The 121896-nt window shown below is 46.2% G+C and overlaps 3 protein-coding genes and 1 long non-coding RNA gene across 5 annotated transcripts in view; 2 read left to right on the forward strand and 2 right to left on the reverse strand.

Moving 5' to 3' along the window:
* LOC144327873 (uncharacterized) overlaps nt 1-10408 on the reverse strand; it is a 98861-nt gene extending 88453 nt beyond the window's left edge. Inside the window, exon 1 of the long non-coding RNA XR_013393054.1 lies at nt 9746-10408. This is a non-coding gene — a long non-coding RNA (uncharacterized LOC144327873). The remainder of the gene's footprint in view (nt 1-9745) is intronic.
* LOC114599857 (bactericidal permeability-increasing protein-like) lies at nt 6691-30779 on the forward strand. The gene is made up of 15 exons (XM_028735643.2): nt 6691-6929; nt 8614-8728; nt 11229-11357; nt 14648-14803; nt 15801-15864; nt 17371-17434; nt 19776-19867; nt 20598-20774; nt 22096-22155; nt 22268-22435; nt 22876-22943; nt 23919-23961; nt 27054-27117; nt 28590-28666; nt 30567-30779. The coding sequence occupies exons 1-15, from the start codon at nt 6809-6811 to the stop codon at nt 30603-30605; spliced, it is 1437 nt and encodes a 478-aa protein (XP_028591476.2). The 5' UTR covers nt 6691-6808; the 3' UTR covers nt 30606-30779.
* A 3369-nt stretch (nt 30780-34148) lies between these two features.
* LOC114599858 (uncharacterized) lies at nt 34149-77846 on the reverse strand. Its single transcript, XM_077929478.1, has 16 exons — nt 77404-77846; nt 49534-49660; nt 48598-48727; nt 47880-47984; nt 46037-46177; nt 44556-44640; nt 43757-43820; nt 42860-42939; nt 41959-42168; nt 40829-40885; nt 39412-39552; nt 39224-39291; nt 38039-38066; nt 36748-36814; nt 35741-35820; nt 34149-34285 (listed from the first exon to the last, which is right to left on the reverse strand). Exons 2-16 carry the CDS (start codon nt 49640-49642, stop codon nt 34253-34255), a joined length of 1398 nt encoding a protein of 465 aa, XP_077785604.1. The 5' UTR covers nt 49643-49660; nt 77404-77846; the 3' UTR covers nt 34149-34252.
* Nucleotides 77847-84664: 6818 nt separating this feature from the next.
* Nucleotides 84665-109686, forward strand: LOC144327874 (uncharacterized). 2 transcript variants are annotated; one of them, XR_013393055.1, is made up of 6 exons: nt 96416-101710; nt 103816-103948; nt 104715-104778; nt 105964-106091; nt 106867-107005; nt 107533-109686. XR_013393055.1 is itself a non-coding variant. In XM_077929479.1 (4 exons), the coding sequence occupies exons 1-4, from the start codon at nt 101300-101302 to the stop codon at nt 107566-107568; spliced, it is 708 nt and encodes a 235-aa protein (XP_077785605.1). In that variant the 5' UTR covers nt 84665-101299; the 3' UTR covers nt 107569-109686. The 2 variants fall into 2 exon arrangements, 1 of the variants encoding a protein (XP_077785605.1); XM_077929479.1 differs by lacking the exons at nt 104715-104778; nt 106867-107005 and having other exon boundaries at nt 84665-101710.
* The last annotated feature ends 12210 nt before the right edge of the window (nt 109687-121896 follow it).

Genomic DNA, 121896 nt, shown 5'->3' on the forward strand with positions numbered 1-121896 from the left:
AAGAATATTCATTTTTATTGCCTCCATCCTACCAAGCCATGAAAGGTTAACTCTGCTCCATATATCCAGGTCTTTTTTAATTTTGTTCCAGGTCGTTGTGTAGTTATCTTCAATCAGATTTATATTTTTAGGTGAGAGCCAGACGCCTAGGTACTTTATTTTTTTGGACACTTTAATTCCGTGTTGGCTCTCTAATTTTTCTTTTAAATCATTTCTCAAATTCTTTACTAATATTTTGGTTTTTAGTCTGTTCAATTTAAATCCAGCTAGTCTGCCATATTCTTCTAGTGTTTCCAGCGCCTTCTCGGTACTCTTTAGCGGCTCTTCTAAGGATAACATCAAGTCGTCCGCATAAGCTTTTAATTTAAACTCCCTAGATCCTATTTTAATCCCTCGGATCTCAGGCGTTGATCTTATTTTATTTGCTAAGACTTCTAGGACCATAATGAATAAAAGCGGGGAGAGGGGGCAACCTTGTCTGGTTCCTTTTTCAATTTGGAATGTATTTGTAAGGTTATTGTTTATCACCAGTTTGGCTGATTGGTTGGAGTATATTGCCTGTATTCCTTTCCAGAATTCTCCCTCTATCCCCGCTTCTTCCATGGTTTTTAATAGAAACGTCCAAGAGACGTTGTCGAACGCCTTCTCAGCGTCTATAAAAATCAGGACCGCTGGTATATTGTTGTTGATTTCCAGATATTCAATTAAATTTATAGTGTGTCTCACATTATCTTTCAAGTATCTATTTGGTAAGAAGCCTGCTTGGTCTTTGTGAATTAAGCTTGACAGGCATTTTTTTAGTCTATTTGCCATAATGTCGGCGAAGATTTTATAATCGTTATTCAATAAAGATATCGGCCTGTAGTTCTTAATACTCATTTTATCCGTATCTGGTTTTAAAATTAATGTTATGTAGGCTTCCCTCCACGACTCAGGGATTTTCCCTCCTTTTAAGATATTGTTCATAGTGTCGCAGAGCGCCGGGAATAGTTGGTTTCCTAGAACTTTGTAATATTTAGCCGAGAGGCCGTCTGGGCCAGGAGCTTTCCCTATTTTCATTTTTTTTATAGTGTTTTGGATCTCTTCTATGCTGATGGGCTTATTTAGTTGTAGTCTTTCTTCCTCTGTAATTGTCTTCCCTTTATGTCTCTTTAAATATCTTTCTATTTGTGTTGTGTCCTCTTCTCCCCTCTTATATAGTTCCTCATAAAACTCGAGAAACTTTTTTTGTATTCTTGTTGGGTCTACTATCAGTTCTTCCTCTACCTTTATTTTGTTTATCGTATTCTGTTTCTGCCTTTTCCTCAACTGCCAAGCTAAAAATTTCCCTGTTTTATTTGCTGACTCAAAATATCTTTGTTTCATTAATTTGATTTTCCATTCTATTTCTTGGCTCGTCAGCATCGAATATTGTGTTTGTAGTAATTTTATTGCTCGGCTACTTTGTTCATCTTTCGGATGGTCTATTAGTTTTTTCTCGTACCCTCTTAACTGCTTGAGTATTTCTTCCAACTTCTGCTGTCTTATCTTCCTCTTAAGATTATTTTGCTGAATAAATAACCCTCTTATTACCGCCTTACTGGCGTCCCAAATTACTTCTATGTTTGTTCCTGTGTTCGAATTCAACTCAAAGTACTCCTTTAAGGTGATTTTGGCCTTTTCAACAACATCGTCATTCTCTAATAGATATTCATTTAGTCTCCATCTGAAGCCTCCCTGTGATGCTCCCTTAATTTCCAATGTTATTAGGCTGTGGTCTGAGAACGTTCTTGGGTGTATTTCGCATCTTATTACTCTTAGGGTGAGTGTTCTCGAGGTCCAGATTTGGTCTATTCTGCCCCAGCTTTTATGTACTTCCGAAAAAAAAGTAAATTGTCTTTCTGTTGGATGTTTATGTCTCCATATGTCTATCAAGTCTAGATTTTCTTCCAGATTTTGAAATGATTTCGGTAACTTTCCTTGATTTCGTTTTTTATTTTCCGTTTGTCTGTCAATATCTGGTAATGGCACGGCATTGAAGTCACCTAATAATATTATCTTATTATCATCTAGGTCTAGTAAGACTTGTTCTAGTTTCTTGAAGAACTCCGGTCTGTTTGTATTTGGGGCATAGATGTTAACTACATTAATCTTTTCTCCCTGAAAGTTAATTTGCACCCCTAGTACCCTCCCCTCATCATCCTTATATATCATTTTTGGTTCCCATTTTTCCTTGACATATATTGCTACTCCTTTTTTTTTCTCTTCCGTAGAGTTTATAAATTCCATACCCAAGTATTTGTTTGTTAAGACATGTTTGTGCTTTTTGGCTACATGAGTTTCTTGAATACCAATTACATCCAATTTTTCCTTTTTCAAAACATTTGCGATTTTATTCCTTTTGGCTTTTTCGTTCAATCCATTAACATTCCACGTTGCAATTTTAAGATTCATTGTCGTTTTTATCTACTGGTAAGTAAGTCAGTAACCTCCTACTTTAGGTTTTACCAGATTAAATTCGGGTGGTTTTGTCTTCTATTTGTTCCTCGACCTCTTCCTCCTCCCCCTCTTCCCCTTCTTCCTCCTCCCCCTCCTCTCCCCCTCCCCCTGCTCCTCCCTCCCCCTCCAATCTTTCCCTCAACCTCCCCCCTCCTCTTCCTTCTCTCTCTCCATCCTTCTCTCCATCTCTTTCCTCTACCCCCCCAAGGTCTTTTTCGTATCTACGTAGGAATTTACTTACTTCTTGATTTTCGGTTATCTTAAATCTCTTCCCTTTGTAAAAGAAGGAAATCCCTTCTGGGAATTCCCATCTGTGTTGTATATTATTTTTCTTTAAGATGCCCACTATTTGTTTGTAGCCCTCTCTTTTTCGAAGGAGTCTAATTGGTATTTCTTTAAAAATGATAATAGGTTTCCCGTCTATTACCAGTTTCCTCTGGTAACTTTCTCTCAGAATCTTATTTCTCATGTCACTCGATTTGAAAATCACTAAACAGTCTCCTGGTACCTTTTTCAATCTATTCTGTTTGGGTCTTATTTTTACTCTAAAGGCATTTTCTATCGTTTGTGCAACTTCTTCTTCTTCCAATGAGAGCCAGGTCGCAAGCTCTTTGATCATTTTCTCCCTTATATCTTCTTCTCTCTCCTCCCCTATTCCTCTAAATTTTAAATTTAATTGCTTTTGTTTCATCTCCATCAAGGCTAAATTATCTAAGACCTGATCTTGGGTTTTACTCAGTTCTCCAAAGTTTTCTTTAGTTTTTTCAACTTCTTTTCTCTGGTCTCTCAAATCTTTTTGCATTTTTTTATTTAGTTCTTCTAAGGTTTTCGTTTTAACAGTTAGTTCTTTTATCTTGTTTGAAAGTTCCCCTGCGACCACCTCAATTTTTTTGTCAAAAGATTCTTGCATCTCTCCTAACTTTTTTTCTATGCGTGTTTCGTTTTGTCTAAATTCCTCTTTTATTTTCAACCATAATGCATCTAGGTCTTTTATTTCCTCTTGCCTTGAGGTTCTCCTATCCATTGGTGTCCCTGCAGGCTTCTTCCCGTCTTTCCCCGCCATCTGCCCGCCTCCCCCCTCCCTCCCCTCCCGCCTCAAGTCTGTCCACAAGTTTTTATGGCTTTCCCCGAGGGGCTTACAATCTTAGATATTTGGTTATCACCGAAAGGGTTTTAGTCCGCCCCTTGATTCAAGCTTGTCTTGTATCTTCCCTTTAAGTCAGACCGTTCCCAATACTGGGAGTTTTCCCTCCTAGTTTACAAATCCTTACGTTTGTCTCTTGTAAAAGATAAGTTCCAATTACTAGAGGTAATGCATGATAATCATATACAACCAAAATTACAAAAAATGACGATGGAATTGAGGGGTCTTACAAGGTCGGAAAGGGGAAAGGGTCACGGAGAGGGGACAATAAATGGATTAACACAGGTAGCACAGTCTAAATGGTGCCGATGGTACTAAAATTTCTCTTTTGAGTCTCTGCCTCTTGTGGCTTAATCTATTCCCACGTGTTGTGAGATTTGTCCTATTAGTATTCCCTTAAGAACAACCAAAAATCGGGAGGTAGAAATTGGTAGGGTGGGGAGGGCAAACGGGCAGGGGGGGCACAGATATATAAACGTAGAGGCAAGGGTCCAAGACAATCCAAAGCTTAATGTAAGTTCCCCCGGCGAAGAGGGGGGCCCTAAATCGGGGAGGAAGGAATTCAATTTCAGTTCCAAAAAGGAGAAAAAATAAAGAAAGGGGTCGAACGTCCGGGGGGCGACCTGTTCCTCGATACAAAGTCAGTCCAGAGGTGAGAGAAAATGATAGAAAAAACCTTCAGAGTCTTTGAGTCCCTCAGAGTCCCTCAGAGTCCCTCAGAGAAGCCGGCTTCTAGCAAGTCTGGGCGGGTGTCAGCCAACCAAAGTAAGCAGTCTCGTCTCCCCCATACACACAGTCTCACACGCTGTGTTTCCTTCGGTTTTAAGACAATACGGCAACCGGCTGAGAAACTGGAGTGCTAGAAGTATGCAAGGGAGGATATGTGCGGAGAGTCGTAGTTATTCTTATCTCCGTTGTTGGTAAATGGGGGGGGGGGTTATTTCGCCAACATTTTGTACTAATTTGCTCCTTCTTCCCCCTTGTTCGCTTTCTCCGCGTCTGGCGTCCCTCCGTTTGATCCTCCCGATTCTCTCTTTAGCTTTTTTTTTTTTTGTTAAATTCTCCAGTTGTCCATTTAACGATACAAAGTCTCTATTGTTTCATTTCAGTTTCATACTTTTTTTAACTGGTTACTTTGCCCCGCGGAGTTTCCCAACGGGGGCTTCTCTTTCTTTGTTCTACAGCAGGCGTTGGTTACTTTGTTTCACTCTTCCAATTAACTTCCCAGCGCCATCTTGGCTCCGAAACAAATCGGGCTCCTTAATTTAAACAATTAGTATCTTTGCGCCTTGGAATCTATCCTCCTGCTTTTACAGCTCGACGTTTAATTTTCAACACCAAAGGCAGCAATTTTAAAAGATTTCGGAGATTTGTCGCCTCTTATCAGCGGGAGCTCGAGGCATTACTGCCCGGGGTCGCAGAGCTTACCGGAATGCGCCTCTAGGTCCCGTTGCTCCGGAGTCCTCCCCAAAGATAGGAAAAACTTCAGAAAGCTTCGGACCTTTCTGACGCTGCTGGTAGCGCTTCCCTTCAGGGGGCCCCCCTGAAGGTTTTGGGGTCGCAGTGCCTTTGCGTTGCCCCACAAAAGCCCCGCACAGTTCGGAGAAGGCGCTCAGCAACTTCTCCGCGCTCCCATACTGCTGGCGATCCAAACCGGAAGTCCCGGCTTTGGGGACTTTGTGAGGGTGTGAACCATTTGTTTTGGGGAAGTATTTTCTACTCGTGGCTTGGCTTTATTTGTTAGGACATTTTTAATTTCCAGTGCAAATGTATTAAGGAAAAAACAGCAGGGAAAAGCCACATTCGACAGCACATTTAACTACACAAGAAAAACCACCTGAGCTTCCGTTGAAGGTCAATAGACGCCATCCAAATATCCAAATATATATCTGGATGAAGCTGGTGTTTATAAAAAGTGTGCCCAAACGTAGCAAGGGCGTTCAGGTCTTCAGAACATTGTATAATAGGCTCCAAGTTTCTTATGTGACTCTAAGGGCTGCTCACAACCTTGGGATGCCCTCCCCAGAGAATACTACTACTACTACTACTACTACTACTACTACTACTACTACTATGTATTATTTATACCCTGCCCGTCTGGCTGGGCTTCCAACAGAACACTAGACTGGCTCCTTCTTCGTTGTCCTTCTGCCCAGCAGGCGTTGTGAACCGATTGGGGTGTCGTTTTTTTTAAAGGAAGGGGCTTTTAAACAACGCCGTGCTGTTTTTATTATCTGTATTTTAATAGAGTTGCGGAGAGCTATTGATGCCTATTAGCCAAAATGGCGGCTATCTTCTTCTTCTTCTTCTTCTTCTTCTTCTTCTTCTTCTTCTTCTCCTCCTCCTCCTCCTCCTCCTCCTCCTCCTCCTCCTCCTCTTCCTCTTTGATGATTATTCATAGCTGAGTAAGATTGTCTTCCATGAACACGGTCTTAACAATGAGTCTGTAAGTGACTCTGGAGGCCAATTCTGGATCCACATGTCCTTCCACAGTGGGGACATTGGTTTCCAGACAAGAGTTGATCATGGTGTGGATTTGCCAAGCGTGCCTTCCTCTTAGCACGTTTCTCCCTTGCGTCCTGAGTTCGAGTGTCTTCAAAGCCCATGACACCTTTGGTAAAGGCTGCCCTCCGCAGCTCTGCCCTCCGCAGCTGAAGGAAGGCAGAACTGCTTGCAAACACCAGTTGCTGGAAACCATAGTTTCTGCTTGCAGGTTTCCCATACTGGGCACCTAGTTGGCCACTGTGAGAACAGGATGCAGACCCTCTTCTTATGTTCTTGAGGTCCAGGAGCAGCTCTGCTTTTGAAGCCAAGCCCTGGAGCCTGGCGTGCCCGTCACAAGCCAAACAGCGAGAGCATCCACATGATGCAGGATCCGTCCCATGCCGCGTGAGTCACAGAGCACGCAGCCCTGAGTCTCAGCTTCCGTGTCTGGTCCAGCCCCTGGCAGAGAAAGCCTCCATGAACGCCCAGCCCACAAAATCCACAAACCCCACCCAAACCTTGGCTGCAGATTGTGCAAGAGGGGAAAAACCTTTTTGAGGAAATACAAATATAGCTTTCTGGTCCCTCTGCTTCTATCTGCTCACTCTCACTTCCGTTTTCCTCTCAGCTAAATGCAGAGGGGTTCGTAGCTGCAGAGTCCCTGGGCAGAAGGATCTGAAGGGGTTCGGGGTTGCAGCAAGGATGTCCAAGGCGAGAAACCTCCTCCTGGCTTCTCTGCTGCTCTGTCTTCACTACAGTCCTCTCTCCAGGGCCACAGGACCGGGCTTTGTGGGCAGAATCACGGACAAAGGCCTGGACTATGGTGGGTGCCTTTTATTCCCCATTCTGACCCCCCCCTCCCCAGCCTGCAGGGTCATGTCATGGTTGAAGAGCCAGGAGGTCTGGAGTCTCTCAGCCTAACCGGCCTCTCAGGGTTCTTGTTGAGGATAAAGCGGGGAGAAGGAGACTCACTCTGAGTGCCTGGAAGGAAAAGCGGGATCGAAACGTCATCAATAAAATAAATAGTGTGTTCAGTTCTGGTCGCCTCGCGTCAAAATGGATATTGTAGGTTTGGGAAAGCTTCAGGAAAGGGCCACCGAAATGACGAGGGGAAGGGAGGAAAGGCTGCAGTCGCTTGGGACTTTTCTCTAAACCGAAGGCAAGCAAGAGTTGATAGAAGTTTATACAACGATGCTTGACGCAGAGAAAGTGGAAAAGATTCTCTCTGTGTGTGTCTCTCTCATAACTCTAGAATCCGTGGACATCCCATGGAGCTGAAATGTTGGAAGATTCAGGACAGACAAATGAAAGCACTTCCATAGTTAACCTACGGAACTCCCTCCCACAGGATGGCTTTAAAAGAGGATTAGGAAAAGTCATGCAGCAGGGGGTTATCTGGGACTGCTGCCCCGGCGCCTCTGCTCTGCTTCCACGCTCAGAGGGACTACTGCTCCTGCAGGAGGGAGTTCCATAGTTTAACTCCGTGCCGTGAGCTGCGCTCTAAAACATCAGGAGGGCACCAGGTTGGTGAAAGGTGGCAAGTTAGGTGGGTTTGAAACAATAAATCTGTTGCTTTCTCTGTTTTGGGGGGCAGACCTACAGAAGTAGGAAGGGGCTGTTTTGCACCATCCTGATCCCTGCCAGTTCTGCTCCCCAGACAGCATGAGGAGGGCGTGGGCTGTCCGCCTGGGTCACTGCTTGCCCTGCAAGATATTTGCCTGCAGGAACGAGAGTTTTCTGCTGACAGCGTGGGGCTCTGTTTGACTGCTGGCTGAGTGGATACAGCTGGGGAGGTGGTCCAGGGTCCACCTTAGGCCTGCCACCCTTTCTTTCTTGGGTCCCTGCCCACCTGACCACTTCGATCCGTGGAACTCATGCAGTTAAATGTGCCACATCACCCCCATTCCACATTTAATTTGTATTTAACCTTGTTTTTAAGTTGTATTTCAATCAACTTGTTTTTATTATTGGTTGTTAGCCGCCCTGAACCTGGCCTTGGCTGGGGAGGGCGGGGTAAAAATAAATTTATTATTATTATTATTATTAGTAGTAGTAGTAGTAGTAGTAGTAGTAGTAATCAGGCAATCTTTCTGTGTGGCAGCACCTAACCTTTAGAACTCCCTGCTTCTTGACGTCAGGCAGACGCTTTCACTGTACTCTTTTTGGTACTCTTTTACTGTATTCTTTTGGTACTGTACTCTTTTATCACTCTTTTTGGTGTGTGATAAAAATGTTTTGGTTTAGATAAGCCTGTCCAGGGATGTAGAATTTCTGATGTATGTTTTAATCTGTTTTTAGTTTACTGCTGATTTTCCTTTTCAAATGTTTGAAAGAACAGTTTTCAATGATAACGGTATTGTTTTATTGTCACTCGCTCCCAGATGTTTGGCCTTTTTACACTAAATAAAGCCATTGCTTTTGGCTTTGAATTTTTTTTTCTAGGTAGGGAGAGAGGGCACAAAAAAGGCAAATGGTCTGACGCCAACGTTTTCTCCCCTTTGCTTCAGCTCGGCAGGAGGGGGTGGCAGCCTTGCAGCAGAAACTGGCACAGCTGACTCTGCCCGACTTCTCCGGATCCTTCAGAGTTAAAGTTATTGGAAGAGTGGACTACAAACTCTACAGGTGAGGCCACCACAGATTGGAAGAGGCTACAATAATAGGTTCTGGAGAACATGGTTTCTGCCCCGGGCAAGGTGCAGTTGGGGTGTCTTGTGGAGGCAACTCAAATGAAGTTGGGAGGGATAAAATTTCTTTTTGGGGGGCAGGCAGAGACTTGAATAAGTAGATTAATCATTTGAGAATGAGCAGGGGGGCTCATTTCTAAGATGGTTTAGTCCTTCCCACCCCAAAAAGCTCAGTTTCTCCTGCACAGCCTCTTTCAACAGCACATCACCCAGCTACCTAGGTGCCAACTCCCTGGGGCCCTGGGTGCCCATGAAGGGACAGGGCACCCACAAATTTTGGTGCCAGGGTCATGCATGTCGCCCCGGTCACCCACAGTTGCACTCCTGCTCAGCCAGGGCCAAACTCATCTTGTGTGACTCACAGGCCTGAACGTTCTGGAGGCCTCTTTGCTTTGGATAAAGGGTTGTTTCGGTGCTCATATTAAGATCTAGAGTTCCAAAGCAAAGACCATTGAATCACAGGGAACTCCAAAGGTCATCTAGGCCAACCCCTGCAAGGCAGGAATCTCAACTAAAGCATCCATCGCAGGTGGTCACCCAACCTCCATGGAAGGAGAGTCTACTGTCAGGAGCTCGTCCTACACTCGAGTAGGACCCTGGCAGAGACACATGCCCAACTGGCATGTTCTCTCCCTCCTGGTCAATCATTCAGGAGCTTTGAAAGCTTCCTTCAGCCCGAACATCACAGCGAATGATGCCAAGAGACATTGGCACACTTAGGGATCCGCAAAGTCTTCGCAGTTTGCGTAACAGACCTCAGCAACTCAGCATTTTGGCTAATCTACTTTATTTACAAATGGAGCACTGCAACATGGCTCCGTCTCTCAGAGACAGCAAAGAGAAAAAGAACCAAGGACAATAGTCCCACTTCACGGAACACAGGAACACAAACATCCTGTCTCCGTCACTTCCTACTCTGTGGAGTCAAAACATATACCATCATGTGATAGACAACTGTAGGCTGAGCCTAGTCCATGCCAGGGAATCGTTGGCCCGCGTCCCCAGATCCAGAGAGAGAGCAAAAGAAAACACCAGGAAAGATTCTTCTTTGGAGGAAAGCAGTTTATTATCTGTGCACAGAGAGACAGCCAGCAGAATCACTTCTGAGAGACTGGCTGCCCAGAAATACGCCTCCGCAGAGTTTCTTATACCTTGAGAAAACTCCCTCCCTCCTCCCCCAAACGCCCTCCAGACTACCAACATATAAAACAGTAAGTCTATTATTGCTAGCCCTCTAAGCAGCCCTCCCTATTTTAGCTAAGCGTCCTGCATTGTCTCCTTTGCTATCTTGCATTCCTAAAATAGAAAGCGAGAGGCCTCTGGCTTACAGGTCTGGTTATTTCTGGCTTACAGTCTTCTTTGTGTGTTTCTTATCTTGCATTCCTAGGGGCCTCTTTTGCAGGTCTGGCTATCTCTTGCTAGCTGCTAGCTGACCTTGCATTCCTAAAATAAGAAGAAGCGAGGGGCCCTCTTTTGCAGAAATCAAATTAGCTCAGAAATTTACTTAGATCCAAGGTACAGGGAATATCTTAGGTACAAGGTAGAGAGCATAGGTGCAGATTTCTTAGGTACAGAGTACAAAACACAGAAAATATTGAGAGAAACCTTTCCCATCTCCCTATACAACAATCCCATGACTGCAGTCACGGAGCAGGAATTCTAACATCTACAACCTCCTGAGGGAGATCATTCCACTGTCCAACTGCTCTTACTGCCAGAAAGCTTTTCCAAATGTTTAGTCGGAACCTCCCTTCTGGTAACTTGAAGCCCTTGGCTCAGGTCCTACCCTCCAGAGCAGGAGAAAACCAGCTTGCTCCATCTTCCATGGGACACCCCTTCAGATATTTAAAGATATCTCCACTCAGTATCCTCTATTCCAGGCTAAATATATCCAACTCCCTCAACCATTCCTCATAAGGCTTGGTTTCCAGACCCTTGATTTTATGATTATTATTTATTAAATTTGTGTACCAACCTTCATCCATAGCTCTCAGGGTGGTTCACAACATAAAAATACAAAATATATAATAAAAACAAGAATAAAGGCAACCTAATAACCCCACACTCCCCCACCTGCCACCCCCATCTTGGTTGCCCTCCTCTGCACACCTTCCAGCTTGTCAACATTTTGGGGCCCACAACTGGACACAGTATTCCAGGTGTGGTCTGAGCAGGGCAGAATAGAGAGGGACTATGACTTCTCTTGAGCTGGACACCAGGCTTCAGTTGATGCAACCTAGAATTGCATTCACGTTTTTTGCTACTGCATCACACTGTTGACTCATGTGAAACTTGTGGTCTACTAAGACCCCTAGATCCTTTTCACACGTACTGCTGTCAAGAGCAAGCCCCCTATTTGAATCAGGCGAATCCACCCTCTCCATCACATTGCTGATTTCCCCAAACCAATGACCTTCTCCTCCCTTTTTCTCCTGCAGTTTGAACATTCGCAGTTTCCAGTTGCCAAGCTCCGCTATAGCACCAGTCCCAGGCACGGGTCTCAAGGTCTCCATCACCAATGCCTTTGCTGAAGTGACGGGCGACTGGTCGGTGAAGAAGCGCTGGTTGTGAGTCCATTGTTGCCTCTTACCTTTGGGTCACTTAGAGGCAGTGGGGAGGAATTCGATTCAGTTCACATGGGAAGGCTGACTGACCGAACCCAAAGGGTGCTCATCAATGGTTCCTCTTCATCCTGGAGAAGAGTGACTAGTGGGGTGCCACAGGGTTCTGTCTTGGGCCCGGTCTTATTCAACATCTTTATCAACGACTTGGATGATGGACTCAAGGGCATCCTGATCAAATTTGCAGATGACACCAAACTGGGAGGGGTGGCTAACACCCCAGAGGACAGGATCACACTTCAAAACGACCTTGACAGATTAGAGAACTGGGCCAAAACAAACAGGATGAACTTTAACAGGGAGAAATGAAAAGTATTGCACTTGGGCAAAAAAAATGAGAGGCACAAATACAAGATGGGGGACACCTGGCTTGAGAGCAGTACATGTGAAAAGGATCTAGGAGTCTTGGTTGACCACAAACTTAACATGAGGTGTTGGAAAAAAACCTAACAAATGAAGAAAAGGTTAGGTTTCAAAGTGAAACAGGATTGGAAATAGCAAAAAAGGTTAAGTACCTGGGGGTAAACTTAACATCTAAGAATCTGAACTTATTTAAAGATAACTATGAGAAATGTTGGTCAGAAGTGAAGAAAGATCTGGATATATGGTCTAGGCTGAAACTTTCCTTGTTAGGCCGAATTGCTGTTATTAAGATGAATGTATTGCCGAGAATGTTGTTTTTGTTTCAGACGTTGCAAATCCTGGACAAAGTGGACTGCTTCAGGAAGTGGCAGAAGGATATATCTAAATTTGTCTGGCAGGGCAAAAAGCCCAGAATAAAATTTAAGACTTTAACCGATGCGAAAGATAGAGGGGGCTTTGCCCTGCCAGACTTAAGACTTTATTATGAATCAGCAGCGTTTTGCTGGCTGAAGCAATGGCTACTTCTTGAGGATACAGACATTTTGGACCTGGAGGGATATGATAACAAATTTGGCTGGCATGCATATTTGTGGTATGACAAGGTAAAGGTGCATAAAAGCTTTAAAAACCATATAGTCAGGAAAGCATTGTACAATGTTTGGAATAGATACAAAGATCTATTGGAAAGTAAAACTCCCAGGTGGCTATCACCAATGGAAGCTAAGGAAGTGAAAAAACTTAACATGGACTCAAATTGGTCTAAATATTCTGAAATTTTAGAACAAGAAGGTGAAACACTGAAGCTTCAAAGTTTTGAGAAGCTAAAGCATAAAGTTCGAGACTGGTTACATTATCGTCAGATAAATGAGACATTTAAGCAGGACAGGAAACTTGGCTTTCAGGAGGAGAGGTCAAAGTTAGAAACAGAATTGCTAGAACCCAATACTAAGAACTTATCTAAAATGTATAATTTGCTGCTGAAATGGAATACACAGGACGAAACGGTGAGATCAGCCATGATTAAATGGGCACAGGATATAGGTCATGATATTGCAGCTGCTGACTGGGAACAGTTATGGACCACCGGTATTAAATTTACGGCATGTAGTGCCTTGAAAGAGAATATAATGAAAATGATTTATAGGTGGTACATGACCCCAGTTAAGCTGGCAAAGATCTATCATTTGCCCAATAATAAATGCTGGAAATGTAATGAGACTGAAGGTACATTCTATCATCTATGGTGGACCTGCCCAAAGATCAAGGCCTACTGGGAAATGATCTATAATGAAATTAAGAAAGTCCTTAAATGGACATTTGCTAAGAAACCGGAGGCTTTTCTCTTGGGCATGGTCGGCCAATTGGTACCAAAGAAGGATAAGAATTTTTTTATGTATGCAACCACAGCAGCAAGAATCTTACTAGCAAAGTATTGGAAGATGCAAGAACTACCCTCTCTGGAAGAATGGCAGACGAAGGTGACGGAATATATGGGACTGGCAGAGATGACCGGCAGAATCCGTGACCAGAGGAAAGAGACAGTGGAGGAGGACTGGAGAAAATTTAAAATATATCTTAAGAACTATTGTAAAATTGAGGACTGTTAAGATGTTAGGGGTAAGAAATCGAGAATTACAGCTGTAAAGGGTAAATCTTATGTAAATTTGAAAGAGATTTGAGTTAAAATCGACTGAAGGGTTGCTGAAAAAATGTTAAAACAAGGATGTGGTGAAAGGAAGGCATGGGGAAGTCCAATTTTTGTTGTGCGTTTTTGATGTATGTGTTTTGTTTTGTATTGTCTTTATATGTGTAAAAAACTAATAAAAAATATTTTTTTAAAAAAAAAAAAGACCACAAACTTAACATGAGCCAACAGTGTGACGCGGCAGCTAAAAAAGCCAATGCAATTCTGGGCTGCATCAATAGGAGTATAGCATCTAGATCAAGGGAAGTAATAGTGCCACTGTATTCTGCTCTGGTCAGACCTCACCTGGAGTACTGTGTCCAGTTCTGGGCACCACAGTTCAAGAAGGACACTGACAAACTGGAACGTGTCCAGAGGAGGGCAACCAAAATGGTCAAAGGCCTGGAAACGATGCCTTATGAGGAACGGCTAAGGGAGCTGGGCATGTTTAGCCTGGAGAAGAGGAGGTTAAGGGGTGATATGATAGCCATGTTCAAATATATAAAAGGATGTCATATAGAGGAGGGAGAAAGGTTTTCTGCTGCTCCAGAGAAGCGGACACGGAGCAATGGATCCAAACTACAAGAAAGAAGATTCCACCTAAACATTAGGAAGAACTTCCTGACAGTAAGAGCTGTTTGACAGTGGAATTTGCTGCCAAGGAGTGTGGTGGAGTCTCCTTCTTTGGAGGTCTTTAAGCAGAGGCTTGACAACCATATGTCAGGAGTGCTCTGATGGTGTTTCCTGCTTGGCAGGGGGTTGGACTCGATGGCCCTTGTGGTCTCTTCCAACTCTATGATTCTATGATTCTAAGGCAAATTCACCAAATCTCGCTTTCCGAAACAATACACAGAGCGAAACAGAGCCGCCCCTGGAAATTCTCCCTTTCCTGAATTGGTTATCCTGCTCCTCATTTAATCCCCACAAGAACCCCTGTAAGGTAGGCTAGACTGAGAGAAACAGTGACTAGGCAGCTCAAGGTTGCCGGGTGAGGATTTGAACCCTGGTCTCCTGGGTTCAAATACTCTAACCACTGCACCAACCTGGTTCTCCACGACACTGGTTATACCTTCTCCCCACCCATGGACAGCCAAGCACCTTTTTTTGTAAAATAGAAAGGGCAGGGTTTGTTGTTGCTCCTGCTGCTGCTGCTGCTGAAAATCCTTTGTTCTGTTGTCTTTCCAAATAGCAAGGACCACGGCTCATTTGACCTGAAGGTTGAGGGCATCTCCATCTCCGTAGGTTTGAAGCTGGGGGCAGATGCTTCTGGGAGGCCGACGGTGGGCACTGCAGATTGTGCCGCTCACATCTCCGACGTCAAAGTGCACTTTTCAGGCAGGTTGAGGTAGGTGGTTGTCCGTTGCCCTGCAGCTTGACCTGGAAGGCTGCCCTGCTTGCTCTCGACACAAACCTGCCCCTTGCTACCTCCAATAATAATAATAATAATAATAATAATAATAATAATAATAATAATAATAATAATAATAATTTATTATTTATACCCCGCCCATCTGGTTGGGCTTCCCCAGCCACTCTGGTCGGCTTCCAACAAAATATTAAAATACAGTAATGCATCAAACATTAAAAGCTTCCCTGAAGAGGGCTGCCTTCAGATGTCTTGTAAAAGTCTGCTAGTTGTTCTGCTCTTTGACATCTGGTGGGAAGGCGTTCCACAAGGCGGGTGCCACTACCGAGAAGGCCCTCTGCCTGGTTCCCTGTAACTTGGCTTCTTGCAGTGAGGGAACCGCCAGAAGGCCCTCGGCGCTGGACCTCAGTGTCCGGGCAGAACGATGGGGGTGGAGACGCTCCTTCAGGTATACTGGACCGAGGCCGTTTAGGGCTTTAAAGGTCAGCACCAACACTTTGAATTGTGCTCAGAAACGTACTCGGAAATGATGCCCAAACCAAGTGTCCCTGTGCTGAGGGCAGGCTCCCCTTTTCCATCTGTCGTTTTGAAAACTCATTGCATTCATCCATCTCGAAAAGGAACCAGCCCCTAACTTAACATCAGCACAGCATCTGTCATTGCATCGTGTGGTCTTTCATATCTGTTTAGCACCCCTGCGAACCCCATTGGCAAAATCGCTGCGCATTCAGCAGCCACAACCTTTGCAACCTCCAGTCAAGCATAGAATTGCAGAGCCGGAAGGGACCCCTAAAGTCATCTAGTCCAGCCCCCTGCATTGCAAGAAGCACTTCCTCCCCTCTTGCTTCTTCAGAACACCTAAAGCTGCTCTTAGTTTCTGGGATCTTCAAGGGGGAAAGTAGCGCAAGCACTTTAGGAAATAAAAGCTTTTTACCTTATTGACATTGATCCTCCCATTCTTCTCTCCCCATCGCAGCTGGCTGTACAACCTCTTCCACAAAAACATCGAGTCGTCGTTCAGAAATACCATGGAAGGCAAGGTAAAGCCTTCACAGGATTTCCAAGGGCTCATTCCCAGTTCCTTTCTCGCTTTCCGCAGTTTCTCAAATGAGTGGGACCCCTGCACGGGTGCACCTTTAAACCCTGCCTTCCGGCCCAGAAGTTGCTCCCTCTAAAAAGCCCGGTTTTGCAGGAGCTGGCTGCTGCTGCTGCTCTGCAAGAGGGAATGGCACTCTGCACATGCTCAGAAGCAGGAGTTCACCCGGCAGCGCTCAGATTGGCATCCTAGGAGACCAACAGCAATAGCAAAAGCAAGCTTTTGGAAGTACATTGCTGTTGTTAGGAAACACATGGTGCCTCTCCTGCTCTTGGGCTCTCAGTCCATGTTCTGGCTTGTTCCTAGCCTGGTTCTCTAGCCTCCTGTTTCTGACTCAACGGCTTGCATGTGCCCTGGGGATGGTGGAGTGGGGGGCCAAATACTTGGAAGGAAAGGCTGAGCGTGCGGAATCCGCTGCTGCAGCTCCAAAGCACGCTCCGTATTCGCTGCAAAATTCACACATGGCATTGCAAACCTCCTGTGGCATCACTTGGACTTGAAGGAACCGCTTCCCTCTTAAGGAAGGTTTCTGAATTCAGTAGCCCCACAAACAGACCCCAGGACTTCAGCATTCAAATGCGCTTTGAGCTGAAAAGACGTGGGGGTTTTTTTTGTGCCTTGGGTGTTAGGAATTAGCTTCCTTCGATTTCACAGGCCTTTGTGAGCTTAATTTAGCCAAGCCTGCCCTCGGGAACAATGGGCTCTCCTGTTCTCCACAAAAGGCAGCAGCAGGGGAGCCCTGCGCCAAGCCTTGTCGACAAGCCGCTTTCGGTAATTGCTACATGGCCGCCTGGCACCAACTGCGGTGTCCGAGGGTGGAGAAAGGAATGACGGAGTCTCCCTGGAAAGCCCAGCCCCATCACAGACACCTGAGTTTAGTTCAGAGTCCTGCATTGCAGAGGGTTGGACTAGATGACTCTTGGGGTCCCTTGTATGATTCTGTGTCTAAGGCCTATGGAGCGGAGCCTTTGTGGAATCATAGAATGGTAGAGTTGGTAGCGAATAGAGAAGCGTTTTCTTCTTCTTCTCATGGGAACATAAGCAGAACCTTCTGTACGCATCCCAAAAGGCCCAGCAATTCCTAGAACCATAGAATTGTTGAGTGGGAAGGGATCTCCCAAAGGTCCTCCAGCCCAACTCTCTGCAGTGCAGAAGACCATCATACCCATAATATGCCTCTGGTGTGCATGGTCCAAAACTGCATTGATAAACCGCTGGGCCAGATGTGGGTAAACAATGGTAGGAGGAGACTGGGGGCCACAAGTGAGGCTCAGTGGAGATCACCATTCACAGTTGTTTGTGCCCCACATCTAGCACCAGTACTCCAAGATAGACCACACCTGGGAATGGAGGTTCTGCTAGTTTCAGAGCCAAGCAATGAGCCCATGGACACATGGGGCTCCTGCCAAGGAGTAAGTCATCCTTATGGCCTTTTTTCTCTTCCCCCCAGGTCTGTGAAGAAGTGAGCAGTTCCATTGGCTCCAAACTGCAGCCTTTCCTGCAAACCCTGCCAGGTAAGAGCAATGATATGATGGTGGAAGCCGGTGACAAGCTGGACCCCATCAGGGGGAAAGAGCTCCTTCTAAGCAATGCCTAGGGACACAGGTGGCGCTGTGGGTTAAACCACAGAGCCTAGGACTTGCCAATCAGAAGGTCGGTGGTTCGAATCCCCACGACGGAGTGAGCTCCCGTTGCTCGGTCCCTGCTCCTGCCAACCTAGCAGTTCGGAAGCACCTCAAAGTGCAAGTAGATAAATAGGTACCGCTCCAGCGGGAAGGTAAATTGCGTTTCCATGCGCTGCTCTGGTTCGCCAGAAGCGGCTTAGTCATGCTGGCCACATGACCTGGAAGCTATCTGCGGACAAACGCCGGCTCCCTCGGCCCATAGAGCGAGATGAGCGCCGCAACCCCAGAGTTGTCGACGACTGGACCTAACGGTCAGGGGTCCCTTTACCTTTAAGCAATGCCTGCTTTATTCCTGCATTGCAGGAGGTCGGACTATATTCCCCTGGTGGCCCCTCCTAACTCTACTATTTTATGATTCTGTGAAGCGAGACCCCGACTTTGGCCCAGCCAGCATCTCTGGCCTTAAACAGAACCCACAATCTGGAGGATTTGGGAGACCAAAATGCTCTCAGCTAATATTTGGCTAATATTCATTCTGTAACACAAGTTGTCAGTAGGGCAATGGGAGATTTCTTTCTAAGCCAAACGTAGAGGATAGAGGAGGAGGAAGACTTACATAAACCTCACATCTTTTATATGTACAGATGCAGATTGAAATTTCTAGAGATAATTACTCTAAACATAGCTGTCAACTTTTCCCTTTTCTTGCGAGGAATCCTATTCGGAATAAGGGAATTTCCCTTTAAAAAAGGGAAACGTTGACAGCTATGATATAAATGTAAATAGAAATACAATCCAGCTCAGTCTAGTAGGGAAGTCTGTGACCAGCTGATCCGTAGGTTTGCTCAGTCTGCAGTCTAAATTGCTTCTGGGCCCCTGCATACCTTGGCATAATGTGGGCTTATTCATTTATACACTGATTGTCAAAAAGCAAACAAACCTCAAAGCGGTTTGCAAAAAAAAAAAAAAAGATTTTTGAAAAATAGCAGCAATGATTTAAAATGGTTAAAAGTTAAAAATAGCAATAGACTCAAACCAGTTTAAAAATCACATCCACTTTCTAAACATCCAGGTGGGTTTGTCTAAATAAATGTGTTTTTAGCAGGTACCAAAAAGAGTAGAGGCCGGATGTCAGGTGGCAGGGAGTTCTGCCTACTTTAGAAAAATTCGTGCAGAGGGAGAGGGCAGCCATGCTTCTGAAGAGCAGTTGCTGTTATGCTCACTTTCTGCTTGCTGGTTTCCTGTGGAGGAATCTAGTGGATCCCTCTGAGAAGAGGATGCTGGACTAGACGGGCCATTGGCCTGATTGTCCCGGCCCAAAGGTGGGCTCGTGGGAGTGGTTTGATGAAGGTATACCCTAGAAGGATTTCAAAGACACCTGAGTGATCAGTTCTAGTGATTTATTACATATGAAAAAAGAATAAGTTTATGGTAATTCAACCTGCTGGGCCTCGCTGCCATTACGGACATGGGACAGACCCCGCAGCAGTGAGAGGTTGCCATGGCTTGTCCGCACCCAAGCAAACATTTAGGCATCCTTTATGCACAAAGCAGCAGAGCCCAGTTTGCTTCTGCCCTTTCTGGGCCCAGAGCCCAGCATCCCAAGGGCCACAGATAAGCCCAGCATCAAAGCAAACCCATTAGCATAGATCAAAGCAAGGAGACATATCTGAGCTCATTCTTGCAACAACTACCAATTCTTTTTTGGGTTACCTTGACTACCAAGATGGAGCTTGCACTTTGCTTCAACACGCCAATCCAGCAGGGTTCTGATTATGAGTACAGTGGTACCTCGGGTTACAGACACTTCAGGTTACAGAAGCTTCAGGTTACAGACTCTGCTAACCCAGAAATAGTACCTCGGGTTAAGAACTTTGCTTCAGGATGAGAATGAAAATCACACAGCAGCAGCAGCGGGAGGCCCCATTAGCTAAAGTGGTACCTCAGGTTAAGAACAGTTTCAGGTTAAGAACGGACCTCCGGAACGAATTAAGTACTTAACCCGAGGTACCACTGTACTGTATTATAGAAATTGGCACTAAAATGCTGGTGGGTTTTTCTTTCTTTCTGGGGGTACAACAAACAAAACCAAAACCATAATCTGACGTGCAAATGCAGAGAATTGGATTCAAGATTGGGAAAATGAGAGACTGAAATGGACACCTTTGTCCGACGCTGCTTTTTTGCCATCTCGCCCCAGCTCCTCGATTTGTCCTGTTCTTTTTCCTAGTCACGGCTAGAATTGACAAGGTGTCTGGGATCGATTACTCTCTGGTTGCTCCTCCTGTGGCTTCACAGAATTCCCTAGACTTGGACCTGAAGGTAGGGAAAAGGAGGGAGGGAGGAATCCAGGAGGGGAATTGGCTCCCAGGACGTTTCCGAGCACAATTCAAAGTGCTGGTGCTGACCTTTAAAGCCCTAAACGGCCTCAACGGCCCAGTATACCTGAAGGAGCGTCTCCATCCCCATCATTCAGCCCGGGAACTGAGGTCCAGCACCGAGGGCCTTCTGGCAGTTCCCTCACTGCAAGAAGCAAAGCTACAGGGAACTAGGCAGAAGGCCTTCTCGGTGGTGGCACCCGCCCTGTGGAACGCCCTCCCATCAGATGTCAAGGAAATAAACAACTATCTGACTTTTAGAAGACACCTGAAGGCAGCCTGTTCAGGGAAGCATTTAATGTTTAATGGACTACTGTATTTTAATATTTTGTTAGAAGCCACCCAGAGTGGCTGGGGAAGCCCAGCCAGATGGGCGGGGTATAAAGAATAAATTGTTGTTGTTGTTGTTATGGATCGTGGCCAACTTTCCCTCCCAGAGGCCTCCTGTGCTGTGGGCAGCTTCCTGGTGGGAAGACACTTGCCTGTCGCTTCCCTTCCTCTCTTCCTAAAACACTTACCTGAGATTCCTGGGTTGGACCAGATGAAGCGAAGGGCTCCATCCAACCCTACAGTTCTGTGATTCTAGGAAGGAGAAAAGAAACGGACTGAGTCCCCTTCATTAGCATTCTGTCCTAGGAATGACTTCCCATTTTTCGCATTTCCTCTCCCACTAGGGTGAATTCTTCTCCCTCGCCCATCGCTCTGCTCCTCCTTTCACACCACCAGCCCTCGCTTTCCCGGTGGATCACGACCGCATGCTTTATTTTGGGGTCTCCACTTACTTCTTCAACACCGCAGGCCTTGTATACTACGGAGCAGGGGAGATGAACTTCTTCATCACAGACGACATGGTAAGGAGGGCTGGGGAGCCCAAGTCTGCAGAGCTGGCCTTCCCAGGGGGTGGATCACGCTGCAATCCTCTACAGTGGCTCTTGAGTAGCTCCCTTTGATAGTGAGATCAGGATGCGGAACTAGATGGGCCATTGGCTTGGTGAAGCAGGCTTTTCTCATCTCCTCAATGCTGCCGACATGTTTTTCTACCAATAAGACGAAGGAGCCTGTCGATGGCCCACAATGGAAGCCTGGCTTTGATGGGAGGTTCTGGGCTGAGTTTCCAGCTAAGCCAGCAGGAGAACAAGATGAAGGTTTAAAGGGCCTGTTCTTTCTAACCTCTGCTTTTCCAAGTTGTTAAGTTGTGGGTGAACATATCAGACAACACAGCGATTCTTCAAACAGCTCTTCTTTATTCAGAGGCCAGAACTGAACTGAAGGGCTCAATCAGCCTGCTTCAGTACAACGTTACTGTAGCAACTTTCTAAAACTATCCAATCACAGAACGTCACTTTTGATCCTTCATTTGCATAACTATCTACAGTATCCTCCTGCTGGCCCAGGGTGAGAACTTCAGTACATAACACCAATCCCCATCAAGATAAGGTGTTAGTTACAATCGTAATGGTTTCCTTATATACAGCACTACACGTAATGGTTCAATTAGGCACAAAAGCATATTGATTACATTTCACATACTTCCACATACCTAGACCAACAGTGTTACATGTCCAACAACATAGTCCTTTAAATAAGTTGGGCGCTTGGAAACTCTGCCAGACTGCCAGGGAGCGGTACCCAGGTCCGGTGGGCTGCCCGATTCTTGCTGAGGCTGTGGCGCAACCCTAGGTGGCGTTGAAACCAAGTCCCCTGGATCCGCTGCTGTGGGTGGAACCTCCGCGAGTGGAGTTGGCGGAATGTCAGGCCCGGCAGTGGTCTGAGTCCGTGGGAAGTCCGGCAGACCCTCTGAAGTGGCTTGGTTCGGCTCCACGCGGGCAGTTTGCAAGAGAGGTGGAGCCTCACCATCTGTAAGTGTCTGTTCCGGAGCCACGAGCGCAGTTGGGGGCACCACGGTAGGGTCCAAGTCCCCAACCCTGAGCCTAAGCTGGTCTATGTGCCGGCGCCACAAGCGTCTGTCTTCGAGTGCCACCTGGTACGAGCAAGGTCCAGTGACTCCCACTACTGTGGCTGGCACCCAAGGAATGTCCCCCACAGCTAAAACCCAGCAGGAGAACAAGAGGAAGGTTTAAAGGTGCCGTTCTTTCTAATCTCTGCTTTTCCAAGTCATAGTATATCGTCCTATCTCTCCATCCCCAACTCGCCTCTTCTCCCTTGCTGCAGATTCCGAAGGAGTTCAAAGTCCGGCTCAACACCACATGCTTCAAGCCCTTTGTTCCACAGGTGAGCAGCTGGGGCATCTGTTTGGTTACGGGAGAAGATGGGTCCACTTGGACCTGATCCAGCAGCCAGGCTCCACTGAGATTCTCATGCTGCCTTTGCTCTCCACACCCAGTTGGAAAAGCTGTACCCCAACATGCTCATGAAGCTCCAAGTCTCACCTTCTTCTGCCCCGTCTCTGACCATCACACCTGACGCCATTTCACTGTCCCCGGCGGTCGACATCAGAGCATTTGCCATCCTCCCCAACGCTTCCTTGGCCTCGCTCTTTGTGATTGGTGCGGTAAGTTCAGGACACACCTTGAGCCTTGGTGCTGCCCATGATCAGGAGGGTAAGCATTTTGTGCCCCTTCCAGTCTGCCCATTGCCCTAAGCCTCCTCTTCCACCTTCATCAGAGCTTTTGTCGATTGTGGGTGCTCTTTTCTGCCTCTTCCCTTTCTTATTCCCAGATATTTTTCTTTTTGAATGTTATACATTCCCCTCAGTTTTGCTAACAGATGCGTTTTCTCAAAGAGATCTTCCTTCTCCTTCTCCTTCTCCTCCTCCTCTTCCTCCTCCTCCTCCCCCCTCCCTCCCTTCCCTTCTTTCCTTTTCTTTTTTTGTTGCAAATTTCCCCAATGATTAAAAGAATTCCAAATCTTCATATGTATAGATTTCACATGATGTAAACTTGTTTTGATCTCTTTGCAAAGCACACCCAACCTGCTTCTCTTTGATTTCAGTCAACCACCATGTCAGCCAAAGTTTCTGTTAACTCCACCAAGATCTTTGGGTCCCTGAAGCTTGGCAAGTAAGAAACAACATTTACCATTTTAATACCCCCCCCAAAAAAAAGTTTTTTTGCTTGATTAGAAGCTACCACCAAAGGTCCTAGAACAGAGAATTCAGCAGTCAGTCTGTGAGCACTTAGAAAGGGATGCTGTGATTACTAAGACCCAGCACGGTGTTCTCAAACACAAGTCATGCCAGACGAATCTCATTTCCCTTTTTGATAGAGTTACAAGCTTGACGGATCAGGGGAATGCTGTGGACGTAGCATATCTTTGTTTCAGTAAGGGGGTTGGACTAGATGACCCTGGGATCCCTTCCAACTCTATGATTCTATAATTCAAATATCATTGTTCGGCTATTATCCAGGAAAAAAACCATATTGACTCTATTTCATAGAATCATAGAATTACAGAGTTGCAAGAGACCCTGAGGGTCATCCCCTGCAATGCATATTTATTTATTTCATAAAATTTATACAGTATACCACTTGATGGTAAGGGGAAAACCCTCAAAGCAGTTTACAGAGAAGTTAAAACAATAAAAATATTTTTTTAAAAACCCAACACTTTAAAACATACAGAAAGTTAAAACCACAGTATAGATTTAAACCCATACAAACTTTCTAAGCCCCTTGGAAGGCTTGTCTACACAAGAATGTTTTTAGCAGGCATTTCAAGTGGCAGGGAGTTCCAAAGGGTCAGTGCTGTCACACTGAATGCTTGCTTACCTTCCACTGCAAACTGTGGGAGACGAGATCTGGGTTCTACTACACTTTCCAATTTATTTTTATCGGACCTTTTGGCTGAAAAGGTGCTCCCCTGCACCAAGGCAGCCCCAAAGGGCATGCAGAAAGAGGAGTGCAGAAAAGAGTTATCAGCCATGACCCCGTGGCTTGTTCCACTGGCTTCCCGTAGCTCAGCAAGTCAATAAGGTATATTGTCGTTATAAGGCATAAAACCACCACTGCTCTCTTTCCCCCTGTATCCTCATTTAGGCTGAAGCTGTCTCTGAAGCACTCGGACGTCGGGCCTTTCTCAGTAAGATCTTTTTCGTTCCCTAAATTGCTTGATCCCGTGACCTTAAGTGACCCCTGAGGATTCCATGGTCACAGCCAGAGGTTCAAGCGCTCAACCTGCGCACTCAGTGGGCCAGAGGCCCTCTTGCCTTCTTCTCAAAGCCCATTCTTGCCAATACCCTCCCCTGAAAGATTTGGTGCCACTCTCAGTGGGCAAACCTATCAATCTCAGCTTCTCACTCCTGCAGTCTTAAGTTTAGTTCCCCCCTTTTACACATCAGTTTTTGGCGTTTATTTTATTTGTCCTCATGAAGATTTACCAACTTCTCCTTGCATGTAACTCCTAATATACATATTATTGGCATTCAATTTTCTCAGACGTCATGCATTTTTTTCTATTTTATTTCTACTCAAGTACATGCAAACCTCTAAGCATGTGGTTTCTTTGTAGACATTGCTTGCCTGGAGAACACCGCTGCAAAATTTGGAATAGTCCGAATGTTGAAGGCCAGCTGAGCTTTGGGTTGTTTATTATTTCAGAAGGGGTGAATAAGGTTTGCACTAAAATGTGGACCGACCCAAATTTCACCCCCATCCTAAGGTGTCATAGACACACCTGCTTTGTCATTCCTCTCGGTGGTTCTGCCAAGTGTGCTGCCGCTGTGAAAAAGTCAGATTCCATGCTAGAGATCATTAGGAAAGAGACTAAAGACTTCCAATAGCATAATGCCATTTTGCAAATCTATGGTGCAACCATATTTGGAGTCCTGCGTACACTTCTGGTCGCCTCACCTCACAAAGTTGCTTTGGGTTGCCCTGGGCAAGATAAAACTACAGTGGTACCTCGGGTTAAGTACTTAACTCGTTCTGGAGGTTCGTTCTTACCTGAAAGTGTTCTTAACCTGAAGCACCACTTTAGCTAATGGGGCCTCCTGCTGCTGCCGCACCGCCGGAGCCCGATTTCTGTTCTCATCCTGAAGCAAAGTTCTTAACCCGAGGTACTATTTCTGGGTTAGTGGAGTCTGTAACCTGAAGCGTCTGTAACCTGAAGCGTCTGTAACCTGAGGTACCACTGTACTAGCAAACCGAATAAATGGGAAAGATTCAGAAAAGGGTCATCAGAAAGATTGAGGGGAATCCCCTGTGAGGGAAGCATGCAAGCGCCGAGGTCTTCCTAGTTTAGAGAAAAGACAAGAAAGAGTTGACACGATAGACGTTTATAAAATTATGCCTTGCATGGAGAAAGTGAACAGAGAAAAGGTTCTACCTCCTTCTCAACTTGTGGATATTCAATGAAGCTGGTGGTTTGAAGGTTCAAGACAGAGCATAGAATTGTAGAACTGGAAGAGACCCTGAGATTCATCTAGCCAACTCCTTGAAATGCGAGAATCCTTTGCCCTACGTGCGAATCTCAAACCCACAACTCTGAGATTCATGGAAATAAAAAGGTAAAGGTACCCCTGCCCGTACGGGCCAGTCTTGACAGACTCTAGGGTTGTGTGCCCATCTCACTCAAGAGGCCGGGGGCCAGCGCTGTCCGGAGACACTTCCGGGTCACGTGGCCAGCGTGACATCGCTGCTCTGGCGAGCCAGAGCCGCACACGGAAACGCCGTTTACCTTCCTGCTAGAAAGCGGTCCCTATTTATCTACTTGCGCTCGGAGGTGCTTTCGAACTGCTAGGTTGGCAGGCGCTGGGACCGAACAATGGGAGCGCACCCCGCCGCGGGGATTCGAACCACCGACCTTTCAATCAGCAAGCCCTAGGCGCTGAGGCTTTTACCCACAGCGCCACCCGCATCCCAAATAATAAATTTAAATAATAAATAAATAAATAAATAAATAAATAAATAATAATAATAATAAGGTAAAGGGACCCCTGACTATTAGGTCCAGTTGTGGCCGACTCTGGGGTTGCGGCGCTCATCTCACTTTATTGGCCGAGGGAGCCGGCGTACAGCTTCCGGGTCATGTGGCCAGCAAGACTAAGCCGCTTCTGGCGAAACCAGAGCAGCACACGGAAACGCCGTTGACCTTCCCACTGGAGCAGTACCTATTTATCTACTTGCACTTTGATGTGCTTTCGAACTGCTAGGTTGGCAGGAGCTGGGACCGAGCAACGGGAGCTCACCCCGTCGCGGGGATTCGAACTGCTGACCTTCTGATCGGCAAGTCCTAGGCTCTGTGGTTTAACCCACAGCGCCACCCGCATCCCGCAATAATAATAATAATAATGATAATATTTTTACCCTGCCCATCTGGCTGGGTTTTACCAGCCACTCTGGGCTGCTCCCAACAGAGTATTAAAAACATGATAAAACATCAAACAATAAAAACTTCCCCAAACAGAGTTGCCTTCAGATGTTTTCTAAAAGTCAAATAGTTGTTTAGTTCCTTGACATCTGAAGGGAGGGTGCCACTACATGGCAGGTGCCACTACCAAGAAGGCCCTCTGCCTGGCTCCCTGTAACCTCACTTCTCATAGTGAGGGAACCGCCAGAAGGCCCTGGGAGCTGGACCTCCGTGTCCGGGCAGAACGATGGGGGTGGAGACGCTCCTTCAGGTCTACTGGGCTGAGGAGGAGAGGGCTATTAATGGCCACTAGGGATGATGGCTCTGCTCTGCTTCCACATCTGGAGGTCTTAATGCTTCCAAATACAAGTTACTGGAAACCAAAGAAAGGGAGAGAGCTCTTGTGCTCAGGTCTTGCTGGAGGACCTCTGGTTGGCCATGGAGGGAACTGGAAAGGATGGACCATGGGCTTAATGTTCTTTCCAATTGACTGGGTGTTGTTTGATTCACACACCCATTTATGTAACGGCCAAGGCAGATGTAGGACATCCAGGATGAAGTCAAAAGTCAGGGTGGGGAATAAGAGGACTCCTTGACCCTCCTCCCCACTGCCCCGTGCAGCAACAAAACTGCTAGTGCATTTGTAAAGCTAAGCATGGTCCAGTATGATTTCAAATTGGATGAATGACTGTGAGTTGAGATTCCTAATTGCAGGGGGTTGGATTAGATGACCCTTGACTCCCCTTCCAAATTTACAGTTTTGTGATTCCATGAGCCCTTTCATCTTGATTTCCCTTTTATGGTCTCTGTCTCTCTCTTTCCAGGTACAATTAATGCAAGCCATCATGAACTACCTTGCTTCAAGCACCCTCCTGCCTGCAATGAACGGTAAATATCAGTCTAATTGTTGCACCACATGCTTTATTGTAGCCTTGTTTCTCATTCACCATCCCAACAGAAGCAGGCCTCTGATATGGACTCCCAGGATAGAGCAAAGCCCCCTCCGGTTGCATCTCCGAGGAGAGGAGACTGGCAGGTGGTTCCCAAGAGGGCATCTGGCTGTGCCATTCTGAGAAAACTCTAGCCCTGCAACCCCATGGAAAGAGCTACTTTCAGTTACTAGGTGACGAATGTCCAGCATCCCAAGTTCAACATTGGGGTGCTCCCAGAGCACTTCAGAGTGAGGGGACAACCGGGAGCAGCGGGGGAAACTGCAGGGCAAATGCACACTTCCCCTGTTGCAGGCAAGAGGCCAGGATGAGGGGCAGTGGTGGTGTAGTGGTTACAGCACCCGGGAGAGACCAGGGTTCAGATACCCACTGGGCCCCGAAACTCACTGGATGGTGACCTTGGGCCAGTCAGTCCCTTTTGGCTTAACCTACCCTGCGGGGTTGTTGAGGAGGTGAAATTAAGAGCAGAATAATCTTGAGGTCCTTGGAGAGATAGATGCACAGAAATGCAATAAATGAATAAATAAGAGGTTGTGCTAATGGTGCACCTCCACCACTGAGTGGAGGCCAGGTTTCTTTTCCATAGTTTAAAGCAAGTTTCTAGTTTTTATGGCTGCACACCTGAATAAGTTCAGATGGCAGAGCAGGACTCTCATAGAGCTGAGTAGCTGCCGGTGGCTCCTCAGGTCTGGCAGAGGGGGGGAAATCTCTTATATATAGTTTTGCAATTTGCAGAACATCTTTAGACTCTTTTCATAATTGGGAGGGATTCATATAGCTCTGGTGTGGGAAAGCACATAATACAAATCCGAAATGGAGACTGTGTTCACTCAATGTGCCACATCTGTTTGGCGGTTGAACAGACTCCCTTGGAAGGTGCTGGACTGTCCTTCGTTGGAGGTGTTTAAGCAGAGGTTGGGTGGCCATCTGCCAGGGATGCTTTAGTTGCATTGCAGGGGGTTGGTCTAGAGGACCTTTGGGTGTCCCTTGCAACTCTACAATTCTGTGATTCTATGACCTTGGTTAATTTTATCTCCCTTTTTTTGAAAAAATAGTTTTTATTGACTTTTACAATTTTATATTCAACACAATCATTATTATCACAAGGAAAATCTATAAATCCCAACCCCAGTCCCCCACCCCTCTCCCATGACTTCCCTCAACTTCCTCTTCTGCTTCTCCTGCCCATCTTATTCTACCTTAATTTTGCAATATTTTAATTAAATATTGTTGTATTCTTTTTGTACCATTTCCCCCCCAAATTACATCTTTCCCTTTATTCATTCCCCATTATTATATCTTAACTTTTATACTTGTTTCCTTGTAATTGTAAATGTTTAATCAAACCCTGCCCGTGAGTCTACTTCTTTACAATATTTTTGTAAGTGCAAGATAAATTTTACCTTCCAGCGCGACTGGCCGAGGGGTTCCCCCTCCCTCTCCCGGACCACGTGGAGCTCTCCAGTGCCTTCCTGCAGCTTCGCCAGGTGGGTGATGCATTAGCCCTGTCGCCAAAGAAGCTCTGGGTACTCAGGGAAGCTTCCTGCATTTTGAGGCTAAAAACGAATTGTGGGGAAAGCTCCCTGAAGGAGCAGGTGAAGCCCACATTGAGGCAGCCCTCACTTGGCCCAGCAGGCATCCCATAATACCCCTTCCACATTTGCAAGAACTCAGTTATTTCACTTTGGAATTTCCTGCCTCTTGACACTTTACTCTTTCTTGCGCCTGCTTAAAACATTCTTGCTTAGACAAGGCTACCCAGATGTTTAGAAATCTGAGGTGAGCTCAGATCTGTTTTTAGTCTATTGTTCTTTTAACTTTTCAAAACTCTTGAATTGTGGTTCATAGAATCATAGAGTTGGAAGAGACCACAAGGGCCATCGAGTCCAACCCCCTGCCAAGCAGGAAACACCATCAGAGCACTCCTGACATATGGTTGTCAAGCCTCTGCTTAAAGACCTCCAAAGAAGGAGACTCCACCACACTCCTTGGCAGCAAATTCCACTGTCGAACAGCTCTTACTGTCAGGAAGTTCTTCCTAATGTTTAGGTGGAATCTTCTTTCTTGTAGTTTGGATCCATTGCTCCGTGTCCGCTTCTCTGGAGCAGCAGAAAACAACCTTTCTCCCTCCTCTATATGACATCCTTTTATATATTTGAACATGGCTATCATATCACCCCTTAACCTCCTCTTCTCCAGGCTAAACATGCCCAGCTCCCTTAGCCGTTCCTCATAAGGCATCGTTTCCAGGCCTTTGACCATTTTGGTTGCCCTCCTCTGGACACGTTCCAGTTTGTCAGTGTCCTTCTTGAACTGTGGTGCCCAGAACTGGACACAGTACTCCAGGTGAGGTCTGACCAGAGCAGAATACAGTGGCACTATTACTTCCCTTGATCTAGATGCTATACTCCTATTGATGCAGCCCAGAATTGCATTGGCTTTTTTAGCTGCCGCGTCACACTGTTGGCTCATGTCAAGTTTGTGGTCAACCAAGACTCCTAGATCCTTTTCACATGTACTGCTCTCAAGCCAGGTGTCCCCCATCTTGTATTTGTGCCTCTCATTTTTTTTGCCCAAGTGCAATACTTTTCATTTCTCCCTGTTAAAGTTCATCTTGTTTGTTTTGGCCCAGTTCTCTAATCTGTCAAGGTCGTTTTGAAGTGTGATCCTGTCCTCTGGGGTGTTAGCCACCCCTCCCAGTTTGGTGTCATCTGCAAATTTGTGATAATTTTCTTGCTTTATCTTATTTTGCAAACTGCTTGGAAGGTTGCTGTTGTTTTACACTCAAGCAGTGTATAAATTTTTAGGAAATATTAAATAAAACAAACAGCCCTGCTTGCAGAGCACATGTCCCAGGAGGTAGGCATCCTGGACAGTTTGTGTTTGGATGCCAGGATTTTGTTGTCCTGCTGTTGGCCAGAGGAAGACTCAGCTGCAAGGGCCATAGCCCAGGGGTAGTGTGTCTGTCTCGCAAGTGGAAGGTTGCAGGTTCAATCCTCGCTGGCGTCTCCAGGCGGGGCTGGGAGAAACTCCTGCCTGAAATCATGGAGAGCCATTGCTTCCAGTCAGTGCAGACACTGCTAAGCTAGAGGCAGGCAGGCCAATTCTAGGCGGCAGAGCTGTCTTCCGACCCCTCGATATTTCTTTGCAAGGGTTCCAGCCCTCCCAAAATTGAGGCGGCCCAGAGCAACGTCACAGGAGGCTTCACCAGCCTGCTTGGTGTCAGGAAAACCGGTGTGACATCACATGATGTGCACATGACATCACACATGCTGCAGCCCCCGATCTTGGGGGCAATGTGACGGCACTGGCTAGAGGGACCAATGGCCTGACTCTGTATAAGGCAGCTTCCTCTGTTCCTAATTCTGCCTTCTGATCTCTCCCCAGGATTTCTTGCTCTTTGGAGCAGACGTTCGCTACGGTTAATGGCGATGCAGAAAGAGGAGAGAGGAGAGCCCAGACGCAATGCAGAATGTCGCCCTCTCTTCTGCTTCTTCTGCTTGGTCTTCCAGGCAGCAGGGTGGGGTGGGGGTTCTTCCCCGGAAAAGGGCCCCTCCCTGTTTTTGGAATAATTTTCTTTCTTTTTTTTTAATGAAATGTTTATTAAGCTTTTTTAGAATAATACAGTTAAAATGATAAAGAGAATAGAAAAATACAAAATAAAAACAGTTAAAAACACAAATATTTTCTGTTACTTATTTTCCTTTAACTTATTTCCCGGACCTCCTCATACCTCCCTTTTTTGTATTCCGCTTCAATTTATTGGTTCAGCAAATCCTTACCATTAAATTTTAACCCATTTATAACCCTTTTTTCATATTCTCTTAGAGCATTACAGCTGGAAACCCCTTAATTGCTATCCAACATCATTCTATCATTCATTAATTTTACAATATTTCTGTAGATAGTCTTTAAATTTCTTCCAATCTTCTTCCACCGACTCTTCTCCCTGGTCTCGGATCCTGCCATGTTTTTGGAATAATTTTCACACTGGTAAACCCTAATGACTGTTCAGATAAACAGCAGTTCAATAGGTATTTATGTTGATTTCCACTGAGATGGGACTATAGATGTGATTGAGATTAAATCCGGGTTCAGCAATGGATTCAGAAACGGTCATGGTGGACAATGGAGGGTGTTTTACACCAGTGAGATCCTAGAGCCAGTAGGAGCATCAGAATGATGGCATAGGCAGAGATAAATTTTGGTAAACTGGTAGCCTGAGAAGTAACATTGCCTCACCCCAGAAATCCGTGTCCAGAAACTGCCCTCCTCAGATAGGGCACCGCTGAGAGTCCCACGTGCCCCAGAGGCAATGCTTTGCTTGCAATTTGAAACTGGGCTTTTAGTGTTGCAGACCCTGCCCTCTGGAACCATTATAAGGAGCGACTGGACAGGCTTCTGCCATCTTGATGTTTGAGCACTTATTACCGTATTTTTCGCACGATTGGACGCACCGGACCATAGGACGCACCTAGTTTTTTTGGGGGGAAATAAAGGAAAAAAATTTCCCCTTTATTTCCCCCCCAAAAGCAGGTCAGGGAAACCGAACCAGGTCGAGGAACAGCGGGATAGTGGCGCTGCGCCTCCCTGCTGTCCCCCAAGCTTGTGGGGCTGGCCGATGTCTGTCTGGCGGGCGGGGAGCTCTGCTTCAGGGCGCCCCACCCGCCAGGCAGCAGGCTGCTATCCGCAGCGTGGGGAGCCTTGTCAGGAACTCCTGCAAGCCTCCCCACTCTGCGGATGTCTGCCTGGCGCGAGGGGCGCTCTGCTTCAGGGCGCCCCACCCGCCAGGCAGCAGGCTGCTATCCGCAGCGTGGGGAGCCTTGTCGGGAACTCCTGCAAGCCTCCCCACTCTGCGGATGTCTGCCTGGCGCGAGGGGCGCTCTGCTTCAGGGCGCCCCACCCGCCAGGCAGCAGGCTGCTATCCGCAGCGTGGGGAGCCTTGTCGGGAACTCCTGCAAGCCTCCCCACTCTGCGGATGTCTGCCTGGCGCGAGGGGCGCTCTGCTTCAGGGCGCCCCACCCGCCAGGCAGCAGGCTGCTATCCGCAGCGTGGGGAGCCCTGTGGGGAATTCCTGCAAGGCTCCCCATGCTGCGGATGTGTTCCCGAAGCGCCTGGAGCTCTGCTTTCAGGGCGCCTGGCGCTCCGGGAAGCAGGCTGAGCGGAGCGCTAATCCCGAAGCCCCAAGCTTCTGGATTAGCGCGGCGCTTCGCTAGCCCTGGGAGAGCCACGCAACGTCGCGGGGCTCTCCCAGGGCTAGCGAGACCTTGCCGGCACCCAGAAGCTTGGGGCGCGCTGAGCTCCGTGCGCCCCAAGCTTCGGGATTAGCGCGGCGCTTTGCTAGCCCTCGGAGAGCCACGCAACGTCGCGGGGCTCTCCCAGGGCTAGCGAGACCTTGCCGGCACCCAGAAGCTTGGGGCGCGCTGTGCTCCGCACGCCCCAAGCTTCTGGATTAGCGCAGCGGTCCGCTAGCCGTGGGAGAGCTGGGTCTCCCACGGCTAGCGGATAGCTTCCTGAAGCCTGGAGAGCGAGAGGGGTCGGTGCGCACCGACCCCTCTCACTCTCCAGGCTTCAGTGAAAGCCTGCATTCGCTCCATAGGACGCACACACATTTTCCCTTGCTTTTTGGGAGGGAAAAAGTGCGTCCTATGGTGCGAAAAATACGGTAAATACTTTTTTGTTTAAGGAGGCTTCCCTAATCCTTTTGTATAATCTTAACTGTATAATTGTAGGGGACGCGGGTGGCGCTGTGGGTAAAAGCCTCAGCGCCTAGGGCTTGCAGATCGAAAGGTCGGTGGTTTGAATCCCCGTGGCGGGGTGCGCTCCCGTCGCTCGGTCCCAGCACCTGCCAACCTAGCAGTTTGAAAGCATGTCAAAGTGCAAGTAGATAAATAGGGACCGCTTACTGGCGGGAAGGTAAACGGCGTTTCCGTGTGTGGCTCTGGCTCACCAGATGCAGCTTCATCACGCTGGCCACGTGACCCGGAAGTGTCTCCAGACAGCGCTGGCCCTCGGCCTCTTGAGTGAGATGGGCGCACAACCCCAGAGTCTGGCAAGACTGGCCTGTACGGACAGGGGTACCTTTACCTTTACCTTTAACTGCACAATTGTAGGTATGATCAAATTGGCTTTTAGAGTCTACATTTTCTCCTCTGTTTTGTTTCTACTTCATTTTCTCTTTTATTGTACACAGCTTTAATAACTCTACATTGTGAAGTGGTTCATAAATCCGTTGAATATAAATAAATAAGTATGCAGAGGAAGCAAAAGGCGTATTAACGCCGAAAGAGGACTTTATTGCAGCAAACCTTCATGAAGGGGAAATAGCAATGCTGACATTTTGGGTAGGAAATCCTTCATGGAAGAAAGTGAGGGGGAGACAAGATAGTCAGACAAGCAGTATATTTTGCTGGACACGATGCACAGGATGATGCTTGGAATACAGGAGGAATGGGAGACATAAACCCATCCAAGGAGCTCCATGCTCAGTTCATCCATCAACAGAAGACACCAGAAGAATGTCAAAGAGAAAGCTGGATTAGGCCAATGGCCCATTTAGTCCAGCATCCTGCTCCCACAGTGGCCAAACAGTTGCCTGTGGGAAACCAGGGAGCAGGATTGGAGCACAAGACCCCCTCTTCCCTCCCGCTGTGAAGGCAAAGCATAGCCATCTTGGCTAGAAGCTATGCAGAGCCCTTGAAAGACACAAACCACTTGAAAGCTCTCTCGCTCAAGCTTCCTTGAAATGAATGGGAGCTGTGCAAAGCCTGTTCAGGAATCCTTGTGTGGCTCCCATCTGTTCCAAAGGGGTTTGCAAACACGCAAACACAAGTCCCACACATGGGTTGTGCACATTGCCTTTTGCCACAACTCAGAAGTTTAAAGCAATTTTATTTCTTGCATGCTACTTGACTATGGGAATACTAGTCACTCCAAGGCTGGGAACAGCATTTTCTGCCCCCCCCCCCAGTGCATGGTTGGTGCAACAGAAGGAGCTGGATCCAAATTTAGAGGAAATAGTAAGGCACAATTCCAACCACTTGGTTTTTCATGCAGGGCTCCAGAGGACATCATTACTTGGGGATGAGAGAAATCAAAAGGTATTCCTAGGTTGAAGAAAAAGGAAGAGTTCAAAACGTGCCTCCCAATTCCTGAACTGGGACCATTAAACTTTTTCTAATTCTGCTTTTTGACCTCTCCAAGCTGCTGCTCCCCCTCCGTCTCCCAAACCCAGTGCTAAGGGATTTCTCTGCAGCCTTCAGCACAGTTGATCCTCCTTGCTACCTTCACTCCTTTTACGCTGCCAGATTCCGTGACCTGACATTGGCTGGCTCTTTTCTGAGCTGCCGGATATCTTTTAGCCCCTTCCCAGGGGAAACGCTTCCTTGGTTTCCTCCTGGGTCCCTCATAAACGTGTCTTTTGCTCTTCTATCTCTGCCCGTTGGCCACAGGCAACATCCCTCAACCCCATGTGGACTTCGGTGCCACATTTCCCATTCCTGACTCTGGGTCAGTCGCCCCTCCTTCAGGGAATGAGTGGGAGAGGGAGTTTGTCCAGTTGTCCATATGAAACCAGGAGCTCTTGTGCAAGAGAAGCCCATTCTGCTAGCCCACCTCCAACCCAAGGGTGGCATGGAGCCCACCTCTTCCTCAGAGGGCTCAGCAGTCCTGGGAGAAGCACAGGCTTCCCACTTCTCTGCACAACTCTTCAAGCCAACCAGGCTCCTTTCAATGAAGACACTCGTCTCCGCGCAGGTGGAGCCACCAGCTACAGCGGAACTGCACCTCCCAACTTAAGGCTCAGTCTGAGGATGGGCTGCCTCTGAAACAACACCTGAGCCCTCTCTTACGGGGGTCTCCAGCCTGAGCTTGCCATTGCTTTTGACAGAGCACTACTTCTGTACCCCAGAACTCTCTCTCTCTCTCTCTCTCTCTCTCTCTCTCTCTCTCTCCAGTAGCTCATCCACCTCACTCTGAGTAGCTGATATAAACACATGTTCCTCCTCTGAGTATCCCTTTCCATACCTGCCAGTGTGGGCTTTTAGATTGTCCCCTGTGTGAGTTTTAGATTGTAAGGTCCTTGGGGCACAAAGCTATGCTCTGAAAAAGTGGCTCCAATTTTGAGCTTTTCCCCCTACACCCCAGGACTACGTATTACTGCTTCTATGATATATGTATTTTATACCCCACCTTCTCCCCTGAGAGGACTCAAGACAGCATACAGATAAAAATACGAACCACTAAAAACACAAGAAAAACATCATTAAATAACAATTAAACATTGATAAAATTGAAACTATGTTTATACATAAGAAATCTATTGAAAACATACAGATCACTGTCACAAAAACTGCACTGCACCCCCCTTTCATTAAAAGGAGTCAGTTCCCAACAGCCTTTTGGAACAAGAAAGGTTTCACCTGCCGGCAAAAGGAGAATAAGGAGGGAGCCAGGGCGGCTTCTTCAGGGAGGCATCTCCAGAGACTGGGAGCAGCCACCGAGAAGGCCCTGAGGAGCTCAAAACCTACATCCTGAAACATGGAAAACCCCAAAGGACTCACCTTTGTACAGCTGGTTTTCATTCTCACCACATCACCCACGCCTGGAGCCAGCGGCAGCAGGAACTCCTGCTCCAGATTGTCTGAAGAAAAGAAGCACAATCCGCATTTGGGCAAACAGAAGGTGACCTCTCTGGACTGGCATGTGACCATCTGGAAACTCTGCAGCAGGGACCTTGTGTTGCTCTGCCTGCCAACCCCTTCCTCTGTCTAATGTCATTTACTGTGTCTGCTGCCCCACAATTTCAGGTTTGTCCCTAATGAAATGACCCATTGCATTTGGACTAACGCCCATGGAAGCTGCCCTCCTAGAATTGGCTGATCTTGAAACTGCTCAGCTATATGCTATTGCTCAGACACACGCTGTCACACACACACACACACACACACACACACACACACACACACACACACAGAATTGACATGACTAATTCAAATCGCCATTATAGATTACTTGAACAAGTTCTGTTCATAGTGAGTGCTACTTTTAATGTTAATACGTTTAGCATATTCAGAGGTGAGTCAAACTCCTTTTTCCATCATTTAGGTTTTTATCATTTGTCTGTGTGACTTCTCTCTAGATATGCTTTTTAAAAATAATGATATTAGATGCTGCCAAAATTATTTTGCTTTAATGATAGTTAACTGTGTTGAATCAAAATTGCAATGCATGGATTTGGGGCATATAATTTATCAAATATTTTCCTGAAGATGTCTAACCTTTCTAAACTATCTCCCTCAAATAAAAAATTTCTGAGCGCATATTTGAAGTGGCAGGTTAACTGTCCCTTTAACATGGCAGTTATAGAATGAACCTGGCTGGAAAAAATAGCTATTGGACTCAGTTTCTGCTACACAGAAATTAGACAATTAGATTTGTTCTTTGAACAGAGCAAAATCATCACAACCCTAACAGATGTGGGACTGTCCCTAACACAACTGTACCCACCACCTGTCAAAGTTCCTCTGAAGCGAGTGCCCACCCCTCACAAAACTGGACCAATTCTTACCCAACAATGCAACAGGATCCTCAAATTCCAGTAAGGTTTCCAGCATGCCAACTACGTTAGATAGGTCCTGTTTTGGGATGAAGAAATGTCATTACCAAAGTCCAAGAAACAGCCCAGAAGCAAAAGCACCTGGAGCGAGGACCCTGCAGCAATGCAATCAGGGTGGTTTGCATGGGGAGTCAGCACAAGGACTGTTCTGTGGTGGATTGTCTAATGGTTGTTTATTTCACACGCCCAGAAATTTAAATGGGGCTACTGATGTATGGAAGTGAGAGCTGGACCATAAAGAAGGCTGATCGCCGAAGAATTGATGCTTTTGAATTCTGGTGCTGGAGGAGACTCTGGAGAGTCCCATGGACTGCAAGAAGATCAAACCTCTCCATTCTGAAGGAAATCAGCCCTGAGTGCTCACTGGAAGGACAGATCCTGAAGCTGAGGCTCCAAGACTTTGGCCACCTCAGGAGAAGAGAAGACTCCCTGGAAAAGACCCTGATGTTGGGAAAGACGGAGGGCACAAGGAGAAGGGGATGACAGAGGAAGAGATGGTTGGACAGTGTTCTCGAAGCTACGAACATGAGTTTGACCAAACTGCGGGAGGCAGTGGAAGACAGGAGTGCCTGGCATGCTCTGGTCCAGCGGGTCACGAAGAGGTGGACACGACTAAACAACAACAACAACTGTGCAAACCCCACTGACTGGCGCTGTAGCATTCCAAGAGGATTGTGGAGAATTATTTGAGGTGGGTCGTGCCCCACACATCAGAAGCCCCTGTCTCCTACTCCAGGGAAGTTCCACAGAATGAGGGGAATGCAGGGGATCCTTCAAGGAATCCGCTCGAGGGGAGAGTGCTCTGGAGCTTGAATCCTGCTTGTGGGTTTCCCACAGGGATCCGGTTGGCCACTGTGAGAGCAGGACTCCAAGGCAAGTACTATGACTTCCCTCAATCCGGACACTAGACTTCTGTTGAATTATTGCATTCGCTTCTTTTGCTGCTGCCCCACACTACTGGCTCCTGTTATGCTTGTGGTCTACTAACAACCCAAGTATGCAAGCTTTCACACACTCCTCCTGTTGCCCCTGGTGGCGGGGGGGGGGCAGGAATGGCAAAATGCAAAGGGAGGGCAGGGGTGGTTGGGGGTGAGCTGTAAGGGGAAGGGGTTCTGGGGGTAAGGTGCAAAGAGAGAGGGGTTGCAAGCAGGTGGAGGCGGGATATGTGGGGATGGCAAGCAATGTGAACAGGGATGCAGCCTCTAGTATGATCACATAAACTGAAACATAAGGAAGAACTTACACCCCTCATATGTGTTTGAAGAAATCCACTGAAAATAAGGAAACCACATGTTAGACTCGGCATACCGTAAGGTTTCGGTGAACAGCATCTGCCAGGAGCCCCAAGAAGCTGATTGCAGTGATATCAAGCTGAGATCCCAAGGCCTTAGGTAGTCCCTAAGGTGACTTGGAGGGACGCAGGTGGCGCTGTGGGTAAAAGCCTCAGCGCCTAGGGCTTGCCGATCAAAAGGTCGGCAGTTCGAATCCCTGCGGCGGGGTGCGCTCCCGTCGTTCGGTCCCAGCGCCTGCCAACCTAGCAGTTCGAAAGCACTCCTGGGTGCAAGTAGATAAATAGGGACCGCTTACTAGCGGGAAGGTAAACGGCGTTTCCGTGTGTGGCTCTGGCTCGCCAGAGCAGCGATGTCACGCTGGCCACGTGACCCGGAAGTGTCTCCGGACAGCGCTGGCCCCCGGCCTCTTGAGTGAGATGGGCGCACAACCCCAGAGTCTGGCAAGACTGGCCCGTACGGGCAGGGGTACCTTTACCTTTACCTTAAGGTGACTTGGAGCTAAGTTGTTCAGGGCTTTGTAAGTTAATACAAGGACCTTGAACCTGGCTCAGTAGCAGATGGGCAGCCAGTCAGTGGCGGAGGAAGAGGAGTGCGGGGGGGAGCGCACTGCCCGTGGCAGTTCAATCCCCATGGGGTGTCATCGCGGCTGTCCCCCCACCTGCGCTGGGCATCACGCCCCTAGGACGCGCGCCAGCCCCGCCCCCGCCTGCTCTCCGCCCCCTGCCCCCCCTGGTGCTGGAGCTTGAAGCTCCGCCACTGCAGCCAGTGCAGATGTTTTAACAGTGGCACCACATGTTGTCGCTCAGATGCCCCCACCAGCAATCTGGCCACAGCATTCTGCACCCACCCAAGTCTACATTTCCTTGATTCTATGGTTCTGTAGTCAACTGGCTAGCCCTGTTCAGGAACCAAGTATTAGATCCACACCAACTGTTGCCCTGCAGACTGTGCTGTATCTTAGTTGTGAACCATGTCTCTAGCTGCATTTACACTTTACGGCAGATGACGAACAGAAAGAAAATAAGAAACATAACATTAGACTATCTACTTAGCAAAAATGATGCATTGGCACTGCTAGCACCATCCTGCTTGTGTGAGCAAAGTATGTGACAACAAGGCAAGTGGTCTGGTCTTACCTTTCTAGAGACAATGAGACCTTCAGCTTGTTGTCTGCAATCAAAGTATCAGCTGGTGCATAGTAAGTCTGCCATGAAAGGAAACAAAAGAAGAACCGTTCAGCAGAGAGAGATGATGCTGATGGACACCATCCCCTGGGAAGTTCTCCTGCACAAGGCTCTGCAGAGAGAGCTGGGCCGAAACTTACTTCATCTAGTCTCCAGACGGAGATCCCCTCAGCATTAAACGTCTCCAACTTCAATAGATGAATCACGTAAAGTATGCCAAAGTCGCTATAGAATCGAGGTGGTTCATGAGCGGTTAAGTTCATCACATAGTTTTCTAACTCCTGCACAGATTTGGTTTAAATACAGGAATGAGGGCACAAATGATGAGTGTGTAGATAACAATTTAAAATGCAAAGCAAAGGAAACAACCTCCCTAAAACATCCAGGATGATGTTGGCACAGCCTGAAATAATTCAGAAATGCCTTCCTCATATATCTGGGCACCTGTGTTTCCACTGGGAAATAACAGAGCAGTTCCAACCATGTCCTCTGTGTAGAGATAACGCTTTGCTTTGCGAAGGCAAACCTCGCACCAGATGTGCAACAGTATGTCAAGGAGCGTTATGCCCGCTTTCCCTGACCTTTTGCCTTCATGGCTAGAAAACAGGGTTTTCCCCCTGACCTTTTGTCCTCTCACAATTTGTTTGCTAGACATATCACTTGGCTGGAGCATGACGGGGGACGCAGACGTCATCAAGTATCGGGAGAAAACTTTGAGGGAAACACCTGCTGACACGTGTATTTGCTAACGCTGAAAATGTGCTTAGATGGAAATACGTTAAGTTCAGGGTGGTCTCACTACTGTTTCCAATTGTTGACTTCTGCTAATAAAAGGAGCCTCTGCAGAACTAGCCGGCAGCTTGCTTGGAGCTTCCTTGCCAGCGTGCTTCCGCACAGCTCACCTGCATTACCAAGACCTGTCTCATGTCCATCACTTCACTCTGAGTAGGAAATCCCCTTGAATAAAATGGGATGTAACAACTCCAGATAAGGTACAAGGAGGGTTTTGAAAGGTACCATGAAAATGGGCTGAGTAAACGTGCATTTCAAGGACTGTAGTTGGATGAAGAGATGGTGAGGTCCTGAAAGAGCAGAAGCTAATTGGGTGAGAGGATGAGCAGCTAAGATGATGTACATTTCCCACACAGCAGGGGTGTCGAATAAAATATAGGGGGGGCCAGGTAAGCCCCACCCCACATAATCCATCACATGGCACGGCACATACACAATATTTCAATGGGAATCCCCCCCCCCCCAACTTTGAGGGGTGGCCCTCAAATATTTTAGGGGGGGAGAGGGACCCCAGCCCCTAGGACTTGGCTCCTATGCCACACCGTGTGTGTTCTACTGGAGATGCTCTCACAGGCCCTTTGGACTCTGTACTGTAATGCATTGCTGAATAAAATCTGACTGACTGGGAGTTTGGTGTGAGCCTCTATCCTTCAACTCCCAAGGGGGAATTTATTCCATGCTGATTCTGAGTAGACGTACTTACCATTATACAAGTAAGACCAGGCAAGAGGGAAAGGAGGGTTCAGCAGATAAAAAGCCACTCACCTCATCAGAAACTTGCCCTGGAAGCAGAGGCTGAACACTTTCCAACATGCAAAAGCCCTGGGAGGTATATGAAATGACAAGTAATTATTATTATGATGTTCATTATTATATTTAATTATACAGTGGTACCTCAGGTTAAAGGGACGCGGGTGGCGCTGTGGGTTAAACCACAGAGCCTAGGACTTGCTGATCAGAAGGTCGGCGGTTCGAATCCCCGCGACGGGGTGAGCTCCAGTTGCTCAGACCCTGCTCCTGCCAACCTAGCTACTCAAAGTGCAAGTAGATAAATAGGTACCGCTCCGGCAGGAAGGTAAACGGTGTTTCCGTGCGCTGTTCTGGTTCACCAGAAGCGGCTTAGTCCTGCTGGCCACATGACCCAGAAGCTGTACGCCGGCTCCCTCGGCCAGTAAAGCGAGATGAGCGGCGCAACCCCAGAGTCGGCCACGACTGGACCTAATGGCCAGGGGTCCCTTTACCTTTACTTTACCTCAGGTTAAGAACTTAATTCGTTCTGGAGGTCCGTTCTTAACCTGAAACTGTTCCACTGTATCCTGCCTTCTTCCCAGGCAAGGACTCAAAGTGGCTAACAGATAAAATAGAAACAACTAAAAACAGAGAAAAAACACTAATCATTAAAAAGCAATTAAACACTGATTAGAATTATATATGTGTCTGCCTGTGTGATCTATTAAAACCTACAGATAATTGCAATAAAAACATCACAGCACCCGTTCTTTCCTTCAAAACAGTTAGTTCCCAAAGGCCAATGGGAGGACAACAAGGAGGGAGCCAGTCTGGCTTCTCTCGGGAGGGAGCAGCCAGGCAATGGAAAATCCCAACGGATGGCATTGAACCAGCATCTATTCACTCTTCTTCTCTCTGTCCCTGCCCTCCACACAGCTAGTCTCCATTTGCCAGAGCCACACTCTGGCCTTGAGTCCCAGCTCCTTTGGGCTCCAAATCACATGTGCAGCTTGATGTGACTCAACATGTGACCTAATATGCCAACTAGTGCTCCATGCAGGCCACTGGGTGCTGCCAACATGCCATGGGAGAGGGCACAGGTCTGGGGTACAGGGGACGCACCCCCTGCAGAGTTTCCACTTGGACCAGGGTTTGGCCCCACTCACCATTTTGTGGTTCTTATCCAGAATGATGGGCTTTATAGGTTGTAGGAGTTGGGCAAAGTTCCAGTCCAGCTGCTTCATCGCCATGGCAATGTCAGTGACAGCTTCCTTGTGCATTTTAGGAAGAGAATCCAAGAGGCTGTCAAGCCTCTCTTTTGCTCCACCGTCGGCCTCTTCTGCTCTGCCGTCCGGCTTTCCTTCTTCTTCTGAGACCTGGCAGCAGCATCAAAAGAAATACATAGTTGAACTATGGAAATCGCTCCTGCAGGACGCAGTGGGAGCCACCAATCTATACAGCTTTAGAAGAGGACTGGACAAAATTCACAGAGGAGAGGGCCGTGAATGGCTATTAGCCACCATGGCTATGCCCTGCCTGCACAGCTGAAGGCAAGCAATAATTCGGAATCCCAGTTGCAGGGAAACACAGGAGGGGAGAGGGGGCTTATGTGCTTGAATCCTGCTTGCTGGTTTCCCATTGGGGCGTCTGGTCAGCCACTGCGCTGTATGATCTGTTCAGCTCAACAGTTGGGCAGCCGCATTCTGCAGGAACTGAAGCTTCCCAAATTATTTTCAAAGGCTGCTGCATGTATGAAGTTTCTGAATGGTTTCCAAAGGCCACTCACATACAGCGCATTGCCACACGCCAACCTTGAGGTTAGATTACTGTAGCCCAGTTATTCCTCTCCAGATAGGGTCATAGTTGAGCCACCACCATGGCCGCGGAGTGCCATTGCAGGTCCCTAACTACTTTTCGGGTTGAGATGGTGTTCCTCCTGATTGGGAACAAAAACTTTTGAAGCCTGATGAATAGTCACCAGGGCAGAGAGTGTAGGCAAGCCCTTGGCCCCCGGAATCCCTTTTCAGAGAAGCAGGAGTGCATGGCGCTGGTTGGTACCGTACTTACACGCAGCTCGAGGATGAGAGTGTCGTTTCTCAGAAGGAAGCTCTCGAGAAAGTACTGGATCCCAAGAGGTGACAAGTCAACTGCAGGGAAGCCAAGAATTTATATATTTATTTATTGCATCTGTATCCCACGTTTTCGCCAAAGAACTCAAGGTGTCATCCGTGACTCTTCCTCTCCTCATTTAATCCCCACAACACTGTGAGGTTGGTTAATCTGAGAGGTAGTGCCTGGCCCTCAAGGTCACTCAGTGAGAGCTTTGTGGCCGAGTTGGGATCTGAACCCTGGCCTCCCAGTTCCTCTTCTGACACTCTACCCACTACACCACACTGCCTCTCAAGCGAGGAGACTCATTCAGTGTTCATACTCTTTAACTAAGGAGCAAATGTCTTTACCCCGTGGCCTCAGAGCTCCTGGAAAATGCATCACCTGCACCAACCTCCCCTGTCTTTTAGGAAATCTTCCCAGTTGCCCATTCTATTGAAAGAATCCTTGCTATGGACTTCCCCATTCATTTCAATGGGGAGACTCTTTCCTCCCATGCAATGGCATGCACACAAAGATCAGCGCCTTCAGCTGAATGAGTGGGGAAGTCCACAGGACCAGTTACAGCATCAAAGGAACAGTATTGGAATTTTGAAGTTTTGCAATTCTGGTCTTCAAACATGATGTCTAATAAAAGCAGGGGGGATATATTGAAGGCACTGTTTCTCTCCCAAACCTAATGGCATCCATAGTCATTTAGCTCAAATTTGGGGAATGTGCATATTTCATTTACTCCCCCTCTGTGTGTTTAAAATATCAACTAAACCAGCATCAGAAGAATCTGTTTGAAGTAGCTTCTCCCTGATTTGCCTTAGCATTTCTTAAAGGAATGTGCAAAAGAAGGAAGCCACTTACACAGAGTCTGGCTCAGAAGGCAACCTCCAGGCCTGGACAGGGCAGACTGCAAGAGGCCACAGCTCTGAAATATAAAGCCAGAAAAGCAAAGTGAGAGTGAAAGCACAAGCCTGGAAACCAAGCCTTATGAGGAACAGCTGGGGGAGTTGGGTCTGTTTAGCCTGGAGAAGCTCACTGGAAGGACAGATCGTGAAGCTGAGGCTCCAGTACTTTGGCCACCTCATGAGAAGAGAAGACTCCCTGGAGAAGACACTGATGCTGGGAAAGATGGAGGGCACAAGGAGAAGGGGGCAACAGAGGACGAGATGGTTGGATAGTGTTTTCGAGGTTACCAGCATGAGTTTGACCAAACTGCGGGAGGTAGTGGAGGACAGAGGTGCCTAGCATGCTCTGGTCCATGGGGTCACGAAGAGTCGGACACGACTAAACGACTAAACAACAACAACAGCCTGGAGAAGACTGAGAGGTGATATGGCAGGCAAGCTTGCTTTCTCCTGCTCTGGCGGAGAGGACTCAAACCAATGGTTGAGACTGCAGCTAAACATCAGGAAGAACTTCCTGATGGGAAGAGTTGTTTGACAGTGGAATGGACTCCCTTGGGAAGTGATGGGTTCAGAGGTTTTTAAGCAAAGGATGCATTACAAGGGGGTTGGATTAGATGACCTTTGAGATTCCCCCCAACTCTACAATTCTATGAACACCGGTAGCACCAAGAACAGCATCAAAATCAATTCGCTTAACATCAGCAGTCAGATCCCTATGTACATTTCAACCTCAGCTCCAGCAGGATAAGACCAACCTTTTCATCCAAAACAGGGATCAGTCTTTCCCCCAGAGCAATCTGTACCATTGGCGTGACACCCTCTATCGAAGTGCTGGAAGATCTGATGAGTGATAAAAATGGGAAAGAGATGCGAAAAGCTTGCAGAAGTTAGAACAGCTGCCTGCAATTTAAATGAAAAGGTGCATCCTAGCAGTGCCTGTTAGGGTGTCGTCCTACTCTCGAGTAGGACCCTAGCAGAGACACATGCTTGACTGGCATGTTCTCTCCCTCCTGGTCGATCGTTCGGGAGCTTCAAAAGCTTTCTTCTGCCCGGACATCACAGCGACTGATGCCAACAGACATCAGCACACTTAGGGATCCACAGAGTCTTCGCAGTTTGCGTAACAGAACTCAGCAACTCAGCATTTTGGCTAATCTACTTTATTTACATGTAAACACACATAGAGCACTGCAACATGGTTCCCTTTCTCTCTAACATCAGAAGGAAAGAGAAAGAACAAAGGACAATAGTCCCACTTTATGGAACACAGTAACACAAACATCCTGTCTTCTTCACTTCCCACTCTGTGGAGTCAAAACATACACCGTCATGTGAAAGACAACAATCCCATGACTGCAGTCTCGGAGCAGGAATTCTGACAGTGCCATCCCAAGCCCTTGGAAGACAGTAAAAAAAACAAAAACCCAGTGCATACAAACGCACACACTGCCGTATCATAAAAAAAATACTACAGCGATCCACAACAATCTAGAAATGTAAAACTAGACAATGAAATCATAAAAAGTGAAAAACGAGTTAAAAGCAAATAGAAATTAAAAGCAAATATCAATAAAGCCTTGGTTGGGGGTTTACCCTTAATTGCTTGCATTGGCTTGACAGAATAAAAAGCTTTCCAGCAAGTCTTTAAAATCTGGCCCAGAAGGCAACTGCTGAAAATCCAGTAACAAAGAGCTCCAGAGGAACTATCAAAAAGACTATGGATTGTTGTTTACAGTGCAGTTCAATGAGGATGAGAGAGGGAGAGTATGTGCCAACAGAATGGCCAAAACCCAAGGCTTGCCTTTCTCATTCTGGTGAGGGCAGGAGGAGAAATACCTTGGTGAGATCCAGGGCTGGTAGACATCCTCTCTCTCTCTCTCTCTCTCTCTCTCTCTCTCTCTCTCTCTCTCTCTCTCCCTCCCTCTCCCCCCCCCCCCCCCCAATCCTTGGAGCACATTGGCGGAATGAAATGCTTCGGATCAAACAAAGAACCAGAAAACTCTGCTTTTAATTTGTTTTGATCAGGTAGGTTAAACAGTAAACAAAACAAAACAAAAACCTGGTCAGATTGATGACTTGAAATCACTTGAAATCATTTGCCAACCATCAGGAATGCCGGAACACTACATTCATTTACATGGTCTAGCCTGCCATTCTTTGCCCTGAGTGAATTGCTTGGCTGTTTCTCTTCTTCCCCTGTCACCCGCCCAAGGAAAATGTTCTGTCTGCTACTTACTTGTACCAGGTTTTGATATCTGACCAACCACCGCAGGAGCGGCAGCTCTTCATCTGAAATCCACTGCTGTTCAGGGTCATGACAGTTGAGAAGTCCTTTGTGACTTGAATCTCCACCTCTTTGCCCAAAGGATCAAAGGAACTAGATGGAAGGAAAGGATACATTGCATTTGTATCACGCCCTGAAAACACAAAGTGCTGGTTTTAGCCTACCTAAGAACCTAAGAACAGCCTGCTGGATCAGGCCACTGGCCCCAGAATCCTGTTCTCACAGTGGCCAACCAGATGAGAAAGCCACAAGGAAGATCTGAACACAAGAGCTCTCTTGCCTCCTGGGGTTTCCAGCAACAGGTGTTCAGAAGCATTGCTGCCTGGGCAGGAGAGAACAGCCATCCTGGCTAGCAGTCATTGAGAGCCCTTTCCTCCATGTACTTGTCTAATCTAATCTGTTTTTAAAGTCACCCAAGTTGGTGGTACTGTGGTAAGAATAAGAATAAGAATTTATTATTAATAACATGCCCATCTGAATGGGTTTCCCCGGCCACTCTGGACAGCTCCCAACAGAGTATTAAAAACAAGATAAAACATCAAAAACTTCCCTAAACAGGATTGCCTCCAGCTGTCTTCTAAAAGTCAGATAGTTGTTTATTTCCTTGACATCTGATGGGAGGGCTTTCCACAGGGCGGGTGCCACTACCAAGAAGGCTCTCTGCCTGGCTCCCTGTAACCTCACTTCTCTCAGTGAGGGAACAGCCAGAAGGCCCTCAAAGTTGGACCAACACTTTGAATTGTGCCCGGAAACGTACTGGGAGCCAATGTTGGTCTTTCAGGAATGGTATTATGTGGTCTCGGTGGCTGCTCCCAGTCACCAGTCTAGCTGCCGCATTCTGGATTAGTTGTAGTTTCCAGGTCAGCCCCACATAGGTAGCCCCACATAGAGCGCATTGCAGTAGTCGAAGCGGGAGATAACTAGAGCATGCACCACTCTGGTGAGACAGTCTGTGGGCAGGTAGGGTCTCAGCCTGCGTACCAGATGGAACGGGTAGACAGCTGCCCTGGACACAGAATTGACCTGCACCTCCATGGACAGCTGTGAGTCCAAACTGACTCGCAGGCTGTGCACCTGGTCTTTTAGGGCACGGTTACCCCATTCAGGACCAGGGAGTCCCCCACACCCACCCACACCCTGTCCCCCCAAAAGAGTACTTCTGTCTTGTCAGAATTCAACCTCAATCTATTAGCTGCCATCCATCCTCCAACTGCCTCCAGACACTCATACAGGACCTTCATTGATTCTGATTTAAAGGAGAGGTAGAGCTGGGTGTCATCCACATTCTGATGAACATCCAGCCCAAACCCCCTAATGATCTCTCCCAGTGGCTTCATATAGATGTAAAAAGCATGGGGGAGAGGATGGTACCCTGAGGCACCCCATAAGTGAGGGCCCAGGGGTCTGAACACCCATCCCCGCCCCACTTTCTGAACACGGCCCAGGCGGAAGGAGCGGAACCACTGTATAACAGTGCCTCCTGTGGGAGCAATAGGTTCCATGCTACCGATGGGGTTTTCTATCCTAATGGCATCATACTTCATCTATTTGTTTATCTGAAAATTTCCACCACCCATTCCAGCCAAAAAGGCATCCAAACTGGCTTAGAACGATCTATAAGAAGACACAGATCTGCTCACACAGATTTGACCTCTTTGGGGGGTCAACAGAGTTCATCTCTAACAGCAAGATTGCTTGGATGCTCCCAAATATCATAGACTTATAGAACTGCAGAGTTTTCACTGCTGGTCTTCAAGGCTATTTCCTGAAAAGAAGATGCTGAAAAAGAACTTACTATTCTAAATAGACGCCAAATACCACTATCCAATGGAGGTTCACTGAATCTTCTGATCGCATTGTTATATCAATAGCTGGGTGATACGGGGTCTCCACCGTTATTCTGCAAAGACAACAAAAGGCGACTCAACTAGTGGGGGCTTGAGTTAAATGGGGAGGTGCCTAAAACTGTGGGCTGGATATTTCTGGTACCCCATGAAGAAGGGTAAGGTAAAGGCAAAGGGACCCCTGACCATTAGGTCCAGTCGTGGCCGATTCTGGGGTTGTGGTGCTCAACTCGCTTAACTGGCCAAGGGAGCCGACATTTGTCCACAGACAGTTTTTCCGGGTCATGTGGCCAGCATGACAAAGCTGCTTCTGGCGAACCAGAGCAGCACATGGAAACACCGTCTACCTTCCCGCCGGAGCGGTACCTATTTATTTACTTGCACTTTGACATGCTTTCGAACTGCTAGGTTGGCAGGAACTGGGACTGAGCAATGGGAGCTCACCCCGTCGCAGGGATTCAAACCGCCGACCTTCTGATCAGCAAGTCCTAGGCTCTGTAGTTTAACCCACAGCGCCACCCGCATCCCTCGCATGAAGAAGGGAGTCCTCAATAAAAGAGATTCTCTTGAACACACCCTATTAAATGGAATGGGACCTGCACATAAGCGTTACTGTGCTCTTCCAGAGTTCCTGTTTCAAATGGGGCTCCCAATTTGCACAGATCCTACCTGGGTGGCAGATATGGGATGTGTCCAAAGAAGGGCTTTCCAGAGTCAGGGGGTGGTTGAGGGCTGAGTTCCCCTACCAAATGGGTTAACTCTTCTCCCATGTCAGAACTGACCAGACATCTCCCAAGCTCTGAAAGAATTGCAGTTTGATCCATCAGTGACTGTGCTTTAGAGATAGTGAATAAAAAGTCAAAGAACTCAGGCATTTATTGACTGTAAAAAATGCTGAGATTTAGGATCATTGCTTTTCTCATGCTACATTATTTTTTATTATTATTTAAAAATATATCAAAACAGTGCTGTAATGGAGAGGTAAGCAAGGACCAGTTTTTAGAATATGTTAGTCCTAGTTTGTATTTATTTATTTGAATCATAGAAGTGTAGAATTGGAAGGGCCCCAAAGAGCCGTCTAGTCCACACCCCACACACCCCGTAATGCAGAAATCACAGCGAAGAGATGGAACATAGGCCAAAGAAGTTCAGCCTACCTAATTCACGACATGCATGTATCTTGTGCAAAATGGGGAAGATGAGACCCAAACACCTGCCTCACCCTGCTAACTGCAAGGATTGTGAGGTTTGTTGGCTATTTGCAGCTTAGTAGCGTTGCAGAGAGCTTGCTGGGGAGACCATGCATAACAAGGAACTCAAAAATAACTTTAACAAGGTTTTAATAACAAAAACTCCTTATACACTAAATACATCATCAACAAACCAGACCTAACCACCAACCCATCCCCCAGGCTAATGGGAGAGCTAGGTGCTGCTCCTTATATACTATGCCGAAATGCTGACCCAGCTTAATTAACACAACCTAGCAGCACCTGCTATGTTTCACAGCTGTAAAGCTGGGTCTCGTTATTTGCCCTGACCCTTAAAGACATACACAACAATAATGAACCTTCACATTTTGCAGTGACCATTCAACAAGGTTACCTTCCTCCAGGTACTTCTTCCTGATCCTCAGAAAGGCCCCTTGGCCTTCATGTCCCCAAGTCAGTCTCAGGAGACCCCAGAAGAAGAGAAATCCCCACGCCCGGATCATCTCCGCCTCTGATCGCAGCTGCAGAAAAATTCCCAGCATGACATTAAACCCATTATATAATGTTTATTGTGTGTGTGTGTGTGTGTGTGTGTGTGTGTGTGTGTATATATATATATATATATATATATATATATGCAGGTTTTGGTGTCTTCGGGTGTCTTCCCGTGTAAAAGATGGGGTGTCTAGGCGACGTTTCGACGAGGTCTCACTCGTCATCTTCAGGCTGGTGCTTTCGGCTTCTTGTTACTGGAACAGAGCAGGATCTCAGTGTTTGAGTTCCTATAAATACTGTTGAGGAGGTGTGGTGTATAGCCTCCAATGTTCTGGGCAGAGAGGAAGTTCCCAGGCTAGTGTGCCTTTTCTTCTTTTGTTCCTTAATTACTTGAGGGATATCTTGAGTGATTTCTTGAGTGATATCCTGAGTACCACTTAGGTGGGTCATTAGGTGTGGATTAGTTGCTAAGGCCTTTGTGTCTTGACCTCTTGAACTTTGTGAAGAGTTTTTCTGAGAAGATGGCTGTACTGCACTTAGTTGTGCTCTGGCTTGGCTTCGTGTATAGGGGCGAGCTGTGGTTTTGTGGCCTGTGCCAGCCAGATCTGTGTAGGGATTTCAGGGGGGTGCAGCATCCGGAGGTGCCACCATGGTTTGGCTACTGGATGGTGTCTGTAATTTATCTGTGGAGAGGGTCTGGGTTTGGGTCTGGTGTGGTTGATTGGTGATGGTGTTCTGTGTGCCTCTGGCTCTGGTGTCAGTTTTTGTGGGGAGGGCTAATTTCCAGATGTCTGGCAAGCGGGATGTGTCGTCACGCTTGTTCATGTTGTGAGGGTGTTTCTCTATCTCGATGGCTTCCATGATTATTCTCTTGTGGTGATGTTCCATGTTAAAGAGCAATTTGGAATCTGCAAAATTAATTTCGTGTCCTGTTTCTTTCATGTGTTGGAAAAGAGAGGAAGTTTTTTCTTCTTTTTTGACGGCATTCTTGTGTTCTGCAATACGTGCATTTATTCGTCTGTTTGTTTGTCCAATGTACGTGGCTGGGCAGACTTTGCAGGGTATTTCATAGACCCCTTGGTTTTCCAACTGGATTTTATCCTTGGGGTTTCTGAGGATATTGGCTATTTTTTGGTTGGTGCAAAAGGCTGTTTTGATATTGTGTTTATGGAGGATTTTGCTAATTTTATCTGTAGTGCCCTTGATATAAGGAAGGAGGGCCATGCCATTGTTTTCTTCTGTGTCTTGGTTTTTGGGGGGTGTTTCTTTTTGGATTAGCTTCATAACCCTGTTTTGCTGGTATCCATTGGCAATTAACACATTTGAGAGATTCTGTAACTCAGTTGTCAGGTGGTCTTTGTCAGCCAGGCGTTTGGTTCTGGAGATGAGAGTCTTGGCTACGGAGTTTATTTGTGCAGGGTGGTGGTGTGATTGTGCATGTAAGTAGCGGTTGGTGTGTGTTTTTTTCCGGTAGATAGTGTGTCCTAGGGAGCCATCAGGTTTTTTGTAGATTAGGACGTCAAGGAAGGGAAGTTGGTTGTTGGCTTCTATTTCCATAGTGAATTGTATTTTGGGGTGTAGGCTGTTGAGATGTGTGAGGAAGCTATCCAGTTTTTCTTTCCCGTGTGGCCAAATTACAAAGGTGTCGTCAACATATCTGAGCCAAAGTTTGGGTTTGTGTTCTGACTTGTCTAAAGCATTGGTTTCAAAGTGTTCCATGTACAGGTTTGCGATGACCGGTGAGAGGGGTGATCCCATAGGTGCTCCTTCTATCTGTTTGTATCTTTGTCCATTGTGGATGAAGTACGTGTTGGTTAGGCAGTGGTTGGTCAGGTCCAAGATGTATTCGGGGGGATTGTATTTGTTTTGAATGGCTGTCAAGGCTTCATTAATGGGCACTTGTGTGAAGAGAGATACAACATCGAAGCTCACAAGTAGGTCATTGGGATGTAGGTTTTGCTTCTTTATTGTTTCTATGAACTGGAAGGAGTTTGGAACGTGTGAAGAGATGGATTCTGCATAGGGCTGAAGTTGCTTGGCGAGAAATTTAGCGAGATTTTGTAGAGGTGAGCCTATGGAGCTGACTATTGGTCTGAGTGGTGTTCCTTCTTTGTGTATCTTGGGGAGGCCGTAGAGTTTGGGGCATCTGGATGATTTTTCTCTGGGGATGATTCTTAGCTGGATTTCTTCACTGATAGGAGAGGCTTTTATTTTGGATTTGGTGGTTTTTTCCAGATAGGTGGTGGGATCTGTTTTTATAGGTTGATAGGTAGGGTCTTGGAGTAGATTTGATAGTTTTGCTTGGTAGTCCGATGTGTTCATCACAACAGTGGCATTACCTTTGTCTGCTGGGAGAATGATTATGTTGTTGTCTTTCCTCAGGTTGGTGAGTGCTTTCTGTTCTTCTTTGTGTAAATTGCTTCTGGGTGGTTTGCTGGAGCAGAGGATGTTGGTGACTTCAAGTCTGATTTTATTGGCTTCATCTGGGTTGATTTTGGTTAGGCTAGCTTCGACTCCGCATATGATGTTTTCCGTGGGGATGCGTCTCGGGGCGACTGCAAAGTTGAAACCTTTGGAGAGTACTTTGGTTTCAGTTGAGGTGAGGATCCTGTCTGATATGTTATGTACTGTTTGTTTATGACAGTACTATGAAATACCCTGCAAAGTCTGCCCAGCCACGTACATTGGACAAACAAACAGACGAATAAATGCACGTATTGCAGAACACAAGAATGCCGTCAAAAAAGAAGAAAAAACTTCCTCTCTTTTCCAACACATGAAAGAAACAGGACACGAAATTAATTTTGCAGATTCCAAATTGCTCTTTAACATGGAACATCACCACAAGAGAATAATCATGGAAGCCATCGAGATAGAGAAACACCCTCACAACATGAACAAGCGTGACGACACATCCCGCTTGCCAGACATCTGGAAATTAGCCCTCCCCACAAAAACTGACACCAGAGCCAGAGGCACACAGAACGCCATCACCAATCAACCACACCAGACCCAAACCCAGACCCTCTCCACAGATAAATTACAGACACCATCCAGTAGCCAAACCATGGTGGCACCTCCGGATGCTGCACCCCCCTGCAATCCCTACACAGATCTGGCTGGCACAGGCCACAAAACCACAGCTCGCCCCTATACACGAAGCCAAGCCAGAGCACAACTAAGTGCAGTACAGCCATCTTCTCAGAAAAACTCTTCACAAAGTTCAAGAGGTCAAGACACAAAGGCCTTAGCAACTAATCCACACCTAATGACCCACCTAAGTGGTACTCAGGATATCACTCAAGAAATCACTCAAGATATCCCTCAAGTAATTAAGGAACAAAAGAAGAAAAGGCACACTAGCCTGGGAACTTCCTCTCTGCCCAGAACATTGGAGGCTATACACCACACCTCCTCAACAGTATTTATAGGAACTCAAACACTGAGATCCTGCTCTGTTCCAGTAACAAGAAGCCGAAAGCACCAGCCTGAAGATGACGAGTGAGACCTCGTCGAAACGTCGCCTAGACACCCCATCTTTTACACGGGAAGACACCCGAGGACACCAAAACCTGCATTCCTGTACCCGTGAAAATCTACGAAAGCAAATATATATATATATATATATATATATATATAAATAAACAATTGTAAATCAACACACACACACATATATAATTTTCATTTTTTAAAAATAAACATTTCAAAAACAAAATTCTCACCTATCAATCCTCAACTTCCCTCCGCCTCTTCCAGCAGTTCCATTAATTTACCCTCTTTTTTTCTTTTAGAAACTGGTTTTTACAAATCTAAAACACTTTCTTTTGCTTATGGGATTTTATTTCCTATTGTGACGCTCCACCAGTTGTGGAGAGCTCCATCTTAATTTTTTCTGAATAAAATTCTTTGATACTTGGAGACTTAGGGAGATGTTTAACAGATGAAAGAATTTATTTTACAGAACAAAGTTGGTAAATAAAAAGGAACTATTAACTTTTTTTAGATCTATCAAACCTAGTGGATGTTACAGGCTGCTAAACTAGGTTATTTTTGGTTATTTCACTTCAGTTTCTTAAGCTTAATTGTATAGTTGTTACAGCTTAGGTATATATATATATATATACTGAGTATTTACAAACAAATTGTAAACAAATTAAGACATTAGCAGGACTATTCTGTGAGGGGAAATTCCTGTCAGGAAATGGCACCTTCTCATAAACCTCCAAGGCAAGAGGAGGCAGTCAGGGAGAAGCTCAGTCTGAAGGAGCGATTTCTGAGGGAAATTCTGGTCAGGAGATAGAACTTGAAATGGAAAGCAGAATAGAAGCAGAAAAACAGATTCAGTTAGCCAAAATACAAGGCAGAGGATAAGAAAGAAAGAAAGAAAGAAAGAAAGAAAGAAAGAAAGAAAGAAAGAAAGGTCAAAACACAAGCAGAACAAGAACAAGCCGATTCAGTTAGTGAAAACACAGGCAGCTGACAGAGAAAGGGAGAGAAAGGCAGAATGTGAAGAAGAAATGTATAATCTTGAAATGCAAAAAATAGAGCTTAGAGCAGAATGTCTGGTTCCACAGAGAAGTGGGGAAGTTACCTCAGTGGAACAAACAAAATTTCAAAAAGGAGATGATATAGAAGCATTTTTGTTCAGTTTAGAGAGAACCAAATTCAGAGCTTCTGGATGAGGCCAGAATGAAGGATCTCCTGAGGGAGATTTACTCAGAAATGAGGGATGAGGAAACCGCCAATTGTGGACTCTTTAAAGAATGAGGGAGAGTTTGACTGGGGCTCACGACTGAGCAGAGCAGGAAAACATTTTGGAGAAATTAAGAGGAAACCTGGGGGAACTTCTGCCCAGTTATGTTCTGGCCTCAAGAGCCTGGCTGAGGGAAGGAAGGGTCAGGCGCTGGAGGAACTGAAGCAACGGATAGTTTGGGAACAGTTCTTTAAACATGTCTCCTCACATCTGGGATAAAAAGCTGAAAACGGTGGGGGAAGCCGCCAGTTTCCTGGACGAGATGGAAGGGGATTGGGGAGGTTTGTGGGTCCCCCACCTTCTGGAAAAGCCAACTTTGGGGCTACTCAGAGAAGTTTGAGGCAGCCAAAACCAGCCCTGCGAGGCGGGTCCCTCCCCTACAGAACAGAATGGGGGGGATCTGTTTCCCCTCAGACTAAGCTCAGAGGCTTCCTTCTCTGGCCAGAGGAGAGCTAGAAGGGATCCCAAGGCAGGAATCCTATCACAGAGCCCAGAGAGAGGAGGGGAGAGGCCAGGATCAGGCGCTGCTGGGAAAAGGAGTCCCTTGGCAGCCCGGCTTGAGCAATGGTGTCCCTGAGGAGAAGGATGTGCATTTGCCCTCATCTCGCACCTGAGCCCCAACCCCAGTTATGGCTGCTTAGAATCGCAGGACTCGGAGCCGGAAGGAGGAAGGAGGGAACCTGCTGCCCATTTCTCTGTTTCTCATTTCCCTGCATTCGGGATCCGGGGGGGGGGGGGGGCAAGTCCCCAGAAAAATCCATCAACAGTTCAGTGTACATTTCTCTGGATACACACATGGTTGCGTGCAATTCTTCCTAACACGGACAGTTTTGCAAAGCAATTTCTCCTCCCATAACATGCTTTCCTAGGTTATTTTCACTTTATCTTAATATCTATCTACTTGTACAAATTTCTTGGCCAGAGGACTGCACTGCAAAAACTGGGGGGAGTGTAAATTCCAAAGGACGGCTGTGTATTAATGTCTGCATATTCAGCCCCCTCTTAATTCTAGTCCTCCCTTCCTTGAAAAGAGGATTTTCTCCACACCTGTTGACTAGGTGACTCTTGGGGGTCCCAAGATACCTCCAGGTGAGAAGGAGCCCTTGGCCAAGGGGGTCCCTCAGGCACAGGCAGAGTCCCCTCATTTCATGGGCAGCCCCTTCATCCCACTATTTGTAGGGAGTTCCTGAGAGATGCCCCCCATTTTGGTCTCCCCACAGCCAGCAGGTGGGAGGGCCCAGAGCCAAGGTGGAGATACAGTGGTACCTCGGGTTAAGAACTTAATTTGTTCTGGAGGTCTGTTCTTAACCTGAAACTGTTCTTAACCTGAGGTACCACTTTAGGTAATGGGGCCTCCCGCTGCCGCCACGCCGCAATTTCTGTTCTCATCCTGAAGCAAAGTTCTTAACCCGAGGTACTATTTCTGGGTTAGCGGAGTCTGTAACCTGAAGCGTCAGTAACCTGAAGCATCTGTAACCTGAGGTACTACTGTATTGGGACAGACTAACTGATGGGTGGCTTTTAAAGGAACAGCAAGCAAGCAACTTTCCTCAAATTTGTAGAGTCATTCGGCAAAGGAAGGAGCAACCTAGCAAACAAAACTGGCCAGCTTTTCCCTTCCTGCTGCTGCCAATGCATAGCTGTCAACTTTTCCCTTTTCTTGCAAGGAATCCTATTCGGAATAAGGGAATTTCCCTTAAAAAAAGGGAAATGTTGACAGCTATCTGCCAGTGTCTGGGTGGCACCTTCTGGGCACACTGTGCTGCAGTGCCTGGTGCAATGAAGAAGGGTGCTGCCACTCACCTCTGAAGCTGGAAAGGCTTCTGCAAATCCTGCCTGTATTGTCCAGGGAGCCCTGCTCTCCTCCTCCCGCGGGCTGTGCAAGCCGGCTCTGCCCAGAAGCCCCCAGAGAAGACCCTGCCGGGTTCCAATGGCCTTGCCCCAGATGCTGAGCTCTAGGCAAAGGGAGGCCAGGCAGCCGCTCACTCCTGTCGCTGACTCTCCAGGGGATCGGTGCCATCGCACAGCAACTGGGCACCTCCCTCTGGGCACCTTGGAGAAAAACTCTGCGGGGAATTTAATTGAGCGGTGGCATCAGGTGAGTTGCCAAGGCCCGGGGTGAGGAAAGTATTGCAGCCCAGTATTGAACCCCTTATGCCTCCGGCACATGTATTGCATTTTAAGAAAAGACTGGTGTTGGATCAGGCCCATCTAGTCCAGTATCCTGTTATTACGGGGGGCAGGGAGACACACACATAAGGACTCTACCTGTTGCATGCCTGCCTGTTGCAAAGCTTTTAAAGACACAGAGAGCCTTTTAATAAATAATAATAATATTTATGGCTGAGGGGCGGGGAGGTAATGAACAGAGTACACATACCCTTCAACATTTGTCGGATGAAAATAAGGACCTTCTAATTTACATCAAGGGATGTGGGTGGCGCTGTGGGTTAAACCACAGAGCCTGGGGCTTGCCGATCAGAAAGTCGGTGGTTCGAATCCCCACGACGACGGGGTGAGCTCCCGTTGCTCGGTCCCTGCTCCTGCCAACCTAGCAGTTCGAAAGCACGTCAAAGTGCAAGTAGATAAATAGGTACCACTCCGGCGGGAAGGTAAACGGAGCTTCCATGCACTGCTCTGGTTCGCCAGAAGCGGCTTAGTCCTGCTGGCCACATGACCCGGAAGCTGTACGCCGGCTCCCTCAGCCAATAAAGCGAGATGAGCGCCGCAACCCCAGAGTCGGCCACGACTGGACCTAATGGTCAGGGGTCCCTTTACCTTTAATTTACATCAGTGCCATTCCTGCACCCCGCATCCATGCTCACCGCTAATGGAATAAAGAGCCAGGCTGGCTGAGCTGCTCTAGTGGGACTTACTTTAAAGCAAGCAAACGTGGCTCAAAATGTGAGCTCCACCAATCTCAAATACAAGGGTGTTCAAGTCTGAAATCTTATACATATGCTGTCCCACTCAAGTCAGTGAGGGATTTGCCACCCTTTAAATCAGTTAAAAGTGGGCATTTAAAGGCTGGTTCTGACCTGCTGAATTTCTGCCTGCCATACATCTGTTAAAGGGAAACTAACTCTGCAAGCGGGGGGGGGGGGGAGGGAGGTGCCAGTCTATATATGATATAAAGTTTACCTTTGCATACACAAACACACCACACAAACAAAACACACACGATGATGACACACATAAAACATATGCAGTGCCATCATACTCAAAGGCTTGCAGTGCTTTAAAAGTCTAACAGAAAGATTTATTTGCAACGTCAAAAGGGGTTAATGAAAAAGCTTAACACACTTATTCACAGCACCAGCCCAATGGAGTTCATGTAACTTTTAAGGACCCCCGAAACAACAGCCTCCAGTCCCCGCTGGAGCAAATTTGCTTGCTTTGCCCAGTACCTAAGCCTAGCAGAGGCAGCAGCATGCACCTTTACTTCCAAGTAGACATGTTTGGGATTTTGCTGGGGAGGGTGGGAGGGAGGGGAGGGGGTGGGGTAGAGACCACTAGCTAATTTTGCAAAGCCTAGAAAAACTCTGGAAAAGTGACTTGAAATTTACAGCATGTTATTCTTTGAAGGAGAACCAACTGAAAATGATTCACAGATAGTGAATGGACATATAAATGAGTAAAAGAGTATTGGGAAATGATCTATAATAGATTGAAAAAAATGTTAATAAGTACTTGCCCCCAAAAACCAGTCCTTTCTGTTGGGGATAATTCAGACTGAAATTCCCAGGTGTCAGAAATGATTATTTATGTATGCGACACCTGCGGCTGGTGTTTCGTTAGCCCCAAAATAGAAAACAAGCGAGGTCTCAACCAAAGAAGAATGGCAACTTAAATTGACAGAATATGCACAACTTGCAGACCTAACATATAGAATAAGAGAACAAGAACACACATTAAAAGAAGATTGCAAGACGTTTATTGGATATATGGGAAATAATTGTGCACAGCTGAAAACACTGGCTTTATTTTGATGGATGCAATAATGGAATACTGATTGCTATAGTTTTTGTAAAATGTGCAGAGATGTATATGTAAAATGAACCATGGAAAGAGAAGGAAAGCCACTGAAATCTTAGGGATGCAAAATGAGTATTTTAAATTATAAAACAGAAAAATTAATAAAAAGCCTAGCAGAGACTGCATGCACCTTTACCTGGGAGTAAATCCAACAGACCTTAATGGGGCTTACGTCCAAGTAGGCATGCTTGGGATTGGGCACAAGCGGATGGGGCGGGGTGGAGAAGAAAGGCTTGCAAAATGAACTTTTACTGGTGGAAGCCACAGGGGATTGCAAAATGTAAAAAGAAGATGCACTCTAGGAAGCAGCTCCTTGCTCCTTGAACTTAAGTTAGAAAGCACTGCCAGGCGCCCCGGACTCTGCAATTCAGCAGAAAACAAATAATTTGGAAAGAGACGCTCTTCTGCCCCAGCTGCAAGCATTTCTGCTTCGAGCCGTTTTACAGCCCATCCAGGGCCTTGGAGAGAAGGGAGGGCAGATGATCCCTTGGATCCTTTCAAATCCATCCCCTTTCCTCCACCTGCCTCGCCTCTTCTTCCCGCTTTTGCAAACCTGGTTTGAATTCTGGCCAATCCGACCCGGCCAAGGGGGCGGGGCTTGGGAGCGGACCTGGAGGGAGCGGGCTTCACTCTGGTCCGCCCCTTTGCTATAAAAGGCCACGTGCAGCGCTCCCCGGGACTGCAGAGCGGCTCGAAGATCGGCAGAGAAGGGTCATTGCGGTGCTTCTCCCCACGGCGTCCGGCGACGGCTGTGCAGGTAATTTTTGCCTTCAGTTTTGGATTATGCAGGGCTTTTGTGGGCGAGAGAGAGAGAGAGCGCGCTCACGCGAAGTTCATTTCCTTCTATTTTAAGGCGAAACTGCTGAAAAGCTGCACTTTTATTTCCAAGATGCATTTTGTGGGGTTAATAAATTACCAGCAACAACAAAAAATGCCATTCTAATGCAGAGTGAATTACAATGAAAATTAATTGGCATAAATCCATTTATGAATGTACCTACGGGCTGCTCTTAATCAATTTACAGAGCAAGCAATCGAAATAGAATTGATATATCTTTGAGCTGGGTGAGGGGAGATATTTAAAGTTATGAAGTCGTGGAGTGGGCTTGAGACGCTGAGTAAAACAGGCGACTTTCCTTTAATTATATCTTCTTGAAGGGCATAAAGGAAATTCTCGAACTCTGACTGTATGATTAAAGAAAGTGAGTAAATTGGTTGTTAAAAGGTGGAACTTGCATGTGCAGGCATTGCCTATCTGAGGTTTGAGTTCTGACTTTGATTTATTTCGAATAAATGATCGTCAAAAGGTTTCCATCAGATCAGCCCAGACTGATCTGGTGACCTGCTTTGGACCAGGGGGAACAAGGTTTAATGTCTTTGGGAGCTTTGATTTTAAATGAGTTCAGTCTAGCCCTTTTAAGGTCTGGGCTGCTCAAGTGTCTTTTTCTCTAAAAGGTTTTGGCCTTTGAGGCATCTGTCCACACCCTCCCTTCTCAATGGGTAAATTTACTCCTGAGCAAGCTTTCTTTAAAAAGGTTATTTTCCCTCTCATTTGACCAATCATTTCCAGGTGGTGCAGTTTGCTACTTTAGGGTCCATGTGAAGTGGTTAGTTGCACTTTTGCAAGGCTTCATTTAGTTGTGGACCCTTCTCTGTTTTTAACCCTTGTTACTCCTGCTGTGAATTTGGTGAATCAGCCTTTGAGGTAGTATTTGGCTTCCAGTATAGGTTTAGGAAAAATGGCCCCTTCTTTCCATTCTTCTAAGTTGCCTCCCAAGAGAATTTCGGGTCAGGTATGTGTTATGGGCACTTCTTGGAGTGTGAACAATGAGCAAAGTTGTGAAAGGAGTGAGATGCTGTTTTATCCAGCTTCTGTTAAGCCTGCAGTGAAGCTTATCGTTTTGGAGTGTGCGTGCTTGTATGTTGAGTGTGGGTCCATGTATGTCTGTGGTTGCATAGACTTTGTTTGACTTGCTGAAATGCAAAGCAAGAATAAGCAGTGAGGGTTAGTGCTAGGGAAAATCAGAAGTGTGGCATGTGAGTTCAACCATGATTTTTAAGGAATATATGTTGTGAAGCGGCTGTCCAAGGATGCTCTGTTTGCAATTGTATGGTGATTGGTTTAATCTTTTCCTGAACTAATTCTGAAGGTCCTGTGTGCGCAAAGTTGTTACGAAGGCAGAGGAAGGGGTGCCCTTGTTCTGATGCCCCCAAGAGAAAAGGCAAGCCATTTCCCTGGAAGCATCTAAAGTGGCAATGAGGACAAACATTAAATACTCAAACCATGGCATGGTTCTCAAATTTCTATCAAACCTTTGGACACGGATGCACTTGGAGGGGTCTGAGTGGATATTAGTCCTCACCTAGGATTAGGAGAAGAAATTAGATGGCCAGAACAGCCAATTTGGGCCACTGGGCAGTAATTGGTTCCGACCAGCATTTTCTGCTGTAGACTTTGATGGGCTTTATATTCTTTAAGGCAGGTTCTGAGAGAGAGGCTTGCTGCCTGACAGTTATCAGATGTCAGGGCGGCTCTGTAGGCGTTTTGCAAAGCTTTCTTAGCCTGAATACAAATGTGATCAAACCAAGGTTTATTTACTGTTAACGGTTTAGTTGGCCTTTTCTCAGATATATTGAAGAGATGGGGCTTTATACGTTGTAACAAGCACTCCAAAAGTGGGTCTTCTGGGTTGGAATTGTTCACAGAACCGTTTGTAAGTGTGAGCAGCTTTTCAGAAGCTAGAATCTCCTTCAATTTGGTGTCAAACGCAGGGGTGCTCTAAAGTAATCTCTGCGGGATAAACAGTTTTGAGAAAAAATAACTTGTTTTTAAGGGACACCTGCAGATGTAGAGGGAAATGATCCCCCTCTACGTATGGGAGCACTTGTAATGTCCGTTTTTGCTAGTAAATCGCTATCAGCCAGCTTGCAGTCAATTGTACTGGTTTTTGTGCTGACATGAACGTGTATTCCCCAGGAATATCGCCCCTAGTGCAGCCATTTAGTATGTACAAATTTAACTGCCGTGGAAATTTGAAGAGGCAAGGCACCAGCATAATTTGAGTGTTAGTCTTTTGATAGCTTTGGTTGCTGAAGAACTTCTGGGCCAGACACCTCAGGGAACCCAATTTTATACCTGTATTTAACTGCTAAACTAGAGTTGTCTGGCCCCCTAACCTTGCATTTAGGTCACCCACCAACAGGGCCTTTGCCCCCGGGGTAATCCAATAGCAGTGACCTAACATAGGTTTCCAGTCTTTTCCACTTACTCTCGATATCAATATTTTTGCTAGTTGGAGGAATATAAACATTTATAACTAACAAACTACATATTGGAGGGGGATTTTCAACTGGTGGCAGAGAACAGAAACTGACTCCACGAGACAGGTGTAAAACCAAACTTAAATAAAGGTTTTATTACAAAATAACAAACAGAAATGCTTGTGGGTGTTTTTCCTGCAGGCAGAGTACAAATGGCAGCTTTTTCCATTTTGTAGCCACGGCCAGCTGCAACCAATTAACCCAGAACTTACAGAAACTTCTTAAAGGTACACATGTTTCTGTGCAGAATGTCTCCCGACACTACACCTTCCGCATGATCTAAGTAAGGCCATTGCTAGTTGATCTAGGGGGTGCAACTTCTTGCAAGTGGCATTTAGGCATAGCGAGATCAAAGTACACAACACCCCTTTGAGTCTGCCTGGGACAGCCTTAACTGTGTATGAATAATACCCTTTCAATGTTGGATTTTCCGCCACCCATGTCTCTTGGAGGGCAATGATATTGAAATTTTGGTGATAAAAAGGAATGTGGGGCAGCGGGCAACGGAATTTGATAGGCAGCTGTTGTGGTTCGTAGGACACTATCCACCCCCCCACCAGTTGGCAGGACCTAGCAGGGAGACGGACAGGACGCAAGGGGTTTTAAGGCACAAGCCAAACAGTAGAAAGCTGCCACCACCTCTTTTCCTGGGCCAACCCTTGAAAAGAGTCCAAGGAGGAAAATCCCCTTTTACCGGATTGCCCAACTCTGTCACTGTACTGTGATGCAGACAGAAATCCAACAGGTAAAACCAGTAGGTGTCCGAAGTGGCCAGGCGCTGGTTTAGCTTCTCCGGGCAAAGGTACAGAATTCAAAAAGGCAAAAGTCCTTTTCCAAGTTTATTGAAAAGGTCACTCAGAAAATCAAAGCTTGCACATTTCTTAAAAGTTACAAACAAGAACATAAAAAAGTTGCACAGTATAACTGACTAAAAACATGCTCACAAAATGACAGTAGTTCAAAGCAGAGCAAGTCCGTAAGATTTCTTAGCTGGTCAAGGGCCCTCAGGCACAAACACCAGGGCAAGGTGGTCTGCCTAGCAAGAGAATTTTCATGGCAAGTTGGTCTGCAATTTGCATCTCAATTCCCCAGACCTTTATTCCTGAGAATCCCATGTGGATAAATGGTTTAGGGACCAATCAGGTCTTTAATTACCAATTTGCCAATGGCTGTATGCGGAGACAATAACTTGATTGTCTGGAGACTCGGAAAGCTGAACTCTGTTTAGTCTCAGAGACCTTGCGGATCAAAGACTCCCCCTTCATTCCCAGAGACATATCAGGCTCTCTGAGCTGCAAATTGCCTGATAGCCTTTTGATTCACACCTTCAAAGACAGAGTTCTACAATTAAGGAAACCAGATACACATTCCCCAGGAGCCCACAGTTTTAACTCTCCCACACAATTCTTCACTCCTGCAGGAACCAAAGTTTGGAGATACTAGGATTTCCTAACTTCACTACAGGAGCAGTTTGGACTCCTGATTTAGTTCATAGCTTTTAAATCCTTATTGTCTCAGGTTGTTTCAAAAGGAGAAAAAATGTTCTTATGATCCACCCCCACTTAGGACCTTGATCGATATTAGAGGTTACCAACCTTAACCGCTTCCCAAAGTGTCTAGCAAAGGTTCCCTGGTGGCAGATGACAAGAACTGTAGTCACACTCAAATGCACAGTCAAGAAGTACTTTATACAAGCATTTTCTTTCTCTTTTCATATATGAGCCCTGAGCATAACCCACATCAGTAGACAACATTTTTGAGTAAGTCCACCTGGTCGCCTGCTCCATACATTATCAAGCCATAGCTTTACCCCTTCTCCTTCATAGAGACTTTTTCATTCACATGTACAAAACAACCAACAGGGAACTTGAGTTTCGGCATTGTTTTTTAAAATAATCATTGGTCTCCGTTTAGCGCCATCAGCTGTGCATGTTAGAGGGGGTTTTTCACTAGTGGCATAAGACAGAGACTGTGACACCATGAGACAGGTGTAAAACCAAACTTAAATAAAGACTTTATTATAAAACAACAAACAGCAAAGCTTCTGGGTGTTTTTCTTGCAGGCAGAGTACAAACTGCAGCTTTTCTCCTTTTGTAGCCATGGCCAGCTGCAACCAATTAGCCCAAAGCTCACATAAACTGTTCTTAAAGGTACAAACATGTTTCTGTGCAGAATGATTCTTTCAACAGTGCATCCTAGTACCACTATAAAACTGGACTCCTCCTGTCCTGTTGTTTTAGTTAAAATTGTTTTTTCACCTTTTTGATGGACAGTTTTATTTCCATCCATATGAAAATTCATTGAAGTTTCATCCATATTTCCAATACTACTTAATGCATAGCCATGTTTAGTGCGCTGTTGTATTACGTATTGGTAGAAACTATTTACTTTGCTATCAAGATGTGCAGGTAATTTTGGGGCAGTTTTTGTCTTTTGCCTCAGTACCATATTATGCCTTCCCATGAATCTAGTACACCAGGATACAGTGGCCTTAAATCTGTTGCTGTGATCTTGGCCCACTGAAATGCAAACAAACATATTTTATTTTGTGTCACTACATAACCGTTTGGGTGATGCTCATTCACCGTGTCTGCTGCATGTTTTTCGAGTTCTGGCCAATGTGGGGTGCCTCTTCTTAAGGCACACTTACCCCTTGGCACACTCTTTAATGCTTTTTCATTTGCTTTCCAGTCCTGAACTATCTCTTCTGTTACTCCATATTGTCTTGAAGCAGCGATGGATGAATAGGGGGATATCTGCAGCTTTCTCCTGCAGCTTTCTCCTGCTTAGCTCATCAGCGAGCACTGATTCTCAGTATGTTTCTTTGGTGGAGCTGGAAAAGGGAGGAAGGTTTGAGAGCTCTTCCGTCAGCTCCCAGTGTCCTTTTACTGATAAAAGCTGATAGAAGCTGGGGGTTAATTGATATAAGGTGAAGGATGGTAATTATTTTCCAAGCCAAGCCTCCTTATCAGCCTGCTTTGCTGAAGACGGTCTTACTCACACAGACGGGACTCGAAGGGGACTTGCTTCAACCCTTTTTTTCCCGGTGTTTCCGATCACCCACCTTGAGTTTTTTCCTTTCCAGTGACGGGGGTCCCTTCACGGCAGGGGAGTCAGGCCAGACCTCTTCCCTTCCCAAATCACTTGTTTCAGGAGATTACTCAGCTCCACAGCACCAAATGCACAGCGGGGGGAGCGGCAAGGCAGCAAGGCTGAAGCTCGAATCAGGTGATAAAACAATAAAGCAATAAAAGCCCAGAGAGGGTTAAAAAAAAAAAAACTACTTGAAACTTAATCTAAAGCAATAAAGCAATAAAAGCCCAGAGGGGGTTAAAAAAAAACTGCTTAAAACTACTTAAAACTTAATCTAAAGGCAGACGAAGTTAACTAGGCTGCTACCTTCGTCGCCATCTTGCTTCATCCCGAAACTATTTACTTTGTTATCAAGATGTGCAGGTAATTTTGGGGCACTACATAACCGTTTGTGTCACTACATAACCGTTTTTGTGTCACTACATAACCGTTTGGGCGATGCTCATTCACCGTGTCTGCTGTGTGTTTTTCGAGTTCTGGCCAATGTGGGGTGCCTCTTCTTAATGCACACTTACCCCTTGGCACACTCTTTAATGCTTTCTCATTTGCTTTCCAGTCCTGAACCATCTATTCTGTTACTCCATATTGTCTTGCAGCAGTCGCTCACCAAAACTTTAGGAATCCCTAAAGAGCAAAAGGCAGAAATCAAGGCTTTCACCAAATTATTAGCAGAAGTGTTAGCTAAACTTGTCCCCCAGACATAACGAGATGCATAATCAATTATTATACACAGAAATTGCTTTCCTGAGTGGGTCTTTGGTAGGGGTCCCACTAAATCAATTCCCCACTTTTCCAAAACATTTGCTTCTAAGGGGACACTTTGCAACTCATTAGGCAGATTGTCACGGTCATTTCCCACCTTTTGACATATTACACAAGAACGCACATATGCTTTAGTTGTTTGATATACATCAGGCCAGTAAAAGTAACGAGTCAGCCTCTCTAAAGTCTTTTGTAGTCCCATATGGCCTGCTAGGCCATCCTCATGTGCTAAACTGAGAACCGTTGACCGCTTCTTTTCTGGAACCACTAGTTGTAAAACAAAGTCTTTGTCCTTCACCTTTTTTGGTACAAATTGCCGATACAAAAGTCCTTTTTTATACACAAATTGGGCCCTCTTCACCCCCCCCGCAGGGAAGCCCCAACCGCCTCCCGACACTCCTGCAGGGAGGGGTCTGTTTGTTGTTCAGCGGCAAACTCACCCAAATCCCCCAGTTCGACAGGGGCCTCAAAGTCCTTTGTGGGTTCCACATCCAAGATTGCTAACTCTCCCTCCCCTCCAGGTTTTCCACCCAACCCCGTCTCAGGCTCAACAGAGTCTGTCCCTGCCTGACTTGGGGTGGGGGGGGGTTACTACAGTTACCGGATTCACCTTGGTTTGTTGTTGCAAGTAAACTTGAAACCCAAGATCGTTCCCAACCAAGACGGGGCTTTTGCAAACTTGTGGGTCATGAACAATCACCAAATGGTCCCCGCTATAGCCTCTGTATTTAAGGGGGACTATTGCTGAAAAATTTCTTCTACCCCGTACGGACTAATTTTCAGGGGCTTTGCCTGCATCTGGCTAGGCAAGACCAGATCTCTAGACACGCTTGTAATATCTGAGCCAGTGTCCCGATACGATTCCACAACAGTTTTATTGACTTCAATAGGGGCAGAAAACTCCAACTTCGCCCAGTTCACATGGGGTTTTTAAAATTACTCCCCGCACTCACCGGCCCCACATTAACAGCAGTTATTGGAACAGCAGGTGTTTCAGCTTTAGGTGTTGCCCCACCCTCCTCCTTCAGAGCCAAACTCTGCTCCACTCCGGATTTTAGCTGCTCCTCCTCCCAGTCTTCCTCTGGCCGCTGTGTCATCCGCACAGCGGGGGTGGACGTGAGGATGGTAGGCTTTTTATTTCCAAGCTGGGGACAAGCTGCTTTCATGTGTCCCGGCTTTTTACACAAGAAACACAGTCCAGACGTAGGGGACAGTTTAGAACGCTCTCCCCCTGTTGCAGCAAAGTCTTTAGCAGGTGTAGGAACACCTCGGCTAGGTTCCTTGATGGGGGGGGCGGATCTTCCAGACCCAATCATAGGTCTATTCGTATTATTCCCCCCTTTAGTAGCCCAGTGGGCGCGATTAACCCTGAAAGACTCAGCCAGAGAAGTGGCTTCCTCCAAAGTTCGTGGTTTTTGGTCCGCAACCAAGCTAGCAATTTCAGGGGACAGTGACCGCATCAACTGCTCAATCAACAGGAGCTGCTTGATATCCTTCGCATCCCGAGCCCCCTCGGCTGCAAGCCACAGTTCAAAATTCTGAGCCATCTTTGCAGAGAATACGGCTATGTTGTCAGTGAGCCCACCTTTCTCCACCTTCCGAAAGGCTTTTCTATATTGCTCAGGGTGTAATCCAAGCCGCCGCATAACTAGTTTTTTAAATTTCTCATAGTTATTTAAGTCATCTTGGGGAAGGTTTCCCATCAGGTCTGCCAAATCCCCACAGACCAGGGAGCGCAAAACCACCATATAAAGTTCCGGAGCGACCCCCATGTCCTTGCAAGTCACTTCAAAAAGATTTAGGTAACACAGTACATCAGTAGGAGGTTGATATTTCTGAAACACCCTCCAATTAAGATTATTTAAAGTCAGTCCTGGAGGGGATGGTTGGCGTTGGTTTCCCCCCCTCACAGGGACAGGTTCATACCTTGGAGCTCTGCTGGGCGGCATCCACCCATCCGGGCGTCGCTGTTCCGCCGCCGCGCATTCACGTTGAGGTCTTTGAAAAAACTCTTCCTCCTCCTCCTCTGCTACGTACCGGCGTACTGGCACGCACACTTGTTGAGCATTGACGGGCGAGTAGACCTTTCCCGGGCTAAGCGAAGGCTGTCCCACCTTCCTGCGCACATCCGGCGCGCATGCCTCTCGGCTGTAATCTCTCCCCGTCATCACTTGTCGCTGCCGCGGCAAACCTTGGTAGTCACACGCCATCCGGCTGTACTGCGGTGTCATCTGAATAGCCTGGCCCACTTTTGGACACTTCTCTCGGGAACGGAATCCACCGTCCTCTGGATCTCGTATCCACTCCACATCAAGTCCCTCCGAGAAATCCATCTCTCCAGACTCTGTGTAAACAGGAAAATTTTCCCTAGGACGTGCAGAAGCTGCCTCTGCGTGCACCTCCTCACGAGGTGTTAGGGTTTGGTACTCTGACGCAGCCCTCCCTCCTTCCACACGGCAGGTCTCTTGCTGACCCTTCCGGACCGTCTCTGGGATGCTGGAATCTACCAGCTCCTCCTGGGACCCATCGGAAAACCAGGACGCAGACTTTTCACTAGGACTTGGAGTCCTCATGGGGTTGGTTTCCACCGGCAGGGAACTAGCTTCTCCCATTTCCCCCCATTGATCAATAGTTCTCAAAGATTGTTCCATACTTTGCTCCATCCTAACTATCTCTACACAAAACAATAAACCGCTTGTAAGCCACAGAAGATATGTGCCAAACTTTTAAAACGTTACAGTGCTTTTCCGCAGGGAAGTTCTATCCCGCCGCTGCCACCATGTAGTAAAGGTAAAGGTCCTTCGCCCCCAGCTGCCCCTCCCTCACCTGTCTTTGCTCTCCGGCCAGATCAGGTTTCTGGAGCACACTGGCCAGCGAGGTTTACCTTTTCGGAAACATAGGCCGAAATAACACCGGTAGGGGAACCCAGAGCCACAACCCAGGGAGAAGGAAGTGTCCCGTTAACCTGGCAATTCCCCCCTCCACAAGCTGAATCCACAGACTTGCAGACAGAAGTTCTTACGGTAGAGCGTAACTAAGCGGAAGGCAAGGATTTAGCTATTCCCTCGGAAAAGGCACAGATACCAAACAGGTTCTTCTTTAAAAATTTATTTTAAAAGAATAACAGAAAACATGTTGAAACCAACAGGCACTTTCTTATGAAACTTACAAGCAAGAAAATAAAAACATTGCATAGTCTAACTAACTTAACATACTCACAAAACACACAGTTAGGATAGTCAGAGTCCTTTCATGCATCCGCACAATGGTAGTGTTTGAAAATTTCCATTTCAAAAGACGAAACGACGGCTATTAGGTGAAACAATAACCGGGCATCTTTGCTGGGTGCAGAGCGATGGCAAAGAGCAAAGAGCCAACAATTCTCTTGATCTTTTATCCCAAAATTCTTACTTGGCGTCGTAACTTTCTAGCCAATCATAAGTCCTAATTAACCAATTTACTCTTTTGCAGCTGGGTCAATTTTAGGTTCGAACCCCAATCAAGGGATAGTCCTCCCTTTCGTGGAAATTAACCAGATCTCCATTCCCAAGCACTTCAAGGACAGATAACATCACTGGGGGGGGGGGGGGAAGGTTCACACCCAGAAAGCCAGGTGTAAATATGTCTACTTTACTACACCTGGCATTGCACAGCACCAGTGATGGAGGTGAGTAATCCTTGCTCACCCTACCCTCGTCTCTTGGGATGGGGCGCAGATTGGAAGGGGTACGAGCATATCCGTATCTCGATCCCCTTCGCCTATAACATCTGCCCCCACCGCCATACCTCCCTCGCCCCTCCACGGTAGCAATCCCAAGCCTCATACTAACCTCCATTTACAAAATAAAAAAACAAAACCAACCAAAAACAATTATGCCCAAACAAAACCAATCCCCACCCCACTCAATGTCCAGCCCCAAAACAAAACAAGACGGAACAAAACAAAAATACATAGATAAAAACCACCATTCACGGTGGTACAACAAAGTAAACAATAAAAGCACCTTTAAAACACCTTAAAATATATATATAACATCTTTAACATTTGCTGCAGCAGCACCAGTGTCCTTAAAGCTGTCATGGAGGTGGGCCTGGGCCCCGCCCCCTAGGTCAGGTGGAATTAGCCTGAGGAGGGAGAGGCCTTCTCCGACACTCGCGATGCACAGCCCACTAAGGAAGAGAATAACACAATGAAATTCAAAACAGTAACAATTGCATATTCATTCAATATATAATTAAAACTATTCAGTTTAATTCAACAAAATGGATGGATGTGGTCCAGTGATGCCAACTTTTCAAAGTCTGATAGTTACGTCTCCAGTGCCCCCTTGCCTATCGGCGCTCTCTCTCATCACAGAAGCGACTGTTGGTCACACGTCGCACCTTAGTGACTGCGCGCATAGCAAAAGAAGGCTGGAAAAGTAAATAAATACTATTTTTTTCAATTCAGAATATGTATCTCCTGCCTTTCCAGCGCATTCGGCGTTGCTCAGAGCAACTTCACAGCAATTAAAATAGTGGGTTTTAAACAGGCATCACGCCCACACGTGATATCTTAGACACAAGTTTGTCTGTGCTCACATCCCCCATTCCTGGTTTATTTAGTTTAATTCAACAAAATGGATGGACTTGGTCCAGTGATGCCAACTTTTCAAGGTCTGATTGTTACTTATATCTCGAGTGCGCCCCTGCCTATCATCGCCCCCTAGATATGGGGCGGCAGCAGCACCCGCTTTCAATTGCATTAGGTATCCTGGACCAACTCAGGTTGGCACAACCCCAACACGCACTTTCCTCGGATTTGAAAGTTCATCTGGAGTTGGCTGGTGGCAGTGCAGAAGAAAAGATTTTAATGAATACAGTGGAACCTCTCGGAACGAACGTAATCCGTTCCGGAGGTCCGTCCCTACCTTGAAGCTGCTCGCGTGTAGAGGCGCCGCTTCTGCGCATGCGCGAACGGCAATCGCCACGCCTGTCCATGTGTGGACCGCGGCAAACCTGCCGGTTACTTCCAGGTTTGCCGCGGACGTTCGGCGAGATGGACGCAAGCAGAGGCTTGACTCTGCAAGTGGTTTTGTCTAGCTCTTGTAATAACCTGGCATTCTCCTGCTGCTCACATCTAAGATCCTGCATGCACGGATGGTACTTTATCAAATAGTGCAAAAGGGTTCATCGTTTTGACTTCTTAGTCAGTTGCCCAGGGGCACCCCGTGGGCTTCTTGCAGAGCGGTCTAACCACTGCACCACACTGCCAGAAGGGGTAGCAAGGGAGAAAGCCGATCTCGGGACCAGGGTCCCTTCTGAGGGCTGTGGCTGGAGAAGCAAAGATGGAGCTCACTCTCTAATTCTCTTCTTTTTTACTAAAGTTTTAAAAGAAAAAGAAAACGAGAGAAGTAGGAAAGGAAATGCTGATGAAGGACTTTTTAATTAACTCTAGGCCCTTATTCCACACAACAAAAGGTGATCTTTTCCACCTGGGAGCCTCCCCCAGCTTCCAGCCCTGGGAGGTATGCGTAATTTTCCTGCTCAATCAAAACATATTTCTGTATTCCTGTTAAACTGTTTGGCAGGGCACCTGCAAAAGACCGCCACTACCCTTATATTAAATACCAAACTTTATTTGTTGCTTTGGGTTTTAGCATAAAAATGCCGACAGTTAAAATGACAATATTCCAGGTGAAGTTTTTCTTTGCTTTTTTTATTCAGTTTTTAAAATATACAAATAAAAAACAAATACAAATCAAAAATCTTTAATACGGTCAGTGACCAGGAAGCAATTTATAAAAAATATGACATTAAAAGTAGTATTGTGCTACAAATAACAGTAGAAATATGGCCAATTCACAGAATTGGTGCTTATATTTATGACCAGGTTTCGACTTTTAAGGTTTTAAAAATTCAATTCAGGTGTCTCTACTGTTTATTATCGTTCCTTCGATGTTTACAATTTGGACTCCGTTGTTGACATCATTGCTCGTCTTATTCTTGTTGCAATGTAACAGTACTTTGCCACGGACCTGTTAATTTCGGGCTCTTTGTCAGCTAAGAGGTGTCTGATATAGGTGTCGTCTGTACTGCGAGGTATTTTCCTCAGAATCGGTTCGATCAGCTCTTTTCTTGAGTCTCGATATAATGGGCAGTATAAGATGACATGCCCAATGGTTTCGATTTCATCGCTGTTACAGGTACATAATCTTTGTTCGATCGGTATTTTATTGTATCTTCCCTCTAGCAGAGCTGAAGGGAGAGCGTTAAAGCGGGCCCTGGAAAATGCCCATCGGTGTTTAGCGTTGTCTAGAACTTTGAGATAGTTTGCTAGATGGGGCCTTTGGGGATTGAATAGGCGTTTATGAGTTATCAGAAGTTGATTAAAGTCATTTTGGGCTTCAATGTCCCTGAGTCTTTCTTTTATTATGTTCTTGGCCCTTCCCCTTTCTAAACTTAATAAATACTCTGGGGAGAGACCATATGTAAACAAATACATACATTGATAACTTCTAAATAAATCAAATACCGGTAACAATATGGACTCTTAACACTATAGCAATCCAAAGAGGCACAAACGGGAGGCTGCTGCCTCCCTTCCTATTCATCGTGGCCCTAGGACCTCTAGCGATCCAACTCTGGGCAGCCCCTAATATCAAGGGAGTGGAAATAAAAGGTAAAACACATAAACTAGGGCTCTTTGCAGGCCTAATGGTCACGACACCATACCCTATTAATACAGCAATCACCTAGCCAAAGAACTCAACACTTTCGCAGTGGTGTCAGGCCAACAAGTGAAGATTGCTAAATCTGAGGCAATGTGTTTCAACACTCTCATATCCAGAAATATATAAAATAAAGATAAAACTCTGTTGTACCAAATTCAGATACCTAGGGGTTCAAATATCCAGAAACCTCAACAAATTATACCTCCCTAATTAAAAATCCCCGCAGCGACAAATTAACAAAGACCTGAGGTGATGGAACGATACTAACTTCACTCTCTCAGATAAAATAGCCACGATCAAAATGATCACCCTTCCAAAATTAGCCTACCCATTCTCAACCCTTCCACTCCACCATCTACCAAACTATCTTACTATGTGGCCGAACAAATTACAACTCCTCATGTTATCCTACAAAACTTCTCAGACTGAGGATGGGGAATTCACAGTATAGAATACTACCACCTTGGCAACCAAAGTATTTTAGTATTTTTTAATACTGTATTATGCATTCTTTGGGCCAAACAAAACTTGTTGCTTCATAGTATTGTTTGAGGTCTAGGACCGCAAAACCTCCCGTCTGATTTCTGTTTATAGTTAAAATTTTATTCTGTTTTTTACCTTGCCAGATGAATTTAGCCAGATCTTTTTGCCAATCTTTGAAGCATTTGACTCCACTAATTATTGGTAAGATTTGCAATAAGAATAAGATCTTTGGTAGCACGGTCATTTTAATTATTGACGTCCTACTCCACAATGACAGTTTCAACAGATAACAATATTCCAGGTGAAATTTTTCATGCCATCTATGGGTTCTTTTGACTGTGCACCCCCTCCACCCCCTAGTTATGCAGGCTGGTTGGCTTTCTTAACTTGGAACGTTATCACGTGTTCCTTGGGAAAGAACAGAAGAAAAGAAAGGCTCGCTCTCTTTATCTCCTTCAGAATGGATGCCCCTGAAGTCTTCTTGAATCTGAGAACTGCCTCCTTCCTGCCTAATGAGCCAGATTCTCTCTGTTGGCAGAGGAATCCCACACGTAGAGTTAATATCTGCCACAAGTCCAAACGCTGCCGCAGATAAGACATTCGCTCTATCAGGAGGATTTCTCCAACTTCTCCACTTGTGGGTGGCCAGCTTGCAGGCCTGCTGGCAAATATCTGCCAGCTTGGATCCTATGTAGCCACTTGTCCTCCATAGATCCAGGTTCACAAATCCCTGACAAATAATTTTTATTCTCCCACCATGAAGAACTGTCAGGCAAATATTCCAGGCATCTTGATTTAGCCTCAGGAGGCTAAATAAAGTTGGGTGGTGGTCCAAGTCATGACCACCCCGATCTCTGGAGCACCCCTCAATTCTCTGCAGACATATAAGGTGGCATTTATCGGTATCCCTTTCTGCTGCTGCCACCCCCCCCAAGCAGCAGTGCCCACACGGCATTCCTACTCCCTTCCAGCCCAACACCTGAGCCAGCCGGCAGCGGCAGCCCCTAGCTGCCAGCCTGGCAGCTACTCCAGCTACCATATAGCTTGGCTTTCCATTTCCCCTAAGGACCCCCTTAGCGTATTTTTAATTTTTTTTGTAAATCACATTGGTTGCAATTACATGGATGTGACCAGGGGGTCATTCCACATCATTGAAATGACAGACCTGCATATACACAACCGATAATACATACCGAATAAATTGTCCCCACAGGTATATCAAATAGCCATGGAGCATCAATCACTTAGAAGTGTGGTAAGCTGGTGCTCTTAGCCGAACCCTAGTAGCATTGCGAAAGCAACCCACAGGTGCACTGGATCACATACAATTCCAGGAAATTGAAAGATACTGTGCCAAAAATCTAGCATAGAGAACACAAACATCAGCCATCTTGTCAGAACAATTAAATAAAACAACTGAAATATAATTCCTTGTTCAAACCCCCCTGGGTGCAGGGATTTAAATAGGTAAACAAGTCTAGTAGTTTCTTGTTGGTTCAGAAATTTGACATGATCTCTCCTCATCCCAAATTTTCTCGGATTAACCCATAGGACCGTGTAAAGTATGTCTGTATCTGCGTGGCGGTAGCTCCATGACTTGATTTCTCATGCGGGATCGACGCTCTCCTATATGGACACCGACCGCTCATGGAGTCATTCCACGTCATTTCAACGAGGTCATGTCACCCTCAGTCTTGGATGTTGGTGAAATTTGGTGTAAACCCTTCCCTTATGGTTGAAAGAAACCCCCTTAAATCCCGCCCCCCATCTCAAATTGTTTTAATTTTATAGCACTTCGAAGTTACGTTCAATCCATGTTGTCTGTCTCTCTTGAGACCTTCGGCACAAGATACCCTTGTGTACATTTTAATTTTTTTCTCAATAGCCAATGATCAGATCTCTGAAATTTTACAGAGCACAATAAAATGATGAGGATTTCAGGAAAAAATACACCAACACTCAAAAGATTTTATAAATGTCTAAAAAAAAATTATAAATGTACTTGTAGCCTAGGTTTTTGGGTGGAAAAACTAGGTTTAGAAAACCTGAATTTTCAGTTTGTGGGCATGATGGAACCAAAAGTTTTTGATGTTGAAAATTATTGCAAAGACATGCTCTTTCTCAACAAAGAATGATTTTTTAAAAATTATTCCTCATAATGAAAATGTTACATTTTTTGAACATCGTGGGGGGGAAATTGCTACTGGGTACAACTTTCCTACAACCCATAGCTGAAATAGAAAAAAATAATGAAACAAAGTGGTTCATCTTAAAAATTAACATAATACTGGTTATAGGGGTGTGTGTTTTTTTGAAAGTGCAGACTTTTAGCTTGGGGGTATTTAAAATTATGAAAATTTCCTATTGTGAAATGATTAAAAAAAATTTGATCAGAAACTTTAAATGCCAACAAGTAAGGTTATAAAGCCTAGCAAGTTAAAGATTAAAGAATTTAAAATTATGCATTATGTTTTATGACTTGCAAAACATCAAACCTAGCATTACGTAAAGTGCATTCAACAAACACACAAAATGTAACTGTCTGTGCATTCACATAAACAATTCTCTTCTGTATTTATCACAGTATCAAATATTTCTCTTGCACATAATCAACACGTAAAGTACAACAAAGTAAACTGAAGTCCCAATAGATCAGTTCATTCATAGAGTCCAAATATTTGCTAGTTTCTGTTCCACATATGTCTTTGTATGTTCATAAAATCCAAATGGGATCTTACTACAGTTCCACAGAATCTTGACAAGAATTTCCTGAATAATGCCTTGTTTCGCCCTCCTGGTCTTCATCAGTTGTACATGTTCTAAATAATATAAATGAATATAATATTGTATTTCAACATGTAACAAATAAGAATAATGTAAACAATTGCACCATACGTGTACATACCATATGTAGTATATCAAGATAATGGAACTTATGACATGGTGGTTTCTGCAGTGAACAACAACTGTTGCAATGTAAGGTTATATAGACACGCGCAGTATTGATTTCAGTTACAGGTGACGGCAATCTACAACTGATGAAGCCCAGGAAGGCGAAACAAGAATGAAAAGTTTTCACTGAAATCTAGTAGAATAACGGCTGTGTGTGATGGAAGGATTTATTCTAAATTTTTAAGGAAGGAAGACTGACTTTGCTATGAAAGAATGAGAAATCAAATGTTCTATTTTGTCTGTTAGATCATCAATGAACTCACTTAGCGTTGAAATGGTTTTGGTCCCCTAAACTAAGGCCCGCGGACCGGATATGGCCCGAGGGACTCATTTATCCGGCCCGTGGCGACCTCCGCTGCCACCGCCCGCTCTTACTGGTGCTGCGCTGCACAGCTGCCCACTTCCGGGTCGGAGGAGCACCGGATATAGCTTGTGCACATGCGTTATTTGCCAGACCCACAACTACCAGATCAGCGGTACCCTGACATTCTGGTTTCTCATCCATTTCCTAGCAGAGCGGTCTAACCCTTGCACCACACTGCCAGAAGAGGCAGCCAGGGTGGAAGAGCCGATTGAGGGTGCAGGGACTTTTCTGAGGCCTGTAGCTGGAAAAGCAGAGATTGAGGGGTCTCTTTTTTTTTTGCTAGATTTTGTTGAAAGTTTTCTCCATAATATAAAGTAAAAATCATACTAATCTAAAAAAGAAAAAGATTGCAATTTCCTTTTCTACTTTTCCTTCTGCTAAATCCTTCATCAAAATTAAATCCTAGACCCTTAATCCACACAGTGGAATATTATTCCCACAGTTCAGATGTTGGGAGGGACCCCGAACAAGGGTTTGAGGAGCTATTTCAGTCCGTTTGCTCCCAAACCTTTTATTTATTTTATTGAATTATGTTGCATACAAACAATTAGAACAAAACTTAGTCATCAAACAGATTAAGTAAATAAAAGAATAAAAAATAAGGAAAAGTAAACATATAATATAGAAGAAAAAAGTTTGAAAGTGAAAAGGAGAAAAAATATACATACACGTATATATAACTTTAATAACAGTAAATCATTCATTGTTAGACTAATATTTTACAATTCTTAAATTAAAACACAGAACTACATACAAAGCTACCTACAAAACAACAAATAAAGACTTCTGCCACAAAACAACTTGGACTCGTTGGCAGGATTTAAATAAACATTTACAAGTTTATTTACAGAGAACAAGAAATATAACAGGCGATAACAGAACGTTATGTATAAAAAGCAGGGTGTAACATTTGGTGTAACAAACCAGAAATGGAAGTTGGGGAAAGTCAACAGGGAAAATGAATGCTAAGTGATGATATTGAATATTTGTTATGAGAAAAGAAAACCAATAATTTTTGTTTTTAAAGGCTTCCGCCAATACCACAGCAGTTCATTGTTCTTAGTAAAGATATTTTCCTGTATTTCAGTTGGTTCCTCATCTTGTTATCAGGACACTATTGCTTTTGCAGTGTCCCGTCCCCCGTCCCCCCCCCCCCCCCTCGCTGCTGCCAGGGAAAAGCTCCAAAAAAGGCCGCAACGTGCCTAACCGAGCATGCCAAAATGCGGCCTAGCTTGGTGGAGGGACAAATCCCCCCCCCCCCCCGGCATAAGTAAAGAAGGCTGGTTACTTACCTCAGTCCAGCCGCCTGGACACGCTCCTGATCTTGATCCTGATCCTGGAAGGGAGAACGGCAAAAGAGGCTTGAGCCCAGGAGTCGGCCTCCTTTCTTTTAGCCTTATTCCCCCCGGAATAGGTCAACTCTATCTGCTGTGATGGTGGGATGTGGGATAGAGAACCCACCAATTTGCCGCATGGTGTTGCGCATGGCTCTGTTAATTTTACTCACTGCATAATTAATGCGAGAGGGATTGATCCTGGAAGGAAGAACAGCAAAAGCGGCTTGAGCCAAAGGATCAGCCTCTTTTCTTTTAGCCTTAGGCCCACCCCCGGCCGGCCGTCCATTGTCCTCCCTGGCCAAGGGCGGGTCAAAGGCCAGCTCAAGCAGGTGGGTGGCACCCACCCAGGTGAGCCTCGCTCGGTGCTGCAAACCCCGCCCACCTGTGGGGAAGGGAGGGCGGATATTGCCGTTTGAGTCTCCTCCTGTGATTTTTCCAAATCCGAAAGTTTTAACTGTTTCAATCTCTGATACTCTTGTCTGTAAACCTGCAACTTCTGATTTAACCTCTTGGAGGTCTTTATGCAAAATTCCAAAATCCTTTTTAAATTCCTGGAGACAATTCGTATTAGCTCTGACCTCTGTTGCAAGACTCTGCAAACCCTGCGTATTATCTTTCATAAACGCCAGTATTTGCTCATGGAAAGCCTGGTCTTTAGAGTGTTTTCTTGTTTGTGCCTTTTCCCCAGATTCATCCGCCATAACACCGCTAGCAACTCAGATTTCCAAGGTCAGAGGTACTTTTATTTCAAAACAGGAATAATAAGCTGGACGTCAGACAGCAACTCCAATTTGCAAGTCAAGGCAATTAAAATACAGTCCCAATTTTTCCAACCTGCCCTTCTTATTTATTTTCCCCTTTCACTCCTCAAACAATTCAGATAGAGATATGTTGCCAGTTTTTACTTTAAGGGTTAAAATGTCTCAGTTCAGACCTCTGCAGCAACTTCAAAGTATCCTAGTAGGAAACGAAAGTAACAAGCATTCTGTGCTGGTCCTGAGGGTTAACCGTGCGGCGAGGTCCCAGTCCGAGGTCGAGGGTGCGGTATGGAGGCTGTCGGTCAAAGCTGAAGCGGGGTCCAAGGCAGGGAGTCGGGTGAGGTCAGGAACTCTGGCAGAAGAGCAGGACAGGGTTCAGGCAGGAACTAGCAACCAACAATGTTGCTCCTGCAGCTTGGGAAGGGCTGGCTGGCTTTTATCTGCCCTGAGGCATAGGGTGGCCCCGATCCTCAGGTGACTCGCCTCTCCTGGCCTGGAGGTGAGCACTCCTCCTGCAAGAACTTGGTTCTTTCTTCCCTGGGCCTGAGCTCAGGAGAGGCTGGAGGGATACTGGACCCAGAGGCAACCTCACCTTCCCCTGACAGGGCTGAGAGTGGAACACCTGCAGGCAATGGGTCCTCACTCAGCTGACGCCTGTATTTCAGTAATGTTAAATTCTCTTCCCCCCCTTGACCTGCTTTTTTGGGGGGGTTTAATAGATTCAGTCTTTGAAAGTTTAAGTCTCTGAATCTTTTCACTTAGCTTCAGCAACGTCGCTGCTCTCTCATTCTCTCAGCAGGTAGGGACTGACTTCCGTTTTTAAATTCCTTTACCCGTGTCCAGATTGTTCCAAATTTTAATCCAAATGTAAAAGGTACCCATGGTGCAGTCCTTAAATGATTTTAGCGTTGGAAGAATTGACCACTAATGCCTCAGTCTCGCAGCTTCGTACCATCAAAGGAAGCGTTCCATCCGTTGCACCGCAGCTCCAACCCCCTCGTTCTCGGTGCTCAAAACAGAGCTTGCCGGGGAGGGGGGAGGTTTTTCTCCACTAGGGGGAGAAACTTTCAACTTCACTTTAAAGTTTTGTAACAAATATATTCCTTAAAGGTCCCCCTTTTCTCCTAAAAAGCCACAGTTTCAGTTTATCTTCAATGCTATTTCATATACAAATCAATCCAGAGACACTGTATCTTTTCACAGAGTTAGTGCTAAAAGCAATTCCAAAGTCTTTCCTTAACGTGCTGACAGTCCACTATTCAGCTTCCCTGTCAAGGCAGTCCGTCCCCAGGGTTTAAGACAGCGGATGTTTTTTTTAAATTCACTCCTTAAATGCAGGTATAAAGAGTACACTTTCCACCCCCCACCGCTCCTGCAAACGGGAGGAGGGCTGCTTTTCTAACGATGGAGTCACTGTTTTTCAGGGAAAAATTCTCTCCCAAGTTGTAGCTTTACAGTCTCTTTGCTTTAGTTTAACTACAGAGCGGAAAGGCAGACTTCCTTTTTGTACCTTTCCCGTGCTAATGCCAAAATACTTAATTTGAGCCCTTTAATCCTACTCACGAGTAGTTACTTTTGTGTCCGAATTCTCAGGAAGAAATCAGCGCTCTCTGATTATGGCGATGCGGCTTCACTCCACGGACTGGGTAGACGACTCTCGGCACCGCGCCACTCACCCGCTGCCGCTCCGAAGCCTTTAAAAAGGCTCCTTCGCAGTTTTTGGGGGGCGCAAAGGTGCCCGCCGAGTCTCCTCGCTCACAGGCTTCACCGCCTGTGATTTTTAGGGCCCCCTGCTTCGCCGTAGCGACAGGACCCGAACCCGCAGACTCCCTCGAGCTCGTAGGGAAATCCGCCATTAATCGCTGGCGCTGACCGGAAGTCCGGCTTTCCATTTCTCCTAAGGACTTAGCATATATATTTTTTTGTAAATCACATTGGTTGCAATTACATGGCTGACCAGGGGGTCATTCCACATCATTGAAATGACAGACCTGAATATACACAACCGATAATGAATACATACTGAATAAATTGTCCCCACAGGTATATCAAATAGCCATGGAGCATCAATCACTTAGAAGTGTAGTAAGCTGGTGCTCTTAGCTGAACCCTAGTAGCATTGCGAAAGCAACCCACAGGTGCACTGGATCACATACAATTCAAGGAAATTTAAAGATACTGTGCCAAAAATCTAGCATAGAGAACACAAACATCAGCCATCTTGTCAGAACAATTAAATAAAACAACTGAAATCTAATTCCTTGTTCAAACCCCCCCGGGTGCAGGGATTTAAATAGGTAAACAAGTCTAGTAGTTTCTTTTTGGTTCAGAAATTTGACATGATCTCTCCTCATCCCAAATTTTCTCAGATTAACCCACAGGAACGTGTAAAGTAGGTCTGTATCTGTGTGACGGTAGCTCCATGACTTGATTTCTCATCTGGGATTGACGCTCTCCTATATGGACACCAACCGCTCATGGAGTCATTCCACGTCATTTCAATGAGGTCATGTCACCCTTAGTCTCGGATGTTGGTGAAATTTGGTGTAAACCCTTCCCTTATGGTTGAAAGAAACCCCCTTAAATCCCCCCTCCCTATCTCAAATTGTTTTAATTTTATAGCACTTCGAAGTTTCGTTCAATCCATGTTGTCTGTCTCTCTTGAGACCTTCGGCACAAGATACCCTTGTGTACATTTTAATTTTTTTCTCAATCGCCAATGATCAGATCTCTGAAATTTTACAGAGCGCAATAAAATGATGAGGATTTCAGGAAAAAATACACCAACACTCAAAAGATTTTATAAATGTCTAAAAAAAAAATTATAAATGTACATGTAGCCTAGTTTTTTGGGTGGAAAAACTAGGTTTAGAAAACCTGAATTTTCCGTTTGTGGGCATGATGGAACCAAAAGTTTTTGATGTTGAAAATTATTGCAAAGATATGCTTTCTCAACAAAGAATGATTTTTTAAAAATTATTCCTTGTTATGAAAATTTTACATTTTTTGAATATCGTGGGGGGGGAATGGCTACTGTATCCTATATGTAGTCATATAGGTGTTTGTTAGTGGTATTTTGGGCCATCTGACGTTTAGCCGGTTGGTCCTAGGTCTCAGCTGGTGTGGATGGCCTAGTTCAGGGGTAGGCCATCCTCCCTGTCGTTTGTGATAGGGGGTGGTCAGTGAGATGGCGTTAAGCGTCTTTGTGACGCCAATGTCGGGTATAGGGTTCATAAGCAGTGTTGCCAATGTTATTAGCAATATGTTGGGGTGGGAATGTGGGTGTTGGTACGCTCTGGTGCCACCATTGTGCTGATTGGGTGTCAGGTTTTAGCCTGTTTGTGGGTTGTTTTATTGAGGTTGGAGAAGTTGTTTTTCCTTAGTATGGAATGAGGGGGTGCTGAAAGTTTGGGTTATGGGTTGGGTGGTGGGGAATATGGTTTGAAGTCATCTAGACTGGCGTTGGGGTGGGTATCTCTGTGGAGATGCAGGGCTGGGGGCGGTGTTGATGGTGTTGGCTATATTTATGGCCTAGGGGGAGGGGGAAGGAAGGGGGGAATCACCAGTCCTTCAGTTTGAGGTGTTTTCTGGGTGCTTCATTCAGCTGTGGTTGTTGTCAGGTTGTCCATCTGTGATGTGTTGGTTTGGTTGATCCTGGTCTGTTGCCTTGTGCTGTATGTTTGGCAGGATGCTTCTGTGCGTGGTGGTGGTTGGATGTGTTGGCTTGCATTGTTGTGTCGCTTCTATTGCTTCTTTTTCCTCTTTACTGTGACTGTCACTTGCTGGGTCGGTCGGTTGCCATTCCAGTGGAGGGTCGCATTCGAGGTTCTTCAGCAGTTGCAGGGCTTCAGGTATGTTGGCAGCCGTGTGTTGTGTTGGTTGTTAATATAAGGCGGAAGGGGAAGCCCCATCAGTACTTGATCCTTACTTGTTGGAGGCGCTGGGTGCATGGGCGTAGGTTTTTCCTCCGATTTAGGGTGTCCAGAGATAAATCCTGCAAGGCCAATATGGGGTTGTCTCTGTATCGAAGGCTTGTTGTTGGGTTTGAGGTTGTTCCATACCTCTTCTTTCTTTTTGTAGCATGTGAAGCATACAATGATGTCTCGTGGGGGGGCGTTGGGTTTCAGTATAGGTTTTAGGGCTCTGTGAACCCTCTCCAGGTCGTCTACCTCGAGTGTCAGGTTTGAGATTGTATTTTTCAGCCAGCCTTCCTCTTGCTTCCTCTGTCTGCTGTTGGCGCGCTAGCCGCGGTTGGGGGGGGAGGCTTGGGTCAGGCTCAGCCGCGTGTCTTCACGGTTTCCCTTGCCCTCCTGGTGCTCTTTCCTACCTCTCCTCCTTTCCCTTCTCAGCAGCAGCAGCATTGGTGATAGTGGCAGCTGCAAGGTCGGGGCTCCATGTTTGCTTTTTGTTTTGTTTTTTCCCCCTCCCCTCTCCTCTCTTCTCTTTGCCGGCTTCGGTCTCCGGTCGTCCCTGGGCAGTCGGCTGGGTGGCTGAGTGTCCTCGCTTTCATTCCCGGCTCGGCCTGAGGGGGAGGGGTTGGCGGTTCCCTCAGTTGCTGGGCCGGGCTCACCCAGTTCCTTGTCGGTTCTGGCAGCGGCGGCGGCGGTCTGGAGCCAGCCAGGTAACCCAATTGATTCTGGCTGGCTTCAGGAGCTGCTCGCTGCCGTGGCTTCTGCCATGATGCCTCACCGGAAGTCCTTCCGAATTGAGAAATTTAACTCTTTAATTTCCACATTGGCCTCGTTCTCTACCACCGACGCCCTTCTTGCTTAATTTGTTGCTGAGGTTAGGCTGATCATTGTTTGCGTTCTCTTAGAGCCCATTTGTTTGTCTATCTGTCCTTAGGTTTGAGCTCTAATTTGTATTATATATTTAAGTTATTGTTATTCTCAAGGAATAATTTACTAATCTAGGTTTGTCTTCGGAATCCGTTTCTTAATTTGTTGTCATGGTTTAATCCTGTTTTTTCCTTGGGAATTCCTCTTAGAAATGGTAGTTTTAATTTACATAGGTTTCACACTAAATTACTCCTTCATCCTTAAGGATCATTTGGGGACTGAATTTCTCTTTAACATAAATCACAACACCTCTTTTTTTAACCTTATCTGAAGAAATAAATTCCTGGCCTAATTTTTTATTTTGCAGAATTTTCCTGTGGGTTCTTATTACATGAGTTTCTTGTAAACATTTCACATCTAGATTCTGTTTGTCAACACATGTTGGATTTTATGTCTTTTGGGCCGTGAATTGAGTCCATTTACATTCCAAGATAAAATTCATAATGCCAAATTATCTCAGTCCAAATCTGGAGGTCCAATTCCTGCTCCAAGTCCTAGTCCTGATCCCGGATCTGCACCTGTGGCTAGTCCAACTCCTGCTCCTGTGTCAAATCCAAAATCACTAGCGTTCTTTTCCATAAATCTTCGCTTTTCTTCAATTGACCTAATTTGATATTTCCTTTGCTGGTATTTAAATGAAAGGCCTTGTGGAAATTCCAATCGAAAGAAGATGCTTTTTCTTCTCAAAGCACTTGTAAGGTCCAGATATTTATTTCTCTCAAAGGTATGTCTCTTTCCTTAAGTTGTAAAAAAGCTACTGCTGTTTGAGTCTCTTTCTGTGATTTTTCCAAATCCGAAAGTTTAACTGTTTCAATCTCTGATACTCTTGTCTGTAAACCTGCAACTTCTGATTTAACCTCTTGGGGTTCTTTACGCAAAATTCCAAAATCCTTTTTAAATTCCTGGAGACAGAGCGTATTAGCTCTGATCTCTGTTGCAAGACTCTGCAAACCCTGCTTATTATCTTTCAAAAACTCCTGTATTTGCTCATGGAAAGCCTGGTCTTTAGAGTCTTTTCTTTGTGCATTTTTCCTAGACTCATCCGCCATAGCACCGCTAGCAACTCAGATTTCCAAGGTCAGAGATACTTTTATTTCAAAACGAATAATAAGCTGGACGTCAGACAGAAACTCCAATTTGCAAGTCAAGGCAATTAAAATACAGTCCCAATTTTTCCAACCTGCCCTTCTTAGTTATTTTCCCCTTTCACTCCTCAAACAATTCAGAGATATGTTGCCAGTTTTTACTTTAAGGGTTAAAATGTCTCAGTTCAGACCTCTGCAGCAACTTCAAAGTATCCAAGTAGGAAACGAAAGTAACAAGCATTCTGTGCTGGTCCTGAGGGTTAACCGTGCGGCGAGGTCCGAGTCCAGTCCGAGGTCAAGGGTGCGGTATGGAGGCTGTCCGTCAAAGCTGAAGCGGGGTCCAAGGCAGGGAGTCGGGTGAGGTCAGGAGCTCAGACAGGAGAGCAGGACAGGGTTCAGGCAGGAACTAGCAACCAACAATGTTGCTCCCGCAACCTGGGACTGGGGCTGGCTGGCTTTTATCTGCCCCAAGGCGTAGCGCGGCCCCGATCCTCTGGTGACTCGCCTTTCCTGGCCTGGAGGTGAGCACTCCTCCTGGGAGAAACCAGTTCCCTCCGCCTCTCTGCCCTGAGCCTCTGCAGCTCAGGAGAGGCTGAAGGGTTACCGGACCCAGAGGCAACCTCAGCTTCCCCTGACGGGGCTGAGAGTGGAGCACCTGCAGGCAATGGGTCCTCCATCATCTCAGGAGCCAGAGCAGATTCAGCTGATGCCTGCAGCTGAGGATCCAGCACAGGTGAGGACCCTTCAGGCTCATGCCCCAGCTTAGCTGGTTCAGGAGGCGGGGACTCCTGTGCAGGCTGGGATTCCTCAAGTTCAGCCTCCGAGTCCGAATCCCAGGCCATCAAACATTCCTTCTATTGTTACATCACAATGGCTGCTCGCCGCTCTGACTGGGTCACTGCTTCCAAAGAGTCAATTGGCTTTTAAAGAGCCTTTTTAAGAGCTTTTGCAGGTATTTCAGTAATGTTAAATTCTCTTCCCCCCTTGACCTGCTTTTGGGGGGGTTAATAGATTCAGTCTTTGGAAGTTTAAAAGTCTCTGAATCTTTTCACTTGGCTTTGGCAACGTGTCTCTTCTCCCATTCTCTCAGCGGGTAGGGACTGACTTCCGTTTTTAAGTTCCTTTACCCGTGTCCAGATTGTTCCAAATTTTAATCCAAATGTAAAAGGTACCCATGGTGCAGTCCTTAAATGATTTTAGTGTTGGAAGAATTGACCGCTAATGCCTCAGTTTCGCAGCTTCGTACCATCAAAGGAAGCGTTCCATCCATTGCGCCGCAGCTCCAACCCCCTCGCTCTCGGTGCTCAAAACAGAGCTTGCCAGGGAGGGGGGAGCCCAATTTTGATGCCCGCCAGATCCCATGTCCTCAAAATGATCGATTTGAGGTTTTTCCTGGGGGTCCTCTACGCTGGAGCAATTTCCCCCGCCTTTGATGTACCGAGGTCTCCGACGAAGAGACCCCAACTGTGATGGCACGCGATCAACCCGAAGCTGAAGTTATTGTTATTCTCAAGGAATAATTTACTAATCTAGGTTTGTCTTCAGAGTCCGTTTCTTAATTTGTTGTTGTGGTTTAATACTGCTTTTTCCTTGGGAATTCCCCTTAGAAATGGTAGTTTTAATTTACATAGGTTTCACACTAAATTACTCCTCACGGTCCGAACCATTAATCCTTTGGTGGGTTGAAGACTTTATTAACTGAAGTTTTCCTTAATTTCCTTCCTAACCATTTGCTGGCAGGAGAAAAAAGTAAAAAGAAACACTTGTGGAACCAACTCTTCTGTCACAGAAAGCACAATGAGTAGACCCAAAGTCCTTGCCTCTTCTGCCACCCTACGGTACAGGGATTCTGCAACCTCACGCAGAGGCTTGCCTTCCCTTTGCCAGTGAGATGCTGCTGCTGCAGTTTCCTAGAGTGAACCCAAAGCCCTTGGCTCCAGGGGGAGCTCTGTCCTCCAGCTGCCTGCAGCCGTACAGGTTTGAGCGCACCCTCTCCTTACAGAGGGCTGTCGAAATCTCTTGGAAGTCAGTCGGGCAGGTCGAGTGACTGGGATACTTACTCTCCACTGCCTAGTTTGAAAGGCTGGTTTGGTTCCTTAACTTGGCTCAGTGAATGTCTCTCCTTCAGAATGGAAGTCAATATGGCATTTCTCACTTGTTGAAACAGAGCTGGTGCCCTACATCCCTTGCTGTGTCTGGTTTGCACAGAACGATCCTTGCCACCACCTCTTCCTTGCAGACTAGGGGATGGATTTTAGGTGTGTGGCAGCAACAAGAGGCCTATGCAATGGCTGAGTTAAAGGTTCAGATCATGCTAGCAGGAACGACATTCCCAGTCCCATTATGCAACTATTACAATTGGATATTGCAATTCGGGTTTCAAACCTGCTTACAGCCCTTAAATGCATCCCTTATGCATACAGAGTATCAGACTTTAGGGGCTGATTCCCCTCCATCTTTGGGAATCTTTAATTTGATGCAATCGTGGGTTCTTTTGACTATGAATCCCCTCCTAGTTTGGAAGGCTGGTTTTGGCTCAATGAATGGAACCATGGGAAAGAACAGAAGGAAAGAAGTATCTCTCTCTTCTTCAGAGTGGATGCCCCTGAAGTCAGAGCTGTAATAAGTAAGGAATATGGACACAGGAGAAATAATACTTTATTATGAAAGAATTTGATAGGTTTAAGCAACAAGTTAGTTAATCCCAAATGAAGTATGGAGACGACGGGAGGTCAGATGTATTTTAAGAAGATTTGTTGTCAGAATGTATGAATTTATTTTGAAATTTTTGTAACAAATGACACGAGTGTGTGGGTTTTCTGTTGGTGTTTGAGCACCATCATAACAAAAAGAAGCAGAGCTGGTTGCCCTACATCCCTTGCTTGTAGGGTTGACACATAACTATCCTCGCCACCACCTCTTCCTTGCAGACTAGGGGATGGATTTTAGCAATACTCCAAGGTGCTTAACTTTTGGACTTGCCATTTAAATTGTTTAATCATGAAGAAAGCCCCCGTTTTGAAAAGATAATATGGTGGCAGACGTGGCAGTGCTGCCTTTTGCCTCCTGCTCTTTTTTTTTTTAAAAAAAACTTTTATGCTTTATTATACTTGCATATGTGCAACACAAACTTAAATTCATTATCAATAAACCAAATCATCCAAAGTCACAAAAAATACCATACTTTTCCATGTATTGGACGAGCTTTTTTGACTCAAAAAATGGGTCACCCAGTACACGGATAGTGGGATGGGGGGGGGAGAAGCTGTGCGCCGCCAGCCAGCTTGTTGGTGGGAGCACAACTTCCCTGATGCCGCTGTGCGTGGCGGGCACTCCCTGTGCGGTGGCAGCACCGGGGGACGATTGCGCTCTAGCCACCCAGATGGCTGGCGGGAGCGCAACTTCCTGTCAGGACTGGTCGTCCTCTTCAGATCACCACACAGACGCTTGTTCTCTTATAACTTTTTATTGCGTTTTAACAAAACACTCTTATAAACGGTTCTTAACTATTATTCCTCAGAGTCACTTCTTTCAGATACCTTCTGAGCTCTGCTTCTCCGTGTCCAGCCACTCTCAAAATGGCGAAGGAGCCCTTCCCTTCGCTTTCCCTCTCTTTTTCCTACCCTCCTGGCTAGAGCTGGCTTGTATCTCTCCTCCTCCGAATCTGAGCTAGAACTGAAGCCTGGCCTTTCCTGGGAACAGCCGGTCCCTCCCTCTTGTTCCTCTTGCTCTCTTCTGTTAGATTCACTGCTCTCCTCCCCCCCTTGGGGAATGCTTTCTCCCTCTGGGAAACTGGAAACTCCTAACACTTCCCTGACACTTCCCCAATGCTGCTGCACATGGGAAATGATCTAGGGAGTGTTTCTTGCGCGCAGCTGCATGGGGAGTGAGGCTCAACAACTTTGGGCCACCTCCCCTCATTTTCTTAAAATTGAGTCCCCCAAAATGGGGGTGTCTTATACAAGGGGACATTCTATAGACGGAATAATACGGTATAAACACACTAACATTAAATTTTCTTCCAAAGCCTCTGGCCTCCCGTCCTTTCCATATTTCATTCATTTTAAACCTGTTGCATACATTGTTCTATTCGTTTAGTAATAAAGTATAGGTCACTTTCCTTTTACATGTATTATTTACAGAGGTTGCTCTCCACCACCCCGCCGCCGCCAAAAGGAAACGGCCGCCATGTGGCCTACAGCTGGAGGGCGGTGGATGGCTACGGTGGAGGAGCCAAGCCCCCCACCGCTGCAAAACAAAAAGCCATGCTCCCCCCCCCCCCCCGCTGCCGCAAAAGCAAGGCAGCCGCTCCTGCAGCCTAACCGGCGCCCACTTGGGTTGGCAAGGTGCCTTCTGCCAGCGGATCATGGCACTGGGGGAGCCAAGCCCCCCACCACCGCAAAAACAAAAATGCCCCCCCCCCTGTGGCCTAGCTGGGGCCCATGGTGGCGGAGGAGCCATGCCCCCCCCCCACCACTGCAAAAACTAAAAAGGCCGCCCCTGCAGCCTAGCTGGGCGCCTGCCCAGAAAATACAGGCTGCAAAATTGCGGCCTAGCCTGGCAAAGGGGCTATGCCCCTTCCAATCAGGCCAGAATTTACCTTAATCTGGCCGCCTGGACACACTCCTGATGATCCTGATCCTGGAAGGAAGAAAACCAAAAGAGGCTTGGACAACGGGGTTGTGGTGATCACACAGGGTCCCCGGACGTTTCACCGTCTATTGATCCCTGTGCCACCACCCAGGCCCTTCCTGGTACAATACTGAGTCAGGAGAGTGCTAAATTGGAACATAAACATCTCTTTATTTATTGCAGTTTAAGAAGTGTGCGGTTTCATAAACTGTATCAGTCATTTAAAATCATGGGGTGCCTATCCAGACCTATAACTTCCGCTACCTGTTCTCGCTCACTAAACCAGCTGTGGTGATCACACAGCGCCCCTGGACGTTTGACAGTCTATTGATCCCTGTGCCACCACTGTGACTGCTTTCCCGCTGCCACCGACCCGTCTCTCGGGTACACACAGAGTCCAGACAGTTGTTAATATTAAATCAAATAAGCAAGTTTATTTTATAAGCCTTAACAAGTTTATGGTTTCAGATAATTTTTCTTGTCAGTTTCTTAATCTTAGTTTCTATACCGTCTTATACCTTTCCTAATAACTGCTAACTGTCTGACTCTTACCAGTTTCTCTCTCTCCCTCACAACACAACTCGACCAACCCACAGATTTATCCTCCCTCTTCCTTCTCCAACTCCCAACTCTCAACTGACTTCCACGCAACTCCAACTCTAACTCCTCCCCTTGGGTTCCCACTGGCCAAACACTTCACACTTATTCAACCCTTTCCTTATGACCCACCTAGGAGGCAAACGCCCCACCACCTCTCAGATATTTACTCGTCTTCTAGCTCCTAACTGTTCCCGACTCAGCTTATTTTGCTACACTAACTCAACCTCCCCAAAAACTCTATCCCAATTCACTCCCACTCCAACCAACCACCCAACTTCCAACAAACTCCCCCCATCGCTCCTCCCAGTCTGGTTTTATAGTCCCTCAGACTCCACCCCCTGGGTCCTGATTGGGTAACCTGTTTACCTATTTCACCTCCAGCACTCTCATATGTTAACGTCACAGGGGTCAGCCTCTTTTCTTTGGCCTTAGCCCCACCCCTGGCCGGCCGTCCATTGTCCTCCCTGGCCGGAGGGTGGATCAAAGGCCGGCCCAAGCGGGTGGGAGGCACCTGCCCAGGTGAGTACCGCTCGGTGCCGCAAACCCTGCCCACCTGTGGGGAAGGGAGGGTGGAAATTCTGGCAATAGATATCGGTCCTCTTGTTAAATGAACACTTATCTCCTGTTTGGGAACATCTAGAATTTGATTAGCCAAGGCTGCCTGTGATGTAGTAGGATGAAAATCCGACGCATCCATTGCAGAAGCTTGATCCTGTTGTGTTTTGGGGGGCTGGGGACTAGAAGATGTCTCTGACAACCCGGTAAAGGAAACATGATCCTCACTGACGTATCTCAATTCTGGGCTGAGCTTTGAAGGTTTTTGTGTAGTCCAGCAGGGCCAAAATTGACAAAGTTTGCTGAGCCCTGCCTTAGAAAAAAGCACACCAAGAACTCAGGCCAGTGTAAGTTTCAATAGTGGGAGTGGTCCCTAGTCACAAATCTATAGTCAATAGTGACAAGAACTAATACATTCCAAAGTATGTATTCTGACAAGGATTACAAACTCTTCTTAAATGAGCGTTTATTTCCTGTTTGGGAACATCTAGGATTTGATTAGCTGAGGCCGCCTGTGATGTAGTAGGATGCAAAGCCGAGGCATCCATTGCACAAGTTTGGTCCTGTTGTGTTTTGGGGGGCTGGGGACTAGAAGATGTCTCTGACAACCCGGTTGTTCTTTCCTTTTATTAATCTGCCAAGCCAACCATTTCCCTGATTTGTTTGCGAACTCAAAATTCCTCTGTTTCATTCTTTTAATATTCCATTCTACTTCCTTGTTTATTATCATCGCAAATTGAGTTTGTAACATTTTTATGTTTTGCTTCACTTTCTTGTCATTGGACCTAGTGATTAATTTCTTCTCATTTTCCATTATTTTAAGATTTCCTTTTTCCCTAAATTTATTTTTAATTGCATTTTGTTGAATAAAGAAACCTCTCATCACCGCTTTACTAGCATCCCAAACAGTACTCATTTTTGTTCCTTTATTAACATTATTTACAAAATAATCTGTCCAACATTTCTGAGCTCTTTCCACTATTTTCTGATCGTCCAAAAGATTTTCATTTATTCTCCATCGGAAAGATTTTTCTTTAAATCCTTTTAATATGCATTTTATTGCATTGTGATCCGAAAGTACCTTTGGTTGTATTTCGATCTTTAGAATTCTTGATGTTAGTTCATTAGAAATCCATATCTGATCATTTCTAGACATAGATTGATTTGCTTCTGAATGAAAAGTAAATTGTTTTTCAGATGGGTGTCTAAGTCTCCAAATTACGCAGATCTTTTGACGTTCCCAGAAAATTCACAAAAAAGACTACCAACCCCCCCAACTTTTTAACTGCTCTTCATCTCTTAACATTAATCGTAGTCCGTTAAAAAGCAAAAAATTCAGATCGCCAAAATAAAGTCCGTTTGAGTTAACTTGTCCCGTTCTGTGAATACTTCTTGTGTGTAATTAGAATTCCAGACGAGGCTGACCTTTTTTCCACCTCGCCCACATCGAATGATCTCTAATCTGTATTTTATATCCTTTTTAGTCCTTTCAAATTCGAATTCTTATTGTTTGAGAGCCGATCGCTTCTGCGCACAAGCTCGGGGCTTCGCTCTTGGAGGATAGAAATGGCATCCCGCTGCCTGCCTTTCTATCCCGCCGCTCTCGTCGCCTCGGAAGGAGGTTACCTGGCGGCCGGGGGAATCGCCAAACGGCCGTGCCGGGATCCTGCCCCCTGGATCTCCTTCCAGGGGTATTTTGGGGGCTGCAGCGCCCTTGCAGTACCCCCTTTTTCCTTCCAAGAGCTGGATTCCCTCTCCAGAGAGAAATCCCGCTTGTATTCGCTCCCTCGATCAACCGGAAGTCCGATCCTGTTGTGTTTTGGGGGGCTGGGGACTAGAAGATGTCTCTGACAACCCGGTAAAGAAAACATGATCCTCACTGATGTATCGCAAATCTGGGCTGAGCTTTGAAGGTTTTTGTGTTGTCCAGCAAGGCCAAAATTGACAAAAGTTTCCTGAGCCCTGCCTTAGAGCATCTCCTGGCTGTCCTCAGCTCTCCGGACACAATCCAACTCACAACTCTCCCTTTACTCCAACGGCCTCCCTTGGAACTCTGGCCAATCAGGAGCTGTTGCTATTTAACTATTTGCTGGCATGTGGGGGGGGGGGGGACGGGACACTCAGTGACTCAACTTGCTCAGTAAACAAACTTTTCCGTCACACCGATAAGTAAAAATCATTAAAAATCTGAGGTTCTGCCCCCCTCAACAAAAATCTTGACTGCTTCCTGCTGGTAGAAATATATCTATTTCAATCTTTTGTTTTCAAATAGAACATGCTTTATTTATAATTTTTATACTTTATGCAATTACATAAAATGATAGTATCATAAAATGATAGCATAATGAAATATTGTTGAAGCAGAAAAACAGAACAAGCAGCTCACCCAGGCAGAGTCTCTCAATTCTTCTATCATCCCTGGCTGTTGTGCACCTTTTCCTGCCTTTAGCAGTCTGATTTTGTAGTGACTGAGTCTCCTTATACCTCTTCAAAAATCCAGAAATGCCACCTTTGGTTAAGTTTCCACCAATTTTCCTTCTAATTTCTTCATAATAGTAGCCTTGTTCACTTAATAGTGCTATTTTACATCGCTTTCTGGGTGACCAGTCAACTCTTTGTGCCATTTGTGGTAAAGTTGCCCCCAGCCGCCCGCTCCTCCCTCACCTGTCTTTGCTCTCCGGCCAGACCAGGTTTCTTGAGCAGGGCTGGTGGGCGCGTTTACTTTTTACAGAAACAGGACAAAATCAAACCGGTAAGGCTGCCACCACTCCCTCTGTTTCGGGGAACCCAGAGCCACAACCCAGGGAGAAGGCTGTGCCCCGATATTGCTGGTTATCCCCACTCCACAAGTTGTATTTACTGACTTGCAGACAGAAATTCTACGGTAGAGCACGACCAAGGGTAAGGCTAGGAATTAGCTTTTCCCCCCGGAAAGGCACACAAACCAGTATCTTCTTTAAAATTTTATTTTAAAAACATAAGAAAACATGCTAAAATAGCAGGCACTTCTTTAGTAAGTTACAAGCAAGAAAACTAATAACATTGCAAAGTCTCACTAACTCACATACTCACAACTCTGACACAGATAGAATAGTTAGAGTCCTTTCAATGATCCGCGCTGAAAATCGCATGATGCGCAGGCGCTGAAAAATGTGTTGACGCAGCCACTGGAAATCGTGGGCAAGCGCACTCCTGCACGCACACAATCAGGCCCACAGAGGGATCTCTGCTGGAGTGAACCAACCCAGGCAAGGTAAACCTTCCTGACCCCTGCTCTAGGCACTCATGCTCATTGGCTACATTCAAATGAAAGAAAGCTACTACATATCAACTTAAGCAAGTTGTGCTTTCTTTATCTGGTTATTTGGATACAACGTTTGATAGAATACAGGTAATCGAACCAACTTTGTTGCATTACATTCTTCATTAAATCATATTTCCTTTTTTAAAAAAATAACATCTTTATTAATTTAAAATAGAATCATACAATAAAGGTATGTACAATCTCTGGTTGAACTTTATTACGGTCACAGACCAGGATAAAAAAAACAAAAACATATAAATAGCACGATTTTAAAAAAACTGATAAATGTTGGAGCAAATAAGGACAAAGAAACAAGCATAGGATAAAACATCTGGATAAAATACAAGATTAAGCACGGATAATGGATGGATAAAAACTGATAATTAAAACAGGTACGTACAATAGAATTAAGCACAAAGAACAAAAAAAAGGTTTACCAGTAACAAGAAAATGCCAATTAAAAAAACCAAATATTTATACAGCATCATGTCTTATCCAATAAAGTCTTCTATGAAAAACTTCGTCATTCTCGTTATACTTTTTCTATTGTCTTGATTTTATCGCAGTTTATTTTGCAACTTTTTCCATATATTCCTCTAAGATGTTTATTCCATTTATTTATTGTACACAAGTATCATTTAATTCTGCTAGGATGATATCATTTTTGCAATATAGTCTCATATATTCCTTAAATAATTTCCATTCTCCATATACTTCTTGATTTAGGGCTCCCCTGACTTTTCTCGTCAGCTTTGCTAATTGGAAATACTCTATCATGAGTGTTTGCCAGTCTGTTATTGTTGGTGGTGTTTCACATTTCCAACTTCTGGCTACAAGTATTCTTGCAGCCGTGATTGCGTACATAAACAGTGGTCTTGTGTTTTGCTTAATTTCTATTGGCAATATTCCTAATAGGAAAATCTCTGGCCTTTTTTTGACGGTATATTTAAATAATTTCTTAAATTCATCAAATGTTATTCCAAAATTTGCTTATAATTTTGCAGGTCCACCACGTGTGGTAGTAAGATCCCATCTCCTTTTTGCATCGCGAACATGTTGGTGAACTACCTTTGTACATTTTAGCGAGTTTTTACGGGATGTGATGCCATCTTCATGGTATTTTCCCTCAATGCTGTAAATTTGATACCTTGCCGCCACAGTCTTTCCCACTGCTCCATATAGATATTATATACGAAGTCTTTCGCCCACCTTATTGATGTTTTTACCTGCTCCTCTTTCACTTCCCACTCTAAAAGAAACTCATACATTCGTCATATATATACTTTGTCTTATTATATATTAATTCGCTTTCAAAGATGGAAGTTTCTTTGGCAAGACCTTCTTTCTTGTCTGTACACAATTTTTGATTTAGTTGGAAATATTGTATCCAATCAGACAGGTATCTAATTTCAGTGTATTTTTTAAAAGTTGGCTTGTCTTTGTCTGATTCTAGTAATATCCGCTAGGTGGGCCACTCTCCCTTCATGTTTTTCCTTTTAACTGCTATTGCTTCCGCTGGAGTTGTCCACAAAGGGTTCCAAAATTCCTCTATATTTACTCCATCATTAAATCATCTTTTCACTGATACAAAATTTTATGGCATTACTCCAAAAAGAAGTGGTGTTATGAGCCATCAAACCTCGGAAATAGACGTTTCCCAAAAGGTTTCCACAATTTTGGCCACTAGCATATGTCCCAATAGTGGGACACCCTCTCCAACACATAGCAGAGCTGTTGGGTTTTATATAAGCTAGACGTCTAGGTGTTAAAGTCCAGCCATGTGCGATTTTGAGGCCTCTTTCTCTTGTCATTGCCACAATGGATTTATACTGAGCTTTGATCCATGGTCCATTCCATGCCTCTTAATTTCTAAATCTCTATTTGATCCCCACCATTCCCTCAAATTATTCTGGGGAGGGAAATGTGCCTCTATAGTTGATTTATACAGGGATGATACTCATCCTTTCGTTGCTATATTTTCTTCTACTTCTGTTTTTTTGTATGGTGTTAATTGTCTTGTGGCTTCAGTTTTAATCTTGGAGGTTATTAGAAATTACCTTAGTTGTGTCACGAATGCATAGTATGAATGTTAGGCCCAAAGAAAATGGAGAATTCGCAAGGCACGATATGCTGGCAAGCAAAACAAGAAACTAGTTTTTGTTGGCATGCAACCAAGGAAAGGGGGGCAATTGGCAGGTCCCCAGCATCTACATCAAATGATAGCTCCGCATCATCCAGCCTTTGATTTATACACCTTTTTGCCACATTTAGATCCAGTTTGAGCAATTCAGTGGGCGAGATCTCATAGGACAGCAGCTGACTCCAGCCCACCGGCCAGTGTGCCGGATGAATGCCAGTCCTTAGACAGCATGAATCTGCGAGCTTCAGAAGCCAGGGCACGCTACTCAGCAGAGTAAATGCACAACAGAAGTGGCAGGAGAGGCTGTGTGGGCGTATTTACAAGCAGTTTATTCGGTGTACATCAGGACAAAAGGAAACATGTCTGATCTCCTTCGTTTCCAAAGCAAGACAGCATAAAGCAAAAGCTATGCACAAACGGAAGTTCCCAGCAAGCTGTGCTGAAGTGTAAACAACAACAACAATCTTTATTACGGTCCAAAGACCCAACAAATCATTACAAAGCAATGCACAAGTCGACAGTCTACCTCCAGGTTAAACAAGCATTTTGTTCAAAATATAGGGCTCATTGGTTCTTGCAACCACCGATAAAAACTTTGCCACGGCTAATGTTCTAGCATTTGTCCGGTCTTCCAATAGGAACCTGACATAGTGAGCCTCTGATTTTCCCGGGAAAGGTACCAGCAAGGGTAGTATCAGTTCAGTCCTGGCTTGCTCATATTTTGCACAGTGCAACAAAATGTTTTATGGAATCGATGTCTTGAGCACACGAGTAAAGTTTGTCCTGACAGGGAACTCCTCTCAACCTGCCATCCAACACTGCAGAAGGAAAGACGTTGAGTCTGGCTTTGGTGAAAAGCCTCCGATAGTTTGGTACTGTCAGGTTTTTAATGTAAGATGTTAACTTAAAGACATGTCCATATTGTACTCCTACTGCCAGCGGACTACAGACTGTGTGTGATTGAGATCGCAAGTCACTGTGTGCATTATCCCATAATAATAATAATAATAATAATAATAATAATAATAATAATAATAATAACAATAATAATAATAATAATAATAATAATAATAATAATAATAATAATAATTTATTTGTACCCCACCCATCTGGCTGGGTTTCCCCAGCCACTCTGGGCAGCTTCCAACAAAGATGAAAAATAAACTGAAATGTCACAGATTAAAAACTTCCCTGAACAGGGCTGCCTTCAGATGTCTTCTGAATGTCAAGTAGTTGTTTATCGCTTTGACATCTGATGGGAGGGCGTTCCACAGGGTGGGCGCCACTACCGAGAAGGCCCTCTGCCTGGTTCCCTGTAACTTGGCCTCTCGCAGTGAGGGAACCGCCAGAAGGCCCTCGGCGCTGGACCTCAGTGTCCGGGCAGAACGATGGGGGAGGAGACGCTCCTTCAGGGATACAGGACCGAGGCCGTTTAGGGCTTTAAAGGTCAGCACCAACACTTTGAATTGTGCTGGGAAACGTACTGGGAGCCAATGTAGGTCTTTCAAGACCGGTGTTATATGGTCTCGGCGGCCGCTCCCAGTCACCAGTCTAGCTGCCGCATTCTGGATTAGTTGTAGTTTCCGGGTCACCTTCAAAGGTAGCCCCACGTAGAGCGCATTGCAGTAGTCCAAGCGGGAGATAACCAGAGCATGCACCACTCTGGCGAGACAGTCCGCAGGCAGATAGGGTCTCAGCCTACGTACCAGATGGAGCTGGTAAACAGCTGCCCTGGATACAGATTTGACCTGTGCCTCCATGGACAGCTGTGAGTCCAAAATGACTCCCAGGCTGCGCACCTGGTCCTTCAGGGGCACAGTTACCCCATTCAGGACCAGGGAATCCTCCACACCTGCCCGCCTCCTGTCCCCCAAAAACAGTACTTCTGTCTTGTCAGGATTTAACCTCAATCTGTTAGCCGCCATCCATCCTCCAACCGCTTCCAGACACTCACACAGGACCTTCACCGCCTTCACTGGTTCTGATTTAAAAGAGAGGTAGAGCTGGGTATCATCCGCATACTGATGAACACCCAGCCCAAACCTGATGATCTCTCCCAGTGGCTGCATGTAAATGTTGAAAAGCATGGGGGAGAGGACAGAACCCTGAGGCACCCCACAAGTGAGAGCCCAGGGGTCTGAACACTCACCCCCCACCACCACTTTCTGAACAGGGCCCAGGAGGAAGGAGCGGAACCACTGTATGACAGTGCCCCCAGCTCCCAGCCCCTCAAGACGGTCCAGAAGGATGCTTTGGTCAATGGTGTCAAAGGCCGCTGAGAGATGCAGCAGAACTAGGAAACAACTCTCACCTTTGTCCCTAGCCGGCCGGAGATCATCAACCAGTGCGACCAAGGCAGTTTCAGTCCCATGATGAGGCCTGAATCCCGACTCGAAGGGATCCAAATGGTACGCTTCTTCCAGGCGTGCCTGGAGTTGTTTAGCAACTACCAGCTCAGTCACCTTGCCCAAGAATGGAAGATTTGAGACTGGGCGATAGTTGGCCATCGTGGCCGTATCCAAAGATGGTTTTTTAAGAAGCGGTTTAATAACCGCCTCTTTCAGCGGGTCTGGGAAGGCTCCCTCACAGAGAGAAACATTCACCACCCCACGAAGCCCATCGCCCAGCCCTTCCTGGCTATCTTTTATAAGCCAGGATGGGCAAGGATCCAGGAGACAGGTCCAAGGCATGTCCACGGCTATGGGTTGGGCCAGACTTATTCAGGGACAGCCCCATGGAGGCCATGCTTTCCACGAAGTCCCGAGCGGCCCCTTGTAAGGTCGTGTTGGCATGGATGTTAAAATCCCCTAGGACAACCAAACTAGGTGTCTCCAGGAGAACATCCGCCACAACCTGAAGCAGCTCGGGCAGGGAATCCTTGGTGCAGCGGGGAGGTCGGTACACCAAAAGGAATCCTGTACTGCTCCTATTGCCCAACTTCCAGAACATGCACTCGGAAAACTGGGTCTTCCCAATAGGACGCCTAGTGCAAACTAATGACTTCCTAAAAATCACTGCAACCCCCCCTCCCCGCCCACATGACCTGGGTTGCTATGTGTAAGAGAAACCTGGTGGACAAGCAGCGGCAAGGACAGGCCCATCTGCTTCATCCAACCAAGTCTCTGTCACACATGCCAGGTCAAGTCCTCCATCCATGATCAAGTCATGGATGGCAGTGGTCTTATGAATCATTGACCTGGCATTGCACAGCAGCACCTTCAGGTCATGTGGGTATCCCTTAGCGCAACTCCTCCTCCTACCCGTAATCACTGAGATCGGTTGTCCCAGTGCATCCCCCCCTGTGGAACATGCCCCAGCCATTTTGTTGGCTGGGACCTACTCCCTGGCAGCCCTGACCCCTCCCCTTAAGAACAAAATACCACCTTTAAAAACAAACAAACCAATAAAACAATACAAACAAAAAACAGTAAAAATTACAAAAACGTAAAATCAAACAAATTCCCAGGACCAATAAACATCCATCCCACCCCCACCCACCCCACATACAAAAAATTCAAAAGAAAATTTCAAAAACATTTTAAAAGCACTCTGCACCCCTCCAGCAGTAACATTAGCTGTCCTAGTGAGGCCTGTCAGGCCCTGCCCTAGGCCAGGTGGTAAGTGGCAGGAAGGAGCAGGGCCCTCAGACACTCACACAGGTGAGTCCTCCTGGGTAGCAGAGCGCAGCAGTCCTTATGAGGCTTCAGACCCCTCCCCGGGCCAGGTGGTAAGTGGCAGGAAGGAGCAGGGCCCTCAGACACTCACACAGGAGAGTCCTCCTGGGCAGCAGAGCGCAGCAGTCCCTGTGAGGCTTCAGGCTCCGCCCTGGGCCAGGTAGATGGTAAGCGGCAAGAGCAGGGCCCTCAGACACTCACACAGGTGAGTCTTCCTGGGCAGCAGAGCGCAGCAGTCCTTATGAGGCTTCAGGCCCCGCCCCGGGCCAGATGGTGAGTGGCAGGAAGGAGCAGGGCCCTCAGACACTCACACAGGTGAGTCTTCCTGGGCAGCAGAGTGCAGCAGTTCCTGTGAGGCTTCAGGCCCCGCCCCGGGCCAGGTAGATGGTAAGCGGCAAGAGCAGGGCCCTCAGACACTCACACAGGTGAGTCCTCCTGGGCAGCAGAGCGCAGCAGTCCTTATGAGGCTTCAGGCCCCGCCCCAGGCCAGGTAGATGGTAAGCGGCAAGAGCAGGGCCCTCAGACACTCACACAGGAGAGTCCTCCTGGGCAGCAGAGCGCAGCAGTCCTTATGAGGCTTCAGGCCCTGCCCCGGGCCAGGTAGATGGTAAGCGGCAAGAGCAGGGCCCTCAGACACTCGCACAGGTGAGTCCTCCTGGGCAGCAGAGCGCAGCAGTCCTTATGAGGCTTCAGGCCCCGCCCTGGGCCAGGTAGATGGTGAGCGGCAAGAGCAGGGCCCTCAGACACTCACACAGGTGAGTCCTCCTGGGCAGCAGAGCGCAGCAGTCCTTATGAGGCTTCAGGCCCCGCCCTGGGCCAGGTAGATGGTAAGTGGCAAGAGCAGGGCCCTCAGACACTCACACAGGTGAGTCCTCCTGGGCAGCAGAGCACAGTGGTCCTTATGAGGCTTCAGGCCCCGCCCTGGGCCAGGTGGTGAGTGGCAGGAAGGAGCAGGGCCCTCAGACACTCACACAGGAGAGATTGGTTGAACAGCCAATCCCTATTCCTAGGGTGCTCTCCATAATCTTTGATTTAACATCTTTTGGGAAATGTAAACAGATATGTGACACACAACAATCATGCCTGTTCCTTAAGGTGGAACGGAATATCCCAACAGTTTTATCAAGGAAGAATGTGTAACTGTGTCCAAAAAACATTGGTGGTGGCTACTGAAAGCAAAAATTCCTGGACAGAAACTGGGAGGAACTAGCAATGGGCTACGAACGTGTGATAAAGGCCTAGAACACACTCTGTGTTCTGAGCTCTGTTGAGGATGTTGTGTAGCAATTTCTCAGCTGCGCTGCAAGATACTGGTATCCATATCTGCTAGTCCATCCAGCCATTCCGCTCAGCCCTCTCAAGGCCACTCGACTGCTTCATTAAATATCCCCCCCCCCCCCTGCTTAATGACATGCTGCAATGAATATGCTGGTTTTAATTGTATTTCAATTTGATTTTTTTAAAGAAAGCACTTTTTGGTTCTATTTGGTGGTGCTGATTAGCGACCTTTCTTGGAGGCATAATCGGACAGGACAGAGGGATGAGGCAGAGTCTGTGTGTCTGTCTTGACTGTAAAGCAATTTTTTTAAAAAAAATTACTTATATATTTTATTATGTGTGTATCTATAAAGTGAAGCTTTTCAATGGTTTTGCATCAAAATCACAGCTTGTCCTGCAAATTTATTCCAAGTGTAGTCCTCTTGATTTTAAGTCCAGGCAAAAGTTTTTCTAACAGATTTATTGTGCCTTAGGTCACACGTGCAGTTCAGCATAGCATCCCCCTGTGGACATATTGCCAGACATGAAACGAATTGAGAGCCGTTTCATGTAAAATCCTTCCCCTTAAAAAAACTGTGCATTTGGTCCGTTGTGAAATTGAAAATAACACCTCCCTTCCTGACACATTGCCAGAAGGAAATGAACTTATAATTGCTGAAGGCACACTGGCGGGCTTTGCTAATGTGCATGGCTTCAAAGGCTTTGGTTTTTAAGGGCAGACGGGGACAAGTGCAGATAAGGTGAAGGACCACCTGCCCATAATTGTGGAGACGAGAGGAAGGGGGTGCGCCACTGTAACAGTGAGACACACACCCACACAACCCACAAACACACCTGAAGAAGCGCAAAATGGCAATCGGAGGGACAACTGCCAGGCCCAAAAAGGCAACCACGTGGTTTCTAGGGCAAGAAAACTGCAAAAGTCTTTTCTAAAGCCCTTTTCCAGGAACCGCTCTCCAAAGGAGTCTCTCTCTCCCCCACCCACACATGCCCCGCCTAATTCCAGGGGGTGATTCTCCCCCACTGCACCCCGTTGTGTTACCTGAAGGCAAAAATCATGGACAGAATGGGTCACCTGCGCTCTGCCTCCAACTGCCGCACAGCTCCGACTCCTCTTTCTGCTCTTCAGCTGCCTTGTGGTCCCAAGGATCGGGGCAGCTGGCCTTTTACAGCCCTGGGGTGAACCAGAGGGAAGACCGCTCCACTCAGGTCTGCTCCCAAGCCCCGTCCACCTGGCCGGAATGGCCAGAATTCAAACCAACGCTGCTGGGGACACCCAACATTCTGCTCTGTCGCCATGGAGAATTCTCACCCAACTGCCAGCCACCTCTGCAGCATTGCCCCCAGGGATCCGGCCCCATTGCGATGGGCCGCAACTGCCACCCACGACAGGACTGGGTAAGTGGCCATTATGAGGCCTTAAAGACTGTCGATGTGATTGTAATTCTGTAAGCAGCTTGAGTGACTCCTCTATGTGACATCCTCTATGTGACATCCTTTTATATATTTGTACATGATAGCCATGTACAAATATATAAAAGGATGTCACATAGAGGAGGGAGAAAGGCTGTTTTCTGCTGCTCCAGAGAAGCGGACACGGAGCAATGGATCCAAACTACAAGAAAGAAGATTCCACCTAAACATTAGGAAGAACTTCCTGACAGTAAGAGCTGTTTGACAGTGGAATTTGCTGCCAAGGAGTGTGGTGGAGTCTCCGTCTTTGGAGGTCTTTAAGCAGAGGCTTGACAACCATATGTCAGGAGTGCTCTGATGGTGTTTCCTGCTTGGCAGGGGGTTGGACTCGATGGCCCTTGTGGTCTCTTCCAATTCTATGATTCTATGAGAAAATTACAGTTTCCTTTTTATTTTTTAAAGCTCTTTCAAATTTCCATTTTTTGTATCGTGGGCTGTGTGGGTCAGGCCAAAGGGGCCCCTCTGAGTCCAGCATGGTCAGCCAGATCCCCACACAGCAGGTTGGGCTAGATGATCCTTTGGGAGCCCTTCCAATTCCACAATTCAGTGATTCTTTCTGACCTGTGATTCCTGCCTTGCAGGGGTTGGACTAGATGAGCCTCAGGACCCCTTCTATAATACTTTTCATCTTTCCTGAGTCTTCCAGTCTGTGCAGTTTTGTTATTGGTATTTAAAAAAAAAAAAAAACAGTTTAATTGAACAACATAAAAGAAAGTGTTAACAATGACAATTCCATATATACCTACTTAATGCATAGGTACAGTGGTGCATCGCAAGACGAAATTAATCCGTTCCGTGAGTCTCTTCGTCTTGTGGTTTTTTCGTCTTGTGAAGCACGGCTATTAACGGCTTAGCGGCTTTAAGAAAAAGGAAACAAACTCACAAGACGTTTCGTCTTGCGAAGCAAGCCCATAAGGAAATTCGTCTTGCGGAACAACTCAAAAAACGGAAAACCCTTTCGTCTAGCGAGTTTTTCGTCTTGCGAGGCATTCGTCTTGCGGGGCACCACTGTATTATTGTCCAAATGCATGTATGTTTATTTTCAACCTACTATGTTTTGCATAAATGTGTTCCAGATATACTTGCCTGTGCAAAGTCTACATCTGTAAGCAATACTTAGAGTAACTAATGCGTAAGAAGCTCTCAATATATATATTTAGCAAGCACAATTGGATGACAGCAAGACTCTCTAAAATGAAGGCGTTGCTCCTTGTCACAAGCTGGGCTGATATGTAGCACTGGAGCTATTTGGGTGTAGGAGTGTTACCTAATGGTGGCGTAGGATTTCCCTGTCGGTCCTCCCCAAGGTCAGGGTTGAAATACTCCCATCTTCAAGATGCCAGTATGAAGTACCAGCATCAGGCCTACACAGTGTTAACAAAAAGTTAATTTGAATTACTAGACAATAGTCAGATTGGTTTTTGGCAATCACTTACCAATCCTGAGCAAGATGGTCTCTGCGTTCTCCTAAAAAAAAGAAAGAAGAAAATTAGCTAAATTTGTGTGCAGACAGGTGTGCTGAAAAATTGCAACATCACAGACCTGTGAGTCTTGTCTCTCTATGAATGAGACTGAAATATTAATATTTGTCCTTATTTTGCTATAGCTTGTTCAGCTTAACATAGAGGTGAAGCCTGAGACTGGATACAGTGGTACCTCGGGTTACATATGCTTCAGGTTATATATGCTTCAGGTTACAGACTCCGCTAACCCAGAAATAGTACCTTGGGTTAAGAACTTTGCTTCAGGATGCAAACAGCAGGAGGCCCCATTAGCGAAAGTGCGCCTCAGGTTAAGAACGGACCTCTGGAACGAATTAAGTTCATAACCCAAGGTACTACTGTAATTGAAATCACGAACAGAATCATAAACCAGGTCAAGGGAAACGAATCACAGTATTAGATTTGCGTTTCCTTTAATGTATTAAGCAAATCCTCTCATAAGCAAGAATGGAGTCCCTGCTTTTTCAGATCTAACCCTGATATCTTGGTCATGTTGCAAATCCTGTGCTGTGTTCTGCTTCCCATCAGGAACAAGGATGCCTCCATCAATGCAAAGGTAGAGGACACCTGTCTCTCCACCACACCAGATCAGGGTGTTCTTCGGGGGACGGTGATCAGTATCTTCAATTGCAAGATCTACACTTCTCATCTTGGGAACACGGTACATTGCTTTGCCTTGCAAGGATTCTATTGGCCTTGGGTCCTTCTTGCAAGACCTCCTACCACAAATAAAGACCCAGCATAAGAAATATTTTCATAACAAATATACATAAGCTGCCTGATTGCAGGGGGGGGGAGCTCAGAGTGATATTGTCACTGAAAATTATTACAGCAAGTATTTGAAATGTTCCAAAGGGTAAACAATAGGCTGGGACAAATTAAATATTACACCAACTTTCTAAACATCTAAGCTTTACATTATCAGGGCAGGCTCCCTGTTCTGTTCTTCACGTTGCTACTGCTGCTGTTTGTTTGCTTGATGTTCAGTTTATATACCACCCTTTATCAAAAGATCCCAGGACAGTGTACAACATTAAAAACATTACATCAGAACATCAACGATAAAAGCATAATGACAGCCTAATAATAAAATAACATAATAATAGTCTTCTCCCTCACACTTTCACAGGCCATAGATTATTTAATAGCTATAAGGCCTGAGTAAAGAGGAATGTTTTTGCCTGGTGCCTAAATAATAATAGTGATAGTAATAGTAATAATGCTTTATTGTTTATATGCCACCAATCTGACTGGGTTTCCCCAGCCACTCTGGGCTGCTTCCAACAAATTAAAACATAACATCAAACATTAAGAACTTCCCTCAACAGAGCTGCCTTCAGATGTCTTCTGAAAGTCAGATAGTTGTTTATTTCCTTGACATCTGATGAGAGCCTGGGATGCCTGGGATGCTTTCCTTCTCTCCACAGATCCCTGTACAGCAGCCTCCTAGCTATCGCTGAGCCATTCATCAGAGATGCCCTGGGGGGAAAGGTAGGACCCTTCTAACTCTAGGTTTCTATGACAACCTTGTATGCAGAACCTGGGCCTGGCTGGCTGCTCTGGCTTTTGAATTGTACCCACATGATGGGAGACTTTGTCTATGGCCACCAGGAGATGGTAACCCAGTCTTCAGCTTCAAAACAGGTTCACCAAAAAGCTTTGAGGCAGGTGAAGTGCAGAGCGCTCTCTGGTCCTACCCCTGACTTCCACCCACATGAGATGCGAAGGGGCTCTTGGGGGGGGGGGCTTTCTATGTATCCCCTACGCTAGCAGGTGCCCAGCGCACTTTCTGCTGCATGTGTGGAGGTCAGGGATGAGGTCAGAAGGAGCAACCTCACTCCCCACAAACACACATCTGACCTCTTCAAACTCTTGCAGCTGCCACATAATAGTAATAACAATAATTTATTATTTATACCCCGCCCATTGGGCTGAGTTTCCCCAGCCACTCTGGGAGGCTTCCAACAGAATATTAAAAGACAATAGTCTATTAAACATTAAAAGCTTCCCTAAACAGGGCTGTCATCAGATGTCTTGTAAAAGTCTCGTAGTTGTTGTTCTCTTTGACATCTGGTGGGAGGGCTTTCCACAGGGCGGGCGCCACCACTGAGAAGGCCCTCTGCCTGGTTCCCTGTAACTTGGCTTCTTTCAGTGAGGGAACCGCCAGAAGGCCCTCGGTGCTGGACCTCAATGTCCAGGCAGATCGATGGGGGTGGAGATGCTCCTTCAGATATACTGGACCTATGCCATTTAGAGCTTTTTAAAGGCCAGCACCAACACTTTGAATTGTGCTCGGAAACGTACTGGGAGCCAATGTAGGTTATTCAGGACAGGTGTTATATGGTCTCGGTGGCTGCTCCCAATTACCAGTCTAGTTGCTGCATTCTGGATTAGTTGTAGTTTCTGGGTCACCTTCAAAGGCAGCCCCACGTAGAGCGCATTGCAGTAGTCCAAGCGGGAGATAACCAGCATGCACCACTCTGGCAAGACAGTCTGGGGCAGGTAGGGTCTCATCCTGCTTACCAGATGGAGCTGGTAAACCGCTGGACGCATACTTCAGAAGTATGGGGCAGGGGGCATGTAGCTTGCCCAATCAATCTCTCAGCTCCTGTTTGGCCACACAGTGCCCAGCAGTGCCTTTAACCCCTGTCTTTCCTGTGTATTTGTGCATTAAAGAGTTTGGCAGAAACTGGAGGAGTTCTTCACCCAGCAGCAAGGGCCAGGACACCAACAAGGCAGATTCCCCAGTGTTAAAGCATTTGCCAGCACAAAATCACAGACAGCATATCCTGGTGCGGGAAAAGGTCAGTGATCCCATAATTACTATCTCTGGAAGAACTTATTCCCACATAGAAACCTGTTTGGGCTCTGAGATCTTCAGGGGAGAGCCTTCTCTTGGTCCTGCCACCCTCACAAGCATGGTTGCTGGGGACGTGGGAGAGGGCCTTCTCAGTGGTAGCCTGGGGCTCTCAGACAATTTTCGAACTCCCTCCCTAGAGAAGAATATACTGGCTTGCTCCTTGCTCCCCTTCTGCCCACAGGTGAAGACCTTGATCCCACAGGGCAGCATTCCAGGGTTAGTCTGACCAAGGCAGAATAGAGTGGGACTACAGGCTGGCAGACAGCAGTCCTGAACACTCTTCAGAAACTGGGTTTTACCCCCAAGCCCTTCTAAGTCTGGGCTTGGGCCAAGCAAAAACTAATGGTTAGACAAAGAATTATGGACGCCGAGAGACAACAGGACTGCTTAAGGTGCCCAGACTACAAAATTGTAGAAACTGAGAGATACATCGCTGCTCCAGCAGCATATCTTTTTTTTCTTGTATCCAAAAATGCAAGAAGGGCTTTTACACTTGCCAGAAAGCTCGGCTCTGCCCTCGCCAGTCTTGGAAGGATCCTTTAAAAAAGTCCCATATGACCAGAGAATTTGTGCCTGTCCATTGGGGGATATAGGATGCCCTGAACACATATTTTTTAGATGTCCCTTTTACGATGAGGCACGTAGAGAAACCATTGACCCCCTGCTGGTGAGGCTTGCTGACCTCCCGGTAAAGCAAAAATTTGATCTTCTCCTGTTAGGCAAAGACCGCAAGACGACCCGGGTTGTACCCAGATTCGGCGCACAGATCTGTAGGCGCAGACCACCACCCCGATGCAATCTAGTTTAAGAAAATTCCCAAACTCGGATCCACGGGCGACTTTGGGTCATTTCTCTAAGGTAGTCTATTTTAAAGTTTTAATGTGTTTATATGCCTATCACACTTTTAAACTTAAAATCCATTGTTGTATATTGTTTTAAATGTTCATTTTGCTGTTGGGATTGTAGTTCGATTTGTGTTTCACAAGCTGGTCTCTGACCGTAATAAATTTCATGTCGTGAATGGGACTGTAGAACTTCCCTTGATCTGGACACCAGACTTCTGTTGATGCAGCCTAGAATAACCTTAGCTCTTTTTGCTGCTGCATCACACTGTTGGCTCATGTTCAGCTTGTGGTCCACCAAGACCCCTAGATCCTTTCCACATGTACTGCTGGCAAGCCAGGTGCCCCCCATTCTATACAGAAGGTGCCAACCAAAGAAGGGGCAGCGGGTACATGTTGCACTGCATGAGAACATGATACAAATCCCATGGACAGGACAGAGAGAAGTGTATTGGGAATGTTGCCAGAGAGAGCAGAGAGCACAATAAACCAGGAGACCTCATCCTGCATCTTATTGACTGGGTCTCTCTCTCTTGTTTGCAGATCAAAGCTGGAAGTAGAAGCAAGGGGAAAGTGTGAACTTCAGCGCCAGTGGAAAACCCAACACTGGGTTGAGAAATTTGTGTAATGAGGCAGTTTACATTTGCATTGGGCTTTTATCTCTCCTATTACTCTATTTGTGGAAGTCGTGGTGAAGTAGAGAGACAGTGCGGTGTAGTGGTCACAGCACCGGACGAGCACCTCTGGGAGAGAGCAGTTTTCAGGTACCCCCACCTGGCCATGAAGCTAACTGGGTGTGACCTTTGGGCCATTCTCCAATGCTCAGCTGAACCTACCTCACAGGGTTGTTGTGAGCATAAAGGTAAAGGGACCCCTGACCATTAGGTCCAGTTGTGGACGACTCTGGGGTTGCGGCGCTCATCTCACTTTCTTGGCCGAGGGAGCCGGCGTACAGCTTCCGGGTCATGGGGCCAGCATGACTAAGCCGCTTCTGGCAAGCTAGAGCAGCGCACAGAAACGCCGTTTACCTTCCCGCCGGAGTGGTACCTATTTATCTACTTGCACTTTGACTTGCTTTCGAACTGTTGGTTGGCAGGAAAAGGGACCGAGCAACGGGAGCTCACCCCGTCGCGGGGATTCGAACCGCCGACCTTCTGATCGGCAAGTCCTAGGCTCTGTGGTTTAACCCACAGCGCCACCTGCGTCCCCTATGTTGTGAGCATAAGGGAGAACAATATATGCCACCTTGTGCTCCTTGGAGGAAGGTGGGATATAAATAGTAATAAATAATAGTAAGTAGTATATCTTTTGGGGGAACACGGAAGATATTGTAAATTCAATAAGTGGAAGATATTGTAAACCCAATAATAACCCTAAGAAGCTGCCCCCATGCGTGTGCAGGTTTTGCTCCTGCTTTTTGGAAGATTCTCTAGTCATAAAAAGTTGTTCATAAACAGTGGTTCCCAAACTTTTGGGTCCCCGCCTCCTTGGTTCCAAAAATCCACCCCCTGGAGCCACTAAGTTACCCTTTGAAATGCATTGTTCACAGTAGTGGTTTGCACAACTGAGTAAGGACGATAGTAACTCAATAAAGTTAAATAAAAACAGTAAAAATTAATTACACATCTATTCAAAATCAAGTGAAAGCTCTTTTGTTTAAGAAAGCTGATAAACTGGATCCAATGAAACCAGCTTTTCAAAGTCTAATAGTCTCCCCCTGCTCTTAGCTCCCCACCAGGTAATCCCACCAAGGCCCCCAATTTGGGAACCACTGTTAATGCTGTGCTTTAATGTTGCAGACCTTGCAATGAAGGGCAGGTAAATGAAGAGGAACAAAAAGAACTTTGAGGTCCATCCTGGGAGTCCCATCGCAACCCACACCCACCTTCTGCCAGCAGTTGTCCGCCCTGGCTGTGCAACCCACTTGCCCCAAGGTTCTGCCTTCTGGAAGGATGTTTGTCCATATTATCCCAGCAAGGAACAAATCCCTTTACCAGTCACGTTTGCCCTCTGACAAAGAAATGACCAGTCCATAATTTTAAAGGTAGGTTTATTGTAGCTGTGAGAGACAATAACAACAGGGAAAACCCCAGAAACCCAGAAGACAAAAGTGAAGAGATTGATGTCAGGCTACCTGGTATCTTCACTGTATGTAACGAGCTGAGATTAGAAGCACCTGCTGTAAGGGAGAGTTCTTACCTGTAATCCCAGCTCCTTACAGTACCTGTACAAAAGACACCTGTCAACAGAAACAATCAATCCAGGAGATTCCAAAGTAGGCACCATGACCAAGACCAAAGAGCTGTCCAAGGATGTCAGGGACAAGATTGTGGACCTGCCCAAGGCTGGACTGGGCTACAAGACCATTGCCAAGCAGCTTGGTGAGAAGGTGACAACAGTTGGGGCTCCATGCAAGATCTCATCTCATGGAGTTGCAATGATCAGGAGAACTGTGATGAAGCAGCCCAGAACTACACGGGGGGAACTTGTCAATGATCTCAGGGCAGCTGGGACTATAAAAGGTAAAGGGACCCCTGACCATTAGGTCCAGTCGTGACCAACTCGGGTTGCAGCGCTCATCTCGCTTTACTGGCCGAGGGAGCCGGCATTCAGCTTCTGGGTCATGTTTGCCAGCATGACTAAGCCACTTCTGGTGAACCAGAGCAGCGCATGGAAACACCGTTTACCTTCCCGCTGGAGCGGTACCTATTTATCTACTTTGACATGCTTTCGAACTGCTAGGTTGGCAGGAGCAGGGATCGAGCAACGGGAGCTCACCCCGTCACGGGGATTCGAACCGCCAACCTTCTGATCGGCAAGTCCTAGGCTCTGTGGTTTAACCCACAGTGCCACCCGTGTCCCCAGCTGGGACCATAGTCACCATGAAAACAGTTGGTAGCACACTACGCCGTGAAGGACTGAGATCTTGCAGAGCCCGCAAGGTCCCCCTGCTCAAGACAGCACATGTACAGGCCCATCTGCAGTTTGCCAATGCACATCTGAATGACCCAGAGGAGAAGTGGGTGAAAGTGTTGTGGTCAGATGAGACCAAAATTGAGCTCTTTGACATCAACTCAACTCGCCGTGTTTGGAGGAGGAGGAATGCTGCCCAAGACCCCAAGAACACCATCCCCACCATCAAACATGGAGGGGGACGTACTATGCTTTGGGCGTTTTTTTCTGCTAAGGGGACAGGACACCTTCACCGCATCAAAGGGACGATGGATGGGATTGTGTATTGTCAAATCTTGGGTGAGCACCTCCTTCCCTCAGCCAGGGCATTGAAAATGAGTCGAGGATGGGTATTCCAGCATGACAAGGACCCAAAACACACAGCCAAGGCACCCTTAAAGGAGTGGCTCAAGAAGAAGCACATTAAGGTCCTGGAGTGGCCTAGCCAGTCTCCAGACCTTAATCCCATTGAAAATCTGTGGAGGGAGCTGAAGGTGCGAGTAGCTACACATCAGCCTCAAAATCTTGCTGACTTGGAGAGGATCCGCAAAGAGGAGTGGGACAAAATGCCTCCTGAGGTGTGTGCAAACCTGGTGGCCACCAACAAGAAATGTCTGGCCTCTGTAATTGCCAACAAGGCTTTTGTCACCAAGTACTAAGTCATCTTTTGCAAAGGGATCAAATACTTATAATGCACATCAATCTCTGACTTTTTTCTTCTAGCTTTCTCGGGGTTTTCCTGTTATTCTGTATCTCACAGCTACACTAAACCTACCATTACAACTATGTTCTGGTCATTATTTCGTCAGAGGGCAAATGGGCAAATTTAGCAGAGGATCAAATACTCCCCCCCCCCCCCGCTGTAATTGGTCACTAATGCAAAGGCTTTGAAAGGGGCTCTGCAGCCGTTTAGGGAAAGTCATTTGAGTCATGGGACCCCCCTGCCGTTGCCAGAGATGCTCTGCTCTGGCAAATCTGCATGGCAGTTTCACATAAAAGGAAACCTAAATCAGGCACAGGACAATCCCATCGCTTCTGGGTAGAAGGGGCTCCCTGTCTGCTACTCTTCCTAATCTGGGCATCCTGACTCTCCATTAACCATCCCCATTCTCATTCTTTACTTTTTATATAACAACCAATTTAATAATTTACCCATACTTGAGGTTACATTGGATAACTCATTACATTGGACAACTCATTACTGCCACGCTTCAAACAACAGAAGCAAGTAGAAAGGTGTTTCCTGCTTGGCAGGGGGTTGGACTCGATGGCCCTTGTGGTCTATTCCAACTCTATGATTCTATAAGATGCAGCCACCAGTCCCTCAGATGTCGCTCAGCCACCCGAAATTCATTCTTTCTCTCCTTTATATCATTTTTAAAAAATTAAATTATTTCAAGTATATAACAACAACATGCATATATGTAGTACATTTCCAGTCTTGTTTGTTTCGATTTGCAAGGCCCTTGTCCAAGGCAGGCAAAGGCAGGTTCATGTTATTGTGAAAATGGATATAAAGGGAATGTTCATCTCTTCTGATGATATTGTTGGAAGATTCAGGGTGGATAGAAGGAAAGGCCTTCATGCACCACATAGGTAAACTGTGGAACTCCCTTCCACAGTAGGCAGCGGTGGCCACCAAGTTTCACAGCTTTAAAAGGACTGGACAGATTCATGGGAGAGGAGAGGGCTGTGGATGGATATGCTGAAACCAGGGATGGGGGCAGTTAAATGACTCCCCCAAAATCCCATGTCGTCACCATAGCCTCTAACTAAGGCCAGGAAATGACCATTTACCCAAGCACCATACATAGACAACAACAAAGCAGCTCAAAAGCAGTCTATAAAATTGGAGCAATAAGCAAATATTGTACTATTTCCTCTGCCTATCTAATATAGAAAACTGTAGAAACTTCAGATAATCGCCAAAATTCTGTGGTTTGACAGATTTCCTTGGTTCCAGCGGCTAATGACTCCTACTCCATAATCCCTTAAGGATAAGGTCACATACTCCTTGCCCCTCCACAAGGTGTGAACTTAGCCACACAATAGGAGGCAGGAGGCAATCGAGGGCAGCACTTACCCAGACAGAAGTCTATCGGGATGGTAGATTGAATCCTGATACTTTCAAAGGAGCAGCACAGGAAAGCCTTGCAGCTAGCGGGATGTGTAAATGCTTTTATTCTTGGGAAGCACGTACTTAAAAGGAGACAGGAACAAGGATGATGGAACAGGTGGGTGATGGGCTCATTGTTCTACATGCCAAACACTCCTGCTTTGTGACATACTTGTGATGTATCAGGGATGCTGTTGAAAGGTGTATTATGGGAAATGGGGGGAGGTCTTAAAAGTTCGCGGATTATTTTTTGATATGTTAATTGGATGTTTTTTATTGGAAAATTAATAAAAACGATTTAACAAAAAAGGTTCGCGCAACCCCATACTTGGGGTTCCTACTCTTGGTGTGTTTGAACCTTGTTTCAACAAATACAGATCAGGTCTACTGACTGCTTTTTTTGTTTCTTTAACTTGGCTGGAGACTCCTTTTGCTGACCGGAGGGACTTGCGGGAAGTGGCGCCCCATGAGCTGGGCAGCAGAGTAAATCTGCGCCCCAGGATCTTTTCCCTCATCAGCTGCTAGCCAGGACAGCTGTGTTCTGCCTGCACAGCCAGAAGCAGCAGTGCTTCCGAATACCCATTGCTGGGGAGAGGGCTCAAGTGTGTTTTTGTGGCTCACATTTAGACATATGACATGCAACAGTTACGCAAAATGAGAATTAAAGCAACGGAATGTGCTCCGATAAATGTTTCTGAATATGATAACAAAGTTGTGTTAAAGTATATATCATAATCATTACAGATAGGAAATGATGTATATTGTGTATGCTCAAATTGTTGAGCATGACTAAAATGTATTCTGTATCAATAACAATTTTAATGTATAAGAAGAAAGGGAAATTAGAATATATACTTCATGCCCACCAAACTGCTGTAAACTATTCTGTTCTGCCATATGCCTTGTTATTCATGTAATCAATAAAATCAGACCAAGCTGCATAAAAATGGTCGTTCCTTTTGGCCTCTTGCCGCTTCTACTTTTTGCCTCTGTTTTTCCAATAACGCTGTTTGCCAACTTGCATTATACCATTGATCCATAGTCAACCATCAAGATGCTGGACTGGAAGGGCCATTGGCCTGATATAGCAGGCTCTTCCTGGGTTGTCACCGGGGGGCTGTTGGCTGCGGGTTTCCAAGAGCATACCAAGGAAGGAAGGGGGTCCTGTGGCTGGATTTCTCCACATAGCTAATTTCTATCTGATTTAGACATTTCATGTAACTGGTGGTGTAACTAATCCATAACATGGCTCCTTTTAAAAATTTTCACCTATGATCTTTTTCTTTTACTTCTGTATTTTTTCTATGTTCTTTTTCCCGATATCTTTCATTTCACTCCTTTATTGTGAATAGCATTTTATAGAGGTATAAATAACTGTAAATATGAAAAGAGACAAAGTATTCTCTATTTTTTTTTCCTTGGTTATATGTATTTTCTTCCTTTTGTATTTTCTGTTGTTGTAAATATGTATGTTTTCTAATTTGTACTTAATAAAAATTTAAAAATTAAAAACAAAAACAAAACATGGCTCCTTGCGTTTTCCATTGATTTCAGTTTAGGTTGCCCCACCCCGGTAAAGTCCAGCAATTCCCTGTCCCTCCCCCCTTGTCTCTTTCTGCCCTCCTCTTCTGCCCCCCACATAAAATCCGGCGCTTGGCCTTCCCAACCTTCTCTTGGGCTTCCTGGGTGTATCTGGCCTCAGTCGGGGTCAGGGCAGAGCCCTGGTTCCGTCTGGTTCAGCCAGCAAGGTCTCCTCTTCCAAGAGAAACGCTTTGCTTTTCTCCTCTCTTTAGATACAACAAAGAAAAACGGTTCTAATAAACTCTTCCAGGTGTTGAGAAAACATAGGCTCTCTTTTCTTCACCAGCAGGATTTATTTACTGCCTTGGGAAGAAAGTGATGCATGTTGAACAGATCCAGAAGAGGGAGACATGAGACCAGAGATCCAAATTAGGAAGGAGGCCCGTTAACAAACGCACTACCTCCTCTTCATAAGTGCTGGTTGTGTACCTTGTGTTCCCAATGCAGCAGGCTGCTCTGAGTTCCTGTTGCCCCATCTCAAAAAAGGACATCCATGGACCTGAAAAACCCATTAAAAAAGGCAGCCCCCAATCATCAAGGGGGGGGGTGTGTGCCTTTCCCTCCCTGTGAGTATTTCCACTCTTAGCAGGGCTCCCACAAGGCTAAACCGTTTTGAGCTTTTTAATTTGATAGAATATATTCTGTTTACTTACTAAATATGTGTACCACCCTTCACCTGAAGATCTCGGGGCGATTCACAGGATAAAAATACGAGATACAAACAAAAGACATAATAAAAACATGAACCAAACTCCTCTACCTTCTATTATGTTACAACGTGGGGTCACCCTGTGAAGCCAACTTGGCAGTAGGTGCTCAACAGATAAAAGTAGACACACACGTGCAATACACAATTAGCCTACAGAATTCATTGCCAGAAGATGAGGCGATGACAGCTAGCATATAGTCCCTTGGAAGCCGAACGCCTTGGGAGTCAAACATTTTGGCTCCCGAATGCTGCAAACCCCAGAAGTGAGTATTCTGGTTTGCAAAATTCTTTGGAACCCGAATGTCTGACACAGCTTCTGATTGGCCGAAGGAGCTTTTTGCAGTGAATCGGAATTAGCACCTTGGTTTCCGAATGTTTTGGAAGTCAAATGGACTTCCAGAATGGATTCTATTTGACTTTCGAGTTACGACTACTGTGAAGAATGAAGGAGCAGGAGGCAAGGCTGCTGAGCAGTGTCACAGGGAGCTGGCAGAACACGCTACTGGTTAAATGGAACCTCTGTATTCAGGGGCACTACCCCTGAGTAGGGACACAGCAGGAAAAGGCCTCACTAGCAGTCTAGTCGCCTCTGATACAGAAGAATATCCTCGTAAGCAGGACACACCCTGGTTCGAATCTCTTTTTGTTGTTGTTACTTCAGGTCCTGTCCACTGTTCTACCTCCATCTATTTTAAGAGATGTCAAAATCAAGGATGAGCCTGAGGGGTTGCACATCCACCATTCTTCCTTGCTCCTACAGATTTTTTTGCCATGGTTCACCACTGTTGATGCTGAGCCACGCTGCTCTCCCTGCCAGGAAATGGGGTCTCTCCCACCTAAGAAAAAAGTACGTCTTAAAGGCAAATAATGTGCCAATTCACACGTGCTCGCTGTAAATGTATCTTAGTGCTACAGAGCACAGCCGTCCTGGCTAGAGACTGATGGGGTGGGGTAGGAGCTTTTGATGGTGTTCAAGACTTAATCTGGAGGGTTTTTTGTGCTCTTTTTGGAATTATGTTTTGTATCTTTATTGTTACACGTTATTATGAAATTACCTGGGGCCTGTTTAATCTTACCGTATACTTACTGAGATACTTCATTTATTATTGTTTACTAGCGGGCACATGTATATATTAGTGTAGTTTGTGAATTTGGCCCCATCACACCAAGAATCGGGTGAAGTCATGCCAAAGTCACATTTCAGACAGCCATCGTGATTCAAAATGACTCCTGGCTTCCAAATTCGGTGTGAAATTCATTTTAATGTAAAATCACCTAATCTGCCCATTCCCAAAACAATATGCAAACACAGCCGTCTTTCCAAATTTGCACTTCTCTGAATCCTGCAGTGCGGTTTTCTTTCTTTTTTAAAAATTAGTTTTTATTAAGGTTTTTTGTGTTACTAAGAAAACATAAACAGGGAGTGGTACATTGTCTCCATATTTGCAGTTTTCAAGCCAAGCAACATACTCAAAAATGAGTATGTTAGGGGAATATGTACATTAAATTAGCATGCAAACTGAATTATAATAGGGGCTAGTGCTTGCAAAATGTAGGCAAAACTGCATGCAATAATTTGTATTATGGCAGGAATGCACACTAATATGCTGATGAAAAATTGCAAAAAGATACAGAGATGTGCAAGAACTGAACTGAAGATTGGGAAGGGGAGAAAAGGTGGAAAGCTAAGACTGATTGATGGATCCCTGCTGTTACACACCAACAGAAATGCCTCTGTTAAGAGTTTTCCCTCCTTCCTCCCCCTCCTTTCAGAGCTACACATCTCCATCTCAGCCAAGTGTCACATTTTTAAGACTAGAGGAGTTCGAATGCAAAGCAAACAGCTCTTTCCAGTTGCCAATGTTTTGTTCTTTCTTTATCCTGAGCTGCGTTGGCAACAGCAACCAAACAGCTGAAATGAAATCAGTTTGATCTATTTAATCTACAGGAGACACTGGGACAAAGCAGGCGTGTGTCCGTTGTGCTCTGATTTCCGCCTCTCTCCTCTCCATCTGCCGTCAGAAATTTGGGTTTTCTGCCAGCCCCCTCGCATGCAGCCTGGACACGCATCCAAGCCGTTTACATCCCCAAGGCTCCTGCTCATTGACAAGTGGCTTGCGGTGCCCCGGCTGGCTTGGTTGAGTGCCAGAGGCTTCGCTGCCGTTGCCGAGTGTTGCTTCTCGGGGGTCGAAAGTAATCCAGGCATCCTGGCTGGCCTTGAAGTTTGACTTCAAGCCAGGCATACTTACGCACCCACTTACGTTGTTAACCCACTGCTTTCCTTGCTGCCCGATTCCACAGCAGCCCGACCAGATGCATGGCTAAGGCTGGGGGAGAAATCCAGCTCCGTGTCTAGTTTGCATTGCTTGAACCAATTTGCAAAGTGGAACACAGCTGTGCTTTGAAATTTGCACTTCTCTGAACTTTGCGGTGCAGTTCTTCAACCAGTGCACACACAAAAAATTATTAGTGACAAAAGAATACAAAAAGCGTTATATAAGAGAAATACTGCTTTCTTAAGCGTTTTTAAGGACTGGTTGGATGAGAGATGGTTGAGTGCTGGGGCGTCAGATGGTATTTGGGTAAAGGAGCTACTATGATGTATCTTTTGCCATATAGTGTGTGTCCTAATGGAAATGCTCTTGCAGACTCTTTGGACTGGTGAAGCATCACTGAATGATGTCTGAAGAGAAGAAGAAGAGGAGTTTGGATTTGATATCCCGCCTTTCACTCCCCTTCAGGAGTCTCAAAGCGGCTAACATTCTCCTTTCCCTTCCTCCCCCACAACAAACACTCTGTGAGGTGAGTGGGGCTGAGAGATTTCAAAGAAGTGTGACTGGCCCAAGGTCACCCAGCAGCTGCATGTGGAGGAGCGGGGAAGCGAACCCGGTTCCCCAAATTACGAGTCCACCGCTCTTAACCACTACACCACCCTGGCTCTCGACCAGTTGGGAATATGGTGTGAGCCTTTGTACTTGAACCCCAAGGGGAATTTACCCCACAAGACTCTTGCCCAGAAAGTTCTGGGTGTGATATGCAGGAAAACAGCACTATACAAGGCAATAAATACTCTATCAACACAGCTAAGACCTGATTTCTCCAGAGGAAAAGGAGAGAAGAGGCAGGCTTGTGATACTGCAGATCTTTGCATCAGTCAAGTTTCTTTTCCCTATTTCCGCACATTGTTTTGCATGCATGTTTCTTTAGTTCATATCCCCAAACCTAAAGTCTGAAACCAGAGCAGCGCTTAAGAACGTCATTACAGCAATTCGCACTCAGGTTTGCATTCACTTGATAATCCGTGTTAATCCTTGTCATGTTTGTTATGTTGCTATGGAGATCAAAATCGCCATGGTGAAGTCTTCGGAAACACATTTGCCGTCAAATTTATGCTCGTGTCATAAATTTGGGGGTTTGGATCATTTTGATAATTTATGTTACAATGTGTGTTGTGCATCCGAAAATTTTTACACATCATTTAGGAAGACAGGCGAACTAATGCCAGTGTACTGGAAGAAGCAAAGATCACCAATGTTGAAGCAATGATTCTTCAACATCAACTTTGCTGGACTGGTCATGTTGTGCGGATGCCTGATGGTCGTCTTCCAAAGCAACTACTCTATTCCGAACTTAAAAAGGGAAAGCGTAATGCTGGTGGTCAACAAAAGAGGTTTAAAGACCGTCTCAAGGCAAATCTTTAAAAATGTAGTATAAACACTGACAATTGGGAAACACTGGCCTGCGAGTGCTCCAACTGGAGAACAGCCTTGACCAAGGTGTCATGGGCCTTGAAGACACTCGAACTCAGGACAGAAGGGAGAAACAGGCTAGGAGGAAGGCACGCTTGGCAAATCCACACAGTAGAAGAAGAGTTTGGATTTGATATCCTGCTTTATCACTACCCGAAGGAGTCTCAAAGCGGCTCACATTCTCCTTTCCCTTCCTCCCCCACAACAAACACTCTGTGAGGTGAGTGGGGCTGAGAGACTTCAGAGAAGTGTGACTGGCCCAAGGTCACCCAGCAGCTGCAGGTGGAGGAGCAGGGAAGCGAACCCGGTTCCCTAGATTACGAGACTACCGCTCTTAACCACTACACCACACTGGCTCTGTGTGGGAGTGATCAGCTCCCGTCTGGAAACCAATGTCCCCACTGTGGAAGGACGTGTGGATCCAAAATTGGCCTCCACAGTCACTTACGGACTCATTGTTAAAACCGTGTTTATGGAAGACAATCTTACTCGGTTACGAGTGATCGCCAAAGAAGCTTGCTGTTGTTTGGATCTGGAAGGCACCTGGAGGGCTTTCTGGTGAGATTGCAAAGCAGCATTCCTCGGGGATTTGGAGCCACGTGGCCTCAGGAACAGCCCTTGGGACTTTCCCAAGACCACATCCGCTCTCTCCAGGTTACACCCTCCGGTGAATAATGTGATTGTTCTTCTTTCTTGCGGCCAGGCAGGATGAAGAGATGTGTGGGTGTGCAGAGCAAACCTCACGAGTCTGGTGTGAGCGGAATGCAGCTATTGTTGAGGAAGTTAGGTATGTTCAGCTTGGCGAAGAGCAGACTGAGGTGTCACCATCTTCAAAGATCTGAAGAGAAGTTGGAGCAAGAGTTTTCTGCTGCTCCAGCAAGGAATCAAACCAATACATTCAAATGCCAAGAATGGAGATTCCGGCTGAACATTAGGAAGAGCTTTTTGAGGGCAGGAACTGTTCAGCAGTGGGGCGGACTTCACTGGAGATTTTTAAGCAGAGGCTGGATGGTCATCTGTCAGGGATGCTTTAGCTGTGATTCCTGCATTGCAGGGGGCTGGACTAGATGAGCTTTGGGGGTCCCTTCCAACTGTACCATTCTAGGACATGACAAGGTTTTCCGCTTCTTGGATGGGAGTCCATTGCAGACATGTATGGAAAGTAACGCGTTGCAGATTGGGAGCAGCTGCCTCTGGGTGTGTATTTGGAAGTGTATCTCGTGCGTGCCGAAACAGTCAAAAGATACTTATCCCAGCTTAAAGGCTAACACGTTTATTACAGCATGAGGTTTCAGGAACTCAGTCCCACTTAGTCAGATGCATGAAGTGAAATCTTCATTGGCAGGTATATAAAAGAGAAGTTTAAGGTGGGAGCTGAATAGCAGTGAGGTGCAAAAAAGCACAGTCAGTGATCATTAGGGCTTAAATTAGGTTTACACACGTTTCACCATTTTAAAGTATCAGATTGATGATCATTGCTGAGATTCTCTTATTAACACCCGTAGTGGAGCAGGGAAACATTTGCAGGAAATAGTCTTAGATGACACAAAATATACCCTGGCATTCAGTTGCCAGCTAATTAACACATCTAGTTTGATTTTTTTAAAAAAAACACATTTGTCTCTGTTTAGCCGACAATTCTTGGTTTTCAACTTACTGGTGAATCCTGGTTCATATTTCATTGCTACACGACAGCATCACAATCTGCAAGCGGTGAGAGACGGGGTGTTCCAGGCACGCAAGTTCGGTTTACTTGGAATGAAGGTCAGCGTAGACTATGGTGTCTTCAGTGTTATATGGGCTTATTTGAGTTTATAAACAATCTGGGGGGGGGGGCTCACAACATTAACACCCCAACAGATCATACTTCTCCATTCGTCACAGCTTTGGATCCAGCAGAGAACAAGCAGGTCTCTGTGTCTCCAGCTTCCAACCTGTTTCCAGCTCAGCTCACACCCCGAAACTTTGGCTCTTCTACCTAGCAGCTGGGTGAGGGGTGTGGAGGAAAACCCCACCCATTAGCCTGGAGGGCTTCACACCTTAGCTGTAGCTCTGGCAACCTGGCTCCCTCTTTGGGGATGCTGATGAGGCTACTCGAGTGGCCAGGTAAACTCATTTTCTTACAAAGAAACTTGTCTGGCCAAATCAGCACCCACTTCTGTTAGACTGTAACCACCACTAAGTACAGTCATACCTCATCTTAAATCCGCTTCACGTTACGTTCTTTTAGGTTACGTCCTGCGGCGACCTGGAAATACCGGAAAGGGTTACTTCTGGGTTTTGCCACATGTGCAGAATGATGTCACGTGCATGCACAGAAACGGCGAATCGCAACCCGCGCATGCACAGACGTGCCGCTGCGGGTTGCGCTCTTTTCATGTTGCGAACGGGCCTCCGGACTAGATCCCGTTCGCAACCAGAGGTACCACTTTACAGGACCCCAAGAACTGGGAGGGGATCAGGGCATCATCCTGACCGCACATGCCAATCTTGAGCTGAGCCTGGGAAGCCAGTCTAGTGCCAGTCTCTTGGAACGGCAGCCCAAGCAGGTGTGGGGCTCTGCAGAAGATGGAAGTGACGCTGAGCTCTGTCCAAAGTCAACAGCAGCAGAACAAAGAGGGATTTGCAGCAAGACTCTCCTCCTCTTCCTCCTCCTCCTCCTCGTTCACTGTTGTGTGACATCCTACGGAAGTTATGAGAGACTTGAAAGGAGGACCTGAGGTCCCTTGCAGACAACGCCTCGGTCTTGGCCTCCAGGATGAAAAGGACTCCTGCCAAAATAAATCCCTCTGCAAATCTCCCCTTAACACCCATTTCCCCAAGGCACATCCTGGCGAGCAAGATGCGTTTACTTTCCTGGTTCTGAGCCGAGACCTGACAGGGTCACCGTCGGCCACATCTGTTTTCCATGTATCGGCTCTCCTTGTGCGTAAAACAAGGGCGGGGGGCGGGTGTCTGATATTTACAATGAACAATGTCCCTGCGAGGGAGAAGAAGAAGAGTTTGGATTTGATATCCCGCTTTCTCACTACCCAAAGGAGTCTCAAAGCGGCTAACAATCTCCTTTCCCTTCCTCCCCCACAACAAACACTCTGTGAGGTGAGTGAGGCTGAGAGACTTCAGAGAAGTGTGACTGGCCCAAGGTCACCCAGCAGCTGCATGTGGAGGAGCGGAGACGCGAACCCAGTTCCCCAGATTATGAGACTACCGCTCTTAACCACTACACCACACTGGCTCTGGTTTGGTTGGAGTGGACAGAAGAACGGAGAAAGATGCCTTAGACTGAGTCAGATCTAGCTAAGTATTGCCTATGTTGATTGGCTTTGGCTCTCCGGGGTGTCAGGCAGGATTTTCTCCCAGCCCTACCAAGATATTTCAGAGGGGATTGAACCCGTAGCCTTTTGCATGCAAGGCAGATGCTGAGTTAGGGCCCTTCCCTACACCAGGAAGCTTTACTTCCCTCCTGGGGTAGCGCTAGTAGCCCCACAGAGGAAAATGTATCTGTCGGCAAAGGAATCTCTGTTGCTGTTCTCCCCTGAGCCAGTATAATGGTCTTTGTGGAAAGGCCAGGTGTTGCAGAGTTGTCCCCCTTTGAGCCCCAATAAGAATAAGGAGCAGGCGGAGCCCAGGAGGTGCCGGGGTGCCATGCTGTAGCGCCAGCATGTTGGGGTTCTCAAGTCCAGACGCCCTTTCATAGGAACATAAGCAGAGCCTTCTAGATCAGAGTTCGAGTGTCTTCGAACTCCATGACACCTTTGGTAAAGGCTGCTCTTTCCATTTTTAAGTTCGGTGAAATATAC

This window comes from Podarcis muralis, chromosome 5 (assembly GCF_964188315.1).
Source record: "Podarcis muralis chromosome 5, rPodMur119.hap1.1, whole genome shotgun sequence".
Taxonomy (NCBI): domain Eukaryota; kingdom Metazoa; phylum Chordata; class Lepidosauria; order Squamata; family Lacertidae; genus Podarcis; species Podarcis muralis.

Coding starts and splice junctions, on each gene's coding strand:
- LOC144327874 (XM_077929479.1), top strand. CDS start 101,300: ATGCCCCGCCTAATTCCAGGGGGTGATTCTCCCCCACTGCACCCCGTT. Junction 101,711..103,815: donor GCCACCCACGACAGGACTGG/GTAAGTGGCCAT, acceptor GCTTCCCATCAG/GAACAAGGATGCCTCCATCA. Junction 106,092..107,532: donor ATATCCTGGTGCGGGAAAAG/GTCAGTGATCCC, acceptor TCTTGTTTGCAG/ATCAAAGCTGGAAGTAGAAG.
- LOC114599858 (XM_077929478.1), bottom strand. CDS start 49,642: ATGATCCGGGCGTGGGGATTTCTCTTCTTCTGGGGTCTCCTGAGACTG. Junction 43,821..44,555: donor TCCCTGTTTTGGATGAAAAG/GTTGGTCTTATC, acceptor TTTATATTTCAG/AGCTGTGGCCTCTTGCAGTC. Junction 36,815..38,038: donor TTCAAACACATATGAGGGGT/GTAAGTTCTTCC, acceptor ATCCCAAAACAG/GACCTATCTAACGTAGTTGG.
- LOC114599857 (XM_028735643.2), top strand. CDS start 6,809: ATGTCCAAGGCGAGAAACCTCCTCCTGGCTTCTCTGCTGCTCTGTCTT. Junction 6,930..8,613: donor GGACAAAGGCCTGGACTATG/GTGGGTGCCTTT, acceptor CCTTTGCTTCAG/CTCGGCAGGAGGGGGTGGCA. Junction 28,667..30,566: donor CCTTCCTGCAGCTTCGCCAG/GTGGGTGATGCA, acceptor ATCTCTCCCCAG/GATTTCTTGCTCTTTGGAGC.